Source organism: Panthera tigris, chromosome A2 (genome assembly GCF_018350195.1).
Source record: "Panthera tigris isolate Pti1 chromosome A2, P.tigris_Pti1_mat1.1, whole genome shotgun sequence".
NCBI classification, from domain to species: Eukaryota; Metazoa; Chordata; class Mammalia; order Carnivora; family Felidae; genus Panthera; species Panthera tigris.
In genome coordinates, this window is record NC_056661.1 from 160899083 (window position 1) to 161036436 (window position 137354).

Genomic DNA, 137354 nt, shown 5'->3' on the forward strand with positions numbered 1-137354 from the left:
CTAGTGCGGGATCGTAGGTAGCTGTTGAGTGGGTAGCAGCCAGGATTTCAGCCCACGTATCCTGGCTCCAGACCTCACGCTCTTCAGTCCGTTATGGAAGGCAGCCTCGCAGAACACAGCAACGGGTTCTCCTGGTGTGTAATTTAAAACAGATCTCATCTTTTGTCACTTTGGCATAATGTGAAATCTAACGACACGCGATTATTCTTTAAAACGTCTCGCTTAGGGTTTGCTGGGAGCCAAATTTTCGCGCGTGGTCAGACCCCAAAATGTATAGTAACTTGCTCTACTCTTTTCCTTCCTCCCATTCTTTTTCTCACCACCTTTCTGTCTCCCCGCAAGTGAGTGGGTGGGGGGTGGGGGATGAGGAACCCAGGACTTGAGGGCCCAGCAAGTGCCTTGAAATGTCCTGGGATCTGGGATGGATAGACAGCTCAGGAGCTAAGACAGGAGGGGGCTGGTCGGTGGGATTGGGCAGTAAAAACAGAGAGAAAGGTGTGGCATAGTTATGGGATACCCTGGGCAGGCTGAGCTCTGCACAAGGCTCTGGGGTAAGGCAGGCACAGAGAAATAGGGAAGTGGTTCCTTTCCTTCTGGGCATGCACATGGGGAAAGGGCTGCTGAGTGCAGTTAGAAGAGAGCCCCCTGATCCATGCAGGCTGCACAGATGTAGGAGACATGCAAGAGACACCTGCCATCTCAGTCTCAGCCAGCAGGTTGCTGCCTCTGGAGACCTATGGCTTCCCTTTGGGAATCTGTGGGCTCCTTGTCATAAACTGCCTCAGTTCCTTCCCCCACCTGCACTCAGGGGTTGCCTGGCACCGCAGCCGTCCGTCTTTCTTTGCTCTCAGAGAAAATAGATTCTTTCTCGTCTCCAAAGATAAACCCGCTCACCGCCTGTGCCCTGCATCCCTTTCCCAAAGAAAGTTCCTGCCATCACTTCTTTCCTGTATATGTATATTCTTTTCTTTCTTCCCACTGTGCCCTTTCTCTGTTTGGAGATGAAGTCAAGCCTTTTATCTCCAAAGCGTGGCCCTCCTTTCCCCACCCCACCTCTGACATGGCAGGCACCTGTGTCCCCCAGTTCTCACTGCACAGCCATGTCTCCGTCTTCGTCCTCTGCAGTGACCTTGACTCTGCCTGGCCTACCTGGAGAGTCTTCTCTTGGCTTTCCTAACTTGGCTTTAGTTTCTTCTGTGTCTGTCTTTGCCTGTCAGTCATTTTGGAAGTCCCCTCCCCTTCTGGCCTCTCTACAGTGTCCGCGTTGCCTGGACAGCCGCCCGCCACTCTCTTCTCCTTCCGGCCCTTTCCTTAGTTTCTGTGGAGGCTTTCACACGGATCTGTACCTTTAGCTCAGACCCTACCCCGTATCTGTCACATGTATTTCTAAAGATTTGTTGCAGAACAACCGCGAATCAGTATATCCAAAAGTGACCTGCATTAGTCAATGGGATCACTAGGGAGTCCCCGTCTGTCCCCCAGTTCTCCTCTACATGTGCCTCCGGAAGAGCTGTCCAAACTGTCCCCGCGGCCCCAGTCCCTCTGCCACTACCTGCCCCGGCCCTCCTCGCCCCCCGTGTACCGTGCCTGCCTCACATGGCCTCGCTGCGGTGCTTGTGATGCTGCTCAGTGGGTAGCCCGAGGGCCTCTGCGTCATAGCTGTCCTCAAATGTGCATTTGTCATCTCTCAGGAGAAATGTCACAAGTCACTTCTTACCGATAACCAAAGTACTGGAGTTTTTGAATGGTTTTCCTTTCAAATTTTGCATCTTAGATTCACTTCGATTCGAGTTGGTCCTCCCGGTGTCAGCCTCATTGTCATCCTTGTGTGCTTTGGTGGCTTAAGAGAAGGCGGTGTGTTACCATCGGCGACTGCACCCGCGCAAGGTCCCAGCTATACTCAGGGAGTCCGTCAGGACTTAAGGATCCTGAAGCAGTAGCTGAAGGTAAGTGACCCCTCGCAGGACGGAGTCCAAAGTCCAGTGTCACAGAATCCGTTTATCTGTAGGTCAGGCCGAGGCCCGGCCTTCACAGCGCGGACACCGCTTGCCGTGGTCTGGTGCCATGAGCCCATTTCCAGGTTGTCTTCTTGTCCTAAGCCTCGGGTGCCAGCCGGGTGCTTCCTCTCCTGTATTTGTGTCTTCAGGGCACGGGGCTGGCTTACGGCAGGTATCCGATGAATTCTTGTTAAGTGGTCCAATGGATCGACCAAAAAAGATGTACTGACGGGACAAGGCACATTGGAGAACAGAACGGGACTGGTGTGAGCCAGGCACAGTCCTAACACACTGGTTTTTTCCTTTTCTCGGCCATCACTGGTGAGCACAGGTCTGACTTGGGCCAGGTTTCAGTTGCTCGCTCTGAGCTGTCAGTGGTGGTAAAGCCTACAGGCCGCTTCCGGAGGCCTGCTGCCGGCCCTGGTCGTCCGCTCTGCCATCACGCCCCCGCTCTGGATTTCCAGTTCTACAGCCATGAAATAAGAGCTGAGGTAAGCCCAGTCCGGTTCTGATGTCCCAGAGCACTTCTCCCGGGCCCCGGGATGGTGTCTTACAGTTCGCGGCACCTTCGTCCAGCCTGTCCACGGTGCCTCTCCCGTTGGGGGGGGGTTCACACATTCGGTGTGGCAGCAGCTGGGTTCTTGGGCAGTGGGCCTGGGGTGATGCCTCTCATCCTTCTGAGGTTTTCCCAGCTGGGAGGGGCTCAGCATCACGTCGCTCACCCTCTTCTATGGTCAGAATCTTCCCGGAGCCGCCTTAGTGGGCTTGTCACCTACAAAGGCAGTCCTGCTCTCCCTGGTGATTCTGTTTTTCTTTTTCTCTGTTTCCCCCTCCCCCCCTTCGCCCCCCCACGTACATGTGCACGAGAGGGGTGGGGGAGAGGATGGGCACTGGTGGGGGGAAGGGGGCAAAGGGAGAGAGAGAGAATCTTAAGCAAGCTCCACTCCCAGCGTGGAGCCTGCCTGGTGATTCTTTTTAATGTTTAACATCACTCAGTGTCAGAACGTACTGGTTTTAAATCTTCCTGTTTAATCCGTATCTCATTTTGGCGTGATGAGACTTGAATTCCACTTGCTTTCTGATGTGTGTGGTGAGCTGTTAGGTCACCTTCTGCGAGTCTGTCCTTGTCTAGAGAGATACATTCTCGCGCTGGGCTTTTTCTTTCTTTCCTTCCCTTTCCACGTACTTCTCTTCTGACTTCTCCGTGTCTCTTTTCTGGTGTGCCTGGATCTGACTGTGACCTGATCTCTAGGAGAGCGAACGAGGAGAAGGGAGGTAAAGGTCGTGCCTGGGCTTGAGCATCTGGGTAAACACTGTCCCGTTTACGAGTGAGGTGACTATAGGAAGACAGGTGAGCGGGAGCTGGAGAGAGCCATCTGAGCCGGAGAGAGGCTCGCCATGTCAGTGTGTAAACGCAACCCCCGTTGGGGAGGGTATGTGAACTGAGAATCGAGACCTGGGTGCGAACCCTGGGAAACAGCAGGAAGAAACAGGCGGAGGAAGCGGGACCAGAACTGAGATTGCAGGGGAGGTGCAGGTGGAAGTGTGGTATCCCAGGGCCACGGAAAGGTGGTGTTCCAGACAGAGGACTTGGGCCGGCCCCCACAGGTTGAAAGAGGTCCATTGGAGGCGGTGCCGAGGGGGGCGCTGTGGCTTTGGCAAGAAGGGTGTTGACGAGCGGTGGGGGCCAGAGCCAGAGCATGGAGTCTCTCTAGGACAGAGAGAGGGGAGTGACAGGACACTGGGGGGCACGCGTCACTGGCATCAGGGGCTACCCTGTTCTGTGCTGCTGTCCTGTGTCCCTGACGCAGGCTGATTTCTAGAGAAGGAATTTCAGAAGATCTAAGCAAGGCCTCTGGCGGCCTCACCGCCCAGTACCCAGCATCATGACCTGTTTCTGATGCCCTGCCAGGTGACGGGCACAGCCTGGGTGCCCGGGATGCAGAGACATGGGCTCCACACCTCCTGGCCTGAGCTGACGGCACCTGGCGCCTGCACCTCCGCCAGGGAGACCTGCCTGACTTCTTGGCCAGGTCGGTCCCCTCCTTGGGGACTCACAGCTGCAAGTGGCGCCCCTCTGTTCCTGCACCTCCCCGTTGTGCGGGTCAGTCTCTTACTTCCGTCTCTCCAGCCAAGCTGGAGGCCACGTGCACGCAGGGACCTTGTCGATCTTCTCCGTTATCCACAACCAGGCAGAATCGCCAAGTGCCTGCTGGGTTCTCAATAAACATCGAAAGGAAAAAGAGAAACCTCAGTTAGTTTGGCAAAGATGGATGTAGAAACTGCTAACGTACAGAGGGCCCTGGGGATTCTGGTTGAGGGCTGTTCCATTCACTCTGGAGGAGTGAATGTCAGCCTTCAGCAAGGAGGTTGCGGTTTTGAGAGTTTTGTCCCGGGGCTGATTTCCTAGGCTCTCCCTACGCCTCTGTCCTCTGTTCGTTTTTCTCCCCTCTGGCCTTCCCCGCAGAGTCCCCACGGTTGAGTAGGGGAGCTGAGAGCCGTTCTTTTCATCTTGCTTTGCAGCCTGGGCCCATCTCATTTCCCCAAGTTCCCAAGCATGTTGGAAGTGGAAAAAATCGGGAAGCCCCCCAAGAGACATACACCTTCAGGATCAGTGGGGCAGGGGCCGTCTGTGTGTACTGCCTCCTCCGTGACCAGACCCAGGAGCCCAGCTGCTTCCCTGGCTTCTCCTAGCTCCAAGTTTAAAACCAGAGCTACCAATACCTCTCACGGACTCGGCTGGGGTGTGGGGGGGCGCCTGCCGGAGACCGAGGTCAAACTTGAGTTTGTAGAAATAGGAGAGAAGGCTGTCAGTGGCCACAGCAAGATCGGACTGTCTGCCTCCCCGAAGGGGAGTGAGACGGATCTGCCCCTACAGAGGAAGAGACCTCATCCCCTCCCCAGTTCCTCGTCGGTCCCTTCACCTGACGGAGTTTTCCTGGAGGAGCAGGAGGAAGGCACCCTGGGCCTACTTGTCCACAGTGAGACGAGCGAAGCCTGCTCCCTGGGGAGGCCCGGTCTGCACCCAGCTGCCTCCCGTGAAAAGTGCCAGGCCAGCCCTGGGCGGAGGAAGCCAAAGGGTGACTCTGGCCTCTATAGCCTCAAGTCTGTGCTTGGGCAGGAGCCCCCTGGGCAGCCCGAGAAGAAGGTGTCCAAACAGAAGGCACGAGGGCAGAGGGAGGAGGGGGAGCCGATGGGAAAGAAGTCGAGGGCCCCAGCGCTCAGCTCTGGCCGGTCCCCCTCTCCCCCAGCGCTACACCAGGCAGCCGGGGCGGACAGGCCAGAGGTGGGCCAGCCTGGTGAGAGTGAGAAGGCAAGGCGAGCTGACCTCCTCATCGCCCATCTGGCCAGAGAGCTGCGACGCCTCAAGAAGTGGAAGAAGAGGCACTTGCTTGCGGCTGTCGGGGACAAGCCACCCTGCCTGAAGAAGCTGGTCAGAACTCTAAAAGCGGAGACCAAGGGCTGGGCTTTTCCCGGGCATTCCCCCGGCCCCGCGGACACCGCAGGTCACAAGGCCGTGTCAGACATCGGACGGTTCTTTACCATTGACTGCAAGGACGTCTGCCACGTCACCTGCACTCTGTGTCATGCCAGCATCAGACTGGGCAAATTTAAGGGTCATTTCCAAACCTCAGGCCTGGTCCGTCACTTGGTGAGTAAGCACGGACTAGAGAGAGACAGAAGGCCAGCCGCAGCCAGCCCGGGGGAGAAGAAGGGCAGGGCCGAGGAGAGAAAGCACAAGGGCCTGCCCGCAAGTCCTGCTGGCCTTGCCCCCGAGGGGCTGCCGTCACCAGGACGCTGCACGGATGCTCCCCCTCTGGTGGACGGTGGCAGGCAGCTGGCGGCGGGCAGGCCTGAGCAGCTGTCACTGGCTCCGCCACTCTTGCCTCCTTCCTGCAGAGATGACCCCGCCGCCTCCCCGCCGGCAGTCGGGGTGGGCCGGGGCGGCACCCATGCCCCCGGCCAGCCCCGAACACAGGCCTGGACCCGCAGCATCGCGGAGTTGCTCTGTAGCCTGGCTTTGCCGCTGTCCTTCGTGTCATCGCTGCCTTTCAGAAGGTTTATGGCCCAGGTCGACCCTTGCTACCACGTGCCGCCTCCCGCCTTCTTCTGCGGGAGAGCCTTGCCTCTGCTCCGTGAGGCGGTCGAGGAGCAGGTGTGTCGGGAGATGCAGTGGGCCAAGGGCAGCTGTGTCCACCTCACCGTGTCCGCCGCTGCCCGGGACACGGTTGTGGACTACGTGGCCATCACCGCCCACTGGGGAGCCGTACAGCCGGGCAGTCGGCGGGTGGCGTCGGGGAGCCTGAGAAAGCAGGCCGTGCTGTGGGTTCGGGGCCTGCCCCAGGAGAGCTCTCCGGAGGAGAGGCAGGGGGAGCTACGGGAGCAGGTGGGCCTGTGGCTCAGCCGCAGCTCCCTGCAGCCAGGCTTCCTGGTGTCGGGCGGCTGCCTCAGCCTGGAGCAGGCAGTGAGGACAGAGGGCTACACCCAGCTCCCCTGCTTTGCCCACTGCCTCGACTCCCTGGTGAGGAACTTCCTGCGTCACCATCAGAGCGTCCAGCTCATCCTGGGTACGGTGCGGGCCATCTGCAGCCATTTCCAGGGCTCCGCGGAGGCCCGGCGGCTCCTCGGCCAGCTGCAGCGGCAGCGTGGCCTCCCGGCCCAGCAGCCCTTCTGGGAGCTCTCGGACCACTGGGTGTCCGCCTACTGCTTGCTGGAGTGGCTGGTGAGGCAGCAGCGGCCCCTGCAAGAGTACGAGAGGCGACACCAGCTGGGCAGGGCTGGGACGGCCCTGTCGACTACGTTTTGGAGCCTGACGGACAGTCTGGTCACGCTCCTGCAGCCCTTCTGGGTGGCGGTCCGGGAGGCGAGCGCCGCGCGGGCTTCTTTAAGCCAGGTGCTGCCCCAGCTACGCTACCTGCATATCTTCCTGGAGCAGGTTAACCGGCACTTCGAGGAGCAGGGCGGCGGGGAGGTGGGGGCAGCCGTCCGGCTGGCCAAGGGCTTGGCCCTGCAGCTCTCCACAGACGGCCAGCTCAACGAGCTCTTCCACCGCAAGGAGTTTGTGCTGGCGACCCTCCTGGACCCCCGCTTCAAGGGGAAGATCGAGTCCATCCTGCCCACGGGGGCCGACATTGACCACTGGAAGCAGGTTCTCGTGTACAAGGTGAAGGAGATCATGGTGTCCGACTACTCCTTGCCTCCCTCACCCTCCCTGCACAGCCCCAAGGCAAGGCGTGCGGGCCCTACCCCGGGCGGCCGAGTCGCCAGGAGCCTCGGGGCCGAGGGGAAGGGCCAGAAGGTGCCTGTGCAGGGGGGCGGCGGCTCGGGGTCTCTGCTGCTGGACCAGAGGGAGAAGAGCTTGCTGGAGCAGCTGGAAAGCGTGGGGCTGCTGGCGTCCGAGAGAAGCGGAGCGTCGCTCTCCACCGAGAGCCACTTGGCCAGTGTCATCGTCAAGAAGTACCTGCGTGAGAATGAGACAGTTGGTGCCCAGGAGGACCCGCTGGTTTACTGGGAGAAGAGGCAGGAGGTCTGGCCAGCTCTGGCGAGACTGGCCACTGTCTACCTGTCCTGTCCCCCAACGGGGGCCTTCTCTGGAAGCGTCTGTGCCTCCCTGGACAGCCCTGCCCTTGCGGAGCATGGCGCCCCTCTCCCAGTGGGGACCATTGAACATCTCCTCTTCTTGAAGAGCAACCTGGAGAATTTCCCCGACTACCCCGCCCCTGCCCTCATCTTCCCCAGTGGAGACCTGGCCGACGGGGAGCAGAACAGCGAGGCCGACCTCGTCTGACGCCCTGAAAGTCTGCCTGTGGGAAGTGTGTCCGGCATCAGAGGGGAGGGCAGGATGCTGCACCCTAGGGCATTAGACAGAGGTGGCCAGAGTCCTCCCTCCACCTGTTTGGAGGGAATAGGGATAGGTTCTCGATTCTTGACACATTGCCCTTTTTTTCTTCCCCAGGGTGATGTCATTTCCCATTCATCCATTGCTTAATTTGTCTCTAGTGGTTTATGCATAGAAAAGGTGAACTCTGTCCAAAAGTGACTCTAAGTTGTGCCGCACACCTATGTGGGTGGCACAGGGACCCCGCTGAACACCTGCCATGCGCAGGATCACCGCCACGACAGAGACTCACCCGGTCTCGGATGGCAGTCGTGCTGTGGTAAAGAACCCTGAACTCCACTGGGGATGGGAGGCGATGGGCCAGAGGAAGGGTCTCCAGGTTCACTGAAGCAGCCGTGGGACTGTCCACTTGTGCGCTGTGTTAACCGGTTCCCCCTTGGCTGTAGCTGTGTCCTGCCTTGGCTGGCTCCTGGGCACCATTTGCCAGCCCACTTGCTAGGTAGGTAAACTGAGACTCAGCAGTGGTGATTCGGAACGAGGGAAGGTGGCCTCCTGCAGGAGAGACGAGTGTCCTCTGTGCCTTAGTCATGGTCCCATCCGTGTGACCAAATCCTGTCTGCAGACACATGTTGGACCAGGATAGGAGGACTCGGATTCTGGATGTTCAGGGGTGAGCGTTGCAGGGGGTTGGCGTGGATGAGCCAATTCCCTCAGCAGGGCCCACCCGCTCCAAGCTGCCGCCTGTGTGTCAGCTGGGTTTGCACAGCAGGTGGGAGGGCGCTCGGTCGGTCGGGCCCAGACCTGCCTGCTTGAGGCGTGCGGATTTCAGGGAGCATGGGACTGGGGGCAGAGCAGAGGTCTGTGCACTGGAGAGTCAGGGATCCACCTTGGTGACTATGCAGTACTGTCATCGGCGGGGGCGGGGGGCGTGGGGCGGTGAGCTGGAGGGCCACATGTCTCCCCCCAGGCAGGACTCGGGGGCACAGAAGTCCCGATTTCCAGTTAATGTGCTCTTTGCTCCTCTGTTTCCTCTCCTGCAAAAAGCGTTCTTCCCAGCTGTAACGTGGGGAGCACGTACAACTCCTCCCTTCCTCCCACCACCGCCCCTACCCGGTCCTCCCGTCCTTTCCCTCCACAGCAGCCATCTCCGTCTAGACGGTCATTGAGCCGGTTCTCCAGGGCATGGCTCCCTAACCGTCGTGGTCAGTCTGTGGGCTTGCCCCTGCCCGGGGGCCTCATCTCTGAGTCTGGTGGGTGTTGGAACAGTGTCCGTCACTGGGTCCTTGCACGCCTCCCTCTCGCTGCTCGTCAGTGCCCTCCACTCAGCCTCATAAATGTTGGTGTTCTTTCGACGTCGGCCCATGACTGCTCCCTTTCTCTGTGCGCCAGGGGCTCCTGACCACATTCACCCCCAAAATAGCGTGTGGTTGGGAGGCTGTGCGTAATCCCGGACAGAGGCCTGCAGATACTTAAAGAGGTCTGTGTCCTCCAGAAGCCTGGCCCGTGAGCCACACATTCTCCCTGGGCACCTCTGCGGATGACGCTTGAGTCCCTTCAGGCTAGAGCTTCGACTGCCTCCTAGGCCCGATGCACACAGTCACCTCCAGCTGGATGTCTTCTTGCCCCCTCCCTCAGGCTGTCCCATGTGCCCCACATGTCGGGGAAGGGAGCCCCTGCATCCAGTGACGTGGCTAGACCCTTGGAAGCTGTTCTACACGCTTCAGTGCTCGCTGCCTTCCGTGAAGCCCTGTCTCTCCAGTGCTTTTATGGCAGGTTCTAGTGTCTGGTGCCCCTCTCGCACCCCTCACCCCCATGGGTGACAGTTTTAAGTGGATGCAAAGTTGACCGCGTCTCACTGCTTACAAGCCCCAGCAGACCCCTTTTGAATACAGTGAACCAGACCTCTTAGTGGATGCCTGGAATCGCTTTTGGAAAGAAATGAAGTGGAAATGAAGGGGTGTTGCGGACTAGAAGGAGTTAGGTAAAGCCGTGGGGGAGGCGGATCAGATCTGTTAGCAGCCTCCCCAGCTCCCTGGTGGGGGTGTGGGAGGAATTCTGGGCCCGGTTTCCTTGGAGAGGGAACTAAAAAACTGCATTGATTGTGTAAACACAGACTTGGGACTGGTCAACACCCTGGAACCCAGGTTTTATAAACAGGAGTGAATGGTCCCATGGTTCCTTGCAGGCGTCACCCTGCCTGGCCCAGGCCCAGCTAGAGTCTGCAGGGTTGGGAAGCTGCCACTTGGAGCAGAGGTCCCTTCTTGTTTTCTCTCTGCTCAAACCTTGACCCCTCTGTGGCCGGCATTGCCGATGTCCCCCCGCCCAGGCCTCCTCCCTCCTGCGCGTGGTCTTGCACTGGCGCCTAGGCTCATGCTGGCCCACGGCCATTGGTAACTGGAAAGGCCCTCCTTCCCCTGCCTTCCCGGAACCCAGGTGCTACCCCGGTCCTTCCGTCCAGGATGGCTTCTTTGCCTGGCCTTCCCCACTTGTGTTCTTAGGAAATGACGTCATGTTTGCAGGTAGGACTATTCTGTCTGGCACATAGGGATTGATGCCCTTCCGTCGATGCCGGATAAAGAGCTAGTTTGGCGGGCTAGGGTGGAGAGCAATGGCATCAGGACTGGCAGTGCTGCACCTGCTCCCGGGGCCGTCACCGTCCCTTCCTTCCCTTGACCTCAGGCTCCTCATTGGACTGAGAGCTGAGCCTTCAGGCCCCACAGCTGCAACCAGAGGTTACACGTTGGCCTATGCAATCTGGAGACCATTCTGAATGCATTGCTAATGTTTTAAAAAAAACATTGGGTCAGTTAAAAATATTTTTAAAAGGGTGGGGGAGTGCCTGGGTGGCTCGGCCGGTTGCATCCGACTTGGGCTCAGGTCATGACCTCGCGGTTCGTGAGAGTTCGAGCCCCACATCGGGCTCACTGCTGTCAGCCTGTCAGGCCACAGCCCGCTTTGGATCTTCTGTCCCCGACTCTCTGCCACCCCTCCACTTGGATTCTTTCTCAAAAAATGAATAAACATTAAAAAAAAATTTAAAATAAAAATAAAACATTGAGCCAAGAACATTTTTGACGGGCGCCTGGGTGGGTCAGTCAGTTAAGCGTCCGACTTCAGCTCAGGTCACGATCTCGCGTCCGTGTGTTCGAGCCCCGCGTCGGGCTCTGGGCTGATGGCTCAGAGCCTGGAGCCTGCTTCCGATTCTGTGTCTCCCTGTCTCTCTGACCCTCCCCCGTTCATGCTCTGTCTCTCTCTGTCTCAAAAATAAATAAACATTAAAAAATAAAAAATTTTAAAAAAGAACATTTTTGAGAGAACGAAGCAAGGCCTATCGTGCTGTCTTTTGTGTCTGCATATGGAAGGAAACAAAACAGATTGTTGGTGGTGGTGACCTATAATCTATTAAAAAACTAAAATAGTTAAAAAGAAACACCTCAGAATTCATAAAGATAGATCATAAAGAGCGGTTGCCGAAAAAGGAAAATTTAGAGATTTTGCCTCCCGGTGCAGATACGGAAAAGGGGAAGAATCTGAATTGTGTCCGCTATGGCCGTAACTGCTCGAGCCTCGTCAGGGCCCCCCGCTTAGGTGGGGGCCTGCGCCTGGCCCGCCTCCCTCAGGGGGGCTCTGTGGCCTCAGGTCTTGCTGGGCCAGCTCGCTTTCTGCCTCAGTGGCAGAGGCTGGGCGGTACTTGGTGCCGTCGACGGCTGCGGACTCAGGATGCTCAGGAGAGGCCTGCTCACTGTTTGCTTGTCTCTCCTCAGGAGCCTCCGGCCCTTGAGCAGCGGTGCTGGAAACAGGCCTCCGGCCCTGGCCAGGGCAGACTCGAGGGTGCCTTTTTCTGGGCGCGCGGTCAGCTGACCCCTCCCGGCACCCACGTCCCTGTGACAGGACCAGGGCCCGGGGCCGCCTGGACGGACCGCGTCTGATGGAGCCCCAGGCTGAGAAGCCAGGAGAGGCGGACGGGGCACGAGTCACACCGCAGCTGCTCAAGTCGCGCTCGGGTGAGTTCGCCCTGGAGTCCATCCTGCTGCTGAAGCTTCGGGGCCTGGGGCTGGTGGACCTGGGCTGCCTGGGGGAGTGCCTGGCTCTCGAGTGGCTGGACCTGTCCGGCAACGCGCTCACCCAGCTGGGCCCGCTGGCCTCCTTGCGCCGGCTGGTGGTGCTCAATGTCTCTGACAACCGGCTGACGGGGCTGGAGCCGCTGGCCGCCTGCGAGAACCTGCAGAGTCTCAATGCCGCGGGCAACCTGCTGGCCACCCCTGGGCAGCTGCAGTGTCTGGCCGGCCTGCGGGGCCTTGAGTGCCTGCGGCTCCGGGACCCCTTGGCCCGACTCGGCAACCCGCTGTGCGCCAGCCCCTCCTACTCCACGCTGGTCCGAGAGCTGCTGCCCGGCCTGAAGGTCATCGATGGTGAGCGCGTGACCGGGCGTGGCAGTGAGTTCTACCAGCTGTGCCGGGACCTGGACAGTTCCTTGCGCCCCGGCTCCAGCCCGGGCCCGAGAGCCGCCGAGGCGCAGCCCTGGGTAGAGCCAGGGTACTGGGAGTCGTGGCCCCCCCGGAGCAGCTCCATCCTGGAGGAGGCGTGCCGGCAGTTCCAGGACACGCTGCGGGAGTGCCACGAGCTGGACCGCCAGGCCAGCGACAGCCTGGCCCGGGCCGAGCAGGCGCTCGGCCCTGCGGGCGCCGCCTCATCCTTTGTGTTTTGAATATGCCCGTGGCTCGTGACAGCTGAGCATGGGACCCTCGGCACGCTGCGGCCCAGCTGCCCACGTCTCCTCTCCTGCCTCGGTACGCGTCTGTGCGCTTTAATCACGCTGGCCACCGGGCCGCAAGTTGGGCTCTTTGTTTACCTGTGTTCCTAAGAGCAGCCCCTCCCTCCTACCCCCACCTCAAGGAAGATCCCATACCGACCCTCCACACACTTCAAGGACACACCACCTCGGCGGCCTCTAGCATGGGTGAGGACCGTCCTCGAGCGGCTGGCGGTGTGAGGCTGTCTGCCACCTGCGCTGGGCGGCTGGGGAGGAGGCTGCATGCTGAGCCGCGTCCACAGCCGCTGCCACCCGTGGCTGTGCAGGTCTGAGACTTAAGGGAAGAAAGGCGCTTTTTCCTAAGGCTAAAGGTAAGAAAGGCAGGGCGCGCGTGTCTGCTGTCCCGGCCAGTCCTGGGGAGAGGATGCGGCAGAGCACCGAAGCTGGCGTCCTCCACCCTGCAAAGCTGCCTGTTCAGAGGACCCTCTGCTGTGGTCCCCCCTGTCCCGTGGGACCCTGGAGCCTTCGCTGCCCATCCTCACCCTCGCTGATCCCTATTAAATCTTTCTTTTGGCGGAAGCATCGCTGCCTGTCATTCGTGCGTGAGCTTCATTTTCCCCAGCACGGACGGGAAGTCTCCTGTCCCTCCTGTAAGACCTCACTCCCACAGTTGAGCCAAGAAGGAGGCCATACAAGAGGAGGAGAGCACGAATCTGGGAGAGCGGTTTTATTAGCTCAGGGATAATGGGATCGTCCTCCCTGGGCGCAGGGATGGGAGGTGGGTCTTTCACTGGTTCCCTCCTGCTGTCCGGGGAGCGGGACAAAATTCTAGAGGAAAGGAAAGAGAAGCTAAGATTTGGGTGTGAGGGAGGCTGTTTGGGTCGGTCCAAGCCTTTTTCCCAGGCTCTGAATCCTTCCCCCTTCCCCCCCCCCCCACCCCCGCCTCCTCCCTGGGCCCCACCCTGGCCCAGCTTCCACCCACTGGAGGGCTGTCCCACCTCCGCCCAGTCCCCCTTGTCCTGGCCACCTACCGGCAGGCCTCAGCTGGGGGGCAGGGCCTTGAAGAAGGCAAATTGTCCCGGGAAGTAGTAGCTGTGGGGGTCCTCTCCTGCACGCTCCACCCTGCCGCACTGCCCCTCGTGCTGTTCCTCAGGCTCCTGCCAGCGCCAGCAGCGGCTCAGGCCCATGGCTGTCCCGCTGTCCCCACTGTCCCCGCGGCGGCGCCCCGGGGAGGGCGGCGCCTGCCTCCACATCCCTTAGGGAATAGCGGGGCCAGGCCCAGAACCCCTCCCCACCCTCCTTCACAACCTCCTCACCCCTTCCTCACCTCCCTGTTGCCATCCTCCTCCCCGCTCCTCTCCACCTCCTCCTCTGCCCACTCTTACCCGTTGGGCCTGTGTGAGTGTGGGGCAGTGGACCATCCGGCCTAGGACTTTGTCTGCAGAGTTCAGCTTGATGCAGGCCAGGCATTTCCGCTTCCTCTGGGGAGGGGAGCATGGGGCCGGGGGAGGAGAGAGGTCAGGGCAGTCCTGTGGCCCCGGCGGGGTGGAAACTGGGGGCCGCGTGCCATGGGGATGGTTGTTCCCGGCAGGCTGTAGGGCGGAGAGGCAAGGGGTCCTGCGGGCCAGGCCCGCCCCAGGGGTGGAAACTGGGGGCCGCGTGCCATGGGGATGGTTGCTCCCAGCAGGCTGTAGGGTGGAGAGGCAAGGGGTCCTGCGGGCCAGGCCCAGCCCAGGACGGGGAGATCTCACAAGTCGGGGCCCATCCTGCAGCTCTCAAGCTAATGGTGTGTGTGCAGGCAGGACTCCTTCCCCAGACGGACTCTCCCCACTGGACTTTGACCAGAGCCACTCTACTGATATATTAATTTGCATTTTCTTCTAGGATTTGATTTGAATACAAGGGTCATGACATAAAAGTTTGGAAAAAGTCACTGGTATAATCCAGTCCCTCCCTTAACAGATGGAGGGAACTGAGGCCTTTCAAGGAGCTGACAGTCACAGGCTGGTGATTGGGAGGGCCGGGACTAGCACTGGATCTCCGAGATGGTGGCACTCCCAGCCTGGGGACTCCCCCGTGGCAAGGGCTGTGCCCCCGAGGTGACAGAATACAGTCAAGCCCTGTTACGAATCAGTCCAGGCTGGGCTGTGTCTACTTGAAGACTCACGCAAGTGGGGAGTTCACCGGGCCTGGGATGGGGACCCGGCAAACCCCATACCGTGGGCCTCTTCCACCAGTGACTGGAAGCCGGAGAGAGGAGCTCGGACAGGAGGAGGACTCTCCCTGAAGAACATCTATCCTCTCTGCTCCTGCCTGTCCCGGCCCTGGCCGCCCACAGTGCCGTGACCCGGGGCCCACACAGCCAGGTCAGCCTCTAGGGAGGCTGCCCCAACCTCAGGGCTTCTTGCTGGACCCCGATGACATACGCTCGCACCGAGTGAATGCCCCCATCTCTCTCTCTCTCTCTTTCTCTCTCTCTTCTCTCTCACACACACACACAGACCTTCACTCACCCCATTGGGCTTGACTTTGCACTCAGCTTTTTTCCAGTCTTTCTTCCGGCAGCTCGTCTGCTGGAGCTTAAATTCCAGCCTCACAAAGGTCCCTGCAGGGAAGAGCTGCCGACAGACAAAGACCAGCAGCCGGCTGAGCGGGCCCAGCAGTCCCTAGATGTGACCTGCCCCTCCTCCCCTGCGTGAAACAGCACATCTGAGAAGGCGGCTGGGATGCCGGCCGCCTCTGGAGAGCTGGGTGCTCGGAGCCCAAGTGCTTCTGCACCTGCTTCCTGCCCCCACCCCTCCCCTCCCCAGGCAGTGCCACTAACCGTGTCCGTGGCACTGTCCACGCCAATCTCCTTGAAGGCCCACTGAACAGGCGGGTGCTTGTGGAATTCTTCCAGGGCCACTTGCAGGCCCCGCTGCTGGGCTGCCGTGAGCTCCGCTCTGCCCAGGCCCACCATGCCCAGCCACAGGGCCACGGGGATCAGCAGCTGCCACATGGCTTCACCTCTGTCACCCTGGCCTTGCAGAGAGTGTGTTCAGCCAGAGGAGCCACCAGCCCGGGCCCTGCAGCTGGTGGGGGAGGCAGAGGTGGAGGGGCAGGAAGTGGCCCTCTCGTCCAGACTCCCCTGGTATTCCCCTCGTCTTTGCGCCCCTCTCCACCCCACCCCCCACTTTGCCCTGGATCCAGCTCAGCCCACGGTTGGCCTTGTCCCGGCTAGATGCTGAGCTGGCTTTTGTCCTCAGGCCAAGAGCCTGGGAAGCCCCCCTGTCTCCCACTACCACGGTTCCGCCTCACTGTTTCCTAAAGCATTTTTTCTCTCCCCGTGTGAATCCAGTCCCCTTTCCTGCCTGCTGCCCCCAGAGCTCCTCTCTGCTTCCCCCACCTCAGCCTCTCCAGGTCCGCTTCTGCCCCAGCACGCCCGAGCCTGCTGGCTCCCTCCTAGTCCTGGGAGCCCTGGCCCTGGCACCCCCTCGGGCCCCCAAGGCTAACTCAAGGGGGAGGGGCAGGACACAGAAGGAGGCCAGCTGGAGGCAGAATATTTTTGGGAGGACGTAAACACAAGGGAGGGGCCCAGAGCAGGGTGGGAACCCGGAGGATGCTTAACCCTCCCTGTGCTGGGGCTGCCTGTGGCCATTGGCCCTACGTAGCCCTGATCCCCGAAACCAAACCGGGGTCTCAGCTCCGCCCTACCATGGCTTTCTTCTTTAGGCAGAAGTCTCCTTTAACTTCTTTTCTGGGGCCTTCCCCCACCACCCCTCTCCCAGCCCTTCTGATCCCATTCCCCAGCCCACCCCAGCCCACCCCAGCCCACGACTGGGGTTGCCTGAGGCATGGACCCACCCCCAGAACTCCGGTGTACTGGCGGTCTTAGAACCAGAAGGTTACAGATGTGGAAACAGAAGCCCCCTCGGTGAAAGATACCAGGGTGTTGCCTTATAGCAAAGGCTCATGGACGGACAGACGGACAGTTGGGTTGACAGATCTCACCCTTGGAGCTGCTCCCTGTGGCCCCTCCTTTCACCTAGCTGCCTCTGGGGCCCTCTCCCCTCCTCACCTCCTCTCTGCTTCAGGGCCTCTGCTGCCCTTCTGGCCGACTGTGGCAAGCCTGTCAGCCTCTTCCTGCCCCCCACCCTCCAATCCGGTTCGGCCCCCATCTCCTCCCACACCCCCCTCCAGCTCCCAGCCCTCCCAAGGCTCCTCCCCACCCCGTTAGGATAGGCAGCCAGCCCTGGAGACCTCCCACCTCCCATCCACCCTCCCGCTTCCCCGCCCTGACTTGCCGTCTGACCTTCACCCCAACCCTGGCCAATCCACCCTCCCCTCCACTTCCCCTTGGCTGAGGAGCCCAAGCATTCAGCGGTCTTGGCCCGGCTTCTCCATGGAATATGGGGCTGCCCGGCCCCCTGTCCTGCCTCTGTAGGGCTGCCGTCTTCTTCAGCCCCTCCTGGGTGACCAGTCCCCAGCATCCTCAGACCCACATTTCGGGAAAGCCTTCCCACAAATACAGACATCCTTCAACCCGATGAGGCCTCAGGAGTCATTCGACCCCTCCCCTTGCCTCCAAGGCCACACGGAGAGAGAGGAGTATGGTGTCCAGTGACTTATCACCAGCAAACATGTTCAGTCTTGATCCTGCGTGTCTCATCCTTGGTGCTGATAGATTCAGAGGTCTCGTGCGAGTCCGCAGGCATGTCGGAACGGTGTGATGGAATTCACCAGGCTAGTGTGGGACGAGGGGGAAACTGTCCAAATACCACTCAGCCACCATGCATCCTGAGCAAATAAGAACCAGCTCTGGGACCTGGTGGGCCGGGGACCAGCACTGCCATTTCTCTGGCTCCAGGCCCTAGGCTAATTACCCCAAACAGAGGGTCTCATTTACCGCCACCCCCCGCGCCCCCAAATCCCCGGAACTTCTGCTTCCTTCTCTGCAAGGTGGCCATCAGAAACTCCACGCTACGGGCTTGTTTTGAGGATTAAATGAGGACATACATGGAAAGTGACTGATGGCCCAGGGTTTGGCACAAGTTTCCTCCCCTTCCCTATTCACTCCTGCTGTGCTTCTCCACAGAGAGCTGACAGCTTCCTTTGCCATGTGCTCTGGGGGTACCAGAAAGACCCTTGGCTTCTGGTAGCTCAGTTACCACGGCTCCTTCCCAGCCGGCTTGTAGAACAGGTTCTGTGTCTCAACCATGGTTGTCTCCTTCCTGGCTTCTTTCTCCTTGTGAATTTGTATCTTTTTATTCATTTACCATCGTTTTGATGGAGTTTTGGAAGGGAGTAGGGATAAACACATGTGTGATCCAACATGTTTAATCAGAGTCCATGAACTATTTTTATTTATACACACTATATACAATGTACTTTATATATGTGTGTGTGTGTGTGTGTGTGTGTGTGTGTGTATACACACATAGAGAGAGAGAGAGAGAGAGAGAGTTATGGGCTAAATTGTGTTCCCCTAAAATTCATATGTTGAAGTCTTAACCCCAAGTACTTCATAATGTGACTGTATTTGGAGTTTGGACTTTAAAGAGGTAATTAAAGTAAAACAAGGTCATGGGGGGGGGACACCAATCCAGTATGACTGGTGTCCTTATAAGAAAAGATTAGGACACAGAAGGAGGGCCACGTGAAGACACAGGGAGAAGACAGCCATCTACAAGCCAAGTAGAGGAACTTCAGGAGAACCAACCGTGTGGACACCTTGACCTTGGACTTTTGGCCACAAGAATTGTGATCATAACTTTCTACTCTTTGAACCACCCGGTGTGTGTGTTACAGCAGCCCTAGCAAACCTACACACACACGTACAGAAGAAATCCTTTCCTAAGACTTGGTACTATGCACTCAACCCGATTATTAGAAAAGCCACGTCTTTGTCTATACGACACAATAATCAGTGATCCAAAGAATGAGGCTAGGATGGCTAATACTAGGCTGAAAAAGAATCAAAATTAACTTTTTAAGAATAAACATATGGGAGCGCCTGGGTAGCTCAGTCGGTTAAGCATCCAACTCCTGATTTCAGCTCAGGTCACGATCTCACAATTCATGAGTTCGAGCCCCGCATCAGGCTCCATGCCTGACAGTGCAGAACGGAGCCTTCTTGGCTACTCTGTCTCTTCCTCTCTCTGCCCCTCCCCTGCTTTCTCTCTTTCTCTCTCTCTCTCAAAATAAATAAGTAAACTTAAAAAAAGAAAAACATTAAAACAAAAGAATCAACATATGAATCTTGTATTTTATCTGGAAAAAATATTTAAGAGATCGGGATGCCATTTTTAATGTTTTGACGTGGCAGGAAATGAAACTTGGATTTTAATCAGTGGAAGTACCTTAATATTAACATGCCGTTAACATTTTAAAATTTATAATTACTCTTTCAAGAAAATTCAGCAAACTAATACAAGGAATTTGCACCTTTATGGAGTACATTTAAAGAGTCAGCTTCATGATGCAAAAATATTTTCCTAAATCAAAGTGGTCAGAAGGCAAATACCAAGCTGAATATCCAACAGACCTCATGGAGTCCATTAAACCTCACGCAGGGATCCACCACTAGATGGAGATGGTGAGCACAAGCTAGGTCCTTTACCCCTCGTCAGTTCTCTGCCAATTTTTTCTTTAAAAAAAAAAAAAAAAAAAATTTAATGTTTATTTATTTCTGAGACAGACAGGGACAGAGCATGAGTGGGGAAGGGGCAGGGAGAGAGGGAGACACAGAATCCGAAGCAGGCTCCAGGCTCCTAGCTGTCAGTGCAGAGCCTGATGCGGGGCTCGAACTCACCAACCACCTGAACCCAAGTCGGTGGCTCAGTCGACTGAGCCACCCAGGTGCCCCTCTACCAATTTTTTTCAAATAATAGGCTGTAGAATTATTTTTCTTACATACTTGCGGTAGCCTATGGTCACTTTTTGATTTATGGTTTAACTGTAAGAAGTGTTTTTAGCTCGATCTGACCCATAAATCATGCCAATCTGTTACAATGATTTTTGTCTACCCTGCACACATTTGTTAGAACTGTGAACCAGGGCAGGCACAGATAATAAACAGCGTCTCCACCAGTGGAAGTTTCTTAGAGCAGTTTAGAAGCTATGAAATTAAATACTTTCCAAATGTTCTTTTTAAAATTAATTTTATTTTTTATAATGTGGTTGAATGTAGTAATTTAATGGAATGTTACTGTGTACTAGTTAATTATGTTATATTGTAATTAAAAAAATTTTAATGTTTACTTATTTTTGAGAGAGAGAGACAGAGCGTGAGCATGGGAGGGGCAGAGAAAGAGGGAAACACAGAATCCGAAGCAGGCTCCAGGCCCTGAGCTGTTAGCACAGAGCCCAACGCGGGGCTCGAACCCATGAACTGTGAGATCGCGACCTGAGCGGAAGTGGGATGCTCAACCGGCTGAGCCACCCGGGCGCCCGTACTAGTGTAATTCCTAATAACGTCCTCAAAACAAACCTTCTTAAGTCCCGTTTAGAGGAGACTCTTCTCATGTTTTAAGACAGCTGAGGCCAACCACCTCTGAGAACATCTGAGGTCTCATTGGCCAGTTCTGAAGGCATCGAATTTAACTGTGACCCAGATTTGGTCTTGGAACGGAGGAGAAAGGCTCTGAGTTGAAACCAGGCTTTACGTTCTGACTCGCCACGTGGATTTGTTTGAGAGGAGTCTGGGTGGGAATGAGCTCAGGTCGGAGGTAGCACTTTCGGTATTTGGTGAACACGCACAGCGGTGCGTGTCCCTTGCAGGAAGGAAACACTTGCACATACACCTGCTTCTGCTGAACTGCGAAGGCTTCACAGAGGTTCTATTTAGAATTTCCTTGTGTTTCTAAATCAAGCCTGGCTTTTAGTAGATTTTTAAACCACGAATGGATACCCACAGGCTTCCAAATCCATCTTTTGAATTAAGTTGAAGAAGACACAGCCCGATGCCGGTCGGGAGTAGAAATAGACACTGCATCATCCTAATAGAGGCGATCTGACCTGGAAAGGGTAAAAATGGAGATCTCCAGGGAAAGTCAAGTACCTCCTCTCTTGGCTGAGACGCCAAAATGCTTTGTTGCCACTCTTCCTGGCAGCGTGTGGTCCTGAGAGCAAATCACCAAGCGGCTGGTAAACGTGGTCCCCAGGACGTCAGGCGTCCTCCTCCCGCTGAGCATCGGTTCCCCTCAGAGCCAGAGGCTCCTCAAAGGTTCTCGCGTTCCTGTCATTCTAGAATAATGTTCTGGATAAAAGAATATGTCTGAGGCACTGCTACCTACAGTCAGAGTCCTTCAAGGGGGAGAATTACAGACCCAAGTTTTCTCCTAAGTGTCTTCTTTTTTGCCTCCCTCACATACTGATTGGAGTTTTCCTATGACGAAGTGGTATTTTTCTCTCAGAGTTCCGTGAGACTCCTATCATCTGCTTAACAAGCAGTGGCCAGGGTGGGGAGAGTTTGAAGTTTGCTGGTAAACGATTGATCCAGAATGCTGCCTCCACACCTGTGTGTTCCAATCCAATTCACTCAGCGTGGGCTGGAGCTCTTCTGTTTCCTCAGTCATTTGGCCCACAGCGCTTACCGAGTTCCTACCATGAACCTGAAGCCTTTCTAGAGGCTGGCTACAGTAGACAAGACAGGCCAGATCCTTGCTTTCTAAGTGAGTACATATCTAAACGGTTTCCCGTGGGTGACGAGAACAATGCAGAACAGTAAAGCCGAATAGGGCAGCTAGCAGGTGATGGGGTAGGAGCCGGTGGGGGGCTGATAAAGACCCTCTGATCCCTGCTCAGGTCCCAGTGGCTGGAGTCTATGAATGTTACCTTATATGGCAAAGGGGGCTGCAGATGTGAGTAGGCTAAGAATTTCGAGATGGGGAGATTATGTTGGGGAGCGATAATTAACAACAAAATCTCCTACCAACCCGGCAAAAACTCTCCTCAAAGGCAGAAGAGAAAGAAAACAGTTTGTCGAATAAACAAGAAACCAGGAAGAGATGTACATTACAGGCAGTCCGCTAAGAGATCGGGAAAATAGAAAGAGATCTCACCCTGTTACACAGCCCAGCAGATGCACACACACACACGCACACACACACACACACTCTGACTCACTCACTCACTCACTCAAGATAAAGTGTAACTAGTCCTTCCCGGATTTGTCACCCGTAGTTCATCCTGAATTCACCTGGTGATTGGGGTAGCCACCTGTGTTTGCTAATTGCCTTTATGCAAAGGAAAAATGCACGGCTCCTATCTTTATGGCAGGAGGTGGGTTTGCAGCTTGGAGCCAGGGGCCCACAGAAGTCAGGCTCCCACCCTTCCTCCCTGGGTGTGTGGGGGGGCGGGGAGGCAGCGGGACCCAGGATCACCATCTTCCTTGATGTTTACATATCAGAGAGGTGGCTCCCAGGGCTTTGGGAAAGAGGCCTGGGCTGCAAAGCTGGCAAGAGGCTTGTGGTAGCTTTTAAAAGGATTTGCATGCATCTCCAAGGGGCAGAGAAAAACTCACAATGACAACTTTTCTTTTCTAATTTTTTTTTATGTTTATTTTTGAGACAGAGCGCGATTGGGGGAGGGGCAGAGAGAGAGGGAGACACAGAATTCCAAGCAGGCTCCAGGCTCTGAGCTGTCAGCACAGAGCCCGACGCGGGGCTTGAACCCACAAACCAGGAGATCATGACCTGAGCTGAAATCGGACTCTTAACCGACTGAGCCACCCAGCCGCCCCATCATGATGAGTTTTCTCAAGTAAATGCTCTAGGGGAAGGGGTGGGGAGGGAAAGTCTGTCCCTTTTTGCACCAGGGAGAATTAAAACTTATTTTTCATACTTTTAACTTGTATTTGCCCTCGCAATTAGCCTGGATTGTTCGAGTGGCCCCCACACATGATCACAAGAGTCCTCACAAGAGAGAGGCAGGGGGAGCTCTGACTCCAACAGGGACAGATGTGGCAACCAAAGTGACGCGCTACACTGTTGGCCTGGAAGCCGGAGGAAGGGAAGCCCCGGGAAACACAGGACGCAGCTCTAGAAGCTGCAGGATGTGAGGAGACCAGATTTTCCCTTAGAGCCTCCGGAGGGAACACAGACTTGCCGACCCCTCGATTCCTGCCCTAGCCGACTTTGGACTTCTGGCCTCTTCCAGAACCGCGAGAGAACACATGTGTGTTGTCCTAAGCCACCAGATTGGTGGTAACTTGTCACAGCAGGCCACAGGAAGCTCCTACAGGTGCAGAGAGGAGGGCCTTTCACTGGGAAGAGCTTTTGGAGGAGAGGAAACTCGAGCTGGGATCTGAGGGAAGTGATGAGTGATCCCAGCGGATGGAACCGCCACGGCAAAGGCCCCATGGGGGGACTGGGCTCTTGTGGCTGGGCAGCGTCCGGCCAGACAGGTGGGGGGGTGGCCGGGGACAGAGGCGGGCGTGGTCAGACCCGGTGGAACCCGAGAGAGACACTGGCCATCTGAGAGGTTTCCAAATAAAGGGCCATGCTGGCCCAGGATTGGGCCTGGGGCAGGGGGGGAGAGTAGGGGAGGCTGGCGGAAGGGCCTGGGGCAGTGAGGGGGCACAGCTGGGAGGCGCCTGGGCACTGGCTTCACTGCAGGAAATCAGATCTCTACCTGGTTTGCTACTGACCAATTCTGTGCTTTTCCTTTCAGAAAAAAACAGACACCACAGGAGAAGGTCTGGTGCAGCAGTTTGGGTGGGGGGGACCTTTGCCCTCCGTCCGGGGCTGCTCTTATAGCACCGCCTTGCCTTGCACAAGGAGGGGCGCTTTGATCTTTTCTTGAGGAGTTTCCACGACACTGAGCAGGCTCCTTTGCCCGGGTGCTGGCCTGGGACACTCAGGGCCTTCCTCAGTGGGGGCCGCGGCTGCTTTCTGCCCACATCCCCATGGGGGAGGCTCACGATGGAGGGCTGCCTGAGCAGGTGCACGGGGCCAGCAGGCATGCCCTCCACCAAGGTCTGCTGGGACCTTTTCAGCCTCCTCCCCCGGCTGCCCGCAAACTCCTGGACTGAGCCCTGTGAGGGTTTCCAGTCTGCCTTCGGGAAGCTGTCTCAAGCCAGAGTTAACAAGTGTTAGTTGCGTTAGTGACGTTCTCTCCAGCTTTTCAACAGCCACCCATTCAAAATTTGTCAGCAACTGCTTGGTTTCATTTCATATTAAGTACTACCCCCCAAGAGAGATTTCCATCGCTAAACCAGGGCTACGAGTCCCCTCAACATCCTTTCATGGAAAATAGCGCGCGCCATTTCTGTGTGGCTCGTGAAGGGGTGAGCCTGTGGCCCAGTGGCAGACGGCCGGCGCTGACTCCCTATTTGTTGGATGTCCAGTGAGTCCAGTGGGGACGGCTGGGACAGTGTATCTGCGAGAGGTGGACGCGGTTTTCCCTCTTGCAGATACAGGACGGCTTCCAGACAATACTTGATCATGGCGGGCCTGGTGGCTTAGTGGGTTGAGCGTCTGAGTCTTGATTTTGGCTCAGGTCATGATCCCAGGGTTGTGGGATCGAGCCCTGCCTCCGGCTCTGCCCTGGACGTGGAGTCTGCTTGAAATTCTCTCCCTCTCCCGCTTGCGCACATGCTTTCTCTCTAAAATAAAAAATAATAAAAAGAGATGCTATGGCCTAAGAAAACATTTTAAACAATACTCGATTCTCTTCAAGGAGGATTTCTGGAGACATGGTTCCCCTCATCCCCTGGCATGCCCACCTACTTTGTCATCTAATCCAGTAGTGGGAGCCAGCCATCGTGGGAGGGGAAGGGGGATCCTCCCTGAGCCCCCGGCAATTTTTGCTGTCCGGTGGGTCCTATACCCTGTCCAACCCCATCATTCTCTGGCGAGCACGTCAGAGCTACTCCACCGGGGCAGGCCACTTGGCTGGCTGCTGTACCTCCTCCCTACATCCTCCTCCCCCCCTACACCCTCCTCTAAGGCATACTGAGGGGTGAAGTCTCAAATACCAAGGCCTAGAATTCCTGGCTGGTAGAAAGTCAGGGAATCCCTCGCAACTCCTGTGTTCATTTCGTCTCTGCAGAGCAAGGGACCCATCATTTCCTTTGGCTATGCCAGAAGAGGAAGTTACAGCAGGTGCTTAACTCCTGACTGGGCGGGAAGACACTCCTTCCATCGGGGCCCAGGGAGTGAGGGAGTAGTTAATGGACTTCAGTGAAGAGCCTTTCGACTAAGAGACTCTGATTACCAACAGAGGAAGATACTTTGGAGGGTCTGTGAAGGAATTTCCCATTGAGGGTGCTTGTGGGATTGCAGTGTTTGGATGTATCACATTTAGCCATGAACTGATGGATATCTCACAATTACTCTGGGCTGGCCCAGCATTTGGTCTACACGTTTGTTTATTTTTGAGAGAGACAGAGTGTGAGCAGGGGAGGGATAGAGAGAGAGGGAGACGCAAAATCCGAAGCAGGCTCCAGGCTCTGAGCTGTCAGCACAGAGCCCGACACAGGGCTGGAACTCACAAACTGTGAGATCATACCCTGAGCTGAAGTTGGACACTTAACTGACTGAGCCACCCAGGCGCCCCTACATTTAATCTACAAATAGAAACCTTGACTGTGAGAAGTAAAATAAGACCTAAACAAATGCAGGGACCTGAATCTCAAATCTCTTCAAATGGATTTTAAAATATTGACAAGAAAAAATTTTAAATATGGGCAAATTCTAAAGTTTATTTGGAAGAATAAACGACTGTCTGTAGCCAAGAAAGTTTTTTGGGGGGGAAAAAAAGAAATCTGTGCATAGGGGGAGTACTTACATTATTAGATATTAAAACTTATTTTCTGTGATAAAAATATACACATAAAATTTAATTTGGGGTGCAGTGGCTGCTCTATATATGACACCCAAGGCAGAAACCATGAAAGTCTTTTACTTTATAAGAAATGAGCCCCCAGTGTGATATAAAACCAATTTCCCAGCTTTTAAAAATGGACGAATAGAGGGGCGCCTGGGGGGCTCAGTCGGTTAAGGGCCCAACTGTTGTTGGCTGGGGTCTTGATCTCAAGATCGTGAGTTTGGGCCCCACACTGGACTCTGTGCTGGGCGTGGAGCCTACTTAAAAAAAAAAAAAAAAAACCATACATACAAATAGAAAAGTGAGCAAAGGGACATAAGCAAATTCGCCAAAAAAAAAAAAAAAAAAATACAAAAAGGCAACACATAACTATGTGAAAAAACAAGTCAGCTCACTAGTAATCCAGGAAGTGACATATGAAATTCAAAACAATGAGAAATAATGACTTTATTTACTTATTTTTTAATGTTTTATTATTTATTTTTGGGAGAGAGCCACACACATAGCATGATCAGGGGAGGGGCAGAGAGAGAGAGGGAGACACAGAATCCGAAGGAGGCTCCAGGCTCTGAGCTGTCAGCACAGAGCCCAACATGGGGCTTGAACTCACCAACAGTGAGATCATGACCCGAGCCAAAGTCAGACACTTAACTGACTGAGCCACCCAGGCACCCCAACAATGACTTTAAATTTGAAAAAAAAAAAAAAAATAGCCCGTGTTGTCAATAAGATGGAAAAATGGGCATTTCTCAAGGGAAAGCTAATAAAATTTCCTGGAAGGTAATTTAGAAAACATTTAAAAAATATACTGTGCCTTTGACCCATCAGTTGCCCACTCCTAGAATTTTAAAATCAGGCATGTACGATGAAGGATGAATCTATAATGATCAATGATATAGAAAAACAAGAAAATGTATCTGTACATTTATTCTGCCATTAAGGATCATGTCATAAAAGAATATCCAATAAAATGGGAGAAATGGGCAGAATACATTTTTGCGTCGCATTATCCCAATCACATCAAACATGCATAGGTAAGCATAGAAAAAAACATCGGAGGAGACATACCAAAACACGAAATGTAACGGATCTAAGAGTAGGAGAGATTTTTATATTCTATTTCCTACTGTTGCAACAGATTTAAGTGTTTTAAAAATGATTGTATACTTAACATTGACTTTGTTGAAAAGCACAAAAGTGCATGACACTGTAATAGCCTGGAAACCCCGGGAAGTGTATGGTTTGGAAAGCCACGGCCACCTGCTCGGCGGTGAGTCACGGGCGCAGGCTCGCACCTGCCTCCGCACTCGCCAACCGGCTGCCGCGCGCTTCCAAGCGAAATGCCCGGTGCGAGAGCTGTCCCTGAGCCAGGCCCCATGCCCCCGGCCCCGGGAAGCAGCGAACGCCTGCTCGTGGTAATTTCTGGAATTGAGGGCATTCCCTTTGTAAAGTTCACGCGATCGGGCCTTTCCTTTCTCCACTCGTGAACAAACCAGAAGCCAGACTTTCGGGTCAGCCGCGCCGCCCCCAGCCAGGGGTATTTCGATCCTGCAGCGAGGCCAGAGGTCGAGGTGGCCGACGGCGGCCGCAGCGGGGCAGGGGTGGCCGGGAGGCCGCGAGCGCCCTCTCGGAAGAAGCCAACGAGGCCGGGTCTAGCCCAGGGACCGCGGCCCGGCCACGCGGTCGCGCAGGGACGCGTGTCCTCCGCAGGGACAAAGGGTCGGGAAACTTGATCCGGGCCCGTCCCGGAAAATCCGGGCTGCGGTCGCCATGGCTACCGAGTCGGGCTCCCGGCAGCCGCCCCCGACCCGGCCCAGCCCGCGAGGGGGCGCTGGGAGGAGGGGTGCGGAGGGGACTGGCCCCGCCGCCCGCCCCGCCCTCCGGCCGCGGCCGCCGGCCCCAGCCCGCGACTGACCCTCGGCAGCTCCTGTAGTCACGTGGCGCTGGGAACCGGCGGGGGGGCTGGGCCCGGGCCTGGCAGTTGTGAACTCGAACCTGCCGCTGTCGCCGCGCGGGGTGGGGAGCGCGGCCGCCGGCGCCGGCGTTCCGGCCTCATGGACGCGCGACGCGCCTCCGCGCACCCCGCCGGAGAGGTTCGTCCCGGGCAGGGCGCGGGGTTCCACGCGGGCCCGAGGCGGGCGGCCCTACCTGCCGGGCGCGTGACTGTGTGTGCGCTGTGTGTGTTTGGGGGGGGGGGCGGACAGTGCTGGACCGAAGGGGGGGGCGAGCCCGCGCACCTGCGCACAGGCTCCGCGAGGTGCGCTCTGCGTGGGGACCCGAAAGGGCCCATTCGGGGTGCGCGGAGCCGTATGTCCGCGACGTGGACGGGGGACACGCGCGAAAACAAAAGGGGGGTGTGGGGGCTCCACGACCCTTTGCCGTCCAGAAGGCGCAAGGGGATTGTGACCGAGACCTGGCCACCCTAGCTCGCCCTACGCAGCCCCTTGGGAAACGGGCCTGGAATTCCTGTTGGGAGGAGGGTGGGGGAAGGGGAGCCAGCAGGGATTCCCGAGTTTCTGCCATCGGCCGGCCTTTGGCCGTCAGCATGGAGAATTCGTGCTGTGACCTTACCAGTGGAGGAAATGACCCCCGAACGCTGGCGTGTACTTCCTTGGTGAAGGGGACACATTCATTTATTAATCCAGGAGCCATTAAGGTTCCCCTGCCGGGCGGGGTGTCGAGCCTGGGTGGGGGAGGGGGTTGTGGCTGGCGAGGACACAAAGATGACTGCCCTAGAGGAGCTCAGAGCCTCACGCGTGTTTTCTCTCCCCTCCCCGCAGGTAAGGCTGGCCTCTCTGCGCTCAGAGGTCTGAGCTCTGCCATGGGGGTAGGGGTGTCTTTACTGCTGCAGTTTTCTCTGACATCTGGGGGCTACCAGAGTGTGGGCCGAAGCAGGCGCTACAGCCGCAGAAGTATCCCCAGGAACATCCCCCGGAGGAGCTGGAAAAAGCCTCATCTCCAGCTCTACGGTCTGCAGGGTAGAGTCTGGCCTTCTTTGTTGGGTTCCCACACCATTCCACAGCCCCAGTGCTCAGATCTCCTCCTGGAGGAAGGAAGTCACCTGTAGGGGGGAAGGATCACATTCTCGTACCAGCGTCTTCCCTGTGCTCAGTCTGGCCGTGGGGAATGAGTCATGTCTGAGCTCCGCCAGAGGAGTTCTGCTCTAGGGGATTTAGGGAGGATGTGTCCGGAGGTTGCAAGCCCGCAGCGAAGGTCCATTAAGAGGCTAACTACCACCCACCCCTCAGTGGCTATAGGAAGCTCTTCTTGAGGAATCTGGGCTCCCTGGCACCGCGGAATAGCTGAATGTGGGGCAGCCCCCGGTGGGGTTGGGGCATGACCTGGCAGGGGACCCAGATTACAGTCTTGTCTTTCCTCCCCTTCTCTTGCCCCAGTAATCGCTACCACCCCGGGGGAGGCAGGGATCCGGGCCCGAGGCTAACAGGCTGTGGGTGTTCCTTGGATTCATGGGTGCTTTCCTTCTCGCGATGTCCTAATCGCGTGTGGGTGGAGGGGGGCAGGCAGGCAGAGCGTGGGCACCGCCTGGACAGACAGTGGCCTGGCGTTCTGCAGTCCTGGGAGTACCATCCAAGCGCTGCCCTCCTGTTCCCCAGAAGCGCTGTTCTCTCTTGCTCTCCAGGCTTCCGCCCTGAGACACTGAGGTTAGGGAGGCCAGAAATGCCTCCCCTGTGGTGCGCTTAGAGCCCGGAAGAGGGTAAATAGGATAAGGGCCGTAGGAGTTTCTGTGGGAGCTGTACACACCCCGGTGTTTTGGAGGAAAGAACGCTAACTGGGAGTTTAGAAGGCCTGTCCCCTAGTCTTGGTTCTGCTTTTGGTTTACCGTGTCCTCTCGGGCAAGTTCCCTCCTTCCTCTTATGCCTCAGAGTTGCTTCATCTGTCAAGCAGGGAGCTTAATAATGTCTGTTCGTCCGGCCTCACAAGGTTGCTACTCAAAGGTAGCAAGAGGAAATAGTAGAAACAAGCCGAGGGCAGCAGGGAAGCACTTGAAAAGTGGAAAGCACTAGAGGGAGAGGGGACGGCGTTTTCTGGTGAGTCCTAAGGCAGGAATGTTTGTGCAGCCAACGCTGGAGTGTTTACTCCATGCCAGACCCGGGGTGACTGCCACGAGGGGGATTCCAAGAAGTGTCAGAGTTCCTCCCTTCTGGTAGTTTCCAGGCTCAATGAACACTTAGGACAAATACACTTGGAATGGTATCTAGAAGCCCCTGACTGAAGTGACGCAGAACACAGAAGGCAATAGAAGGGTAGTCCTGATTCAAGGGCTCTAGCAGTTCAGAGATTTGAGCTCCTCTCGGGCCTGGGGTCGGCCAGGGAGGAACGGGGGCAGGATGAGTTGATCCCCAGAGTGACGCTGCTTTTCCACCCTCAGCAGAGGAAGAACCCATGCTGGAACGTCGCTGCAGGGGCCCCCTGGCCATGGGCCCAGCCCAGCCCAGGCTCTCTGGGCCCTCCCAGAAGTTGCCCCCGACCCTGGAGAAGGAGCCCCGCGGGCTGAGGTTACAAGGCACTTCCGTGGCCCAGTCGGGCAGCCAAGCCCCGGGCAGGGCCCATCGCTGTGCCCACTGTCGAAGGCACTTCCCCGGTTGGGTGGCCCTGTGGCTTCATGCCCGACACTGCCAGGCCCGCCTGCCCCTGCCCTGTCCTGAATGCGGCCGGCGCTTCCGGCACGCCCCCTTCTTGGCGCTGCACTGCCAGGTCCATGCCGCCGCCACCCCAGATCTGGGCTTCGCCTGCCACCTCTGCAGGCAGAGCTTCCGAGGTTGGGTGGCCCTGGTTCTGCATCTGCGAGCCCACTCGGCCGCAAAGCGGCCCATCGCCTGCCCTGAATGTGAGAGACGCTTCTGGCGACAAAAGCAGCTTCGAGCTCACGCGCGGAGGTGCCACCCCCCAGCCCCGGAGGCCCGGCCCTTCATATGTGGCAACTGTGGCCGCAGCTTTGCCCAGTGGGACCAGCTAGTTGCTCACAAGCGGGTTCACGTAGCCGAGGCCCTGGAGGAGGCAGCAGCCAAGGCTCTGGGGCCCCGGCCTCGGGGCCGCCCGGCCGTGACCGCCCCCCGGCCCGGTGGAGACGCGGTCGACCGCCCCTTCCAGTGTGCCTGCTGCGGCAAGCGCTTTCGGCACAAGCCCAACTTGATCGCCCACCGCCGCGTGCACACGGGCGAGCGGCCCCACCAGTGCCCCGAATGCGGCAAGCGCTTCACCAATAAGCCCTACCTGACCTCACACCGGCGCATCCACACTGGCGAGAAGCCCTACCCGTGCACGGAGTGCGGGCGCCGCTTCCGCCACAAACCCAACCTGCTGTCTCACAGCAAGATCCACAAGCGGTCCGAAGGGTCCGCGCCGGGCGTCCCCGGCGCGGGGAGCCCCCAGCTTCCGGCCGGCCCGCAGGAGGCCTCGTCGGAGCCCCCCGCCGAGGCCCCGCTGAAACCCGCCCTTGAGCCTGCGCCCGAGGCCCCGGGAGCGCCCCCGCGGGCCCCGGCGGCCGCGACCCCCTCGCTCTTCGGCTGCGAAGACTGTGGCCGCAGCTTCCGGCTGGAGCGCTTCCTGCGGGCCCACCAGCGGCAGCACACCGGGGAGCGGCCCTTCACCTGCGCCGAGTGCGGGAAGAACTTCGGCAAGAAGACGCACCTGGTGGCGCACTCCCGGGTGCACTCGGGCGAGCGGCCCTTCGCCTGCGAGGAGTGCGGGCGCCGCTTCTCCCAGGGCAGCCACCTGGCCGCCCACCGGCGCGACCATGCCCCCGAGCGGCCCTTCGTCTGCCCGGACTGCGGCAAGGCTTTCCGCCACAAGCCCTACCTGGCGGCCCACCGGCGCATCCACACCGGCGAGAAGCCCTACGTCTGCCCGGACTGCGGCAAAGCCTTCAGCCAGAAGTCCAACCTGGTGTCCCATCGGCGCATCCACACGGGCGAGCGCCCCTACGCCTGCCCCGACTGCGACCGGAGCTTCAGCCAGAAGTCCAATCTCATCACCCACCGCAAGAGCCACATCCGGGACGGCGCCTTCTGCTGCGCCATCTGCGGCCAGACCTTTGACGACGAGGAGAAGCTCCTGGCCCATCAGAAGAAGCATGATGTGTGAGAGGGCAGGGGCTGCGGAGGCTGAGGGCGAGGGGGCCCCCGGGAGCCCTTCACGGGGGAGCGTTGCCGTGGGCCTGGGCCGTCGGGGGGCCCCTAGGTTGCTGCTGGTGTAGGCGAGGGGTGGGAGAGGCAGCCAGTGAGCTGGGGGCCCTGTTAGAGAGGGAGGTCTGGCCCCCCTGCGGCCGGGGAGGCCACTGTCGGGGGCACAGGGACCCTGGCCTCCAGCTGGTGTTTGCTAAGGTTCTGTCCTGACTGTCCTGTGCCCTGGAAAAGTAGCAATAGCAGCTCCACTTACCCCTTAGAGCCCTCTGGCTGGAGGGGCCACCAGGGGGCAGGAAGAAGACCCTTCCCCTCTGGTGTTAACGCCTTAATGTCCTTGTCCTTTATTATGAATTCCTTCCGCTGGTTTTTTTTTTTTTTTTTTTTTTTTTTGGAAGTAGGTGTGGTACAGTCCTTAGTAAATGAGCACTTGGGAGGAAAAGTGGACCAGCTGGATACACCTGGGAGAACCTGCTGGCCTTGTTAGGCAGCACCTGGGCCTTTTCCAGCACTGAGAGGTGAGGCCGTGCTGCTGTAACCTGTCCCACCCTGTCCCCTTCCTCCTGCCCCTGCATAGGCACCTGGACCGAGAGAGACCCATCTGCTGTTAGCACTCAGCTCCACCCTGTCCCTCCCCACCGTCAACACCCCTTCCTCCCGGCGCTCTGAGCGTCCCCTGACTGTCAGCAGCCCTGTGTCCAGGCTTTTGTCTGAACACCCCAACCCTCCACTCCTTCCGGAACTCAACATGGTGGAAAGGACTGCCCCACTGATAATGGAGGGTCAGCCGGCAGGAAGATAGGGGCGAGGTTCCTTTTCAGCCTTTCTAGGGCATGGATGCCCAGTCTCGGCTTGAACGCTTAGGTGACGGGTAGTCCCCACCTCCTGAGGCCCTGGTCCTATTGTAGGATAATTCTAATTGTTAGAAATTCTTCCTTAGAATGAATGGAATCTGCTTTCCTGTAATTTCTACCTACCGGGGCTCCTTCTGTTCTCTGGAATGAAACGGAACAACCGCTTACCCTCCTTTTCAAACTAGAGAATAAAGATTTGGTTTTAGAGCTGGTGGCCGAGTGTTCCTTTCTCCCGGGGAGCTGTGTAGTTCGAAGGAGCAGCAGCACACTCTGCTCTGAGGAGGGGAATTTGGGGGCGGGGGTTGGCCACAGGACAAGTGCCCCACTCGGGCTCCTTTGCACCCTGCCTCCAGTTCTTCCTGGGGGGGGAGGCCAGGTGCACCCCGCAGGTGGGACTGGTTCTCCGGGGGACTTTCTGTGGGGTCGAGTCAGACTTGTCCGGTGCCAGTCATCAGGAGGAAAAGGTCTGATGTGAATGTCCTGCAGTGCCTTCGAGGCTGGCCCGCTGCAGCCCCCCCACATCTGGAACTACAGATGTTTCCCTGCACCGGTTGTCTCCTACAAATTTGGGTGCCTATTTTTTTTTTTTTTTTTTTTTTTTTTGGGACAGAGAGAGACAGAGCATGAACGGGGGAGGGGCAGAGAGAGAAGGAGACACAGAATCGGAAACAGGCTCCAGGCTCCGAGCCATCAGCCCAGAGCCCGACGCGGGGCTCGAACTCACGGACCGCGAGATCGTGACCTGGCTGAAGTCGGACGCTTAACCCGACTGCGCCACCCAGGCGCCCCTGGGTGCCTATTTTTGACACATATCGGGAGGCCCTTTTCCCGCCAGGTTTAGTAATTTCTGCACAGATCCAGCACCTAGCATGCAGCGCATAATAATAACCGCAGTATGGTTATGTGAGTGGCACCTCGCAAAGAAGTTTACCTAAACCGTCTCACGTAATCCTGGTGTGGTAGGTGCTCTTCTTTCACAGGTGAAAACATTTGCTCAGGGGCACATGACTGAGAATCCAGATTTCAGATTTCAACCCAGGCCTGTGTGGCTCCTGGAACCTGTGCTCTTGACCCCTGCCACATATTTATCGGGTGAATGCAGTATGCTGCTGCTTTGGGGGCAGATCATCATTAAACGCCCACCATGGTCTTGATGTCGCAATGGAAACTAGGGGTTTCCCAAGACAAGATCTTGTCCTTACCTCCAAGAGGCCCAAGTCCGGGGAGGACGTGTATGTGTATGCAGATGACAGCAGAGACGATGGGGACTCCCCCATCCCAAGCGTGTAGGATGGAAGTAGATAGCTTCCAAGTTTCATACGGGTTTATGAGGGTAGGGAGCCACTGAAAAACCTGTGTGGTAAATGGCAAATTATCTTTCAGAGACTGGAAGCATTGTCTCAAGAATGCCTCACTTCCACTATCTCTCTTTATGGGACCCCAGGGCTTCAAGGGAAGGGGAACCATGCTTTTTTGGTGGGGGGGGGGGGGAGGGCAGGAAAGTAGGTCAATGTCTGGAGATGATGGGCAGGGAGCAGGAGACAGGTCCTCAGGCATCTAGGGTTTTTACTTGCGGGTTGGGGAAAAGCATGTGGGAGAGGGGATCTGACCAGGGCTCCTGACTTTGAAAAACCATCACCTTTATTTATTAAACATTTTTTAAATGTTTATTTGTGTTTGAGAGAGAGAGAGGGCGCACAAGTGGAGAAGGGGCAGAGAGAGGGAGATCCAGAATCTGAAGTAGGCTCCAGGCTCCGAGCCATCAGCACACAGCCTGACTTGGGGCTCGAACTCACCAACCGCAAGATCATGACCTGAGCCAAAGTCAGACACTTAACCGACTGAGCCACCCAAGTGCCCCGAAAAAGGGAGAGCCACAGAAGTTGCCTTGAGAGGGCTGGTAAAGCTGTGACAGAGCTGGGTCCGTGGGTCCTTTCTGGGTCCCTTGGGGGACCAGGTGGTTCCCAAATCCTTGCTCAGCATGGCGCACTGCTGACAGCAGTCTTGAAGGAGGAAATGCTCAGGCTGGAGGGGCCATAGTTCTGCAGACAGGAGCTATGCTTCTGTTCCGAGGTGTCCGGTTTTATTTTCCTCCTTTTTCTTCTACAGTTGCAAAAGTACTCAATTATCTTGTCAAAATTTAATAATACAGACATATTTTTTAAATGTGGAAGTCTTCCATTCCCCCCTGCTCCCCATTCTGTCTTTTCTCTTTTTTTCCTTTATTTTTTTTTTAATTAAAAAAAAATTTTTTTTTCAACGTTTTTTATTTATTTTTGGGACAGAGAGAGACAGAGCATGAACGGGGGAGGGGCAGAGAGAGAGGGAGACACAGAATCGGAAACAGGCTCCAGGCTCCGAGCCATCAGCCCAGAGCCCGACGCGGGGCTCGAACTCACGGACCGCGAGATCGTGACCTGGCTGAAGTCAGACGCTTAACCGACTGCGCCACCCAGGCGCCCCTTTTTTTCCTTTTTAAAAAAATGTTTATTTTTGAGAGAGAGAGAGCGAGCTTATGGGTGCATGCAAATGGGGGAGGGGCAGACTGGGGGACAGAGGATCAGAAGCAGGCTTTGTGCTGATAGCAGAGAGCCTGGTGTAGGGCTCGAACTCACAAACCTCAAGATCCAGACCTGAGCCGAAGTCGGAGGCTTAACCAACTGAGCCACCCAGGTGCTCCGTCTGTCTCTTTTTTCTTAATGCAAATAGGATCCCAGATGGGCTTCATTCTTTTGGTCCTTGAAATACTCTTGGTCGTGAAATGTCAAGCTGGAGGAAGTCTTGCACTCTTTAGAGGAGGAACCATGTCCAGCGAGAAGTGGTCTTCTCATTCATAACCAGTGGCAGATCTGGGAACTAGCATACTGGAATTACACAAGCCTTTGTTAAACCTTCAGTAGGCAATCAAGAAAATGAAGAGACGAATGGGATTCTGTAAAAGGTTGATGGCCGAGTGGCTTCTGTATAGGGTTTTATGCTTTATAAATGCTTCCATAGACAATTGAACAATTTGGGTCCTGCAAAAATCCAGGAAGGTAAGTATCTAACTAGGAAATTATTAACTCCTTTACAGTCAAGTCAAAGTCCAGCGACAGAAAAGTATCTTTTGTAAAAACTGCACAGAAGTTAGTGGCAAAATTGACAGAATCTCAGTCCAACAGTATCTATTGTTAGGCGGCCAAACAATAGCTGGGGCCGTGGCAAATGCTTAGTAGGCAGCTTTAGAGTAATTAGAATGAGGTCCACCCGCTTAACGGTAGATTTGTAGGAAGTCTCGGAGAGAGAGCGGCCAGCTTATCTTGTTAACAACCTCGTGTCTTAAAGGCAGTTTCTAGGCAGCTCCAGAGAGCATCCTGCCGGTGGGAGTTGACCTAGCTGGCTTGAGGCAGTACTGTCAGGAATCTCACTGGTATAAAGGAACCTTGGCTTCCAATTAGTGTGGGTAGAAATGAAAATTCTCTTTCCTGAAGATCCCCAGGAACAGAAGATCCTCCTTGGTCGTCTGGACCCTGCCTCTAAAAATCAGCAGTGGCACTCGACCTAAGAACGTGACCTCTTCAGACCGCTGTTTCTTGACGGGAAAGCGAGGGGGTTGGATTTAATGATGTCTCCGGCTCTCGCAGAGACCCCAGGATCGTCCATCACGCGCCCACGACGTGCCTGGGACCGCGCGGGGTGCGGAGGGCGATTTCTCTCGGGTCGCGCGAGACAAGTACTGCTTCTCACCCTAAGACTTGGTGTACCATAGTGCCAAGTGCCACCACCATGTCACACGCACACTCGAGTGGGAGCGTCAGAGTGGGGTTTGTACGTCTCGTTCCCCCGGATCCCGGCACCAAGAGCGGTGCGGGCGCGTCCCTGAGTCGGACGGATAGTTGCGGAACGACCGGATCGATCTGAGAACGCGTCCGCGGGGCTGGAGCCGGAGGGAGAACACGGCGAGGGGAGCACCAGGGTGCCGCGGCGCCGCCGGGTCATCAGCACCCGGGCTCGTCCCCGTTGCCTTCCCTTCCGAGCCCTGGACTCGAGTCCGGAGCCGGCGGCCAAAGCGTTAACGCTGCGCGGGGCCCCGGGAGGCCCCGCGGGCACCGAGGTCAGCCCGCCCACGCGGGCTATTGGCTCAGGAGAACAAAGGGGCCGCCCCGCGGGCTTCTCCGATAGGGCGGAGCTGGTCATCTGAGCCGCTCAGCCAATCAGGCGGGGGGACGGCCCTGGGGATGGCCAGGCCCATTAACCAATCAAGAGCAGGTGCCCGCCCCGCCTGTCCCGGGACTGGCGGGGCCGGGGAGCCCAGTGCCCAAGTCGCCCCGGGGTGGCAGTTCCCGTTAACCTTAACCACAAAGTCAAGGTATTTATTCCCGTCTCCTCCCTCCGAGTCCCTCCGAATCCGGGCGGGAGGGGCGTGTGGAGGGACGGACCGTGTTGTGGGGCCAGCGCCCGGCCCGCTCCTCCCGCGCTGCCACCACCCAGCCTCGGGCTGGAGGCGGCCTCGGGGGTCTCGGGTCCCCTGAGCCCCTGACGCCGCGGCCCCGAACTTTCCCCACCCCCACACAGCCCCTGGGGAAAGGGGCCCGGGTCGTGCGTGGGAGGGGCTGCAGGCCGGGGCAGAGAGCAGGAGGGGGGTGCCGTGAGAGCGGGAGGGACAGGGTGGTGAGCGGGGGACTGATCCCTAGTCCCTCCGGGCGCGTTCTGCCCAGGCGCTGCCCGGATGCTTGGGAGCTGTGTCAGCTGTGCGAAAGACCGAGCTTCTGGAGGGCAGGAACCCCAGTGCTCGCCGCAGAGTGACACAGAGTAGGTGCTTAATAAATGAGTAAATGAGTGGGCATAAACACTGGGAGTGCGAACAATAAGAGGGAAGCACCACAGAGTGCGTGCGTGTGTGTGTGTGTGTGTGTGTGTGTGTGTGCGTGTGTGTGTTGGGGAGCCTCCATTCCAGGAAAATGGGCACCGGAGTCAAGACCTCAGTGGGGATGGGGGTAGGAGCTGGGGGCTTCTTCCCCTGTAAAGGTGGAGGATGGATACAGAGATGCTGCCTCCTCCAGTCCTCTGGGTGGGAGGGAGACTGGAGTGTGTCCTGGTCAGCCAGACCTGGGGTTGGGTGTGGTCAGAGCCCAAGAGCTTGAGGCTGCCTGATGTCCAGCCTCCACTAATTAGCTGTTCTTTTTGGGTCCTTGTTCATCTGTAAAATGAACAGATTAGAGGGTAGAGTCTCCTTTCAACTCTAAAGTTCCATGATTCAGTGCTTCTAATCTGTTTTGGACTTAAATTTCTGTATTGTAAATGTTTCTTTATTAGAATTTTCATTCATGGTTTACAACACTTGGGACCTTGGGCTGGATGTTGGGGAGAGAGAAATACTCCATGATGAGATCTTTATAGTCTTGTTGTGGAGACAGACGAATTATTATTATGCTTTTTAATGTTTATTTATTTTGAGAGAGAGAGCAGGGGAGGGGGAGAGAGAGAGGGAGAATTAATCCCAAGCGGGAGCCTGACTCAGGGCTAGAACCCATGAAGTGTGAGATCATGACCTGAGCTGAAACCAAGAGTCGGTTGCTTAACTGACTGAGCCACCCCGTTGCCCCCAGACGAATTATTATTCCATGTACATGATATTGGGTTGGGCAGGTGCACAGGTCAAACAGAAGGGCCCCTAACTGAGGGTGGCATACCCTGAAAGGCTTCTAAGTCCATGTGATCCCTGATCTAGGCTGGGCAGAGAAGTGCTGGGCAAGAGTGTTCCAAGACTGGTCATGGGCGAGCCAAGATGCTACAAGGTCAGGGAGTCACATGTTGGGACAATAGGGAGCTGGGAGGCAGTGAGGAGAGGTGAGCAGAGGCCAGGCTCTAAATGGTGTTGCCACGACATTTTTAGCTGAACCTGCAAGTGGTGGGGACCCACTGGAATATTTTAAGCAAAGTAGTAACCTGTCCTCACTGTAATTTTAGGTAAAGTTTTTGAGTTCTGGGTGCTGAATGGATTGGAGGGGCAAGAGAAGCTATAAAACTATAAAGCTACAGTCTTTGGGCAAGAAAAGGGAGGCCTGACTGAGGTGGGGCAGTAGGATCTTGCAGGCACCAAAAATAGCATTAGTACAACTTAGTGACCGATGCATTGGGACAGTTGCACCTTGTGGTAGTGACAAGTGGCTGTGGTGTTGGGAGGCCTGATGAAGACCCGTTGTCCCCGCTGGAGAGACAAGGGCTACCCGGGACAAGGTGCAGAACTTCATGGAGGTGGTCTGACCCATGCACTTGCCTCCTAGTGAGGGTTAAGCTGAGGAATCCAAGATTTCCTAGCGCAGGGGTGGCTGGGAGGGAAGAGTGTGGTTGGGGTGTGCAGAAGGAGACCTTAGGTCTAACTCTTTGAGGCAAGGGATGTCACCTCAGGGCTTTGCTTTCTTCATCTGACAAGTGGGGTGGCACTCCTTGCCCTTTCCAAGCTCTTTTGAATGAAGCAGGGCGTGCGGAAAGGTGTTTATAAATGGAATCGTGGCATCTGTTCAAAGTGTTGTTAGCAGTCAGTTTCATCCCTTGCCTTCAGATCGGGTGACGGGGGTCCCCAGGCTCTAGCAGTCTCCTGAGTCTTGGACTTGGGGCTGAAGGATCTCCTCTAAAGGGAGATGGGTGAACAGAGACGGGCTGTGAATGCCACAGGTGAGGGACAGGCACGGGGGCAGGGAGGTGGGGGTGGGGCAGTCCCTGCAAAGGTGCCAATGTTGGGCAGGTGAGGGCAGAGGTCCTGGAAGGAGGGCCCTCTGACACTGGCCTGGGGTGAAATCCTGGACCTTGGGGAGGTGGACAGGCATGAGAGGATAAGGCAGCTGCCTGGGCTGTCTATGGACCTGGTTCCCTGGGAATGCTGCCGGAAGGAACCTGAAGCCACTAAACGGGGCTGTTCTTACCAGGCAACCCTCAGGTGCAGTTCTTACAATGTGGAAGGCAGGGAGGGGGTGAAGGCAATGCAGTGACCTAAAAATAATTTGTCTTGCACTTTGTGAATGTTCTTCAGAGTCCTTTCACACTGTTTTTCCTCCTTGCTTGATTCAACAGTTCTATACACAGGAACAGGTGTTCTTGTTTTCCAGATAACCATTTAATAATTTCTGTGGCATCGTGGCCCGCCCTTTCCCCTTGCTCCCCACCTCTGACCCCTCTTCTAGGACTGAGGACCCTGTGTTTGGGAGACTGAGGTCTGAAGATGCTGGAGTAGAAGCAGGAGAAGGGGCGGGGGTTGGAAGAAGGTGCGTGGGACACCCACACCGCACCCGGGGCTGAGTGAGATCTGAGGAAGACGGAGTGGAGGCCCAGGAGGGGCTGGGGAGTCCTGTGGGAGTCACAGAAGGATGTTGAGCATGCTAACGTGGGGGTGTGGATGGAGGTGGGCCTCCAGGTGGTGGAGGAGACACCTCCCTGGTCTGAGGGACCTCTGGGCCTGCTTGTCTGTCTATGGGCCCTAAGGCCATGTAAGGTAGGAAGCAGGTGTCCTGGGGCCCTGAGAGCCGTTGGGCTGTGTTTCTGATAAGATTTTACATCCACTGTTTTGTGTGTCCTCCTTGGTCATAAACTCTGGATGAGAGGAAGGTGGGAGGTCTGGTGTCCAGGGGCCTGAAACCTGGAGAGAGCTGACTATCCAGAGGCCAGCTGGGACACAACCCCAGGGTGCGGGCCTTGTACAGGAGTGGCATTTGTAGGACTGGCCTTGGGGGAGGGCCCAGTGGCTTTGGAACAGGTCCCGGGAGACAGGCTCCACCGACACCCTGCCCACAACAGAGCTGAAGCTTTGAGCCTCAAACCAGCAGAAGCATCCAGGGCTTCTAGTCCAGTCCTCCTACCTGGCTCTCAGCAACCCCAGCTCCCAGCCCTGCCTTCCTTACCACTGCCCACAGGGCCATCTCCGCCCCTACCCTGTTAGGCACCCGCACCCGCCCACAGGAGCCTCTCCTCCCCCAGGGCCGCTGAGGGTCCAGTGACCTGCCATACATGGAGCTGTGCGCGGCCTTGAGGTAGTCCCGACAGTAAAATCCGGGCACACCCTCTTCCTCCCGCCAGGCCGGCTCACGCTGGTGAGCAGGGTTGGGGGTGACTGAGTGGGCGTCGGAGGCCTCTGAAGATTCTGAAGCAGCTGGAGGAGTAAAGGTTTAGGAAGAGTGAGCGGCAGTGGCCCTTTTGGAGAGGGCTGAGGGAGTGGGGAGTGGGTTGTTCTCAGTCCCTGGGAATGGAAGAGAGAGAGAGAGAGAGAGACCGCTGGTGTGTAGGCTTCGGGAAGCTTATGTAGTGTTCCTGCAGCTTTGTCTCATTCGGTGCTCGAGACAAACCTGGGGAGCAGGCCTGTCAGTCACCTTCACCTTAGGAACCTGAGGCCGAGAGGCAAAGTGGCTTACCAAGGACAGGTGGTTTAGGACTCAGGGCCCTGATCCCCAGTCTGGGCGTGACATGGGCCCCATGTGAGAGACCGGGTCCTGAGAAGAGGGGCAGGCTTTGGGAGCAGACCCGGCCGAGGGGCCAGCCCTGGGGGGCTCAGGGCCGCAGGGGAAGGGTTTGCTGCTTCCTCTTGGGCTAGACCCCCCTGTAGGACTGGCCCTGGGAGGGGGCTTTTGCTGCTCTGGGCTTGCTGAGCAGACCCCAGTGCTCCCATCTGTGGCTTCCTGGGTGGATCCGACTTCTCCCCAGCCAGCGACAGCCTGGCTGACCTCATCCCGTCCCTTCCCCCAGCGCAGGTGACCTAACAGGTGGTGGTCCCCCATCATGCTACCGTCTCCCTGAGATCCCTTTCTCAAGCAGTGGGCGGTTGGGAGGATCGTGAACGTGCGAGGATACTCGTGTCCTGCAAAGATCCACATTTCCGCTTTCACGAGCACGCCGTGCCCTGCTTATGTGGTTCGCCCTGGCGCACGCTGGTCTCTGTGGGTCTGCAGGTGTATCTCTGGGTTTCTAAACACCTCAGTTTCATCGTACTCTGCATATAGTTTTGCAACTGTTATCTCAGGGATGAGAGTCTCCGTATTGTATTTGTGCCTCTTTGGACTTTTGTTTACACAGCTGTGTTAGATGTTAGATACGGTGGTTTCTGGATGTGTTTGTGTGTACATTTAGTGTTTATATCAGCTTCTTCTCGGATGCCTGTGATTGCCGTATGGTAGATGAAAACATCCACTGATATTGACTGAAATTGGATTCCCAGGCAAAAAACATCATCAACTTGTCCTGAGATCGTGGTCATTAGTGACCAAGGACTGGGGCCAGAGGAGCCCTCTCTGCACTCCTTCATTTGTTTTCTCCATTCACTCAATCATTCATTCATTCATTCATTCATTCAGTATACAGGCATACCTCGGAGACATTACGTTCATTCCCAGACCACTGCAGTAATGCAAATACTGGGATAAAGTGGATCAAGTGAATTTTTTGGTTTCTCAGTGCATACCAAAGTTATGTTCACACTATATAGTAGTCTGTTACCTGTGCAGTAGCATTATATATATGTTATGTCTAAAACAACAATGTACACGCCTTAATTAAAAAATAACTTCATTGCTAAAAAATGCTAACCATCACCTGAGCTTTCAGCAGGTTGTACCACTGATCACAGATTGCCATAAAAAAATACAACAATAATGGAAACGCTTGAGATATTGTAAGAATTACCGAAATGTGACGCAGAGACACAAAGTGAGCAAATATTGTTGCAAAACGTTGTGCCAATAGACTTGTTCAGTGCAGATTGGCCGCAAACCTTCGGTTTGGAAAAAAAAAAACAAAAAAAATGCAGTATCAGTGAAGTGTTAGAAAACGGCGTAATGAAATGAGGTGTGCCTATAAGTCGAGCATATCAGGGACTGGGCAGGGCAAGCCCAGAGCTTACAGTCCAGTGCAGTGCCATCCAGCAGAGCTTTGTGAACACGGGGATGTCCTCCGCTGTCCATACGGTAGCCCGAGCGCCATGAGGCCTTGGAGCACTTGAAATGTGGCCAGTGTGATTGAAAAACTGAATTTAAACTTGAATTTATGTAAATCTGAATAACCACATGTGGGTACAGAAGCCAGACTCCTGAAAACGAGGGATTGGAAGTTTAAGGTTTGGTTAAGTCCTGCACTTTCTCCCAGGAGGCAGCGTGGTCCAGGGGAAAGAACTCTGGCTGGGGCAGGCTGACCCCAGTTGGGTTCTGGCTCTGGTACTTAACTAACTGTGTGACCTTGAGCAAATGACTTAACTTCTCGGAGCCGTGGCTCCTGAGCCGAAATTGGTTGTGAGGGCTGAAATGGGCGACGCCGGCTAAGTGCTCAGTAGGTAGTGGCTGTCTTCCTGGCCGTAGTGGAGTCTTGGCTGACCACCCGTTCTTTCCACAGCCAGATCAATGTCAAGATCTCAGGGAAGTCCCGCACTCCCCTCAATAAACGAGGTTAGGAGAGGCAGAACCTCCGTTCCCAGGGGACATTCTGAGAGCATCTGCCCAGAGTGGGGGCTGGCTGGAGCCTGTGCCCGCTGGGCCACCCCCTTGCAAATGCTGTCCTGAGCCACAGTCTGGAGTCCCGTTCCCTGGGCATGTGACCTGTGTGAGCCAGCACGGTGGGTCAGGGCAAGGAGATGAGAAGTGGTGCCTGCCCACAGGGAAACAGGACCCGAGGAAATAAAGCTGGGAGCGGGCCAGGCGGATGAGAGCATGTGGAGGCCAGGGTGGGAGGCTGGGCGGGTGGGCCATCCACTGCGGAGCGGGTGGGATCAGGCCAGCTGAGGGGTGGGAAAGATGGGGTTAATGGAAGCGGAGGATTCGGGAAGCATGGCAGTCTTGCTGGTGTGGCAGAGGGGGTCGGCTTGATGAGGAGGGGGCACTTTGGGAAGAGCGGTTTCCGGGGGGGCGGGGATTATTGGGGGAGCAGTGGTGGGTGGTGAGGAGCTGGGTGTGGCCCTGGGGGGAGCTCATGGCTGAGAAGGGCCTGGGAGCTGGGCCTTCGGCCAGGGTTTGGGGAGATGCCACCCCCTCCAAGCCTCCGCTCCTGGCACGTGGCCAATCCCCACGCCACCAGTGACAAAGGACACGGGAGGTGCCATCCAGTTCTTCCTGCCTGAGGCCTGATCTGTGAAGAAGGCTGTGTTTGGCTGCTGGAAAAAGCTCCAGGGGCTGAGGTTGGGAGCATGCGGGGAGACGTGGCCATGTCCCTGCGCTGCCCCTCGCATCTGTGGCCTTTCTCTTCACCCCAGCTGCTGTCCGCTCCCCTCCCTGCCCCCACGTTTCTGCTGAGAGCAAAGCCCCTTTGTTACCGTCCCCTGCCCCCAAACCTCACCACCTGCTGCAGGGCACAATCCCCGCTTTGTGTGGTCTGGCCTTGTCATGCAGCTGCCCCCCCCTCCAACCCTGGAGGCCTCTCTTTGGGGGGCTGTCATCCCAACTGCAGTCTGACCCAGTGTGGGGAGGGCCGGGCCCAGAGCCAGGTGCTGGGAAGGGGGAGGTGACCAGGGGTTTGTCCCGAGATCCACAGAACTTGCTGAGCAGGGAGGGGGGAGGCCCTTGGAGACTGGGGTGAGGGCCCTGCACGACAGGCTGAGCAGCCTTCAGGGACTCAGTGTGGGCACCCCTCAGTGTGGGGGTGGCGGGTCAGCCTCGTTTCCTTCTGTTTTCTGGGCAGGCTGCACTCCAGGCCAGGTCAGGTGAGCCGTATGTCAGGGAGGGTGGGGGAGTGGCGGGTAGGAAGGGGCGTGCAGAGCAGTATAGCAGGGCGGAGGCAGAAAGGGCACAGCTCAGGGTGGCCTGGCAGACAGACCTGCAGAGACGTGGCCACACGCGGAGACTTTCCACCTTTTGGCCTCCTCAGGGTTTTACCTGCAGGACACCTGTTGGCCCGTTTTCCAGACACATCCCACCTGAGCACCCAGTTGGAGATGGGCCCTCAATACCTGGGGGCCTGCCCCCCGTTGCTGTCCTCTGTGTCTCCCCTGTCCCCTGTCTCCTCGGGTCCCCTTCCCTCTGATCCCACTCTGCTGACTCGGACCACACCCTGAGCCCTAGTGTGGCTGGGGCAGAAAGAAGTACCCTGGGACACGGGAGGGGCTGCTCTGTGGCTCGCTGTGAATTATCTACCAAGAATTGAAGCCTTTCTGCCACCTGAGGTGATTTTTAGGTCCTAATATTCCTTGGAAGACAGAATGGATCAAGGAGCACTGATCTAATCGGGCTCAAGGGTGTTGTGTATGGCTTTTGTGAATGAAGCCGGGCCCTAAGCTCTGTCCTCACCTTGAATTGTGGCCCCGGGGGCTCTGGCCCCTCTGAGTTTTCCCCGAACTGAGGTGTCAGCCCTCTGAATTTCTTTAGGGGGCCATTGTATCTCCAGCGGGTGAGAGGCTTCCCCAAGGCTGGCACACACAGGAACCCCGGAGGGAAGAGGGGGCGTGAGGGCAGGTGCCTCAGCATCCATCAGGGTCCTCCCGGCGGGCCTTCTCCTCCCGTCTTTGACGCCCGCTTTTTCTCTGCACCACCAGCATGTTTTAGTGTCTGTAGGAAACCACAGTAGGAGCGCACGGCAGACCCCTGTTGGGGAAATAGAATTAAAAACAAAATCTCCTGCCAAGTCAGAAAAGCTCCCACAAAAGGAGGAAAGAAAGAGAACAGTTTTTTTTTTTCCGATTGAATAAGCATTAAACCAGAAAAAGCTGCACATCACAGGCAATCTGCTAAGAGATCAGGAAAACAGAAAGAGATCTCACCCTGTTACACAGCCCAGCAGGTGCGTGCGTGCACGTGTGTGCACACACACGTTCAAGATAAAGTGTAACTAGTCTTCGGGCAAGAGCACTTCCTCGATGGTACCATTTGTCACCCGTAGTTCATCCTGAATTTACTTGGTGATTGGGGTAGCCACCTGTGTTTGCTAATTGCCTTCATGCAAGGGAAAAATACACGGCTCCTATCTTTATGGCAGGAGGTGGGTTTGCAACTTGGAGCCAGGCGACCGCAGAAGTCAGGCTCCCATCCTCCCTCCTGTGGGCAGCGGGACCCAGGGTCACCATCTCCCGTGATGTTTAGGTATCAGAGAGGTGGCTCTCAGGGCCTTGGGAAAGAGGCCTGGGCTGCAGAGCTGGCAAGAGGCTCGTGGTAGCTTTTAAAAAGATTTGCGTGCATCTCTAAGGGGCAGAGAAAAACTCAGAATGACAACTGTTCTCAAGTAAATGCTGTAAAAGAAAAGGGAGGGGCCTCTTTCCCTTTTTGCCCCAGGGAAAATTATTTACCTATTTAAAAAAGTTTTTAAAAAAAAATTTTTTTTTTAACGTTTATTTATTTTTGAGACAGAGAGAGACAGAGCATGAACAGGGGAGGGGCAGAGAGAGAGGGAGACACAGAATCGGAAGCAGGCTCCAGGCTCTGAGCCATCAGCCCAGAGCCCGACGCGGGGCTCAAACTCATGGACCGCGAGATTGTGACCTGAGCTGAAGTCGCACGCTCAACCGACTGAGCCACCCAGGCGCCCCAAAAAAGTTTTTTTTTTTTTTTAACGTGTATTCATTTTTGAGAGACAGAGAGACAGAGCATGAGTGGGGGAGGGGCAGAGAGAGACACACACACACACAGAATCTGAAAAAGGCTCCAGGCTCCGAGCTGTCAGCACAGAGCCCGATGCGGGGCTCAAACCCACGAACCGTGAGATCGTGATCTGAGAGGGTCAGACGCTTAACTGACTGAGCCACCCAGGTGCCCCGATTTACCTATTTTTTAAATTCATTTTTGCCCTTTGCCCCTGCCCCCACCTCTCTGGGCAGGGCCCAGGTTCCCAGCCTGGGTCCCTGTCCGGGAGTGGCTGTTGGAAGGGGACCTGGGAGAGGGGAGGGGGACGCTTTTGGGATGGGGCTTCTCGAGGGCCCAGGTGAAGAGCAGGACACGGCTTTTCGTGAGGTGGCCGAGCCGCAGGAAGGAAGTTCTGACTGTGACCTGGAGAAGCGCAGGCACATACATACCACGTCAGGTGGCGGAAAGTCACGGAGGAACGTGAAGTGGCGTTAGGGCTGTGACTTTGTACACGGTAGCCTGGGGAGACCACTCTGAAGACATTTAGGCAGAGACCTGAAAGGCGGCACGGGGCTCCAGGGTAGAGCCTCCCGGGCAGACGGGCAGCATGTGAGGTGTAAAGCCTGGGGCCCCCCAGCAGAGTGACCTGTCCCTGACAGTGAGCCGGTCAGGATGTGTCCAAAGCCTTGAGCATTAAAGAAAGAAAAGGCGGGGGAGGGGCGCCTGGTTGGCTCAGCCCGTTGAGCCTCCGACTCTTGATTTAGGCTCAGGTCACGATCTCACGGTTTGTGAGTTTGAGCCCCAAGTCGGGCTCCGTGCTGACAGCGTGGAGCCTGCTTGGGATTCTCTCTTGCCCTGTCTCTCTCTCTCTCTCTCTCTCTCTCTGATTCTCCCCTACTGGCGCGCGTGCGCGCTCTCTCTCTCTCTCTCTCTCTCTCTCAAAATAAATAAACTTAAAGGAAAAGAGATGAGCCCCAGATTGGTGAACTCTAACCAGCACCCCGTATGGCCTGTGTGTGATTTCAGGTGGAATAGGGGTGGAAGGGGGCAGCAGAGGGGCCGGTGATTTGGGAGGACCAATTCTGCCTTCCAGGGTGTCTTCACGGCCACTCAGGAAGGTCTCTGGACTCAGCTGAGTTTCCTGGGGTGGTGTCTGTCACACCCTCCCCTGCCGGTATTGAGCCCGTGGGCGTGACGCTCCGGTCTGGGAGTCAGAAGACATGGGGCCTCGCCGGCGCCACTGTTCAGCCACGCCTGTGACTCGTGTCATGTCAGTGGCCCTCCCTGGCCTCAGTTTCCTCCTCATAAAATGAGAATAATTCCTGCCTAGCAGGTAAGTGTGCAGCTTATAAAAGCCCTGCGCTTTCAACTGAGGTCATGGACAGAGGAGCTCTTAATGAAGAGGGAACATGTTCTGTGAGGTGGCAGGAGGGCAGGGGGCCCCATTCGGTCCTTGTCCTGATGGCCAGCTGTCCTTCCTTTGCCCCCTTCTCCCCCACAGACGGCAGAGCGGGTGCCCCGGAGGCCTCCGCGGATGGAGGGTGGCCTGGCTGGTGCGAGCACAGGTAAGGGAGCACAGGGAGGGGTGGGAGCCAACAGCGGCCTCCTTTTCCAGGTCGTCCCCCCTGCCCTGCCGCTGAGCGCGTGGTGCTGCCCTCCCTGTAGAACTGCATGGCGGGACCAGGATGTGGAAGGTCATGTCAAAGAATGGAAAGAAGGGGCGTCTGGGTGGCTCGGTCGGTTAAGTGTCCGACTTCAGCTCGGGTCACCATCTCCTGGTTTGTGAGTTCAAGCCCCGCATCCAGCTGTCTGCTTGTAGCCTGCTTCAGATCCTCTGTTCCTCCCCTCTCTGCCTCTCTCTCTGAAAAATAAATAAACATTAAAAAAAAAAAATGGAAAGAAGACAGACTATGGAGCTAATACAATGACAAAGTCCGCTGTGACTCACCAGGCAAGGGGACGTGTGCACACCCGCGTAGGAAGCCATGCCCGAGGGTGAGCGAGGTGCTTGCTAAGTGTGGCACAGGGAGTGCGCGGCGGGCGTGCGGATCTAACTCTGAAAACCAGCACTCCGGGTGGGACGATCCCTGTTGGTTTTCCATCACCAAGTGCAGTTTGGTCCATTAAGGCTTCCTGGGGTCACTCAGAGTTCACGGTCCGATGGGAGGAAATAGGCCATCAGTTTTGGTGTCTCTCAAGCAGGTGCTCCTGTGAGTGGAAAGTCCTGTGCTTTCAGCGGAAGACTCCCCGCCCCCCGCCCCCCCCCCCCCCCGCCCCAGAATCCCCAGCCTCCTCGCAGGCCCTGGGGAGAGTATAGCCACCCTTTTGCAGAATGGCTCTGGTCCTGGGAGGAGGGTAGGGCCCATTCCTAGGAATGCTGCCCCTAGGCTCAGTGACTCAGTTTCCTTTACCTCCCCTCCCCTCCAGAGCCCCAACCCTCCCAGGATAAACGTCGCGATGAACCTAAGATGGGGACAGAAATCAGCCGGTAGGGTACTACAGGAAGGAAGCCTCCAGCTCCAAGGGGCTGGTATGATGCATGGACACCACACATTCTGGGGCTGGGTCCTGACACAGACTTCGGTGAGCATTGCCACCCACCGCTGCCCTGTCACTTTGAAGGCTGAGTCCTCAGGGTGTGTGTGTGTGTGTGTGTGTGTGTGTGTGTGTGTGTGTGTGTGTGTGAGCGATGCTGACATTACCATAATTATAGGAAAACCAAGGACATGATTCCAAACATTTTAGCAGAAGGAACCTTTCCCCGGGTAAACTCGTAAGGAGAATCCTAATTCAGGCATGAGAGGTAGGGTCTGCCAGGGCCCTCTCCCCAACCTGTGGCAGCTTCTGGGGTACCCTGGGGTCTTAGGAAAGAGGCGGAAGAACACTGGCTTTGACCCCTGAGGACAGAGGCACCAGGGGACTGGGGGGCGTCTTGGGCTGCAGCCACATCCTTGCGGCTCTGGGCCTTCCACAGGCTTCCGCTGCCTGCTGGCCAGGCTTAGGGAGGACTCTTCCTGGCTGGCCAAAGTTTCCAGATAATTAAGAGCTTACTTTTTTTTGTTTTTGTTTTGAACTAGAGACAGCAGGCAGAGGAGGAGGAGGAGGAGGAGAGAGAGAGAGAGAAAGGGAGAGAGAATCTCCACTAACCATGGAGCCCGATGCAGGTCTCGACCTCACGACAGTGAGATTGTGACATGAGCCCAAATCGAGAGTTGGATGCTCAACCGACTGGGCCACCCCTGTGCCCCAAGAGCTTACCTCTTTTAAGCACCTTTTAAGTTCTATTTATTTTATCGTGGTGAAATATACGTAACGTGAAAGTCACCATTTTCACTATTTTTAAGCGTACAGTGGGTGCAGTGGTATTAAGTCCATTCACAATGTTGTGCGAGCATCTCCCACCGTCCGTCTCCAGAACATTTTCATCACCCCAGAAACTCTGGGGAGTAAGAGCTCCCCATAGAGCACCTTTTTATTTTATCTGAACTGCTTAGAATTAAAAAAAAATTAACCTCTTTATGATAACTGAGGAGCAGAACCTTTGTTTTAGGGATCCTTCCACAGGTAGAGGCCAAGGCCTGTCTTCCTTACATTAATACCTGAGCCCCGAGGGAGAAGTCCCAGTGCATGCACTTCACGGGGTCGACACATGCACAACCCGGGCACTTGTGTCTTCCTTGGGCCCCGCAGCCGTGGCCAGGAACGTTCTCTGGGCTCTCAGACCGGGGTCTTCTTTTTGGCTGGAGAGGGTGAACCTTCCCAGCCATCAGGCACCATGATGAACGTCAAGGTCAGGTTTAATGAGAGTAAGGCAGTGGCTTTTGTGGGGCTCTGGGGCATTAATTGGGACCCTGTCACGTGAGTATATTTTGGATTCACTACCCACCCAATTTGGACCCCTAGCCGCCCCGTAAAATACTTCAGCCGCCCAACACTTCAGTGCATCTAAGGAAACCCTCTTATAATCAAGTGAACTCCTTACAATTGGGTATTCACTTCCTGCCAATGTGCGATTGAAGCCACCACTTTCATTTTCAAATTATGATTTTTCACAACTGAGCACCTGCGGAGGCCTCACAAGGTCATTTTGCCAGGAGGAAAACTGGCCCCTCACAGGTACTTTCTGTGACTCCCACGTTCATCCCCACGGTCACCATATCCTCTTTCGAGTCCTTGTGACGGGCAGCAAGGCTGTGGAGCAGGGCGGAACTCTCTGGCCCGAGAACCAAAGGCTGCCAGATTCGAGGGGAGGTTTTCTTTTTATTTCTTAAAATGTTTTAAAGGTTTGAAAATTATATTGAGTATCCTCATAAAAATTCAAACAGTGCAGAGGAGTGCCTGGGTGGCCCAGTCGGTTGAGCATCTGACTCTTGGTTTCAGCTCAGGTCATGATCTCACCATTGGTGGCATGGAGCCCTGTGTCTGGCTCTGTGCTGACCTTGCAGAGCCTGCTTGGAATTGTCTCTCTGTCTGTCTGTCTCCGACCCTCGCCTGCTGGTGCACATGTGCTCTCTCTCTCTGTCTCTCTCCCTCAAAATAAATGAATAAACAAAAAAAAAAATCGAGCAATGCAGGAAAAGCAAGGGTCCCCTTTGACCTCTTCTGTCTAGCCTTTATATTGTCCACATTGTCTACAGGGTGACCACTGTCGTGAATCATCCTGGACTGTGCATATGTACGTCCATAGTTTTATTTTTCATAAATTGGGTCAGACGATACCATTTTGCGATCTGTGTTTTTTGTTTTTTCCTTAAAGTGTTTCAGAAATCTTTATGCCACCCTATACTGCTCTTTTGTATTCTTTTATTTTTTTTTTTTTATTCTTTCAAAGTTTATGTATTTATTTTAAGAGAGAGAGAGAGAGCACGCACCAGCAGGGGAGGGGCAGAGAGACAGGGAGAGAGAATCCCACGCAGGCTCCGGGCTGGCAGCACAGAGCCTAACGGGGGACTTGAACTCAAGAACCCTGAGATCATGACCTAAGGTGAAGTCAAGACCCTGACCTTTAACTGACTGAGCCCCCCTGGGCGCCCCTGCCTTTGTATTCTTTTAAATTGCTGCATACTATTCCATACTGTGAAGGGAGTGATAATTTTGTTTCAGTATTATTGATGGGGAATCGTACTGGTTACGAATAGCGCTGCAGTGAATATTTTCAGACATTCCTCTGTCCGCTCACACGGAAGCATTCATTAGGACGAACACCCAGAGTAGAAACTGTTGGGTGGAGGAAGTGGAAGGTCAGATACATTTATAATTGTAATAAGCGTTGCCCAATTGTTCTCCAAAAGGTCTGAATCAGTTCATGCCCCCGGCACACCCACGCGTGCACTTGTCCTGTGCGGTTTGCCTGTGCGATCCACATCTCGGTGCAAGTTTCTGTGTGGACAGAGGTTTTCACCTCCTTTGGGTGTAGACCTGGGGGAGCGGTTGCTGTACCGTGTGGTGAGCGTAGGTCTCCTTCTGCCAAACTGTCTTCCAAAGTGGCTGCACCATTCTGCATTGCCTCCCGCAGCGGGTGACAGTTCCCGCGGCTCCACATCCTGGCCCGCATTCGGTGTTGGCGGTGTTCTGGATTTGGGCCGTTCGAATAGGTATGCAGGGGTAGTATTTTAGCTTTCAGTGGTGCAGAAGCCAGATTCTTCCTGGCTCATTTTATTGTCTCCTGGATGATTTATGCACATCAGAAATTTTGTAATTTGCTTCACCAGGATGACACCGAATTTAAACATGTTTTGGAGTGAAGAGCTTCCTTCCTCTTCGTCTAGGAGTATGATGTTTCTGTCCTTTTCGTTACCTTTTCTTTATCCCTCCAATAACGTTTAATAGTTTCCTTTATATAAGGGTTGTTTTAAGTTTATTTTTTTGAGAGAATGTGTGTGCGTGCGCAAGCGGGGTAGGGGCAGAGAGAGATGGGAGAGAGAGAACCCCAAGCAGGCGGCTTCCCAAGAGAGTCGTCAGTGCAGAACCCAACGTGGGGCTCGAACTCACGAACCATGAGATCATGACCTGAGCCGAAATCAAGACTTGGACGCTTAACCGACTGAGCCGCCCAGGCGCCCCTCCTTTATATAAGCTTTGCATGTGTATCAGGTATATTCCCAGTTATTTCATAGCTTTTATTGCCGTTTTTAAAAAGGAATTTTTGTATGTTTTTGTATCTGGCAATCTTGCTGACCCTGTTATTTCTAATATTTTGTCAGATTCTTTTGCACCTCCTAGGTGAATAATTATCAGCCAATGACGCTTTTCCTTTCCAATATTTATATATGTTTTTCTTTTTCCCCTTATGCTTTGGCTAGTTCCGCAAGGACAATGTTGAAGAGTGGCAGTGACGGTGAGCATCACCTTGTTCGTCACTTGAATGGGTTTCTGATGTCTTGCCTTTAGTTATAACATTTGCTGCAGCCTCCAGTGCAGCTTCTTTGTCAACCTAAGGAAGTTTCCTCATATTCCTAGTTTGCTAAGAGCCTCCTCCCTCCAGCCCTTCTTCCTTCTCTCCCTCCAGAAATGATGTTGAATTTTGTCATAGGACATTTTTTACGTATTGAGATTGTAGAAAGTTCTTCACATTTAAAATGTCAATGTCATGAACTATGTTGAACCGTCTTTGCTTTCCTGGGGAAGATCCCAGCTCAACTTGCTTTGCTAGTATTTTTGCTTGTTTGTTTTTGGTGTCTACTTTCAAATGCTAAACCTATAGTTTCCTGCCTGCTCTGCCCTCGTCTTATAGACACTGGACCATGCTAGCCTGGGGGCTCCCTCCCCTTCCTAGTCACTGTCACAGTTTATGCATGCTGCGGATAAACCTTCCCTGGAAGTTTTAGTAGAACCTGTTTTTATAATTAAGAGGACTGTTACCCATTTTCGAGTTAGAACGTTAGCTGTCCTTTTTGTATCTTTTAGCATTTTCTTTTTTTTTTTAGTTCCTCTTGAGTTAGTTTTGTTAATTGATATCGTCTCACAAAATCATCCTTTTTATATAGATTTTTCAAACTGATACAACATTTATGCATTAGGATTTTTAGACTCCTTTTTATATCTCTATGTTCCCTTTATCCTATAATCTCTGCTTTTATCTTTATTAATCCCTTCTTCCTACTTCCTTGGGTTTACTTTATTGTTTTTTTTTTTTATATTGGAACTTATTTAGAGTTTCTCTTTTTTTTGTTCACAATTGTTTTATTTCATCTACTTTTTTTTTTTTCAGTTTATTTATTTTAGAGAGAGAGAAAGAGAGAGACAGGGGCAGAGAGAGAGGGGGACAAGGATCTGAAGCCAGCTCTGTGCTGACAGCAGAGAGCCCGATGTGGGGCTCGAACTCACGAACTGAGAGATCATGACCTGAGCGAAAGTTGGACGCTTCACCAACTGAGCCACCCAGGCGCCCCAATTCCACCTGCTTTTTATTGAATGTAAACTTTTTGTTGAGGTATAACACAGAACAAGGCACAGATCACAAGTTCTATAAATTCTTAGAAAGTGAACATGTTCATGAAGCCAGCTCCCAGATTGACAAAGAGAACGTTGCCAGGACACCGGAAGGCCCCTCAGGCCCCCTTCCAGTCACAACACTGTCCATAGGCGGGCCGTTACCCTGACTTCTAACTCACTGATTAGTTTTGCCAGCTCTTGAATTCCATCTAAGTGGAATCACACAGTCTGTATTTAGTGTCTGTAGCAGACCTTTTCCATCACGGCTTATGTCCACGAGCAGGGAAACACACACCCTGTAGACCTGAGCTCATGGCGCTGCGTGGGGAGTAAAGCAGCCTGGGTTTAGTCAGGATGGTGCAGCACCTATTCTGGGTGCTTAGACCTTTCTGGCCTACTTTCTTGTTCTTGTTCTGTTGGAGACAGGGTGAAGTTCCCGAACAGCCAAGGTCCAAGAAGGTGAGGAGCTCAGGCACCGGGGCGGCTGCCTTGGAGAGCCTGGCAGTGGAGTGGAGCTTAGGCCCCCCAAACACTGAGGGGCCGGGCGTGCGCTCACTTTGCAAGCTCCCGGCACATGGATCCTCTTAGAAAAAGAATGAGATGCCGGTGGCTGGGTCGGTTGAGGGTCCGACTCTTGATTTCAGCTCGGGTCATGATCTCATGGTTCGTGAGACTGAGCCCCACACTGGGCTCTGGGCTGACAGCCACAGTGCGGAGCCTGCCTGGGATTCTCTCTCTCCCCCTCTCACTGCCCCTCCCCTGTTTGCACTCTCTCTGTCTCTGTCTTTCTCAAAATAAAAATAAACATTAAAAAAAAAAAAAAAGAATGAGATGCTTTGGAAGCTTGTCCGTTTTCTGCTTGGTGGGAGGGGTCATTGGCTTGGTTTCTTTAACCTTCCCTGCATCTCAGGGCCTCAGGGCAGAGAAGGCGGGGCATCAGCCTCTCTTCCTTTCTTGTCCTTTTCTTCTTTGCCCTTCCCGGCACCCCGACCTGCCTTTATCTTACTGCCTTTCTACCGTCCCTGCTCTCTTCTTTATACCCCCTTACTTCCTCCTAAAAGCTGCCTTCTGCACTCCTCCTTCCTGCCCCGTTGCCTTTGCTCTGCCTTCCTGGCACTTCTTTCCTTCCACCCCACGAGCAGTGAGTGACCCTCCGCATCCACTCTCTCTCTGTCCCCGGCAGGAGATGGGCCGGTGATGAAGATCAAGCAAGAGAAGCCCGAGTGGCTGCTGCAGACGCTGATGCCGCAGGCCGTGCTCTCCGAGAAGGATAAGGAAAACATTTTCCAGCAGCATCGGGGCCTCCCGCCATGCCAGACCGTGGGGAAGCCTCGGGCCCTGGGGGGACAGGAGGAGCCTGGGGGTCCAAGATGGGCCCCTCCCCCTGAGCAGGCCGGGGGGCTGGCGGGCCGGGCTCTCTCTGCCGGCGAGGGTCACTTCGTGTGCCTGGACTGCGGGAAGAGGTTCAGCTGGTGGTCGTCCCTGAAGATCCACCAGCGCACCCACACCGGGGAGAAGCCGTACCTGTGCGGCAAGTGCGGCAAGAGCTTCAGCCAGAAGCCCAACCTGGCGCGCCACCAGCGCCACCACACGGGCGAGCGGCCCTTCTGCTGCCCCGAGTGCGCGAGGCGCTTTAGCCAGAAGCAGCACCTGCTCAAGCACCAGAAGACCCACGCGCGGCCCGCCACCCACTCGTGCCCCGAGTGCGCGCGCTGCTTCCGCCACCAGGTGGGCCTCCGCATCCACCAGCGCGCGCACGCCCGGGACCGCCTGGGCGCCCGCGCGGGGCTGCAGGAGTTGCTGCGGGACGCCGCCGCCGCCCGCAGGGGCTGTCGCCTGCGGCCCGGGCCGCCGCGGGGCCGCCCCGAGTGGGCCTGGCTGGGGCTCTGCCAGGGCTGGTGGCGCCAGGCGGGGGCCCGGGCCGCAGTCGCCGCCGCGGGGCCGGGCGAGCAGCGCCAGTTCATCTGCAACGAGTGCGGCAAGAGCTTCACGTGGTGGTCGTCCCTGAACATCCACCAGCGCATCCACACGGGCGAGCGGCCCTACCCGTGCCCCGAGTGCGGCCGCCGCTTCAGCCAGAAGCCCAACCTGACGCGGCACCTGCGCAACCACACCGGCGAGCGGCCGCACCCCTGCCTGCACTGCGGCCGCAGCTTCCGCCAGAAGCAGCACCTGCTCAAGCACCAGCGCACGCACCTGCCCGGCGCCCAGGCGGCGCGCTGCCCCAGCCGCGGCCAGAGCCGCCCCAGCCGCGCGGCCCTGCGCGCCCACCAGCGCGCGCACGCCGCCCCCGCCGCCGCGCCGCCGCGCCCCGGGCCCGCCGTGCGCAGCGAGCCGCAGGCCGAGGCGCCCCCGGGGCTGACGGCGCCGCCGCGCGGCCCCCAGGCGGCCCGGGGCCCGGGCGGCGCGCCGTGGGGCCGGGCGCGGGCGGGCCTGGCCGGGCCGGGCGAGCCCCGCCAGTTCATCTGCAACGAGTGCGGCAAGAGCTTCTCGTGGTGGTCGGCGCTCACCATCCACCAGCGCATCCACACGGGCGAGCGGCCCTACCCGTGCCCGGAGTGCGGCCGCCGCTTCAGCCAGAAGCCCAACCTGACGCGGCACCGGCGCAACCACACGGGCGAGCGGCCCTACCTGTGCGCCGCGTGCGGCCGCGGCTTCAGCCAGAAGCAGCACCTGCTCAAGCACCAGCGCGTGCACCGGGGGGCCCTGGCGCCCACCCCCAGCGCCAAGGACCAGGCGCTTTAGTGCGCCTCGGACCCAAGCGGACTCGTGGGGGCGGGAGGGGATGTCTGTGGGGGTGCGCGTGGCCAGGAATGGTGGCTTCTACGACCCCGGGGGGTAAACCCCCGTCAAAAGGCGATTTCCTCCAGGCTCCGAAAGCTAGAGAACAGAATTCCAGTAGCATCCCAAAGGGGACAGGTAGAGGTCCCAGTGTGGGCTCAGGGAGGACGTAAGAGGAAGCATTGCTCACTCAGGAGCCCGGATGTGTCCGTCTGTCCCTCGGAGGTGGGAGGGAGGTGGGGAATGGCCCAGGGCTGGACTGATTGTCCCCTGCAGGCTGCCGGATGGCCAGAGGCCAGTCTAGTGCGGGGAGTTTTAACAGACGCGCAGGTATAGCAAGGACAGAAGCCAAGCAGTAGCGGCTGAGGAGGGTCAAGCACAGTCCCAATGTCAAGGGCAGTGCCTGGCACTTAATGGCCATTCAGTGCATATGTTTGGAAGGACTGAATGGTTCTGCGGTCCTTCTCAACCCTGAGCGCCCCAAAGCCCAGGGTGCTGCCACAGCGGGCTGGACGTTGGGACTGGTATGGGTGTGGTGGCCAGACTGGCACCAGAGGGGTGGGTGGCAGCTGAGGTTCAGTAGCTTGGGGAGGGGCCCACAGCAGGAAAAGAAGCCCTCGTGTGGCGCTCCCAGTGGCCGTCACTGACTTGGATCCTTCTCAATGTCAGTGTTGCAGAAGAGAAAAAAATGAAGGATGGACGGTCTCACGTGGTCTCACTGTCCTTTGTAAGCTGCCCTTTTGGAACTCTAGGTCTGTGTGTGCTCTGAGGCATCCATTTGCCCCCAGGACCGGGACAGGGAGCTCGACCTTGAGCGTAGCAGCTCCCCATGCCTGGTTCTGGCTGGGGGTGGGGGGCAGTACCCTCCTACCCTCTCCAAGCCATTTGGTATCTTCCCACATGCCCTCCTCTACTTCTGGTCCCCAGAGGTCCCTTCCAAAACCAGGATGCGGGGCTCCAGGCTGGGCCTCTGGAGGGGAGGGTGGGTGTTGGGGCACTAGGGGTGGAGAGCTGGGAGGTGGGAGGAAAAAGAGGGGACCCTAGCATTCTGTAGGAGGACGGACTGTGCCTGCCTGTGTCCCAGGGGCCCGCCGGTTTCTCTGAACTCGAGGAAGTGCCACCTGTTTTCCAGGAGCTGCCGGATTTAGCTCGGCTTCTGGCCACCACGTTCTCAGGTTCTATTGAATCCCCTCACCTGGCAGGAGCTCTGATTATTGTAGCATCATGGGAAGACCTGTGGAGGCGACGGGGTTTACTTGGGTTAATGGGGGCACCAGTAACGGTCAGCGCTCAGCCGAGCTGCCCAACTGGTCCAGGTCTTCCATTGCGAACGCTGCTGTGTGGAATCTCCCACTGGGCGAGCTGGGCCCAGTTGTTGGCACGGATGTGAGAGTTGGGCTCTCAGCCCAGCAGGGTTCTTCTAGGCGCTAGGTGCTGCCCTACCTCCCTTGTAATGCCTGCCCCCTCCTGCAATTCCTGTCCCAGGCTGCCCTGCTCAGGGAGGCCAAGGGCCCGGGATCTCAGCAACACCTACTTGAAACACGGGGAAAGTTCGGGAGTCATCTGCTTCTTCCACTTTGCCACTCAGCAAATCCTGAGGCCAACTCCAGCAAAGCCCACCTCCTCCAGGAAGGCGTCCCGGAGTACCATTCCTGCATTAGAAGGCTGCTGTCGGGAAGGACAGCAGCCTGTGAGACCCTGGAGCCCTGTCAAATCAGGTGCCTGAGGGGCAGTGCAGGCAGACGGTGAAGGCCTCAGTCAGATGGGAGTTTCTGTACAATAGAACGGGCCGTTGTCCACAAAGGCCTGTGTTTGATGGCCAAGTCAATCAAACAGCTGTGTTGCTAGGGGTTAACGAGGTCTAATTGCAGCTTTCTTCCCTGTGCACATTCATGAGGCTGTCCGTTCACTAACCCGAGGTGACCGGTCCTCACAAGTGAGTGCTTTGGGTCACAAGGGGGACAGGGTCCCATTAGAGCAGAGAGGTACTGCGATGCTTGCCCCATGGACCAGGTCAGGGGAGGGCAAACATCGGTTCACTAAACAAGCCTACTGTGTGCCAGGCGCTGTGCCAAACTGGAGTGACGCTGTGGGCCACCACAACAGAGTGCCACGGGCCAGGGGCTGAAACAACGGACGTGTATTTGCTCACGGTCTGGAGGCTGGGAGTCCAAGATCAAGGGGCTGGCAGATTTAGTTCCTGGTGAGGGCCCGCTTCCTGGCTTGTAGACAACCACCTTCTCTCTGTGTCCTCACACGGTGGGGACAGGGGTGCGTCTCTTCTGGCGTCTCTTCCTTTTCTCACAAGGACGCTAATCTCGTCAGGAAGACCCCAGTCTCACAACCTCACTGAAACCCAACTGCCCCCCAAAGGACCCGTCTCTGAATGCCATCACCTGGGGGGCGGGTCAGGGCTTCGATATGTGAATTTGGAGGGGGACGCAATTCAGCCAATAGCAGTCAGGGCCCCTCTCCTTGAGGAGTTCATGAACCTTCGTGGAAAATCACTGATACACACATAGCTCAGAACAATCTGTACGGCCAGCTCTTGAAGAGCAGCCCCCAGCCCCCTTACTAAAGCTTCCTTGTTCATCGTGTCACTTAGCCTCGCTGCGGGTCGTTGACCGTGGCAGGGCAGTGATCCGGGAAAGCGGGATGTTGCAGAGGGACTTGTCCGCCAGGTCGCGTTTCAAGTGACAAACTAAGGGCAGGTGCCAGGCCTCCTGTTAGCCAAGCCCCTTCCACTGTCCCGACCCCAGGCTTCTCCCAGGGTGGCCTGGATCGTCAATTTCCATATTCATCCCCGCTCATTTGGGAAGAATAAAACTAGGCCAGGGAATACTCAGGAAACGTCATGTCATAAAATCAGACAAGGAAGGAGGTCAGGTCTATCCTAGTGGCTTACACTCCCGAATACTCTAGAGCATGCGGAGAGAAAAGAGTTCCACGGGGGAACAGAAAACAACCACCAGCCAGTCAGGATCTTAAAAGACTTCTGTCCACATCCAGGTAAGTGCAGGTCTGCGGCAGGGACCCCGCAGTCAAGCTTCCAACGGGCCAGATGAGCTTGGTGGAGCTGGGGTTTCCGGAAGTGCCCGCATCATCCTCGTGTTAGAAGCAGGCTGGGAGCTAAGAAAAATGACCCTGGAGCTTGGAAAATGGTGGTTCTTTGGCAAGCAACATAAGCTCCCAGTCAGGAGTCAGCCGGCAGGGGGGCAGCCTCCTCAGGAGGGTTTGGCTTCCTGCTGCCCAGCCCCAGGGAGGTGCCCGAGGGAGAATAGGCTGGAAACCCTGTTAGCAGGTGCACCCACAGGGAGGCCGCGGGACCAGCAGGGACTTGGTAGCTCCTGGTGGGTGTGGGGGATGCTTCTGAGACCTTTTCCTTTTATCAAGTCGTCTGGCAAAACAAACAAAAAAATGACCTTTTGGCAAGAGGAGGAGTGTTGCGGCTGGAAACAGTGTGTTCTCACATGGCAGTGTTCTTACTGGATCGTGGCAGAGAAGAGAGAGAAACGGATGGTATCCTAGAGCTTGTCTTTTGGGTTCAAAAGAGAGTGGTGTCTCCTAGGTTACTCAGATCTGGAAGGAGGGGTGCGCTATCCGGTAGAACTTCCTGTGATGATGAAAACATGCCATAGCTGTGCTGTCCGATACCCTAGCCACCAGCCACATGTGGCTACTGGCTACTTAAAATGTGGCTTGTGAGGCTGAGAAGCAGAATTTAAAATGTTGTTTTATTTTAATTGATTTAAATGGCCACACGTGGCTATTGGACAGTACAGTTCTAGGAGTAATGCTCCTGCCGAGAAGGGGTAGAAATGTTGTGTCTCTCTCCCTGCCACCGTGTAAATCTAGAAAGAGCTTTCCTTTGTTGTTGGGAATAGTGGACAGAGTCAGAAGAGTTCGGGGGCGGACTTCTGCCTTTCCCACCTATGCTATGGGACCCCGTGCAAATAGCCTGTGGGAGAGCATGTAGTATAGTGCCCGGCCCACAGCAAGCGCTCAATAAATAGCAGCTCCAGTCGTCGCGTTGATGAACTCCATGTGTGGCTACCTGCACAGCATTTGTACAAGTGGACGTTTATTGTGGAAAGAGAAGAATGGGCTTTTCCCCAGAGCGCCATCCCGTAAGGAGGGAGTCGCCACCTGTGTTAAGTAGGCCAGCTGCAAGTTTAAGGGCTTGGCTGAGTTGATCATAGGTCACATTTTGGGTTTTAGTGTCAAGGAAAGAGAAACTTTGGGTGCAGGCGACACCGCGCACCCACAGCCCCACATCTCCGAACGGGGGTCGGTGGGGTCTCCCAGCCCCCAATGCTGGGGCCGTAGCCTTCCCTGCAACCCCGCCCCCCCCCCCCCCCTCCTTACAAGACATCAGCACGCTGGCTGGCTAGCTGGGGGCGGGGGGGTGGTGGCATCTCTTCTCTCCACGCTCCCAGATGGAGCTTGCAGACCTACATTCATTCATTCAACAGAGATTGACTGAGGAACTATTATATGCTGGGCGCTTGGGATGCAGAGAGGCCAAAAACATGGTCCCCGCCCTTTGAGGCTCACAGCCCGGTGGGAACACAAAGGTGTGCTAAATCCCAACTGGAAGTCAGCACAAGGTGCTTTGGAAGGGGATGTTAGTGACCGCTGTCCAATTCGGGGGAGATGGGAGGAGCTAGTGAGGGGGGAAGTGGTTGCCCAGCTGAGCAGGAAAGCCCTGGGGACCGAGCCCAGAGCAGGAGAGCTGGAGGAAGGCCCCGCGGGTACTGCAGGAGCAAGCGGGGGTGATTGTCCACCTAGTGAGCCCCGGGCGAGTGGGAGGGCCCTGGGCAGGGCTCTGCTCACAGCGGGGGGCCACAAGCCTGCGGTTCTCAGGGACACTTTGGCTGTGAGCAGCCTAGGCTTTTGTTAGGGTCCAGTGTCCGGCTGTCACAAGAGCCTGGTGGAGCCGCGGTGATTGCCGGGCCGGCCACTGGCCCTGCCTGTGTAAAGAGGCATGGCTTCCTCTGCAAAATGTCTGCACATCTCCTTCCTATTGTGTTCGCTGCAGCACATAAGAAGGGTGAGGGAGGGGTGTCTGTTGTAGGGGGGGGTTGCATGTGTATGAAACCAGAGAAATGGGGTGACTCAGCAGAAATCACACATTGGCAGAGCAGAGAGTGGAGGCCTCCGGGATCCCCTGGCCCTTGGCACTGACAAGGTGGGTGTTAGGTGGCATTGTCTCCCTCCTACGCCCATCCCCCCACCGTGTGCCTTTCCTGTCCTTTCCATTTTGGCACAGCTTACTTAGAAAGTGCTGCTAAAAATATGGGTGACATCCTCAGGTATAGTGTTGTTGCTGCTTTTGAGAAACCTGGTCATTTACCAAGTGTCCCATTTGTCCTGTAGCCTGCAGAAGAGATGAAAGCTGGTTGCTCTGGCAGGTGACAACTTTTGCAAAGGGAGCCAGAGAGCTGGGAGGTGTGGCTGTTCCCCCCCCCCCCCCCCGAGCAAAGTGCCAGCCCCTGGGTAGAGCGTGGGTATCAGTTATCAGTGGTTAAGGGATCCTTTTGTCAATGCCATGGGCACATCTATCCTGGTGGATTCATTTCTTTTGGCTTCCCAGAATTCCCTCCCTGTTGCTTCTATTTTAAATACCAACGTCCTTGGGACTAACTCATGAAGTCCTGCATACTTCAGTGAGTTGCTACAAAAGCAGCATGGAGAGGGTGGGGTAGGGGTGGGTCCTTGAGAGGCTGAGGGTGGCAGGATGGACCTGCTGGGATGCACTCACTGGTCCACAGAGCGGGATGTGAAAGCAGGCAGGCCTGATCTTCAGGTCTGGTGTTGAGAATAAGGGATTGAGTTTATTTCCACCTACCCCCCCCCACCCCCCCAGCCCCGGAATTCTACGATTCCCAGGCTTTGAGGGTGGAGTGGCAGGGGTGACCTCACGGGGCTGGGAGGCCTGTGTCTCCCACAGCCCCTCCTCAGGGATGGCGCCACCCCAGCTGTCACATCCACCATCTGTTGTAAGGAGCTCTGCCCGGGCCCCAGCTGGCAGCAACCGGGGGTTACAGAGAAAAAGGCTACTTGATGTTCCTCTTAGCACTTTTAACTTAAAATCGCTTTCCCTTCCCGCCTCAGTTTCTTGATCTATGAGATGTGAATTCTGAGGCACTTTCTCACTCTGGACAAGATTATTTCCAATCACGATCATCACACCCTGTTTCTGTTTGGGGTTTGGTACCAGGGGGGTGCAGGGGACAGTGAGCTGGGTGGTGGCCCTGTCTTCCCATCTGGGCTCGGCCGCTTAGAGTGTTGGGTCTCCAGGGAAGCTCTCTGTATTTCAATTTTATTTTATTTTCCCATCTATAAAATAGGATAATGATACTTGTGTAACATACACGGCACATGGTTATTGGAAGGCTCCCACGAGATAATAAATGGGAAAAGGCTTTGTAAAAAGAAAAGTAATGTATAGGTAAGGGGTATTATTATTGAAGGACAGTTGAAAGCTGGAATTCAGCCCAGGCCTGTCTAAAGGGGTGTGATAGGTGGCTCTTTTATGGGATATCTTTTTTTTAAATTTCTTTTTAATGTTTATTTATTTTTGAAAGAGAGAGAGAGAGAGAGAGAGAGAGAGAGAAACAAGCAGGGGAGGAGCAGAGAGAGAGGGAGACACAGAATCTGAAACAGGCTCCAGGCTCTGAGCTGTCAGCACAGAGCCTGATGCAGGGCTCCAACTCAAAAACCGGGAGATCGTGACCTGAGTTGAAGCCGGAGGCTCAACCGACTGAGCCACCCAGGCTCCCCTATCTTTTTTTTTTTTTTTTATGTTTATTCATTTTTGAGAGCATGCAAGCAGGGGAGGGGCAGAGAGAGGGGAGCAGAGGAGCCTAGGCGGGGCTCTGCGCCGACAGCAGAGAGCCCAGTGTGGGGCTCCAACTCAGAACCGTGAGAGCATGACCTGAGCCGAAGTCCAGGCCCCTCCGGTATACCTTTTATGGGATATCTTTGGTCAGATCGGAATGAGACCAATCCTGAGGAGGTGGGAACAGTAGGGGTATCACTTCTTCCTTGCTGCCAGCCGTCCTGGTGGCATAAACCGGGCCACAGAGTAGGGGGAGGCTTTCGCAACCCCGTCAGCTGGGGCAGCTCTGATTCCGCCCCTTCGATGGCTGTCTCCCAGACACCCCGCCCAGAGAGGCTGCGCAGCAGGGGCTCCTGCCTTCACCCCCTGCTCTCTCTTGCAAGGAAAGGCTTAAATCGCCAGCGCCCCAGACCCTTCCGGCTTCCTGGGGGCAGATCGTGGGCCCGGCCTGGGTAGCGCTGTTTTAGGATGACGGAGATGGGGATGAGGCTCTTGCTGCTGGACTGGGGCCTCGGGGGGATCCGGCGATGGGAATGGCCGAGGCCGGGGGCGGGGGGGGGGGGTGCCGGGGAAGTTGGGGTGACCCGCCCGGCGGGGCTTCCGGCTCCCGAAGCGGCTCCCGTCGGCTTCCCTCTCCTGCCCGCGCGGGCGCAGCGCTCGCAGCCCTCCTTTTTCCGCCAGCCAGGTCGTTGGCGAGTTAGACCTCCCAGCCTCACGGGGCTGCTGTGCGGCTGCGGCGACGCTGGCGACTGCGGCGCTGCGGCGGAGACGGAGGGCTCGGGAGGCGGCGCCACGTGAGTCCCGGGCCGCCGGGGCTGGGGCCGCGGCGGGAGATTACCGTATTTATCGAGGCCAGTGCCGGACCCTTGGGGGCGGGTCACTGCGGGCGCGCTACCGTATTTGCCGGGAGCCGCGCAGAGCCTTTCCGGGAGCGGGGAGCGCCGCGACTTAATTGCGTATTTATCCAGGGTCGCGTGGTTCTCCCGGGGGGCGCCGCGGGAGCTGGGGGTGGGGGTGGGTCGCATCCGTGGCCCGAGGAGGCCGGGCCTTGCAGCGACGTGGGGTGGGTTGCGGCAGCAGGGTGGGAGGCCTACGTCTTTTCGTGGGGGCGAGGTTGCGACGCAGAGTTTCCCATATTTCTCCTGGGTCGCTCTGGCCCCGGGAGTCGGCCCGGTTGTGGGTGCGGAGGTCGGGTGGGTGGGGTCAGCTCTTTTGATTAATGCAGCAGTTTGATAAGGAGGGCGGTGCGGGAGGCTGGCCGTCTTTATGGGGGCGAGGGAGAAGGGGCGCGGGAGTCGCTGCGGGAGAGTTACCGTATTTGCGCTGGGCAGCGCAGACTCTAGAGGAGAGAGCCACTGCTGGAGACCGGAGGAGCAGGGGCGCAGCCTGGGCTGTGAGTGCGGGAGGGGATGGAGGAACTTGGGGGAGAAGAGGGGGCCGTGGCTTTCGACCCTCTCCGTAGTGGGGGCCTTGGTCAGAGATACATGCCGGAGAGAGCGAGGAGGCTGTCCAGGGACAAGGCCAGGCTGAGATTGGCCGAGGGGACCGTGATGGTCTGTCTTTGCAAATGTCAGTGCAGCTGGCGGGCTGAGAGCCTCGTGGGTGGGGTCCAATGCAAGTAGTACTGGTCCCCTTCTCCAGGGTGGGTGTGTGTTCCAGCCTGGCCTGAGGGTAGGGGGAGAAAGAAGGGGGATCTCTGAGACCCCACTCTGCAGATAGATCGACTGAGGTTGTAGTGAACAGTGAGATCTGGAAGTGTAGAGAAGGCCTGCATGGAGGTCTAGGTCCCTGACGGGGGTGGAGGACCGCAGGGGAGTGCCGGCTCAGCCTGCTCTGGGGCAGGCCTCAGTGCTCTGCAGGAACAGGAGCCCTAGGCTTTTATTTGGGGGGGAGGGCGTGGGAGGAGTGGTTGCAGACAGGGTTGTACAGGAGCAGTGGCCCTTTGGGTGATCTAGAACTCTGCAGTGGTCAGGATAGTGGTGGTGGTGGTCTTGTGCATGCGTGTGTATTTTGAGGGGAGTTTAGCTGGTGAGCAGCTGGCACATTGAGAAGAGCTTTTGACAGTGAGTCAGGAAACTTAGGGCCTAGTCCGAGCTCACCTTGTGCGACCTTGGGCAAGTAAGGTGACCTCACTGTGCCTCCGTTACCCCGTCTATAAAGTAGGGCTCAATAAGCCCTGTTCCTTCCTTGGGGTTGCTGTGAGGACAGTGGGAAACAATTTAAGAGACCACGGTGCTATGGGGAAGAGAATCCTTAGAACCAGCATGAATGGAATGGAGCCGAACTTGGGGGTGTTTGCTGAGCCTCGGGGTCAGGCTTCCATGTCTTGGGGATGCCAAGAGGAATCAAGCTGAGACCAGCACCGCCCCCCCCCCCCCGCCCCCCAGGGAAGGTCACCCTCCCTTTCAGTGATTTGCAAACCTTTTGCAGGCATGCCACATTTTGATAAACAAAGAGCTGCTGCCTTTAATGTTTAATTGAGATTACTTTCAAGTGTACAGGGTTTTTGTTTTGTTTCTTCTTTTACGCTTTTAAAAAATATCTGTGAACCACCGGTGACCCCATCCCTCCCTCCAGATTGGGGATGCACCTACCTATCCCCTCCCTCCTTGAGATGCTGGTTGGAGAGATAAGACATATGCAGGTGCTAAGTTGTAAGACTAGAAGCCCCTGGATATCACCCGTTGGCATTTATTCAGTACTTTGTGTGGCAGGTTGGGTGCTTGCTGTTGGGGATAAAAGAAGGAGGCGGCTCTGTCCTTAAGGCATCACAAGGCCAGGGCTTTGTGATGACTGAGGGTCATAAGGTTGGGCCGTAGGGCTCAGGAGGGGCTGGAGGGGTCGGGGAAAGGTTCTAGCAGAAGGTGAACTTGAGAAAGGCCTTAAGGAGGGGCAGGGTGTGATTAAAGGGTAGAGGAGAAAGAAGGGCTTGCCAGCAGGGGAACGCTGGCTTGAACAAGACTGTAGAGGGGTGGATGCTGAAGTTGTGGGAAGCCAGTTCAAGGTCCAGTGTCCCTGAGGTTGGGGGCCGCTGATCCTTGGATCCCCCCACCCCTGACTCCTCTCTCTGCTTCTGCTTCCCCAGGGACTGGTGACTGCAGCTGGAAGTGCCCATGACAGAGCTGGCGTCCTCGGGGGGCGGGTCCCCTGCGGGGGACGGGGAGGAGGGTCTGGGGGACGAGCGAGGCCTGGTCATCCACCACCCCGCGGAGGAGCAGCCTCACCGCTGCCCACTGTGCGGCCGGACCTTCTCGCAGCAGCCCAGCCTGGTGCGCCACCAGAAGGCACACGCTGGGGTGGGCCGTGCGGCCGCCTTCGTGTGCCCCGAGTGCGGCAAGGCCTTCAGCGTCAAGCACAACCTGGAGGTGCACCAGCGCACGCACACCGGCGAGCGGCCCTTCCCCTGCCCGGAGTGTGGCCGCTGCTTCAGCCTCAAGCAGAACCTGCTCACGCACCAGCGCATCCACAGCGGCGAGAAGCCGCACCAGTGCGCGCAGTGCGGCCGCTGCTTCCGCGAGCCGCGCTTCCTGCTCAACCACCAGCGCACCCACGCGCGCATGCCCGCACCGCACCCACGCCGCCCCGGCGTGTTCGGGGAGCGGCGGCCCTACTTCTGTGCCCGCTGCGGCAAGAGCTTCGCGCGCGAGGGCTCGCTCAAGACCCACCAGCGCAGCCACGGCCACGGGCCCGAGGGCCAGGCGGCCCATTTAGGCCGCGTGCTATGATGCGCGCCAGGCCTGCCGCCGCCGGTTTCCTGCCCCAGAGCCGCATCCGTGACTCCAGGAGATGGCGCTGGGCTGCGGCCCCCGTCCTGGATTTGATCCTGAGAGACGGGGAGGGCTGGCTTGGGGTCTTGAAGGAGTGGGCCGCTGCCCCACTTGGGCCGCCTCTTTCCGAGTCTTCTCCACCCTACGGCTGGTCGTCCACAGCTGCTTTGGGCCCCTGCATTGGTTTTCCTCCTCTGGCTCACCCGGCCTAGAGTAGGTGAGACCTAAGGTTTGGCCCGATCCCCTTTCAGGCCTGGGCAGGGGTTGGGGGCAGGGGCGGGCAGGGAAGGTGGGGTGAACTGGGCTCTGGGTGTATGACAAGCTTCTTACTAGATCTTCTTTCCCAGAATGTCAGAGTTGAAAGTCACCTGGAGAGGGCCGCTCTCCACAGTCCCCAGACCCACCCACCCCCTACCCCCTCCACACCCAAGGTCTCCTGACTCCAACACTTACTATCTGGTGTACTTGAGAAATCATTGCACTTTATGACTCAGTTTGTTCATCTGTTTAAGTTGTGTTTAAGAGGGACTTCTCCCTGGGATATTGTGAGGATTGTAGTCAATATTACTAGATAAAAGAGGGTGACAGCGCTGGTCTGGAAACATTTATTGAGCACCCCAGTGTGCCACGCACAGTGCTGTGCTCTTGGGAGGAGGCACTGACACAAAGCCTTGTCATCTGAGGGGTGACACTTGGTACACACACAGGTGATGCAGGCTATCCTAGTGGACAAACTATAACGTAGTCTGGGAGGTGGGGGAGGTGATTGGTGTCACCCAAAGCGTTTGATGGCTTGAACTGGGTCCGGGGGATGAATAGAGGTTCTCTAGGGAGAGCAAGGGTGTGTGGGGTTTCTGAGGTGGGGGTCAGATAGAGGAAGCCCATATGTGCCCTATAAAGGACTTTGTGGCCATAAAGAGAGGACACCAAGATGTTTAATGAGAAGAGCGTGGTGATCTCAGACATACGGTTCAAGGGGTAATGCAAGCACTGTGAGGACAGGTCAAAGTGGGGTGAGCAGGAGCCTCCAGCATTATGGGGTCATCTGGGCAAGAGAAAATGAGGCCCTAGCTAAGAGGCTTGACCAAGGGGGAGAGCCAGGACTGTCTCCCAGGCTCCTGATTCCAAGTTGGTGCTCTGAAGCACAGGCTTCTTCAGCCATTTGGCAGGTGAAGAAACAGGCTCACCCAAGCTTGCCCCAAATCTCACTTAGTACTCACTTAGTACTTAGTACTGTGGTGTCACAGTGCAAGCCTGGCCCCCAAGACCCTTCATCTCTATTTCACTGCCCACAAGAGAAGCTCTTACTGGCGGGAAAATGGAGTGTGGAGGTCGTGGGGATGTGACAAGATCCCACGTGGTAGGATCCTGGGCAGGGGCGCCCCTGGGTGCCCGAGGGGGTCTTGGCGTCCACAGTAGCAGGTTGGGAGGAAGGGAGCTGGGGGTGTCGGAGGAGACCTGCACTCACAGAGCCCTTGCTCTGTGCCCAGCCTGTGCCACCACCTTGCTAGGTGCTGGAGACCTGTCCCTGCCCTCTGCCCTTCCTTAGAGTTTGTGGCTCCTTGGGCATCAGTGGCCCTCGGCCTGCCACCAGGTGGCTGCTGCAGTGTGGACTAGTATTTAGTGGCAGAGATGAAGAGATTAATCTGGGACCTGGGACATCTGGAGCTCACATGCCCCAGCCCCAAGTTGTCTCAGGGGTTCATGGGATTGATAATCCTGGAGTGCTCTGTAGGGGGCTAAACGGACTGGCTGAAAGCCTTGGACAAGTGCAGGGTGGCCCCACGGACTCTTCCCGCCTAGCCCCAGAGAGGTGACTGAGGGATGGCTGGGCAGGACCGTGTCAGAGCCCCAGACCTGACCCTCGTCTCTTTGTCTCCATGAACAGATGTGGAGTGGGCAGGACCTCTGGGCAGTGTGTGAGGCACATCTGGGCACAGAGTCTAGGAATGGGGCCCTCTGGAGCCCTGCCCACCGGCATGAGGACATATCCCCTAAGAAGACCTACCTCCGGAGGTGCCCTGCAGAGGGGACTGATGCAGCCTGGAATTGGAGGCCGGTTCTGTGCCCCGGTGGAAAAACTCCCCGAACCAGTTGGGAGTCATGGCCAGAGAAGAGCTCGTCCTGGCTGCCTGGCCACAGACTTCCACTCTCATGTGGCAGCAGGGACAGTGCCTGTGTGGAGAGCCAGCTTCTCTGCGCCTGCCTGGCCCATCAGAGACAGCAAGTAACTGGCCCAAGAGAACACAGCAAAGTCAGCAGGAGGCCTGGCTCTAGAGGCGAAGCCTTTCCCCCAGGTGTGAACCATACTTTCAAGGCTCCACTTTCCTTTCAGAGCAATGGTTCTTAAGACTTTGGGGGTGTGAAACCCTTGGGAAATCTAGCAAAGGATATGAACCTTCTCCCCAGGAAAACGCGCATACTCACGTAGACACGAGAATCTACAAACGATTCTAGAGCTCCTGGACTCCTGGCTGAGAATCTCAGCCCCAGGACAGAACCTGCCACTCTTTCCTTACCTACGATAGATCCCTGGGTCAGGGCCACCCCACAAGTAGCATTTCTCCCTCCCCCTGCTGAACTTCCTTCCCTCACTCAGGAATAAAGAATTCTGAGGAGGAGATCCTTTTAGTCGCTCTCTTCTCCCAGGCCTCACAGGGCCTCAGGCTTCTGGAACCTCTCTTCCCTTCCACAGACGTTGCTGGAGGCTCTCTGGGCTGGGTTTGCTCTTCTCTGGTTTGGGGTTGCTTGCTCTGGCTGCTGGGTTTCACCATGCCTAGGATCCCTGGCCCGGGCTCTGATCTCACTGTGAAAGCGGCGGGGAAAGCAGGGAGTTCCATGGTGTAGGGTGTGCATGACCTTGGGTCCACCCGGGGGGAGGGATCCTGCTTCCCAGCAGCCAAGCCTCTACCACACCAGGTGTTTAGCCAGGCCTGATGTGGGGAAGGCTGAGGGGGCAGACGGAGCTTGGCTCCTGGTGCCCGCCAGCTCTGGGGCCGAGGAGCTTTCCCGAGGTCGGCGCATGGATGTGGAGGGGCAGAGGCTGGACCACCAGCAGGGAGAGGACTTCTGTTTCCACCCTGAGTGGGTTGGCCTGGAGCTCACTGGCCTCCCCAGAAGGAGCCACTCATCTGAAGAGGTGTGGCCGATTAGGGCTGGGCTGGGGTTTCGATGACCTCCAGATGCAGGTTCTACTTAGTGAAACCCTTGGGGGTGGGGAGAGGCCTGGAGCCATGGATTGAGATCAAATCCCAGCAATGGGAGTTGTGGGGGGCGCCATGGAGCATTCTGGTGGGAGGTCCTAGGGCCCAGCTGGGCTTTGGTCAGGGTTGTCTGGAGGCCCCTCTCCCCAGCTCCTGCCCTGGGATCTTGCCTGTCCCGTCTCCCTTGCAGCCTGCTGCAAATCTGCCGCACGCCTCGTCCTGGAATAACAAACCATGCTGGGGGAGATCAGAGAAACAGGAGGCGTTCTGCACTCCAGAAGCTTCCATTTGCTCTGATCCTTGGCCTGCCTGGAGGGAGCCTCACAGATGGACCCCTTCCCTGCCAATCGTCAGCTCACCTCCCTCCAGTCTAACCACGCAGCCCTCATGCGCTGTTGCGGCCTCTGCCTTCCCTGGTATTGCTGTGAAATGCGCCCCTCCCCCGTCCTCCCCAAACCCACTTCTCCACCAGGACCTCCATCGTGTTTCTCTGAACGGTCCCTGTGTTAACACCATCTCACCCTCGGGGGCACATGCCGCCTTGCACTCTGGCTTTCCGTGCGTGCGCGTGTGCGTACGTGTGTGTGTGTGTGTGTGTGTGTGTGTTGAGTCTTCAGCTAGACTGTGTGCTCCCTGAGGGCAAGGGATGTGCCATTTCCTCTTGAACCCCAACAGGGTCCAGCACAGGGCTGGGCTCATAACACTCAGGAAATACTTGTCTACTGGCTGATGGGTCAAGTGCTGGAGGCTGGAGGGTGGCTGGTGGTGGGAGGAGGTGGCGGGTGAGTTCACACGTGGGTTGTGGGTTCGTTTCACTGGGCTGTGAGCTGGCTCCCCTGGGGCACTAATGACTGTAGGAGACCTCAGGTCCTCCCCTACTTGGGCCAGTGGGACAGGAGGGACGCCCCCATGGCTACGCGGGAGTGCGTGTCAATCGTCGTCCAGCCTGGATATTTCCCTCGGTCACCGATACCTGCCAGAGCTGACCAAGTGGAATAAATGTTCTCTCGACATCAGCTGGCGTGAGCAGTGGTCATTTGGGGCTCCGCCGGGAGCAGGGAGAAGGGCTCTATCTCTGTGTCCATCGTGTCTCGAGGAGCCGTGTGCTATGGTTTGTCAAAGGCTATAGCAAGCAGAGCTCAAAACCACAGCAGTGAATAGTTTAGCTCCCCCCTCCCCTGCAATCTGGATGATGACTGCTATTTGGATTTGGGTAACGGATATTGGGGCCCCTTCAAGCAGCCTCGACTGTTTGCTCAGCCGAGACTGAGTCCAGACCTGCTGAGAGCCTGCGCGGTGATCCCCATCACCTGGGGGCCTTGGCCAGCCGCGTGTCTTTCCTGAGCTTAGTCTGCTTAGCTGTGACAGTCCTGTTGTTGCCAAGGCGCCGGCCCTGATCACAGCCCAGGCTCTCCCCAGCACCTTCTTTCTGTGTCCTCCTCTTCGTGACAGATTTGGGGCTGCATCGATGGCGTCTATCAGCCAAGGGAGGTCCTGAGTGCCAGTAACTCAAGGACAGGACCCGTGGAACCTGGGTTTGTTGGGGGTGGATCCGGCAGGACTCTTGTTGGACTCAAATTGACTAATGCCTACATGGGGAACTGCGGACTCAGGGGACAGAAATGCAGTGACTTGAGGGTGATAGTCGGGACCCAGCCTGTCCTGGGCTCTGCCCTCCCTCCTGGGGGCTGCCTCCCCAGCTCGCACCCAGGCCAGGAAGAAGCCCTCCGTCGGCTGAGGCTAGGTTTCTCCCCCAAAGGTCCGAACCAGTTGCAGGGCTGATGGGGCGGCGGAGGGCAGCGATCTGAATGGCCAGGCCCCGGGGCACACAGTGCCGCGGAGGGGTCAGCCCCCCTGGAGCCCGGGTCTGTGGGCAGGTGAAGGAGTGGTTGGTTCACCAGGGGACAACCGGAGGGAGAGGCGGTGAGTGGGTTCCAGGTGGGCAGACCGACACCCTGTTACCGGTGACATCGAGTCACCTGGGGGCTTGTTATGAATGCAAAATCGCAGCCCCGCTCCAGAATCTGAGTCAGAAACTGCATTTCAGCAGGATCCCCAGGCAGTTGCGTGTGTAGACACAGGTGCTCTGCACTGTCACTTGCCCGCCTCTCTGAGGTGGGCCTCTGACTCAGACATGCCATCAACCCTCTGTCAAAAGGAGGAGACTGAGGGGCGCCTGGGAGGCTTAGTCGGTTAAGTGTATGACTCTTGGTTTCGGCTCAGGTCGTGATCTCAAGGTTTGTGAGTTCGAGCCCTGTGTTGGGCTCTGTGCTGACAGCTGCAAAGCCTGCTTGGGATTTTTGCTCTCCCTCTCTCTCTCTGCCCCTCACCCACTTGCTATCTCTCTCTCAAAATAAATAAACTTTTTTTTTTTTTTTTAAGAGGAGATTGAGATGTGGCATACCTCTGAGGCAGGCTTGTGGGTGTGGAGGCAAGATGCTGTCTCCACCAGGGTCCAGGGCCCCTGCCTGGCCGCCCCCACCACATGTGGGGCCTGGCGTGCACACCAGCAGCAAGCACCTATGTTGACCTGGCCTGCCCAGCCTGGCTTTATGCGAATGTTTTGGCAGGAGAGAAAGGCCCAGAAAGTGGCCAGTCCTGGGTGAGGAAGCAGGTGGTTCACCCAGAGCGATTCCTCTACCCGGTCTGTATACCGCCCCCCATCTTCCCCCTCCCTCCATACGAGCCCCTTCCAAACGTGGCAAGGCCTCAATTTCCTTTTTGTAATGATGCCCAAGTGAGAGGACGTCTGCCCTGGGTGCGGCTGGTGCCATTTCAGATCCCCTTTCCAAGCTCTTATGAGTGTGGGCGGCTAGTGGTTCATAGCTGGGTCGCCTGTGGGGCTGCCCCTCGCCAACCCCCACAGGGGGGCCAACTCTGAAGTGTAGTCCTGAGGGATCCGATGATGCTAGTTTCCAGCTGAGACCACATCACTGGCTCTTCTCCCCACCCAATCCTGCTTCCCACTCCCCTTTCTTCAGAGAGCACTTCGCAATACCACCTGTTCCCCTTGGATGGAATCCTTGCCTCAGGCTCTGCTTCTAGGGACCCGAGCCTAAGGAAATGTCTCTGGGGAATACAGGTTCAAAGCACCTTGCACACGCAAGAGACCACGACCAGTATCTTTATTCACTTCTGGGCGGTGCTGGTTACCTGTAGGTTTTCAGCAAAGAATTGTCAGTAGATTAACAGATTGGGGTGGCCATCTCCTTTGTGAGGGGCCAGGCCCGAGCCTTAAGCGCTGGTGTAACATCTCCTCACCAGCTGCTCTGAGGCCCCTCCCAACTGGAGACAAGGCAGAAGAATCTAGATCAAGGGTCAAGGGTTGGGGTCTAGGATAGCCCCATGGCTTTGGGCAGGATCCTTACCATTTTGAACCGCAGTTTTCTGATCCACGAAAAGAGGAGTGAGGAGTAGCCACCCCCTGATGTTTCTTTTAGGGGTGAGATTCTATAGTTGGTTCCTGACTGCTCGTGTGGGCTCTATTGGGTTGCAAGGGGCAGAGGCACTCTGTGTGGCAAGGCCTCATGAGATGCAAGGGGGCCCATGCACCGCCGTGCCCCCCAGGAGGGCATTCCTCTCCTTGGTCCCCACACTGTTCCTGGGACTCAGCCCTGCTCCTTCCTGTGGCTGCTCTCACCCTTTACCCTCTAGCAGATGCTTGTGGAACGAGATACTAATTTTGTTTTGTCTTTAGGCGACACCACTTGCTACAGTTTCTAGCAGCAGAGACAGAAAGACACCTTGGAGCAGACCTTTGTTTCTGGAAGGCCATCGGTTAAGCTCATGTCAAACAATTTCCCACTGCTAGTCTCAAACTAGCCTTGGACTTGGGCACAGACGCTTCAGGACAGCATGTTAGCTGCTGTGTTTAACAGTAATCATCTTAATGGTTTTTTTTTTTTTAATTTATTTTGAGAGAGAAGGAAAGAGAGAGAGAGAAAGGGGACACGGGTGGGGAGGGGCAGAGAGAGAGAGGGAGAGAGAGAATCCCAAGCAGGCTCCACGCTGTCAGCACAAGCCTGATATAGGGCTCGAACTCACGAACTGTGAGATCATGACCTGAGCTGAAATCTAGAGTCAGAGGCTTAACCAACGGAGCCACCCAGGCGCCCCGATAGTAATCATTTAAAAAAATCTGCTGCTGGGGTGCCTGGGGGGCTCCATTGGTTAAGAATCCACTTCGGCTTAGGTCATGATCTAACGGTTTGTGAGTTCAAGCCCCGCGTCGGGCTCTGTGCTGACAGCTCAGAGCCTGGAGCCCGCTTCGGATTCTGTGTCTCCTCCCTCCCTCTCTGCCCCTCCCCTGCTCACACTCTGTCTCTCAAAAATGAATAAACGTTAAAAAAAATTAAAAAGGCTGTTGTTAGGCAGAGCCCCTGGGGATAGGCGCCTCTCAAGTGTGGAAAGGACCCGAAATTCTTTCATTCGGGAGGGGCTGAGCTGGTCCCCCTTCCGGGATGTGGAAACCTGCTAGGGACAAGCAGTTGTCCCCAGACATTAGGTTTAAAGAGCGTGGATCTAAGAGAGACTTTGTTTGTGGGAGCAGCGTGCCCTGTGTCCAGGTGTGGGGCCAGAGGGGCTCTGGAGAAGGGTGGCACAGGGGGGTGCACTGCGGGGGTGCTGAGAGGTGACAGGAACACTGGCGGAGGGCGGGGCAGGCAGGCGCCTCCACGTGTGAACACTCCCAGAAAATTACCGGGTGTATGTGTGGCGTGGGGTTCCTGGGGGAAGAACGGATCGTCCGGAGTTCTGGGGATCGGGGAGGGCTCAGTCTCGACTAGAACATACGAAGCATATGGCGGGCTGGTGAAGGGGGACACACTGGCCATCTTTGCCACCTCCTGTCCTGTGTTCGCTGTGGCGCCTGTGGTCTTGTCGCTAATGCCGCTTTCTGCCACTGCCCTCGGCTTCCTCACCACCACCACTCTGTCTTTCTTTGTCTCACATGCAGAGTCCTCAGGGTGGATTTTGGTGTGATTGGTCACCATCCCTTTAGGGAGGCCCTGGGACACAGTCCATTCTTCCAGCATTGATGTTGCCAGTGAACCTTGGTACAGGTGCACGCTGGGTCCAATAGCTACCGCCAAGGTGTAGGTCCTGGGGGCTTCTGAGGGAATGCCTGAACTCGTGTCCCCAGATGGGGGTGAAGTGACAGGCAATAGGGCTGTCTCTCTGGTCCGGCCAGTACTCTGCTTCCCCCCCACCCCGTAACTTTTACTGGGCAAATCCCTCACCTGGCAGATTGATCCAAATGCCTCGTGTCCTTTTTTATACCGTTTTCTTAAGATTTAACGTCTCATGCCTCTGGCTGATCTCCAACGACAGGTAGCATTTGTACACCGTCTGGTAGTCCACTTTCTTGTCTGTAAAGCCCTCAAGGACTCGGGGGAAACTTTGCAGGTCTGGGACCGTGGTGTCCAACACTGGGAGCCCAGGGAACAGGTCTGTGGCCTGGACGCGCGGATGTTGGCTTCGACTGGATTCATGCTCTGCGTGTCGTGCTGGAGCTGGAACAAAAATGTCACTCGGGGAGTTTCTCTCAGTTCCTATTGCCTCTCCCTGGTTGGCAAGGATTGATGGTCACTTCTCTCTACTGCCTGGAGATGATTAGAAAGTGGGACCGTTTTCTTGGCCATCGTTGGAGCGGATTCACGAAATCTTACGAGAAAATTGAGAAACAGGCCCATAAATACAACAGTCCCATTTATTAGGCAACTCACAAAAAAGCCCCAAATAGCACTGAAAGATCATATCATGCGACCACAATATAATAACATTAGAAATAACTGGGGGGTTTCTGGGTGGCTCAGTGGGTTAAGCGTCCAACTCTGGCTCAGGTCATGATCTCTCGGTTCATGAATTCCAGCCCCGCGTCGGGCTCTGTGCTGACAGCCTGGAGCCTGGAGCCCGCTTCGGATTCTGTGTCTCCCTCTCTCTGCCCCTCCCCGCTCACACTCTGTCTCTCTCTCAAAAATAAACATTAAAAAAAAAAAAGAAATAATTGGGGCACCTGAGTGGCTCCATCGGTTGATACGTTGCTGGTTATAGACATTTCGTTGAAGATTTATTGATTTTGATTTTGCAGATTTGGGGGGTATTTTTTAAAATGTTTATTCATTTATTTTTGAGAGAGAGATGGAAACCAAGCAGGGGAGGGGCGGAGAGGGAGGGAGTCAGAGGATCCGAAACAGGCTCTGTGCTGTCAGCTTAGAGCCCTATGCGGGGCTGGATCCCCAAACCGTGAGATCATGACCTGAGCTGAAACCAAGAGTTGGACGCTTAACCAAATGAGCCACGCATACAGGTGCCCCGAGGTTGTTTTTGGTATTTTGAAATAAAAATAGCCTCAGGGGCACCTGGGGGGCTCAGTCGGTTAAGCGTCCGACTTCGGCTCAGGTCATGATCTCGCGGTCCGTGAGTTCAAGCCCCGCGTCGGGCTCTGTGCTGACAGCTTGGAGCCTGGAGCCTGTTTCAGATTCTGTGTCTCCCTCTCTCTGACTCTCCCCCATTCATGCTCTGTCTCTCTCTGTGTCTCAAGAATAAATAAACGTTAAAAAATTTTTTAAAAAATAGTCTCAAGGTCCTCATAATTTTACAAAATCTGTAAGCCCTAAGCATAAGGCATTGTGCTTATGTGTTAATGGTTAAATGGACCTGTTTGGGGAATTATATACTTTCTATCTTTCCCTCTTTGTTTATGCATCTAATAAAATGGAGTTTATTTCGTTATTAAGGAGCAAAATGTGTGAGAGTCTTCATTTGGGTTGACTACGTGGTTAGGTGTCCAGAATCCAAATAAGATAAAGGGGACAGGATTCATGTTGCTTAAGGGTACAAACTTGCATGTAGTAGAAAATCAGCCACAGAGATGTAACACACAGTACACTGAGTATAGAAAATATTGTACTATAGTCGCTTAGAGCGATAGACATCCGAACTGCCGTCATATTAAAATACAGAAATATATCAAAGCAACACATTGAACATCTTAAACTTCCACATGTTATGTGTAAAAAGTATTCAAGTGAAAAAACAAACAAACCCTAACTAGGCTGCCTGAGCGCCAGACTTTTGTAGCAGAGGCCAATGGGAGAGTGGTGCCCTCTAGTGCACGTTTGGAGAACTGACGTTGAGTGCCTGAGACTTTGCAACCAGGCCTGTTTCTCTGATGCCCTAAAGGCATCCCTGCCTGCGAGTCAGGGAGCATGGAGGCTGTCAATAAATATTTCCTGAGTGAATAAATATAACCGTGAGGCTTTTTGGAGGGCTCCGTGGAAGAGAGTCAAAAAAAGCCGACTTGTTAAAGCCAAGTTGTCAAAGTAAATTGTCCCCTTAGAGATGAGATGAAGGTTGGCGGCTGATGGAACAAAGGAAAATTGGAGGCATAGAAGAAACTTGATGTGTGTTTCTTAACTGGGTTTCAAGAGGAAATAGGAAGGAAACATAGAGTAACTTTCCAAAGAGAATTAGCCAAAAGAGCCTGCAATCGGGGCGCCTGGTCATGATCTCGAGGTTTGTGAGTTTGAGCCCCGCGTCGGGCTCTGTGCGGACGGCTCAGAGCCTGGAACCTGCTTTGGATTCTGTGTCTCCCTCTCTCTCTCTCTCTCTCTCTCTGCCCCTCCTCCGGTCACACTCTTTCTCTCTCTCGAAAAATAAATCAACATTAAAAACATTTCAAAAAAGCCAGCACTCAACGTTTGCTCCATTTAGCCTAATGCATCCTAAAAGGGAATAGTTGTGAAATCGGGAGGGGCACTGAGTCCCTGGATGCGCGGCCGGGGACCAGAGGGAGGGAAGCTTGAAAGAAGAGTGTGGAAAGCAGTGACAGGCTGGAGAGCCGTGGGCTGTTTTCATCTGTAAATAAATCTTCAAAATGTAGATGCTCTGGGGGGAGTTTGAGACTTACGTGTATTCGATGATACCGTTTATTAGCTGCTTCTTGGTAATAATTAGGTTATTGTGCTTATGCCAATGAAGATCTTTAATTTCAGAGATACATAGGGAATGAAATGCTGGGATTGGCTTCCACCCAGGCTGGGGGATGGGTGTGAGGGTGGGAACAGGAATGGGCCACAGGGAGCACATGTCGACAGCCTGAAGGACAACAGGTGCCTGGGGCTCATCTCATTCTACCATTGCCGTGTGTTTGAAAATTTTCCTAAGGACAGCTTAAAGTGTGCTTCTACTCAATCCTTTTACCCTTTTGAAATTTCCCACCTCAATGCTGCTAGAGGAGCCAGTGTTGGTGGGGGAGAGGACACGCTTGAGTTCCGCCCTGCCCACCTGTCGGAAGGAAGGCTCAAGGCCATCCTTAGAAAGAGCAACTGTAAACCGGCACTCACAGCGCACAGTCTGTTTAAAATGGTAATTTCCTGGTGAAGGTCCAAGTGGTGCCCATTCCAGCACTACGCCTTTACCAGGCTCTGCCGAGCCACCCCTAAAGGCTGGCGGGTGTGGGCGGAGGGTCCGATTCCCCGATCCTGTGCCCAGCTCCGTCGTGGAGGGTGTCCCGTGGCGATCTGGGTGCCCCGCCCCCTGGGGCCTGGAGCCGCTGTTCCACTGCCGGGAGGCGCTGAGCCATCTCCAAGCGAGAGAAATGCTCAGAGCGACAGATGATGCGAGGGCTGTTCCCGTCCTCTGCTGCTCCCTTTGCCTTCGTTTGCTTTTGCAGGGCACCAGGGACCCGCTCCTAAAATGCAGTGTTCACATACTTCACCGGCCCCTCCGTGCCTGCTGGGCCCTCCCAGGGCTTGGGGGTTACGCTGTGAGCTACCACCCGCTAAGAATCCCCCGGGATGGGCACTTCCTCATTTACCAGCCTGGTCTCCCTCAGTCCCCCGGTCTGCGAGTCTCTGAAGCGTGTTCCACTTTCCCCGTTTTGTGTAAGAGAACAAAGTGTGGCGAGTGCAAGCAGTCAGCCCAGGGATGTGCCGTTCAAAAGTAGCAAAGATGGGGCCCCTGGGTGGCTCAGTTGGTTTGGCTCCAACTTTGGCTCAGGTCATGATGTCACAACTCACGAGTTTGAGCCCCGCATCGGGCTCTTTGCTGTCAGCACAGAGCCCGCTTCAGGTCCTCTGTCTCCATCTCTCTCTGCCCCTCCTCTGCTCATGTTCTCTCTCTCTCAAAAATAAATAAACATTAAAAAAAAAATGGCAAAGGCAGGACTCAAACCTGGCCTGACTGACTCACCTACAAGCCGTCACCACGTACATCAGGGAACACAGAAGCAGGTCTTGCTTTTTTATTTTTATTTATTTATTCTAATTTTTACATTTATTTTTTGAATGTTTTTATTTATTTTTGAGACAGAGAGACAGAGCATGAGCAGGGGAGGGTCAAAGGGAGGGAGACACAGAATCTGAAGCAGGCTCCAGGCTCTGAGCTGTCAGCACAGAGCCCGACGTGGGGTTCGAACTCAGACTGTGAGATCATGACCTGAGCTGAAGTCGGAGGCTCAACCGACTGAGCCACCCAGGCGCCCCTATTTATTCTAATTTTTAAATGTTTATTTATTTTTTGAACGAAACAGAGAGAGAGACAGACAGAGCACGAGCAGGGGAGGGACAGAGAGAGACGGAGACACAGAATCCGAAGCAGGCTCCAGAATCCGAGCCGTCAGCACATGGCCCGATGCGGGGCTCGAACTCACAGACCGTGAGATCATGACCTGAGCCAAAGTCGGATGCTCAACCGACTGAGCCACCCAGGCACCCCTGTTTATTTTTTTTTCTAAAGAAAGGAGACTTTTTAAAATTTTAAATGTTTTCGAGCTTTATTGAGATGTTATTGATGTACAACATCCGTAAATGTAAGGTGTACAATGTGATGATTTGACACCCGTGTGCCTTTTTTTTAATTAAAAAAATTGTTTTTCATTTCTTAATATAATTTTTTAATATAATTTATTGTCAAGTTAGCTAACACACAGTGTATACTGTTCTTGGTTTCGGGGGTAGGTTCCCCCCGAAAACAACACCCAGTGCTCATCCCAAAAAGTGCCTTCATCAATGGCCATCCCCCATTTTCCCCTCCCCCTGCCCCCCATCAACCTTCAGTTTGTTCTCTGGATTTAAGAGTCTCTTACGGATACCCGTATGTATTGCAAAACTTATTGCAAAAACCACACTAAGGTTGATTAACCCCTCCATCTTTTTGTGTGTGTGTGTGTGTGTGTGTGTGTGGTGAAAACATTTATGATCTAGGCTTGGGGAGGGGGGTGGGGGGTGGGCGGTGTCCCAAGGCCACTATCTGCAAACCGGGCTTTTGGGGAAGTTTTTGTTTAGCTCAGAAGTTCTCCTGAGTGCTGAACGATTCTTCACTGTCTAGCCATATCTGGTCCTTAGACCTTAGCCCACGGAGCAGGGGCGCCCAAGACTGAAAGCAAGAGGCAAGCGACTCTAAGTTTCTTCCTGGCTTGTGACTGGTCTGTTGCTCACTTTTGTTTTAGCCCCACTATTGTTCCTGGTTTGCCATGTTGCTTTTGTTGGCTCGGCTGTACAGTAAATGCCGACCCCTGACTGCCTGCCGCTCATGTCTGATGTCACGTTAGCCGTGCTGAAGGTCTTGACACTGTGCGGTATGTCTCTGGGAGAGGTGGCTCAGGGCGAGATCCCCGCTGATGTGCCCCGCCCTGATTATTCCCTGGGACGGCGGGAGATGTACCTTTCCTTCAAGCAACGCCTAGTTGGGGCAGGAGGTGGTTGTGAAGAAAAAATCGCTCGGTTCTTAAAATGCTCACGCTCATTTGGGTCCCCCAAGCCCAGCGTAGTACCGTGTGGCCAGATGAGCGGGATTCTACCATCTGCCACGATACTGGGAATACCAGGAAGATGCTATGTAAGGGTTGATACCACAAAATACTATTCTGGCCACATATAACATTTCAAACTATGGGTGTAAAATCATCGAATTATGATGAACCCAGGCAAGAAAGGACGAGAGTGACCAGGAGTATTGACTGACTTCCTTCCTTGATTTTTTCTAGCATTTTCCGGCTTCTTGTCTGTAGGTCCTGAAGAGCCACAGACAGAAGCGATTTTGACGAACAGGCCACATCTTCACAATTGGCAACGTGAGAAGGGAAAGACCTATTGGTCAAAAGTGGAAGGAAGAAGGCAGACAGGGGTTAGGAAGCAGGAAGGGGAGCATGTCCTTGGGGAAGGAAAGCAGTTGGCACTTGGGGGGCTGTGAGTTGAGCGGTCCCTTGGTCTTTCTGCTCCTCTGCCTTGGTTTGGAGTATGAGGTCATGGACAGCCTGAGGACCACGTGAGAAGGTCTGGGTTGAGATACGAGTCACAGCTGAGGGGTGGGAGGCGTCCGTTTCTAACATGGCGCATGCTGGCGCTTGACATCACAAGGCTTGGTTTGGGGACCTGCTGTGTGCATGTTCTGAGTCTCTTGGCTTTCTGGCCTTTTCTGGTTCCTCTAGAAATAGAGAATACCAGGACGGTCCACAGTTAAAGCAACAATACTGAAATCACCCATCTACACCCCCCAAATTGGCATGAGGGCTGCGATGGGGAGTACAGCTCCTGACAAGTCATGGCAGGGACAAAAATTTCCTGTCTGGGCTTGGCAAGTGAGTATGGGGTTTATGGTCAGACAGGATCTGTTTCCTGGGTGCCGGGGCCAGGGGCCCGACACTGGAAGTGACCTCGGTTAGGTTCTCAGAGAAGATGTGTGGCCTCGGAGTCTCCAGACTGAGGCCCAGGGTTCTCCAGCAGAGTGTTGGGCCGGAGGGAGGGAGGCCCCTGTGTGCCACAGTCTCGGGTTAAAGGCAGACTCTCCCCGCTTAGCCGAGTTCCTCCATCTGCTCATTTCCTGCCCCACGGGGCTCAGCCCTGAGATGAAGTCTGACCTACCTCTACCCTTCCCCTCTCCAGAAATCTTCGTTTTTAACAGGTGAAACAATCTGGAGAATTTGGAGAAACTTCACATTGTCACATTGTCTCCCCTGACAGGCAGCTCGAGAGGTTAAGCTGCTGCAGAATTTCACAGGAATGACCTTTCCCTTTATGCTAACATGTTCCTTCCTTTTTTGGGTGGTATTCCTCACGTCAAAATCTGGCCCCTTGCTAGCTTTTAACTGCCCTTGACCTTCCAAAACTCTGATAGAAAAACACTTTTAAGCTCCACAAAGCTGTTTTGCTGCCAGTATCAGTCACTTAGGGTTTAAGAACTTACTTTTTTCGCTGCCGATTCAGGTCTCGAGGCCTCTTGTGCGTGGCCTGTGTCTCTCTAGAATCTTCCAGAAGCAGTTCAACTCTTTAATCCCTTAGCTGCCAGCTGAGGCGGCGAGAGAATGGCCATCGCCAGAACAACAGGGAGCATGACGTCTTGCTTGCAAGGAGCACAGCAAGTCACAGCCAGCGTTCAGGACAGCTCCTCCTGGCCCTTCACTGCAGGGGACCACCCGCCCCCCTCCAAGTCTGCCCCCCGCGTCCTGGGCACGGGATGGCTTTCTCCCTCCTGGCTGCTCTGGAATGTGACTGGAGAGGCCATCGTGGGCCTTATGGAGTAGGAGTGTGGTGTGGGGGGTGGGGGGTTCTCACAGCAGCAGAGGCCAGAAACAAGTTTCTCGTGACTGTTTTCTCTTGGGAAATAGAGAAGAAGGAACAAATCACATCTGCCCCTGGGTTTGTGTTTTTAGTAGCAGCCCACTGGGTTTCTGGTGGGGATTCTCCTCACAGGCCCGCCCGGGCCCCTCTCCACTGCTCAGCACCTGCAGGCAGCACGGGTGGCTTCCTGCTTGTCTGGGTGAGAGCGAGGTTGGCCTGGTCCTGCCGAGAGGCCAATCCAGCCTGGGGCTCACCCGCTGTGCTGAGTCTCCTTTGGAGAAGAGGGGACAGAAAAACAAAAATCTCAGGAACCAAAACCGAAAGTAGCAGCAGCATTGGGTGGGTGGGGGGACAAAAACCACTTAGGAAACCCCCAAACCAAAAATGAGCAGGAAAGAAAAAAAAATTGAGAACGCCCTGCAGAAACTGAGGGTTGTCTTGAATTGGTAAATGCAGAGCAGGGTTGCTGGCTTCCGCCCAGAGGCTCTAAGGAGACAGTGAGTTGGAAGAAAGCTCATTGCAAATCCTGTTTTGCTTCTTTTCCAGCCAGCAGCCCAGCAGCGGCAGGGGCAGGTGTCTTGGAATACAGTTGAGGTGCTAGAAAAAGTCCCTCCAGGTGCTGATGGAATCATCTGGAGAAGCTGCCTGTGTGTCTGCTGTCTGGGCCTCCCTCCCCAACACTGTCTGCCTGGGGGATTAAAGCCTGTGGGCACCTGGCTGGCTCAGTCCGGTAGAGGGACTCTTGATCTCATGGTTGTGAGTTCAAGCCCCATGCTGGGTGTAGAGATTACTTAAAAACAAAATCCGTAAAAAAATAATAAAGCTTGGACAGACTGCCTCTTCCCAAGGCGATCCTGAGTCTAGATACAGGTAAAATTCAGATTTTACAGATACATCGGTAAAATTCGCAGTAAAGGAGAGGGAAGTTGAGTGGTAGCCGGAGAGAGTAGGGTAAGGGAATCTTCTTTTTTTATTTCTTTTTTATTTTGTTTTTGTTTATTTATTTATTTTGAGAGAGAGGGAGAGAGAGAGAGAATCCCAGGCAGGCTCTGGGCTGTCAGTGTGGAGCCCGATGTGGGGGCTCGAACTCACAAACTTTGAGATCCTGACCTGAGCTGAAATCAAGAGTCGGATGCACAACCGACTGAGCCACCCGGGTGCCCCGGGAATTTTCTTTTTAAACAATTTTTTTTTAAATGTTTATTTATTTTTGAGAGAGAGAGAGTGAGAGAGACAGAGTGAGAATAGGGGAGGGGCAGAGAGAGAGAGGGAGACACAGAACTTGAAGCAGGCTCCAGGCTCTGAGCTGTCCACACAGAGCCCAACGTGGGAGTTGAACTCACAAACCGCGAGATCATGACCTGAGCTGAAGTCGGATGCTTAACCCACTGAGCCACCCAGGTGCCCCTGGGAATTTTCTTTTCTAAAGGTGGGAGAACATGGCGTGGTCATATGCTGATGGCAGTTGTAGAGGCTGCTTTGAGGCAAACAGGCTTGAGCAGGGGAATGTTGAACGGGCCCACAGTGACCACTGGGCTGAATACAGACAGGCCAGTATCAATAAGGGAGAAGATTCCATCTGTGGCCATGCTGCTTCATCTTCCCCCTTTAACAACAGCCCCCACCCACTGCCTCGCAGCAGACAGCTTCTCCTTTGCTGCCAGCCACGGGCCACGGGCCACGGGCCACGGGCCACGGGCCACCGGCCACTGCACTGTGTAATCAGTAAACTTCTGTCTCCTTTGTTCGGCCTCAGGTGAATTCTTTCACCTTCCACCTGATCACCGCCCCACATTTGGGGGCCCCCATCCGATGGAGAAACTCCCCACTTAGACGCCACAGCAGTGGTCCAGGAGAGAGGGGGTTGCTGATGGCCCAGGGCAGGGGGCACTCGCCAGAGTGAGGTCTGTGAGCAGTAGAGAATGGGGATTGACATACAGTCCGAGGAGCTGGGCTGAGGCCAGCGTCTGGGCAGGTCGGTCACAGTAACGGGAAGGCAGGTGGAATCCCTTGCCTGGCCTGAGGTGGTGGGCAGATGTGGGGGGGGGGCGGGGGGCGGGTGGGACCCACTGTTTCCGTTTTCCCAAAGAAAGAAGAAGCCAGGTCATCCACTGAATGGGGGTGGGGAGGGGTGGGAGTGCTAGAAGCCAGAAGCCAGGAGGTACCTGACCAGGGCAGTGGGGAGTGACTGTCTGCGACAGAGAGGGTGATGGCCAGGATTCAGAGCTGGTCTGGGACAGGAATCAAGAATGTGAAGAGTCCGTGTGTTCCCCGCCAGCCATTCCTGCCGTGCAGGTGCTGGTGTGGCCAGGTATGTTCGTGTCCCCCAGCTTGACTAAGCTTTAGACGGCTGTGTTCTGACTCTGGGCCCCGACCTCTCCTTTCTTAGAGAACTTCCTTTAGAAAACTTGTCATTGCAAATTCTTTGTCTGCCCCTTTGAGATGGAAATCTTTAAAAAACCTGCTGCCAGTTTCCCAACCCAGAGCCGGCTTTCTCAGGGACGTGGGCACCCACCCCCAGGAGGCAGTCCGATCTCCCCAGTCTGTCTGTGGGAGGGCAGAAGCCTAACTTTGATGTGGGCACCACTCAGCAGACACACTGGCCTAAGCACATTGACCAATGTGCAAGGGGGTCTCCTCCTTCCGGGTGGTCATGTGCCCCCAGGGCGAGCGTTCGTGTATCTCCAGGTCTTGGTCCTTGCTGGGGCCTGTAGTTCTTTGTAGCTTTATTGCTTCCTGGATGCTTTTGAGAAGGTGTAAACATTTTTACCCTGTTTAATTAAAAAAGTTTTTTTTAAAGTTTATTATTTTTTTGAGAGAGAGAGAGAGAGTGAGAGGGGGAGGAGCAGAGAGAGAGGGAGACAGAATCCGAAGCAGGCTCCAGGCTCTGAGCTGTCAGCACAGAGCCCCACATGGGGCTCAAACTCAGGAATGGTGAGATCATGACCTGAGCCAAAGTCGGACGCTTAACTGACTGAGCCATCCAGGCGCCCCACATCTGTTTACTTCTAACTGTTTCCAGTGGGAGGCTTGGTACGAATAACACGGGAAAGAGGAATCAGTCATGATGTTTCGGACTTCTCTGCCTGCCCTGTCTCTGGTGCCTGAGACCCAGTATCCTGGAGCTGACGTGATCATCTCTCCCCCCACCCCACCCTGAACATGGGCCTTTCACAGCTCTGCCTTCACTGAGGCCACCAGAAGTGCTGTGACCCCAGGCGTTCCACAGCCAATCGGCCTGAGGTGACCACTAGCCTCTATGTGAATGAGACAATGGTGTCTCTTCTAAGTTAAATACTTATAAATAAGCATATTATTTCTTAAACATTACTGTAACACACAAGGACTCTGTTTGAGTAAGACATTTAATTCCATCAGAAAACTGCCAAAATATACAAATCTAGTTGCAAGAGACTTTACAGCCATCTGCCAACATTGTAGGAAACATACATTTCCCATCTATGAAGTTAAACAACATATAACAACATTTTTTGAAATAAGGAAATGTCTATACTGTGAAGAGCCCTCTCTTTAATGTGGTGCCTGAATCCTTGTAATAGCAACCCTGAATTAGTCTGCTTAAAAATGATTTTGTTGTTTCTCTCTCTCTCTCTTTTAAAGTTTATTTATTTTGAGAGAGAGAGAGAGAGAGAGAGAGAGAGAGAGAGAGAGAGAACGTGTGTGAGCAGGGGAGGGGCAGAGAGAAAGGGAGAGAGAGAATCCCAAGCAGGCTCCATGTTGTCAGCTCGGAGCCCGAGGTGGGGCTCAAACTCACAACCTGTGAGATTGTGACCTGAGCCTAAGTCAAGAGTCAGATGCTTAACCAACTGAGCCACCCAGGCACCCTTCTATCTCTTAAATAGATCATCAGTCTGTTCCTTTTTCCACTGTCCATCTAGCTTGGACTATTGCAGTAGCCTTTAGCTGGTAGCCTGTAGGTTTTTCTGATGGGGTTTGAAGTGATGGTGGGGTTCAGAGCCGATGGCCAAGAAATAATTCTTGAAGATACCTTTGGTGCAAAAGGGGATTTTATTAAAGCATGGGGACAGGACCCGTGGGCAGAAAGAGCTGCACTGGGATTGTGAAGTGTGACTGATCATATATATACCATTAGGTTGGGAGGGGGTTAGGGAAGGAGTAAGTCTAAGGAATTTTGGAATCAAGGTTTCCAGGGCCTTGAGGGGCTAGCCGTTGTTAGGAAACCATCATTTATTACAGCTTAGTAAAACCTCAGTCATGAGACCCTTCAGATGTATATCAGGGGCCATATGCTTAGAGTATAATTGCCAACATACACTTGGGGGTTAAAGATAAAGGAGGTTTGCAAATTTTTATGTGTTTAAGGAGACTCGCAGGATCCTGGGGGGTCAGGATAATGTTAAGCCAAGATTCCCTTTCGCCCCCTAACAAAGTGTCACCATCAAGGCAGCTGAGCTTTTAGAGGGAGGTCACTCTGCCTGTTTCAAGGACTTGTCAATGGGCTGTAGGCAGTAAGGGAATTTAATTTTTCATCTGCCTTAGTTTCCCACATCGCCATGGCAAGCACTTAAACTCCCTTACATCTTGATGAGGGTGCTATTAGGACTCTAGGAAATGGAGTCTATAGGTTTCTGGAAATTAGGCTATGGATAATATTGCTTTTTTCTTGCAGTTTACTAAGTTATCTGTGCACTGAAGGAGACCCCTGCCCTGCAGGACTGTGATCTCTATCAGTCAAACATTTGCTTTCCTTCCTTTCCCCTGTTCTTTGGCAGCCAGGAGTGTCCGAGGAATATCACACATGTACCCCCCAGGCGAGGAAGAAGAGCTGTTAGCCTGTACTTTGCCCTCAACCTGCCTTATGCTCCCTCATCACTTCTACCTCCAGCCTGATGCCATTTCCCCACCTGCCCAAACTGCTCTCAGCACTCCGAATGCCTGTGGGGTTTGCCATAATCCCTCTGCCTGAATGTCCTTTGCAGGGAGATTTCTACATGCCCTTCATGACTCAGGGTAGGCGTAAGCTCCCCTGTGTGGCAGTTTCCTCCTCCAGTGTGTCTAGTAATGTCCTCCATGAGAGTACCTGCCACAGAGAATGAATGGTTTATGGATTTATTTGTAAGTTTGTTTCCCCACTTGGCTGTGTCTCCATATTTTCAATAATTTTTAAAAAATTTATTTATTTTGAGAGAGACAGAGCATGAGTGGGGGAGGGACAGAGAGAGAGAGAGAGAGAGAGAGAGAAAATCCCAAGCAGGCTCTGCACTGTCTGTGCAGAGCCCAACTCGGGGCTGGATCCCATGAACTGTGAGACAATGACCTGAGCTGACCTCAGGAGTTGGGAGCTTAACCGACTGAACCACCCAGGCGCCCCTGTTTCTGCATCTTGTAGGACTTACAGCCCTTCCTCTTCGCTCCCCTGAACACATCTCTGTGACAACACGTGTTCTATTGGTCCATGACCATAGGGTTCAGTCTCCTCATTTGACTGAGCTCCTTGAATGGAGATTTGTCTGGCAGGTCTTTAGGCCCCTGTGTCTCATATGGTGCCTAGCCTGGTAGATTCCTCCTTGTTTGCATAGTTTGTGCCTTCCAGGCTTATATGATTTCTGGAAGTCCAGCCCTCTCTTCAGCCTCTTTGAGAGGAAGGGAGAAGGGAGAGTAAGTGCTAGCCACAAAGCCACTAGGGGGCAGGGAACCCCCATCCTTCCCCAGACCTGAGCGCACCCAGCCTTCCCCACAGAAATCAATTCCCCACAAGCCAATGTACTGAAAGATCGGGGTTTTTTTTTTTTCCTGAAAAATGGTCAACTCAGCAAACAATCAACTTGCTAAATCAATGAGGAGTTATTTGAAGCTGCAGTTTTACTCAGAATGCTCTCCAAATGCTTAATATTTCAGAACAAGGGAGCTTTTTCTCCATTTACTGTTTTCTCTATTTTGGGGAACTGATACTCCACCGGGCTGTGACTCTCTGCCCCTGAACTGACCTCCACTTCTGGGAACAACACAGTTGGGATCATCACAGGGTGGGATTGAAAGCTTCTGTCTAATTACTTCAATGAATTGATTTTCATGGAATTGACCTAGTGCCCCCAAAGAGGGTGGGGATTGTTTCTAGATGGGGTCTTCCTTGCCAGGGGAGTAAATGGGGTGGGGAATGGGAGAGACTCTTCTCACCAAGAGGTAGTCTGTGTAGACCTGAGCCCTTGGTGGGCAGTGCCAGGATCCCTAGGTTTTCTCTGGCTTCCTAACAAGATGGGCATGACCAGCCCAGAGGGGAGCTGGACCCTTTGGGACAGAGCAGCCCCCAAAACCTGGTCAGGGCCCCCACTGCTCCTCCTTTTTGCAGGATCTCTGGAAGTCTAGCACCACCTGACACATTTCAAAGACCAAGCTTGGTGGGACAGCGTGAGCTCAAGGCCATTCATCAGCTTCTGCATTCCCATGAAAAGAGCAGTCACGCAGAGGGACCTCCAGGGCACTCCCCTAAATGAAAAAAGGCTAGTCACAAAGGGCAAACACTGGTTCCAGGTACATGAAGTATCTAAAGCCCTTAAAATCACAGAAACGGAAAGTAGAGAAGTCGTTATCAGGGGCTGGGGGAGTGGAGGGGCATTAAGGGCTAATGAGTACAGAGTTTTATTGTTGCAGGGTGGCAAAGTTCTCCAGCTCTTGCACAACAAGGAAGGTACTTAATGCTCTGCACTGTGCACTTAAAAATGGCTAAGATGGGGAGGCGCCTGCGTGGCTCAGTAGAGCCTAGGACTCTTGATTTCTGCTCAGGTCCTAATATCATAGTTCGTGAGTTTGATCCCGGGATCCTGGAGTTCAAACCCCACTGGTAGTGCAGAGCCTGCTTGGGATTCTCTCTCCCTCTCAAAAGTAAATAAACTTTAAAAAAATCGGTAAGATGGTAAAATTCTGTGATGTTGGTGTGTTGTTGTTTTTTTAACAATCCATAATCAGGGCACCTGGGTGGCTCAGCTGGTTAAGCTCAGACTTCCGCTCAGGTCATGATCTCTCACTTCATGGGTTCTAGCCTCTGTGCTGACAGCTGGGAGCCTGGAGCCTGCTTCTGTGTCTCCCTCTCTCTCTCTGCCCTTCCCCTGCTCACGCTCTGTCTCTCTTTCAAAACTGAAAAGGCATTACAAAAATAAAATAAAGAAAAACCATAATAAAATAATAGTCTTTCTCAGAGTCCGGCTCCTGTAGTAGGAAGCTTCCGGATACTATCATCACGCACAAAAAGGGTTTCGTTTATAAGCTGTTGGAAAGCATAGAAGTTGCAGCATTTCAATGTTAGCCGGGCTCTAAGAAGGAACCCTTTAGCCTGGCAAGCAGCGTGTTCCCCAGGTCTGGTTGGAGGGTCCCCCAGGAGGGGTGTGAGGAGTTGCTAGAGGGTGGGGGTGGGAGAAGGAAACCGGCGTCCTCAGTCTCGGGAAGGGGTCTCAGGTGCCCAGGGTGGCGGACACCAGCTGGAGAAGCACCACCTGCTGGGCGCCGTCCCCGCACCGGCCAGGCTCAGCGTCTTCAGGCTCCATGACGTCGGTCCCAGGGACGGGAGCACCCCGCACTATGACCCTCTCCAGGGGAACCCTCGGGGGCGCCGCAGCCCCAGGCCCAGCTTCCGCTCTCGAGTCCTGCCCTTCGTGTCCCCAGGAGGGCGCGGCCGGGGGGGGGGGGGGGGGGAGGCGTGCCTGTCCCTCGTCTGCACCCCGCGACCTGGCACCAGCCCAAACTCTCCCCTCCACCCTCACCGCCTCTGAGGGCCCGCCCCTGCTTTTTCTCCGCGCGGCCCTCCTCCCGCCCTGGGCCGGCTGCTGCGGGGCTCTCGGCCACTTTCCGGAGCCATGGTGCCCACGACGCGCCCGGAGCCGGAGCCGAGGTGCCTGCGCATCCGCGCGGGAGGGGGGGTGGGGGGCCCGAGGCCGGGCGGGTCGCGGGGAGGAGGGGGGAGCGGGGGAGGGGGGAGGGGGGATGGGGGAGGGAGGCGGGCTCCTCGCCTTCCCCGAGGAGGGCTCGGCGGCGAGGGGCCGATGGCAGGGTTGGGGGAGGAGGCTGGTAGCCACGGATCCGCCCCGTCCACGCTCGCTTTTGTTCCCCACCCCGTGCGCTGTCGGGTCCCCTTAACTGAGCCCTCGGGATGGCCGGTGGTTGCCCCAAACAAGACTTATGATTTTGCCTACATTTGAGCCCCCTGGGCTGTCACCGTTGAATGCTTTTCTGTCCTCCTGATGACTGCCTGACCTGCGGGGCTGGGAGTGCGTCCTCCCCAGGCTAGGCTTTGGAAGCTTCTCTGGCCATCTCTTTCTGTGGGCTTGAACTTCCCGGGTGCAGGGCAGATTCCCCAGACCATTGGGAGCTTTGCTTGTACGGCTGAACCCACATCCCCCTCGAGCTATACCCCGAGAACAAGTACAGGTTGCTGGAGAGTGTCACTATAGTTCTGGAGTGAAAGCTCTCGTTTTCTCTCTCTCCTTGCCCTGCTGGGGTCTCCAGAGGGGCTGGGAGATGGTCAGAGGGGAGTGTGGGTAAAGGAGAGAGTGAGGGAGGGGGAGTTTTGGTTACCTTTTGTCCGACTTTTTTTTTTTTTAAATATTTTTTGAGAGAGAGAGAGAGAGAGAACGAACAAGCAGGGGAGGGGTAGAGAGAGAGAGAGAGAGAGAGAGAGAGATTGAGATGGAGACAGAATCCGAAGCAGGCTTAGCGCTGTCAGTGAAAGCCCCACATAGGGGTCCAACCCATGAACCTTGAGATCATGACCTGAGCCAAAGTCAGCGGCTCAACCACTGAGCCACCTAGGCACCCCTTCTGCTCCAGAGAAAAGTTCGCAAGGCAAGGGCGTAGGTTGGGTGGGTCCCTGATTCAATATAACACACAGTTTAGCAAAGGCTCATTAATTTACACACACTATGATGGGTAATCATGTGAGCAGTGGAGCTTACTTGGGAAATCAATTTCTTTCTTCTTCAGACCTGCTGGAGGTCTCTGCTTCCTTCAGCTATTTGCCCACTAGTGTCTTTTTTAAAAAAAATTAATGTTCCAAAAAATGTCACTTCATTGGCTTGGGATACAGTGTGAAGTTACTTCTCTTTTTTTTAATTCAAAGTGGCATCACTTCAGTCACTCTCTTCATTTGTAAAAACTGTTTTTCTTCCTTTCCTCACCCCTCTACCCCATGATCATTCATTTAACACCACTTATTAAGCCTATACTATTAAGCCAGGCACAATATCAGGGACTAGGGACACAGGACAAGACAGGCATGGTCTCTGCTCTTACAGAGTTTCATACCAAGGGTGGTAGAGAGAATTTCAAAGTTAGATGAAGTAAATACTATCAGCTGGTGCTTATCGAATGCCTTCTCTGGGTCATAGATGCGATGGTGAACAAGATAAAGCAGGTCCTCCTTCTCATGGGACTTACCTCTTAGCCATGGGGAGACAAAAGAAAGCAATAAGCAAGTAAATGCACAATGTGAAAGGTGGTTGCAGTGGTTGCTGGGGGCGTACAGAACAGGCATGTGGGGGACGCAGAATGCTGTTGGGATGCAGTAGGGGGATTGCTGTTAAATGTAGGATGACTGAAGAAGGCCATCTGTCCCACAGGGCCAATGCGGTAAAGATCTAAAGGAGGTGAATGCGCCTTGCATGAGTCCGGGGGAAGAGTGTTCTAGCTCAGGTGAACGACCAGCACCAAGGCCCAAGGTTGCACATTTGGGGAACAGCAAGGAGGTCCATGTGACTACAGGAGACAAAACAATGTGGAGAGGGGTGGGAGAGGAGATCAGAGAGACAGCTAGAATCCAGATGGGTAGGGTCTTGTCGACCACTGTAAAGGCTTTGCTTGTTATTTCAAGTCAGGGGGAAGCCACGGGGGGACTTTGGACTGATGAATGACATTATCTGTCTCCTGTTTGTGCAGGAGCACACTGACTGTCTACAGACCATAGCCTCTAGAAGGGTAGAAGCAGGGGGAATCAGTGATTCTGTTATTGCAGAAGTCCAGAGAAGAGTTGATGATCTGTTCAGTCTGGAAAAACCATGAAAGGCTTGACCCCAGCTGACACTTCAGCTAAGTAGGGCTCAAACTGTGAGATCATGACCTGAGCCAAAGTCGGACACTCAACCAAATGAGCCATCCAGGTGCCGCTCATTTTTAAATTTTGTAATTACTTCTCTTAATTTATGGATCAAAAAGAAATGATTGAAATTAGAACATATTTAAAACTGACTAAAAAAAGGAGTGGGGAGAACAACTCTATGTGGATGTCCATTCTTCTAAAACTAAGCTGCAGGGACGCCTGGGTAGCTCTGTCGGTTGGGCGTCCGACTCTTGACCTCAGCTCAGGTCATGATCTCGCAGTCTGTGAGATCGAGTCCCATGTTGGGATTCTCTCTCTCCTCTGTCTCTGTCCCCTTGTGATTTGTGCATGTGCTCTCTCTCTGTCTCTCTCTCAAAATAAATAAATACTTAATAAAAAAATAAAAGTAAGCTACAAATTCAATGCAACGACACTCTAGATTTCAACAGGGTTTCCTGAAGACAATGACAACTGATTTTCAAAGTTCTACAGGGGATTAAAAAGCCAAGAATACTGTGACAGTTTTGAACAATAGCAAGGTGTTGGAACCTGCTCCATTACATAATGAAGCCTCATTTTAGAGTTATATTTTTAGTAGAATAACATTAAGTCATCTTGGTTTTAGTAATTAAGGCTTTCTGGTTCAGGAATACAGTGTCCAGTGGACAAAACAGACAACCTAGGGAAAGACTCATGGAAACATGGGCCCCTGGTATCTGACAGAATCATTTGGAAAAGGGACTGTTCAAGAAATAGTTCTGGGAGGGGAGCCTGGGTGACTCAGTCGGCTGAGCGTCTGACTTCGGTTCAGGGCATGATCTCGCAGTTTGTGGGTTTGAGCCCTGCATCGGGCTCTGTGCTGACAGCTCAGAGCCTGGAGCCTGCTTCAAGTTCTGTGTCTCCCTCTCTCTCTCTCTCTGCCCCTCACCCACTTGTGTTCTCTGTCTCTCTAGCTCAAAAATGAATAAACATGAAAAAAAAAAAGAAATAGTGCTGGGAAACTTGGCTCTTCCAGTGGTTTCTGATTCAGTTAGGAATGCTAATCTTTTTTTTTTTTTAAACGTTTATTTATTCTTGAGACAGAGAGAGACAGAGCATGAACGGGGAGGGTCAGAGAGAGGGAGACACAGAACCCGAAACAGGCTCCAGGCTCTGAGCTGTCCGCACAGAGCCTGACACGGGGCTCGAACTCACGGACCGCGAGATCATGACCTGAGCCGAAGTCGGCCGCCCAACCGACTGAGCCACCCAGGCGCCCCGGAATGCTAATCTTTAACCAATGGTGGCTTAACACCAGTGCTTCTCAAACTTGAATGCTCATGAGAATCACCTGGAACTTGTCAAATGAAGAATTCTCATTCAGCAAGTCTGGCGTGGGGCTGAGATGTTGTATTTCTAACATGATCTCAGTTATTGGCAATATCGCTTGTTCGTGAACCATGCTCTGAGTAGCAGCAGCTTAAATCATTAGAATATCAGCTGTTTACTTAGCAAAAGGGCAATCTCAAGGATGTTTTGGTAGCCCAGTGATGTCATCGGGGATCCTTTTATCTTTCTGCTCTGGGGTCCTTCAACAACATTTGTTCTCTTATTTGTTACCTCATTGCCTCATGATATCTGCTGCCATTCCAGATGTCACATTTAAATGTCAAATAAGAAGAAGGGGGAGCCTAGGTGGCTCAGTTGGTTAAGCATCAGTCCGACTTCAGCTCAGGTCATGATCTCACTGTTCCCGAGTTTAAGCTCTGCTGACAGCTCAGAGCCTGGACCGTATTTGAGATTCAGTGTCTCTCTCTGTCTCTGCCCCTCCCCCATTCATGCTCTGTCTTTCTCACAAATAAATAAGCTTTAAAAAAACTTAAAAAAAAATAAAAAGAAAAAATAAAAAGAAGAAGGGGGAGGAGGTGAGAACAGGAGCTCTCTACTTGAGTCTGCCTCTATCATCAAGAAAACAATAACATTCCCAAAAGACCCAGGCAAATATTCCCTCAACTGTCATCAGGTTGAACTGGGTCACATGGCCACCCCTGGTCGAAAGGAAGCTGGGAGAGAGAACGTATTAATTTCCTGTTGCTGCTGTAACAAATTGCCACAAAGTTAGTTGCTAAAAACCCACCAAGCTATTATTTTACAGTCTGGAGGTCAGAAGTCCTAAAATCAGTGTTGGGCAGGATTCTTCTGGAGGAGGCTGTGTAGCAGAAGCCATTTCCTTGCCTTTCCCAGCTTCTAGAAGCTGCCTGCATTGCCTTTGGCTGGTGGCTCCTTATTCCATTTTTAAAACCAATTGTGTAGCATTTTCAAATCTTTCTCACTCTCTGACTTCTGCTTTTGTCCTCACATCTCCTTTTTCTTACTCTGACTTTCCTATCTTCCTCTTGGAAGGACCTCTTTTAGTGTGATTATAATGGATCCACCTGGATGATCCTCTAGGATCCTCTTATCTCTCCGTCTCAAGAGCCTTAATCACATTGGCAACGTCCCTTTTGCCATGTAAAATAACACAATCACAGATTCCAGGGATTAGCACATGGACATCTGGTGGGGGGGGGCATTATTCTGTCTATCACAGTTTCCCCCAGCATGTATAATGGGTGATGAATACAGAGAAGGGGGTTGTTGGTTTAGTCAGTCAACGGTGTTGAATATCTTTTTTTAAAGTGTTTATTTATTTTGAGAGAGAGAGAGAGAGAACAAGAGCAAGCGAGCAAGGGAGGGGCAGAGAGAGAGAGAGAGAGAGGGAGAGAAGAGAATCCCAAGCAGGCTCTGTGCTGTCCTCGCAGAACCCCATGTGGGGCTCGATCCCACAAACCGTGAGATCATGACCTGAGCTGAGATCAAGAGTTGGACACAACCGATTGAGCTACCCAGGTGCCCCTACAGTGCTGGGCATCTTACCAGTGTGGATTTATTTCAGAGACAAGAGCACGGAGAAGATTGTGGGAAACAGGATTTCTTATCCCAATCTAGCCTGAGTTGACTTCAGTAGGCCACATCCTTTGGGAAAAGCCAAAAAGGAAGGCATTTTTCTTGCTGCTCCTCTATCCACTCTTGCATGGGTTGAACACTGATGTGTTGCTTTTTATCCCAGCAGAACCAACCAGAGCCTGTGTCAGGAGAGGAAACTGGAGCCAGAGTGCTCCATGCCGGAACTGAGGCTTCTCCTCTTAGGCAAAAGTGGTGCAGGAAAAAGTGCCACAGGAAACACTATTCTGGGCAAAGCTGCATTCGTGTCCAAATTCAGTGACCAGATGGTGACTAAAACATGCCAGAGAGAGAGTGGGTTCACAAAAGAGAGAAGGATTGTGGTCATTGACACCCCTGACCTTTTCTCCTCAAAGTCTTGTGCCAAAGACAAGCAACGTAACATTGAACACTGCTTCGAGCTCTCTGCTCCCAGCCTCCACGTCCTGCTTCTGGTAATCCCCATCAGCTTTTATAAGGTCGAGGACATAGAGACAGTCAAGGGGATCCAGGAGGTGTTTGGAGCTAACTCCAGGAGGCACATCATTATTGTCTTCACTCGGAAGGATGATTTGGAGAATGACTCACTGAAAGATTGCATTGAAGATGAGAACTCCCTTAGGGAGTTGGTTGAAAACTGTGGAGGCCGATACTGCGCTTTTAACAACAAGGCAAGTGAGGATGAGCGGGATGTCCAGGTGAGGGAGCTCCTCTGCATGGTCCAGCGTTTGGTGGATGAAAACGGAGGACCATATATCGTGAATCTCAGAAATGAAGGCAGTGGATTCCTGGTAAGAAATGCTGAAGGTCCTCAAGGATCTTTGTGGTGAGAGCTAGTGGGTTGAAGACAAGCATGGATAAGTGACCTGTCACATTGTGTGATGGAACCTAGGCTTTGTTTAGGAGGTGTTTATCTATGATCTGGAAAGTTGAGGCACCAGATGGTAGGTTGCTTTGAGGATTACCCTTTGGACTTTGAAATTTATTGGCAAATTAATGGATACAGTTAAGTCTTTACTTAAGTTTTTCCCTCACAGTATTGGACACACAAATAGACCCTTTCTTCCCTTGGCTTCAATACAGCTATACTCTTTTTGTTTTTTTTCCTCCTACTCTTTCTGGCTCCTCTGGAGATTGTTGAGTTCTCTTCACATGGCCTCTAAAAGTTGAGATCTTCAGGGTGTGGTTCTAGGCTTTCCTCAATTCTCTGCCCTCCAGCTTTGAGCTCCCTTGATCGCTAATGGTTTCCAGATTTGTCACTCCTGTCCAGGCCTCTCCTCTGAATCCTGCTCCCTTATCCAGTTGCCGTCTGATGTCTCCACTTGACTCTCCTACAGGATCTCAGGCTTCACAAGGTTACACTTTTGGTTTTCCCTCTGAGATGTATGAGACTTCAGTTTTCTCTCAACTGGGTAAATGGTGGTGATGCTCCTGATGCTCCTTGAACCTAAACCCAGAGGTCGGCTTTGCTACTACTAGCTGGCAGCTGATATTTGAGAAGTCCTTAGGTCTTGTGTGATCGGTGTGCCTGGAATCCATGCATTTCTCTCCATCTCCACTGCCCCCGCTCTGCTCCAAGCCAGCCTCTGTTCTTGCCTGTACTGTTTTACAAACAACCTTCCCCTCATTCGTTCTTGTGCCTTACCCCTCAATCCATTTTCTACACGACAGCCAGAGTGGTATTTTATTTAATTTCTAGACTTGAGTGGAAAATATATTTGTAATGAAGGAAGATACAAAAATCCAGGCTTTTGTTTTCGAGGACCTCACGCTTCTGTTTGAGTGACTCATGCAGAAGACACGAAGCAGTTCCTGATTGAGCATAAGTAAGTGAATGTTGGTACAGAGGAGTCTTTAAATGCAAGTGTCCATGGATGTAAAGCAAAGCAAAAATCCAACGTGGGGGCAGCTTTGGTCAGAGTGAATCTTCTGAGAACTGGTGAGTGTTAAACCCAAACAGGATGGAAATGAGAAGGAAGGCAATATTTACTGAGCACCTGCTAAGTCCCAGACCCCCAGACTGATCAAATCTTCACACCTATTCAATGTACGATGAGGACCCTGAGGCTCAGGAGAACTTGTCACTCTCTTATCTCCTAGCTCTGACCTCCCTCTCTCTCTCCTTTATAGCCTCTGTCTCTCCCCTGAAGGCTGTATGGAACAGGGATGCCAGCAGAGAGGATAAGGGGCACAGAATGAACTGTCCGCAGTGTACCCAGAACACAACCCCCTGTTGTGTAAAATCCTGCAGTGACTGTACGTTGATCTTCAGATCAAGTTTGGAATCCCTGACCTGAGCTGGCCCCTCACCCTCTAACTTGCTCTTTATGTGTTGGTCCCACCGGCCTTCCCTGTGGGGTCCTTGACTTATACTCATGTGTGCTCTAGAGCTTTGAACTTGGAATTTTCTCCACCTGGACACTTCCCCTCTCCCATCCCACCCCGTTCCAGGTCTGCCTCTGCTAGAGCTCCTTTGCTCAGAGAGTCTTCCCTGTGGGCCCCTGGGATGAGCTCCTACAGCCCCCCTTCCCTCAGGGCGCTTCTCCTCCTCATGGCCATCAGCCAGTCAAGTGGTTGCTCTGTATGTGCTTTCAACGGCTGCCTCCCCACAGACTCCCTGAGGGACAGAACTCCTATCCTTTTTGTTGACCACAGTATCTTATTTTTCTGTCTTGTGTAAAAAGGGATAATACTATGTATCTCAGGGTTTAATGAAATGCTGACAAAGTTATTTGCAAATACTTGAAATGCAAGCATTCAGTAATTATTAGCTGCCATTATTATACTATTATTTAATTTTTTAATGTTTATTCTTGAGAGAGAGAGAGCACAAACAGGGAAGGGGCAGAGAGAGATGGAGACAGAATCTGAAGCTGTCAGCACAGAGCCCGACATGGGCCTCAAACCCATGAACCATGAGATTATGACCTGAGCCTAAGTCAGACGCCCAACTGACTGAGTCACCCAGGCGCTCCATAGTTGCCATTATTATTACTGTTATTATTATCATGGACGTGTATAAGTTTCACATAAGTTATGGAGACATTAAGGACTCTAACAACCCAGAGACTGAGCAAGATTCCCACTTTTAGGACCCTGTTACCAAGAAAGGAAAACATTTGCACATATAAAGATGTATATATAAGGATATTTATCATTGCATCTTTTCAAATAGTAAATCCAGAAATAAGCTTATGATCTATCAATAAAGGAATCATTTGGCTCGGTCAGTAGAGCATATGACTCCTCATCTCGAGATTGTTAAGTTCAAGCCCCATGTTGGGTGTAGAGATTACTTAAAATAAAATCTTTTTTTTTTTAAATTTTTTTTTCAACATTTATTTATTTTTGGGACAGAGAGAGACAGAGCATGAACGGGGGAGGGGCAGAGAGAGAGGGAGACACAGAATCAGAAACAGGCTCCAGGCTCTGAGCCATCAGCCCAGAGCCTGACGCGGGGCTCGAACTCACGGAGTGCGAGATCGTGACCTGGCTGAAGTCGGACACCCAACCGACTGCGCCACCCAGGCGCCCCAAAATAAAATCTTTAAAAAAATACAGGAATCGTTACATTAGTATGGAATTTTCCATATCCATGCTGTGGAGTAAATAGCATCTTCTAGAAAAATTGGGTTGATCGATATGTACTGATTTGTACAGATGTACAGGACATAGTATTAAGCAGATTGAAACCTAGCCAAGTTCTCCCGATGTGTTCATATATGCTTGTGTGTGTGTTTGTATAAACTTAGAAAAACATAGAAGGATGTATGTGAATTAGCTATTGTTCCTTTGGTAGTGGATTGGGAATTTAAAAATTAGTAATTTTTAGGGGCATCTGGGTGGGTTAGTTGGCTCACGTCATGATCTCATGGATTGTGGAATCCGAGCCCCCCATCATGCTCTGTGCTCACAGCTCGGAGCCTGGAGCCTGCATAGGATTCTTTGTCTCCCTTTCTCTCTGCCCCTCCCCTGCTTGTGCTCTGTCTCTCTCAAGAATAAATAAACATTAAAAACATTATTAATTTTTAGATCATACACATTTGCATTGTAAAAATGTTTTCCATTTAAAGAACATGAAAGACCTTGAGTTGTGCCAGGTAAGAAGAAAGAAGTGTGATAATCAGAGCTGAATGGAGAAGACCCAGGGAGGGAGATGGTGGAAGGTATCAATGGTTTGGGGTAAGGCCAGGTAAGAAAGCAGAGGGAAAATTTCCTTGGCTAGCATGGAAATTTAACAAAGATAAGGTTAAAATAAAGTATTGGGAGTTTCTAAGAATAGCAGATTCATCCACATTGTGTATCGTTGTTTTCACCTTCTCTTTTGATTTCATGACAATTTAAGTTTGGGGTGCGACTGTATGGCTTGGCCAGGCAGGGGAAGGGAATACCAACTGTGTGTTTGGCCTTCCATCCTCTGTTGTCTCCATTTGCCCACCTGGATGGAGAAGGTTCCAAATTTTCCTGGCTCTCACGTCAGAAGAAGGATCATCTCTGTACCGGGGGTGTGGTGCAGGGAGAAGGCACCGGAGATGTGTGGGGAGCGTGATTCCCAATCTCCTCCCTTCCCCTGGTCCCTCAGATGCACATCACAAACATCACTGGGCTAGTTTCTTCTTCTGGGGAATCCAGAATCTGTCTTTAAGCCTCTGGATTTTCTCCAGGAACAGAAAAAACTCTGGAAGACTTTGGAAGGGATTGCTATTACCACTGGGGACCGGGGAGAAGGAAAGTTAGAGCTTCAGGACAAATACCTTGGTTAGATGGCATTTATGGGACTCACCTGAGTGAGAACAAGACCCATCTTCATATTTCTGGGAAGCCTGTTGTGGTGGCAACAATGGGGTTTCAGGATCGACTGTCATTATGGATGGGTCTACAGAAGCCAACAAGGAATAGGACCATGGCCTGAATTTGACCACATCCCAATCATCAAATTACTCTGAATTATATACTTATGTCTCCATTTCTTTGCTTTGTGAAAAGATGAGATTTTGGGTCTCTGAGCATCATTTCCCACTTTATTTTCTAGGATCATGTGAATGAAGCCACATCTCAGAAGGGGGACAATCCACATGGTAAGATGATCCTTAAAAATGTTAAGCTCAGGGGTGCCTGGGTGGTTGATTGGGCATCCAGCTCTTTATTTTGACTCAGATCATGATCTCACAGCTTGTGAGTTCAAGCCCTGCATCTGGCTCTGTGGTGATAGTGTGGATCCTGCTTGGGATTCTTCCTCTCTCTGTGTCCCCCAACCCTGCTCGTGCTCTCTCAAAATGAATAAATAAATAAAAACTTAAAAATTAAAAAAAAGTTAAGCTCATATCTATATTCTTTTGAATGCATTAGGCATCAAAATGAAGTGGAAAAAATAGATAATTAGAAACAAAGATGCGCTCTAGGGACCTTGCTCAGGTTGGTGTCCACAACCTGTCCCCCAGGAAACTCCTAACACTTGGGAGTAGGTATGGCAGCAGCAAAGGTGGTGGACATGGAGTGGGTGTCCCTGGCTTTCTCTGAAATATTGTGGAGGTGGGCTTGTCTTTCGTGGCTTTTTTTTTGTGATTCAGCCTTGTCTTCCTGGCCCTGGATCCAAGACTATACAATGTTGGCTCCTACTGGGAAAGCAGAAATTACCTTCTTGGGGAGCACTAATTTATAGGATTCCATAATGGAGTTCAGTATCCATGTAATGATTGCCGTTAATGATTCATCCCGCACACTGCACAAATCAATACATATAGATCTACCTCGCTCTGTTTAGTAGATGCAGTTTTGTTCACGGTAAGGGCGTACACGCCTAATTCAACCATCCCTTCCTTCCTGCCTTCCTTCTTTCCTTCCTTTTTTTTATTATTTTTTTTAAATCAGGCTTAAAATTTTTTTTTAAGTTTACTTATTTATTTTGAGAGAGAGAGAGAGAGAGAGAGAGAGAGAGAGAGAGAGAGTAAGAGAGCACAGAAGGGGCAGAGAGAGGGAAAGAGAATCCCAAGCAGTCTCTGCACCATCAGCACAGAGCCCGATGTGGGGCTTGAACTCATGAACTGTGAGATCATGACCTGAGCCGAAGTTGTAAGCTTAACTGACTGAGCCACCCAGGTGCCCCCAACTATCCCTTTATTGATGGACTCTCACGTTATTTCTGGGCCAGCTCTGTGCAAGCACAGAATATTCAGCAATGAATAAGGTAGGTGAGATCTCTGTCCCCATAGAACTCCCCCAAATAATAACAATAAAATAATAATAATAATAATAATAATAATAATAATTTTAATTAACTAGAATGTTTATAACATTTTTATTTATTAAATAAAATAATTATTCTTTTATTATTATTTCAATTTTAATAATGATAATAATTGCAGTTGACATTATGTGCTGGAAAAATATATAGAAATAATTCAATCCTCCTAGCGTATAAATATAATTCTCATAACAACCATATATTCTTAACAACCCTAAAGTATATTCCTCATGACAGCCCTAGGAAGAGGGTGGTATTATCATTAGTCTCATTGACAGATGAGTAAACTTAGCCAGAAAGATGTGAGCTTAGGCAGAAGTAGGGATTTAAAATTCTCCGGATGCCCTTCTGTCAAGACCTGAAGGAACTTACCTGTTATGGCCCCAAATTTTGCCTCGTGGTGGTGAGGAAATAGCACACCACGGGTAGCCACAGGGTGGCTCAAAAAGTTGGAAGTGACCTTTTATACGATGTAGCCTTGTATGAGGTGATTTGGAAGAAAGTAGGAGCTTTCCCAAGGCAACATAACAAGGACGTGGTGTCACTAGCATTTCAGTGGCTTTCTTTAAATGCCGCGTTCATTCCACCTCCCAGACTTGGCGGCTCTGACACCAAGTGACAATCCATACCCTTAGCGCCTAGGATGCCTCAAACTCTGAATATTCTCTGTATTGCTGATTCTGCCCTTTGCTCAGCATGGAGGTCTGGTGTTGACGTTGGATCAAGGAGAAGTGATGGGGACAGGGCACGTGTGCAGAGACAGTTTTGTGGCACAAGTTTCTACAGTCATGTATTGAGGCATAATGAATGTAGAGTGAAATGCACAGATCTTAAGTGTAGAGCTCAGTGACTTTATGTATCTACCCATAGTGACCATCCTCTAGATAAAGATCTTGAGCATTTCCATCACCTTACCTAAGTTCCTGCTGCCTCTCCCCAAAGGGAACTGCAACCCAGATTTCTATCCACATAGATTAAATTTTGTCTGTTCTTGAACTTCATATAGTGGAATCAGATAGCATGTGGTTTCGTGTCTGGCTTCTTTCATTTAGCATGTTTAGAAGATCCATGCGTGTTGCATATCAATAGTTCATTTATTCATTCATTCTTTTTTGTTTTGTTTTGTTTTTGTTTTTGGTTGCTGAGTAGTCTAACATTTTATGAATATACCACCAAGGGGCATTTTAAACTCAGATTCTCCCTTGTCCTGCCTCAGCCCATGGACTTCATGGACTTTGGTAGCAAATGAAAGGAAATCTAAGGACGAAGACTTGTAAAGGCCAAGTTTAACTGATTTTCATGTTTCTGGGAGGTCTTGAGCTTTTTACACATCTCCTAATTTATTCGTGGCCGCCTTTGTGGTTTTTACTTGAATGGGTGAGTGACTTCTGACCCGGGACTATAGTCCTGCTGTTCAGAGCATTACTGCCATTCTCTGTAAAAACTGGCAAGGAGGAGAAATCATAAAACCTGTCCACATCTCCATATTCGGCCTCAAGAAGAGACTCTGAATCTGCCCTTTTGCCCCACAGGGCCAGGGGAAAAGCAGCTGCAGGCCACAGGATGTGAACCGAGCCCTGAGTTGTTGGAACTGAGGATCCTGCTTGTGGGGAAGCGTGGAGCCGGAAAAAGTGCCGCCGGGAACAGCCTTCTGGGGAAGGGAGTCTTTGAGACCAAATTCAGTGAAAAGTCGGTAACCCAGATGTTTGCGTCTGTGAGCAGAATCTGGAGAGGGAGGAAAATTTGGGTCATTGATACTCCGGACATTGCATCTTCAAAGGACATTAAAGCTGAGCTTCAGAGACATGCCCCTCAAGGCCTCCATGCCTTCCTGCTGGTGACCCCGCTGGGCTCTTTCACCAAGACGGATGAGGCTGTGCTGGGCACCATCCGAAGCATTTTTGGAGAGAAATTCATTGAGTACATGATCGTCCTCCTCACCAGGAAGGAAGATCTAGGGGACCAGGATCTAGAGATGTTCTTGAAAAGCAATAATGAAGCTCTCTACCAGCTCATTAAGAAATGCAAAGACCGGTATAGCGCCTTCAACTACAGACTGACGGGGGCAGAGGAGCAGTGCCAGGTGGACGAGCTCCTACAAAAGATCGTGGACCTGGTGCTGCAGAACAGGGCCAAGCCATGCGTCATCAGCCAGGAAGGTACATATTGTGTAAAACACATTTTATATATGCTTTTGACAGCTAGATGTGACATGTGCAAGAGCTTTCTATTTTCTGAAGGGCAGAGAGAAGCTAAAAAGGACAGGTCCAGGCTCTTGACGAGCTTTTCTCTTTCTCCTTCCTTTCTCAAATGTTCCTAAGGTAATGAGCCTTCCCCCCGCACACTGTCCACACCTCGAACTCTTTAATTTTTCCTGCCTGATCCTTATCCCATCTCTCCAAGGGGATGGTGAAGGACTTAAGGGAAGGAGTTGAGCTTTTTCTAATCTCCCGTTTCCCCCACAGTGTATCTGTGGTTTGGGGCTCAGGACTCAGCGGTGGTGATGAGATAGTTCTGAACCATTGGTTTGCTCTTCTCTTTCTCTTAAGCCCACTCCATCTCTCTCTCTTTCCCTCTCTTAACTTCTTGGTTCTTTTTTTAAAAAAGTTTATTTATTTATTTTGAGAGAGAGAGAGACAGACCAAGCAGGGGAGGGGCAGAGAGAGAGAGAGAGAGAGAGAGAGAGAGAGTTGAGAATCCTGAGCAGGCTCCACACTGTCAGTGTAGAGTCTGATGTAGGACTTGAACCCACAAATCCTCAGATCATAACTTAAGCTGAAATCAAGAGTTGGATGCTTAACCAAGTGAGCCACCTAGGCACCCCTCTTTTTTTTTAAGCTTAATAATTTATTTTTGAGGGAGGGAGAGAGAAGGAGAGAGAAGATCTAAAGTGGGCTCCATGCTGACAGCAGAGTCTGATGTGGGTCTTGAACCCACGAACCACAAGAGCATTACCTGAGCTGAAGTCAGATGCTCAACCGATTGAGCCACCCAGGTGCCCCAGCTAGATGGGTTTCTCAGTCCAGCCCCACTACCTGCTTTTTTAGCAGAAGTCCCCATGCACTCTGTGCTACATACTCTATTGCCCTGAACTGAGATTCTTCCAGGCCAGTATGAGTCATCCCATTCTGTCCCATGGCAAATGTCCTCACCTGGGAAGAATACAGACTCAAAAGAGCCCTTTCATATTTGCCATGGAGCCCCAGGTGCTGGGGAGCCTCCTGAAGAAGCATAGATATGCGGGAATGTCAGGAGAGGCTGTGTGGAGAAAGCCCAGTTTGAAATGGGCTTTAGAAAATGGGCAGAGTTTGGATGGCTGGGAGAAAGCTGGAGGACATCGCAGAGAGCACACTAGCTATCTGGAACAATGATGGAAATGGAGGGCTCGTGCCTCTACATGAAGTGGGAGATCATGGAGGTTCTTGGGAGCCACCTTCCGAGGGTATGGGAGCAAGGACCGAAGCCTGTGACAAATGTGGGAATGTGGGAGGATTAATCTCTTTTTCATCCTTTACGCATAACTATGAGATTGTGGGTTCAGGACAAGCAGTTCAATAATTTCCCCTGGGGGAACAGAACAGGGTAGGCTTCCCTCACTCTTTGTTTCTGGGTGGATATTGGTAACTTGGCCAGCGATGCATAATTGAGGAGAACTGTGGAAAAAGGCAGTGTGGAAGAGAAAGACCACAGGACAAGTGCAGAGTCACAAGGAGTCCCCACTAGCACACTCTGCAAGGGCTCTGTACATCTGTCATTCCATCTAGAAGGACATCTGTTCTCCGTCATTGCCCCACAGAACAGGGGAGGGCGTGTTCACGGTTATAACCTCTAAGTACTCTTTGACTCCTTGATGAAAGAAAGACACAGTTCAGTTTAATGTGGTTTTAATGAGACATGAATTGTAGCATGGTCCGAATGAAGGAACTAGTAATCTGTTGATAATATATGTAGTTGCTTTTTCATGAAAAGTCAGTTCTATGGCATAAATTTTCAAATACATCGAGGAGATTTTGCTGCAGTTACAGCACTAGGTTGGCAACAGGAAGCCATAGTTGCAGCAGGAACAGAAGCCCAAGAGATGAGATGTATAGCCCGGATGTATCTGAGTAGGTGATGGGTCATACAGCCAGTAGCACCCACAGGAGTCAGAGGAGGTACCAGAAAGAGGGAGCAAGTTCAGAGATAAGGACAGTGGCCATGTCATGGGTGAGCACTGGGCAGAGACGGTGGTCCAAGTCGTGCTTGTGGGTTCACAGAGTGCTTGGCTGGAAGAAGCCGCCCCCCACCCCCATACTTGGGGATGGAGCTGCCGGGTGAGGGGGTGGCCACAGTGCTCTCTGAGCATCCTCTGCTGTGATGTCTGGCATCACTTTGAAAGTCGCACACAGATCTGCCCATGGTCATGAATCTTTCCTGCTTTCCTTTTGACAGACATGCTGAGCATTGTCCTCGTGGGGGGCAGTGGCACCGGGAAGAGCGCCACGGGGAACACCATCCTTGGGAGGCGTGACTTCCTCGACCAGCTCCGAACACAGCTGATCACCAGGAAGAGCCAGAGCAGCAGGAGGATGTGGGAAGGGTGGAGGGTTGTGGTTGTGGACAGTCCCTTGCTCTGCCTGACGGCCAGCACTCCTCCATCTGGGCTGGAGGAGGAGGTCAAACACTGTTTGTCCTGCTGTGAGGGAGGGAACATAGTTCTGGTCCTGGTGTTCCAGCTGGGACGCTTCACTGAGGAGGACAAAAAGACAGTGAAGAATCTAGAGACCATCTTTGGGGAGGAAGTTCTGAAGTACACGATTGTGCTGTTCACTCGGAAGGAAGACCTAGAAGGGGGGGACCTCAAAGTTTACCTCCAGGAGACAGATAACAAAGCTCTTAAGAGCATAACTAAGAAGTGTGAGGAGCGAGTGTGTGCTTTTAATAACAAAGAAACTGGCCAAGCCAGGGAAAACCAGGCAAGTCTTCTTTTGACAATGGCCGTTGATCTGATAAATAGCCACAGAGGGCATGGTTACCCCCATGAATGGGAGAATGTAAAAAAAATCATTAGAAATAACCAGGAAAAGGACAAGCCCAAAAGCTTACTGAAAAATTTAAAAGATATGGTATCATCGGTAGTTGATGGACGTGGGGTGTCTTTAAGTTAGAGACACCCTCAGTTGGGGATGGGTGTGAGGTAGGGCTGGTGGGAGGGGAGGAGGGTCCATGTCTTAGAGGGCTTGAAAGGCACATGCTGGCCACCTTGCAATGTTTCAGCTCTTAGTAGGTGAATAAATTGTCAGCCTGGGGCAGGGGATTAGAAAGGAGGAAGGAGAAATTAGGTGGGGAAATCTTGAAAGAGGCTCCTGAGATTGAGTGGCCATTGAGGGTCAGAATTAAATCACAAGAATCACCTCACCTGTGGACATAGAGTGGAGTCAGGACAGACACGGTGACCAAGGCCAGCCCGGGGTCAGAATACAGACAAATACCCACGAACCAGGGGATCCAGACACACGAGGGTAGAGTAATGAGCAGTGTCCAGCCAACTCCTGGTGTGGCAGAGTGGACAAGCTGGATCCCGTGGGCCTCTGGGTGCCCAGGGATGCTTGTCAGGCATGCTGGTCTCCTGAGCTGCCTTGTCGCCATTGGGCAGAACTCAGGGCCAGCACATTCTTTTCTTCCTGGGGCGGATATTCTTTAGTGCTGTCTTCATTCCAAGCCTGAATGGAAAGTGGGCCCCAGTCTACTCTTCTTTATTGTTCCTTAGGAAATGACCATGAGTCTGTGAGGTTTCCAAAGATTTTATTGCTAACCATCACAGTGAAAGACAGTAGAACAAAAATCCACAATGTGGTAAAACTGCCAACATGAGACAACATTGCAAAGTTCCAGAATTCTATGTAGAATTCTAGATTGCCTCCAGACAAGTTGAAAATTCCTTTGCACTTTTCTCTCTCTCTCTTTTTTGGATCCCCGTGGGTTAGGAATTAGGGTAAAGCTCAGAGGATTCAAATAATAGTCTCGAACACACTAGGGGCTTGTTGTGTCTCACATCAGGAAGTCTGAGGGTAGGCAGTCTGAGGCTGGTGTGGAATGTGGCCTCCACACTTAAGGTTGCTTCTCCGTTCCAGGATGGTGGTGTTCCCTGACATTTGAGCAGGTTATGTTGAGGGGCGCCTGTACGGGCAATATTTGAGACGAGAACCATGGAGTTTTCTTCCAGGTAGGTGTAGTCAGATGCTGTCAGTATTAACTGTTTTATATATGCTTTGAGGACAGGATCTACATCATCCATATACTTTTATTTTTGGAAAGTTATCAGTTGCCTTCAAGATTAACCCACTTATCAGAGCATGGACCATCACCATCAATACTGTTGTACTCTGCATAACCCTGAAAATGACACATTCTGGAAAATGTATGTATAAGTATATTCAATTGAGTGAAATAATAAAGATGAATTATATTATAAATTCACGTCCTCCTGATTTCTATTTTTCTGACTCCGGGGCAGACCATGCCTCCATGAAGAGGCTATGCAGATGTTTAGACACCTTGACTCTGGTGAGGTTTTTGCATCTTGGGTGCATGAGGACCTTAGAGTGGGTGACAGCCATTTCATGAGGCCTCTGCCAGCTCAGGAATCTTCCACTCTGGGCATTTCACTAGAGCAAGGACAAATAAATTAGAACCAAGAGCATGGAAGGAATAAAGCCTAGAAGGCATTTTGTGCCTCTTCCCAGAGCCTCTCTTCTGTTTGAAGGCAGGCACAAACCCCAGTGTGCCACCCTAGGTTGAGCAGGTGACATTGGAGCTGCATGAGGTGGGGGATGGGTGGGCTAAGCAATGTGGCATCTTCTCCCAGGCAAGACCTAACATCCGTCTCCACTTTCCTTTAGGACCACGCTTGAGACATGCGACAGTACTGCCATGTGGGTTCCTCCGAGAGGCACGTGCTGAGAATTAGGAGTGCCAGAGGCTTACAGGGCACAGGGGTGATGCCAAGGCTGTTAAAGACTAAAGAAGCAGCAGAGGGCTGCCTCGGTGATTCAGACGGTTAAGCGTTTGACTCTTGTTTTTTGGCTCAGGTCATGACCTCGTGGTTTCCTGAGTTCAAGCCCTGCTTCTGGGATTCTCTCTCCCTGTCTCCCTCTCTCTGCCCCTCCCCTGCTTGCTCTGTCTCTGTCTCTCTCAAAATAAAGAAATAAACGTAAAACCTTTTCAAAAAAATAAAGAGGAAGCAGAATTGGTCTGAGAGAGCTTCCACACTGTGATGCAGGTCTGACACATGCAGGAGGAAACAGGGGAGGCGCTGCTTGGGTAGGGAGAGCTGCACATCTGAATAGTGGGTTCTAGGGCAAAGACTGACCCATAGTGATGATATCCTGCATTGGGCACTAGCAGCCTTTGGCTAGGGACTGGCTGGGAAGGGCATGGCTTTGGCTCAAAGCTGAAGTGGGTCCTGAAAGTGTCATAGTTGGAGGCTGCCAGCTAACTGCTGTCTTTGGAGCAGAATGGAAGTTTCCTCCCCTCTCCTCCCCTTCCTTCCTCTCCTCTTCTGTTCTTTTTTTTCTTTTAATTTTTTTTAATGTTTGTTATTTTTGTGTGTGAGAGAGAGACAGAGACAGAGAAAGACAGAGAGCAAGCACGGGAGGGGCAGAGAGAGAGAGAGAGAGAGAGAGAGAATCTGAAGCAGGCTCCAGGCTCTGAGCTGTCAGCACAGAGCCCGATGCGGGGCTCAAACTCATGAACCACGAGATCATGACCTGACCTGAAGTCGGATGCTTAACCGACTGAGCCACCCAGGTGCCCCTATCCATTCATCTATTGATGGACACTTAGACTGTGTCCATATGTTGGCTATTATGAATAATGCTGTAATGAACATGGGGGTGCAGGTATCCATCAAGATCCTGATTTCATTTTCTTTGGATATACACCCAGATGTGGGATTGATGAATCATATGGTGATTCTATTTTTTTTAATTTCTCCTTCTTCTTCTTCTTCTTCTTCTTCTTCTTCTTCTTCTTCTTCTTCTTCTTCTTCTTCAAGATTTTATTCTTAAGTAATCTCTACACCCAGCATGGGGCTTGAGCTCACAACAGCGAGATTAAGGGTCACACACCCCACCAACTGAGCCAGCCAGGTACCCCTATTTTTAATTCCTTGAGGAACTTCTACTCTGTTTTCCAGAGTGGCTTCACCAATTTACATTCCAACCAACAGTGTACAGGGTTCCTTTTCTTCACATTCTCACCAACATTTGTTATTTCTTTTTTTTTTAAGTTTATTTCTTTATTTATTTTGAGAGAGAGAGAGAGAGAGTGAGCGAGAGAGAGCAAGGGAGCATGAGTGGGGTAGGGACAGAGAGAGAGGGAGAGAGAATCCCAAGCAGGCTTCTTGCTGTCAGCACCGAGCCCAACGTGGGGCTCAAACTCATGAACCTGAGATCATGACCTGAGCTGAAGTCTGATGCTTCTACTGACCTACTGGACCACCTAGGCGTACCTCTCTCCTGTTGTGGTTTCGATTTGCATTTCCTTGATGCTGAATGCTGCTGAGCACCTTTTCATGGTTTTTGCTGCCCATTTGTATGTCTTCTTTGGAAAAGTATCTGTTTAGGTGGTTTGCCCATGTTTTAATAATCAGTTCTTCTTCTTCTTCTTCTTCTTCTTCTTCTTCTTCTTCTTCTTCTTTTTTTTCGCTATTGCATTGCATGAGTTCCTTATATATTTTGGATATTAACTCCTTATCAGATATATCATTTGCAAATATCGTCTCCCATTCTGTACATTGCTTTTTCAATTTGTTAATTGTTTCTCTTGCTGTGCAGAAGCTTTTTACTTTAAGGTTATCCCTCTTGCCAATATTTGCTTTTGTTGTCTGTGCAAAAAAATTATTGCCAAGACCAATCTCAAGAAGTATTTTCCCTGAATTTTCTTCTGGTAGTTTTACCATTTCAGGTCTTACACTTACATCTCTAATTCACTTTGAGCTACTTTTCTAATAATAGACTCTAATAATGGACTCTTAAGTCCAGTTTCATTCTTTTGCATGTGGATATCCAATGTCCCAATATCGTTTATTGAAGAGACTATCATTTTCCCATTGAGTACTTTTGGATTCCTTGTCAAAGATTAGTTGATTAAATTTTATTTTATTTATTTATTTATTTATTTTTTTAATATACGAAATTTATTGTCAAGTTGGTTTCCATACAACACCCAGTGCTCATCCCAAAAGATGCCCTCTTCAATACCCATCACCTACCCTCCCGTCCCTCCCACCCTCCATCAACCCTCAGTTTGTTCTCAGTTTTTAAGGGTCTCTTATGCTTTGGCTCTCTTCCACTCTAACCTCTTTTTTTTTTTCTTCACCTCCCCCATGGGTTTCTGTTAAGTTTCTCAGGATCCACATAAGAGTGAAAACATATGATGTCTGTCTTTCTCTGTATGGCTTATTTCACTTAGCATCACACTCTCCAGTTCCATCCTGAGAAACCTGTGAAATCTACCTGTGAAATCTACCTGTGAAATCTGTTGTCCAGGGCTCAACAACTTTCCCTCCCGTTGTCCTCCAGCCCTCCTGGTCTCGAGCAGAGCTGTTAACTTATAACCTTCCAGATGTTAAGTCCCACTTGCTTTCCAAACACACTCTGTCCCGCCCCTCTGCTTTTACAAGCCAGACTCGGGGGCTTTGCTTTGCCAGCGGGCTGCCCCTCTGCCCCGGCTCCCTCCCGCCAGTCTGTGTGGCATGCACCGCCTCTCCACCCTTCCTACCCTCTTCTGTGGGCCTCTCGTCTGTGCTTGGCTTCAGAGAATCCATTCTGCTAGTCTTCTGGGGTTTTTCTGGGTTATTTAGGCAGGTGTGGGTGGAATCTAAGTGATCCGCAGGATGCGGTGAGCCCAGCATCCTCCTACGCCGCCATCTTCCCACAATTCCCTCTTTTCTTTTTAAAAAAGTTTATTTATGTGTTTGTTTTTAAATTTTTATTTATTTATTTTTTATTTATTTTTGAAAAGAGAGGGTGCTGGTGAGCAAGGAACAGAGAGAGAGGGAGAGAGAGAATTCCAAGCAGGCTCTGCATGGTCAGCATGGAGTCTGAAGCAGGGGCTTGAACTCACGAACCATGGATCATGACCTGAGCCAAAGTTGGATGCTTAAATGACTGGGCCACCCAGGTGCCCCAATGTTTATTTATTTTTGAGAGAGTGAGCAAGCTGGGGAGGAGCAGAGAGAGGAGAGGCAGGACAGAGGATCTGAAGCAGGCTCTGCACTAACAGCAGAGAGCCTGATGCAGGGCCCAAACTCACAAACCATGAGATGATAACCTGAAGTTGGACGCTTAACTGACTGAGCCACCTATGTGCCCCAGTTGACTAATACATTTGCTTGAAGGGAGACCTTCGAGACTGGTGCACCTTCGAGGCTGTCACATCCTCTGCTGTCCTCCATACAGATCCACTTCTCCATGTATGTTTGGAGATCGGTTCCTATGGGGTTCCACAGGGTCTCTTTTCCTGCAAGGCGACTAAAAGAGGAAAATTTCTAGGCTGAACTGCAGTCCTTGTCATTGTATTCAATCTTGGGCTACAGCCAGCGCTCAGTCTTCCTCCTCCACCGTCCATCTTCCTTTCCCTCACACTCAGCTCTCATTGATGTTCACGTCAGTGTTTGCCTGTTGTGTGACCTAAACCTTTATTCCTGAAGGATCTAAGACCCTGGTAAGACCTCAAGACTCTCTCAAGCGTATGTGTCTTAACAAGGCCACTAAATGCTGGCCATGAACTGCTCATCCTGCCTGTTGAGTGAGATATCATGGATGTCACATGGTGGTTCCCAACTGGGAATGATTTTGCCCCACAAGTAGGCTTGGCAATCCCTGGAGCCATTTTGGGTTGTCACAGTAGGGGGATGCTACTGGAATGTAGTAAGTAGAGGCCAGGGATGCTGCTAAACATCCTGCAATACACAGGACAGTCCCTGTATGGCCCCATATGTTGATAGTATTGAGGGTGAGAAACCCCAATGCAATGGATTGAAGGGTGTCCAGACACACCAGCTGTCTTTGGATTAGAGAGTGGGAGAAGTAGCTTCGAAGGAAGTGTTTTTTCCTTATTCACAGTGTTTCTGTTTTGCTAATGCACTGCGTGTGTACCTATTTGTCACATTGGATCATCAAGTGCCCCCCGACTCCCCCCTACAGCCTCCCCTTCCTTACAGCGACCCCCTTCACTTCCTGTTCTCTCTCTTCCTGCCCTGAGAAAGGTGTTGCTCAGAATATGGCTTTTGTGGTGAGTTTAATTTTTAAGAGTTAAAAAAAAAACAGCTTGCTGATGCAAAAAGGCAGGAAATCTGAAAAAAAAACTGCAAACACACCCCAACCCTCATCTTCCTGTCCCATCATTACAATTGTTTGTACCGTGGACCCACTGGCCCAGCCTTCCCCGCTGCCATATTGTCCTCCTCCCTAACGGACTTAGGCATCAGCATATCTCATCTTCTATTTTACCAGCAGAAGCAATGTGATGCTAACAGGAAAACTTTGTGGTCTTAATCCTTGTGTTTATTTCTGAGAATAGACACAGGATATACTTACCAGATTGGTGTGAAATCTACCTGTGAACAACATGACACATTTTGATCTTCGGCTGCAAACATTTCCTGTTTATTGCTTTTCACCTAATGCTTCTTCATATGTATTAGGTGGTGGTAGTGTGGTGGTTCTGTGTTTCCCCAGATTAGAGGATGGTGTGTGGGCTAGATGAAAAGGGGTCAAGCCTGTGCCAAGAGGTGTTATGCTCAAATGAGCCTCTGGAAATAGATTTGTAATTTGTCTGTAATAAGGCTAGTAAGTTCAAAATGAGGTCATTTAGACATTATGAATGTTTTCCTAGCTTTCACTCTTCCTGCTGGTGCAGCCCTCCAGAGCCCCCACAAGTTCTGGTTTTCCTTGGATATATTTTTGAGGTTCCCCAAAGGATGAATCCCATTAGCTCCTGAAAACCTGTGACCTGCCATGTGGTATTACCATGTTTTTCTTCTTTCCCTGATATGAATCCTCTGCTGGGTACTGCCTAGAAGGCACTATTGATCATCAAGCATAACTCTCAATCTCATTGGTCAGCCAGGTTCTCAACATTGCCAGGTCTACTGGAGACTGGAGCTTTCGCTAAACACCGCTGTTATTTCTTCTAACCATCTGTTTCCATTGGGCAATGAGGTTCTCATGGGCACCACTGTTGGCTCCATTGGTCACTCATCCCCTTCCTCCCTGGGTTACCTACAATGGAAATGGTGACACTCCACAGATGCCCATGCCAAAAACCTTGACTTAGGCAAAAATCCTCAACAAAACACTAGCAAATTATAAGTCAGTCAGAGAAAGACAGGTATCATGTTTTCACTCATATGTGGAATTTGAGACACTTAACAGAAGACCATGGGGGAAGGGAAGGGGAAAAAACAGTTTCAAACAGAGAGGGAGGCAAACTATAAGAGACTCACTGAGGGTTGATGGGCAGGGAGGGGAAAATGGGTGGTGGGGACTGAGGAGGGAACTTGTTGGTATGAGCACTGGGTGTTGTTTGTAAGCAATGAATCGTGGGAATCTATCCCTGAAGCCAAGGTCACACTGTATACACTATATGTTAGCTAACTTGATAATAAATTATATTAAAAAAAAATATATATATACATATAAAGGTGAAAAAATACTAGCAAATTGAATACAACAACTTATAAAAAGAAGAGTAGACCATGAGAAGTATGAAGCCAAGGGCACACTGTATACACTATATGTTAGCTAACTTGATAATAAATTATATTAAAAATATATATATATACATATAAAGGTGAAAAAAATACTAGCAAATTGAATACAACAACTTATAAAAAGAAGAGTAGACCATGAGAAGTATGTATCATCTAAAAATATATCTACCTGGGATTTAACCCTCATTCAATATATCAGTGTATTCTACCCTATTAAGAGAATAAAGGATAGAAATCACATATTATCTCAAAAGATGCAGAAAAAACATTTGGCAAGATCCAACACCCCTTTATGATAAAATACTTGGGAAACTGGGAAGAAATATAATCATGATGTGCTTCACAGCTGTCCCAACTCCTTGGTATTTTAGGCAAAGCTGTTCAATTGTGGCCTCCTTGTAACTCTCCACTCACAATTCTTACTTTTGTAGTCACACCCCAGGGTGCTGCCCTCCTGCCCACAGTGCTTCCTGCAGCAGTCCCCTGTCACCTCCCCAGACACACGCATGCTGTGGATGACTGTGCCAACTCATTGCTTAGACTTAAGGATTCATTTTACAGCTCATATTCTTATTTATTTATTTATTTATTTATTTATAGAGAAAGAGGGCACAAATGAGGGAGGAGCAGAGAGAGAGTCAGAGAGAGAGAGAGGCGGGGCTCACCTGGGATTCAGTTTTACCCAAAGCTGGGCTCGTGCTCACTGAATGCGGGATTTGAACTCATGAACTACGAGATCATGACCTGAGCCAAAGTCAGATGCTTAACGACTGAGCCACCCAGGCACCCTTATAGCTTATATTCTTAAGGAAAGTTTTCTGATCCACCCAAGGTTGGCTTAAGTGTCTGTCCTATATGACACTCAGATCAAGTGCTTACTATCTTGTCTATATACCCAAGTACATTGTAAAATCTTTGGTGACAGAAACTCCTTGTTGTTAAGTTATATCCCAATATTTGATATGTCCAAGGCCCTCAGTTTTTATTTTTATTTATTTATTATTTATTATGTATGAACGTATATATGCATGTATTTATTTATTTATTTAGAGACAGAGAGAGAACATACGACAGGGGCAGAGGGAAAGGGAGAGAGAATCCCAAGCAGACCCTGTGCCCAGCTTGGAGCCTGACTCAAGGCTCCATCCCACCACCATGAGGTCATGACCTGGGCTGAAATTAAGTGTCCAATGCTGAAATCACTGAGCCACCCAGGCACCCCCAAGGCCCTCCTCAGTTTTGAATTTGTCATTCAAATGTCAGTTGAGTATCCCTTACTCTGATGAATTGGTTAAATTTGGTCCAATCCATTGTTACACAGTATGTGAGAGCTTGAAGTCCTCCTCCCATTTCTAAGAGCTCTGTGCTCTTCTTCCTCAGCCTTTTCTCCATTTCCTCTTTCCTATGAAATTATGCACTGTTTCAGTTTCAGCCTATGTCTCTGAAAGTCCAAAAATGCAGTGCTTTTACAGTTTTTATTTAAACTGGTATGCACACACTATTATTAATATTCAGCCTTTTCTTTCTTTTTTTAATTTTAGAAACGTTACCGGAGATTTGCGCAAAGCACACGAGTCAGCCCACGGCTTCCTCTTTCATTTTGATCACTCTCTTCTCTTCGCTCTCCTCTCTTTTAAACAATTTTTCAGATGATTTTACTCATGTATATGAGATCCTGTCCCTTCGTGGACAATGATGACATTTCTCTTTCAGTCTGTCAAGCTTTGGTGTAAAAAGCCCCTCACTCCCCAAGCACCCTCCCCTGCATTGTATTGAAAGGGAAGAAAAGTCAATTTAATACACTTCATTTAAAATTTAAAAATTTCCCACATATTAAGAACATTGCATAGAGGATTGATAAACATCAAGTGTGGACCAAAAAATATTGGGGCATCTGGGTGACTCAGTCAGTTAAGCATCTGACTTAGGCTCAGGTCATGATCTTGCAGTTCATGAGTTCGAGCCCCGTGTTGGGCTCTGTGTTGATGGCTCAGAGCCTGGAGCCTGCTTTGGATTCTGTGTCTCCCTCTCTCTGCCCCTCCCCTGTTCACGCTCTGTCTCTCTCTCTCAGAAATAAAATAAAAACATTAAAGAAAATGTTCAGGGTATTCTGTCAGGCTCAGTGAGAAGATCTATTTGTACTTATTTTTGGTATTCTGCTTGTGTTCTGTGAATAGTTGAAAGACTCCACTGTAAATCTTCTAGCACCTAGAGAAAGGCTGTCTCTTTTTGAATGTTCTCCAATGGTTTTTTTTCAACTGTTTACTGCCTGCTGCTTGTTATTTCCGTTACCAGATCACTGCCAGTTCCTTCTCTAGGCTCTTGATTTTTCCCCTCTTTCTCAGGGTCTCACGATGTTGCTTGAGGGAAGATATTTTGTGGTGTGCTTGTTTTTCAGTTTTTGGCCTTGTTCTTCCTTTACATATTGTAGGAGCTGTTTTTGATTATGGCTTATTACTTTGCTCCTGTGGTTCCATGTTCTTGGGTGTTTCCTCATGCAGGTTGAGAACAGTGACTTGTTGGTTTCTTATACCTGGAGTTCTAAAAGTCATTTCAATATTGGCTTCTCATTGGGTACTTTGCTTAGAACTGCTTCATATGTTACAGATTTCATTGGAAATACTATGTCAAAAGATTTCTGCTAAGAGAGCAGCTGTTTTTCTGCATTTGATAGCACATTATTCTTAGGCAGGAAAGCGCTAGTAAAATGCAAAATCTTGCACCCATTCTTAGCACATGTAGCAGTTAAGCTGTGCTCCTCCCTCATCAGAGCACCAAACAAAGTACAGTAAAACCTTGCATTGCGAATGATTTGTTCTGTGAGTGTTCTGTAAGATGAGCAAACATGTCTAATAAATTTTAACTTGAAAAACAAGTGATGTCTTGCAATATGAGTAGTACATGATGCCCAATGTCACATGATCACAAGTGAGCCAATGGTTCTTCCCTCTCTTTCTCTCTCTCACTGTGGGATTGTGGGTGATCTTCTCCCATGCTTGGATGCTGGTCCCAGGCCATTGTGTTTGGCAGAAATTAGTGATTTTTTCAGAAGGTTGGAAGGTGACCACAACTGGCACTAGTGTATTTTTTGTCACTTCAATGCACCTATGGACAGGCCTTTGCTTTTCCACCTAAGAGTAAGCTAAAGAAGGCTTTCCTTCATTTTAGGTCAGACCGCCTGCAGATAGAGACCCTTTCCTTTGCTGCCTCATTGCCAGTTACATTAAATACAGTCTATGACAAGAGTTTATTAATTCTGTAGTGTAGTCAACATCCGTGCGAGCATATACAATGGCCCTGGTGCAGAAAAAGATTCCACTGAGCCAATAGATAGCAGTGATTCCATTAGTGATAGTGGAAATCATCCTACACAATAATCCTCCTCTCTCTTGTCTCCCTCACACCAGCCACAAAGGTTTTCAAAAGGAAGTGCAGGTGAATTTCTTTATTTTTCTTTATATTTTGTATTTTCTTTATTATTTTGTATTATATTACATTATTGTAATCCTTTTTATATGAATATTTTGGGGTGTGAAACGAATCATCTGAGTTTCCATTATTTCTTACAGGGCAATTTGCTTTGATATACAAGTGCTTTGGATTACAAGTATGGTTCCAGAATGAATTATGCTTGCAAATCAAGGATTTACTCTATGTTAAATTAGAGGCCACTGGTTTGGAGATAAGTTTGCATTTTTAAACACACCAAGCTCCATTTATCTCCTTGTCTTCAAAACCCAGACAGTACTGAGATGGCTGTGTGAAAACTGAGGGAGGCTGAGCCATGAGAACGGCCTCCAAAGTGAAATTTACAACCGTACAGCAAATAGCAACAAGCAAATTGTTACTTTGACAGGAGTTTGACTAGAAAGCCAATCTCATCATAAATAGGGTCATTTTCAGGTAGTTGCACTGTAGCTCTTCCTGCATTTGTGCAGTGTAGACCAATGTTTCTTACCCAGAGGAGGAAATTGCTTTGTTGACATCTGTACTAAACTATTGTCAACTCACCTGAAGCTTTTAGATTCCATAGCTCTGAATTTTTCTTGGCCTTAGATACTTTTGTGGCTAAAATTTCATGATATCTACCAAAAATGAGGTACACATTTATTTCCATTAAAGAAGGTACACCCTGATTTTCAGGAATATATACACCCAGTTGTATGACTGAGGTCCTGGGGATAATATAAAAGCATTGATCTTTTTTGCTAATTAATTTATATGCACTATATGATCTAATATAGTCATTATGTATTTATAACATTTCCTACATTTCATTATCTCCCAGAAACCTGTGGGTTGACTGAGCTTGTCAGATGGTTCTTCCTTGTGTGACATTGGCAGGAGTTGCAATCACCTGGGGTCCCAGTTAGATGCTTCACTAGATACTTGTACTAGATGCTTCACTCATAGGCTGGTAGTGGATGCTGGCTTTGGCTGGGAGCCCAGCTGGGCCTGTCAACTGCAGTGCCCACATGTGGTCTTCTGCTCTAGTCTGAGCTTTGCAGAACATGGTGGCTGGGTTCTGAGAGGGACTGTTCAAAGAGCAGTGTTCCATGAGCTCCCTACTCTTTTCATAGAGAATCTCTTGCTCCTCAGTTTCCAAAGGAGAGAATACTTGAATTCCACTCCCTGGGAAGAGAATAATATTCACTCCTTCTCATAGAACCAGAAGTAATTTGGGGGAAAGAACTTGGGGGAAAGCCTGACATCCATTGTGTCCAGAAAAATGGAGTAGGGTTTCTTTGCCTCAAACCAGGAAATAGGTTCCATGTCCCCTCTCTTCAGTTCCTGGATCTCCCTGGACCCATGTCCTAGGGTCCTGCCTAGGGTTTCTGGTCTCCATGGTCTGTCTAATCTAACTACAGAAGGTCTGTCTCTGGCTGACTCAGGTGGGTCTTCCTCTTCAGGTTTACCTTTCTCAGTGTGGTGTGGGGTGGGGTGAGTAGAGGCTCACTCTGGGCCCCGCAAGTCTTCCATTGAGTCCAGAAGGTTTGGAGAGCTCCATTTTAACCTAGATTCCTGCTACATTCTTTACCCTAACTTACTAGGGGGCTCTGTACTTTGGATGAAAAGGTGATAGTTTGCCCAAATGACTCCATTCTTTGTGTGTATATGCTATTATTCAGAACTCTGGAGGAAAGAAGAGGCTCCTTGGCACTCTGAATGGAAACAATAGCATCCGGAATGAGAATAGCAGTTCAAAAATTATTAACAGGCTTACTCTTTTGTCTTTCTAAGCACATGAACATGGCTAAAATCTATCAGAGGCATACTTTTCATTTTGAAAACCTGGTAGGGGAGGAGTCATACCTGAGTGCCATTTTGTGAGGAATAAGCTTAGGAATTCCCTGAGCTGCACTGATGGGTTAACAAGGCATAAGGAATTGTGAAGCCATAGGATGCTCACACCCAAGTTTGGGTAAACAAGATTAGGTAAATGGGTATAGAGAGGGCAGGGCAAAGGCCCCAGTATAGACAGGGCAGGGCAAAGGTCCCAACACAAAGGTGTATGAGGTAAACAAGATTAAGTATTCAGGGCGAAAACGCCCTCTAATTTAGTACTATAGCAAAAAGCTGCTTTCATGGAAGGAAGGACCAAATTAGGTAAACAGGTAAATAGGGCTATGGACTCTTCGGGGTGAAGCTGCCCGGATCAGAGCTAATTAGCAAAAGAAAGGTGCTTTGTTGATCCTCAGGTAGCATGCTTTATCTGTCTTATCCCCTAGGCTAGCTAAGATGAATAGATGTGGCATCTCATGTTTGCCATTAACATCCATCTGCCAGGCGCCAGGATTTTGTTTTATATTGACCTAAACCCCTAGCACCATATATCTTCAAAAACGCCTTTCCCTCATGCCCATGAGTTAATGTTCACAGATTTATTGTCTCTTTGTGCATGTCCATCATCATGTTTGTAAGCCTTCTGATTCTAATAAAAATGGAGCAAGTACCCTTAATCGGGGTTCTTGTATTCTCCTGGACATTAGCCATCTCTTGCATTTTAATCCTGCATCCCGCTTTCTTGCTGGGCAAGAAAGAACTCTAGACCTAGAGTCTACGACACCGTTTGATATGCATTTCTTTCCACATGAGTGAGATGAAGGATCTTTTTTGTATGTTTAGAATCAGTTTGTTTTTCTGGCAACTCTCGAGTTTCTTTTTTTTTTTCTCGAGTTTTCTTTTGTCCATTTTTACAATGGGTTGTTGGTCTCTTCCCTTTCAATTTCCTAGAATCTTTACGTATTAGACAGCTTAGTGATTTGTCTATTATATAGGTTAAAAATATTATTTTCTAGTTTGTTATTCATATTTTACTTTTTAAAAAATGTAGTTGTGTATCACTGTTATTGTAGGCAAATGAATCAATAAATTTATGTGCTCTGGCTTTTGAGTCATAGTTAGAAAGACTTTCCACATGCATACTTTTATGTTTCCTTCTAGAACTTTTTTGATTTCCTTTTTGCTAACATTTAAATCTTTTATTCGTGTGTAATTTATTCTGGTGTTTATCAAGCATTTATTTTGCCTTTCTATCATCAACTGTACTTCAGGTTACTAAGTAAGTGAAGAGGGAAAGAATATCCTAGTACAAATATTCTAGCTGCATAATGGAAAAGAAATATTAGAATAGAAAATCACCATTTTGCAATACTTATTTAAATATTTTTTAGTTTATTTATTTTGAGAGAGAGAGAGTGAGCAGGGAAGGGGCAGGGAGAGAGGGTGAGAGGGAATCCCAAGCAGGCTCTGCACTGTCAGTGCAGAGCCTGATGTGGGGCTCGAATTCACAAACCATGAGATCATAACCTGAGTTGAAACCAAGAGTTTGATGCTCAACCGACTGAAACACCCAGGCACACCTGCAATACTTATTTAAATAATAGATCTCCACAGTGATCATCAATGACTGTTAACATAAAAAGAGATGAAAAAATACACTACATCCCCCCTGATGGAAACATAGGGCACCATTTATAAGTAACATTGTCAAAAAAAAATTGAACTTGATTCTGATCTGTCCAATCAAACCAATCACAGCTAAGTGCCAGCTTACAAAAATGTTTGAGACAGAGAAACGTACTAAAAGACATTGTGAGGGTGAAAACAGAAAAATTCAGAATGTGGGAAAATTAACTGTACAAATGTCTAATGTCTTGGATAAGCACTTTGCAAAAGAAGACAGGGGGTGGGGGTCTTCTGTTTCAGGCCGTGATGGAATAACCAAGGTTATTATTTATCATCCATCCTGTGATACTGTGATTTATAAGAAATATATATTTGGGGTGCCTGGATGGCTCAGTCAGTTAAGTGTCTGACTCTTGATTTCGGATCAGGTCATGATCTCACAGTCATGAGATTGAGTCCTTGGGATTCTCCCTCTCTTTGCCCCTCCCCTGCTCACTTTCTCTCTCTTTCTCAAAATAAATAAATAAACTAAAAAAAAGAAAGCAATATTTATTTTGTCAAATGATCAAAATATATTTCTCATATGTATTTGGTCTTTGTCTATGGCTCATGGCTCAGCTTCTAAGACCCTTGAAATTTCCTGTGATATGGATGATAAAGGTGTCTTTGTTATGTTAATGAAGGATCCACCCAAGGCAGGGCCAGTACTGATTGCCTGGAGGACCAGCAAGGTGATTATAGAGCATTGGAGCTTTCAGTTCCACCCCCAGACCTCCCAGGATGGGAGAGGAGAGGACTGGAGGTTGGATCAGTCAATGGCCAATGACTTGGTCAATCATGACTATGCAGCAAAGCCTCCATAGAGACCCCAAAGGTCTGGGTTTACATATTAAGTCACAGATTTATTAAAAAATAAATTAATTAATTTAAAAGGGGGGTGTGCCTGGGTGCCTCACTCGGCTGAACCTCCAACTCTTGATTTCAGTTCAGGTCATAATCCCAGGGTTGTAGGATCAAGCCCTGTGTTGGGCTCCAGCTGAGCATGGAACCTGCTTAAGCTTCTCTCTCTCTCTCAAAATAAAAGATAAAAATATAGTCACAGATAGGTTCAAGTTGAAGAACAGAAAATGATATAACGTACATAAAGTCTATAAAACCTGTAGTGGCTATATTGGTATCAGACAAAGTAAGCTTCAGAACAATGCCATCTGCACACCAGGGATAAAGAAGGACCCTCATAGTAATAAATAGGTTAATTCATCGAGAAGACACAATCATATTGAATGTGCATGTACCTCATTAGTAACAGAGCTGCAAAAAAACCCCCAAAACAAAACTAAACCAAAAAACCAAGAGAACTTCAAAACTGAAGAAGTGAAACTGAAAACAATGAGTGGAGAAATAGACAAATCCATAGAACTGGAGATTTCAACACTCCTTTCTCAACAGCATACATTTTCTTCTCAAGACTGAGCATAGACAAGGGAAGAAATATTGTTTCATAATTCAGATTTCTTCCCATCAAACTCTGACTTGTGGTTTCATTTCCACATTTCTTACCACTATCAGTCTAATCATTGAGTGGATGGGGTGGGGTCTTGTGAGGTGTGTGGAGGGACAGAGAGGAGATGAACTGTCAGATTTCAATTAGTTCCAGATCTTGCACAAAGAGGGGCTTGGTATATGCTATCTAAGCTTTCCAGGTTTCAGTTTTCTCTTTTGTCAAAAAAAAAAAAAAAAGAAAAAGGGTCATCTTTCTCTTGGGTGAGTAAAGTTGGAATCCCTGAGATCCCTGTGAGTGCATGGAGGAGGCTGTTCACAGTGCACCAGGGATGGGAGCCGTGGTGTTCCCAGCATCCTGTTAGACCTATTCTCAGCATAGGCTGGAAGGTGTCTGTCCCTGACCAGGAAGTGCTCTCAGCATTTTCACCTAAGGGCTAAATTACATAGTTGAGTTGATTGTGCCCAGAGGGTTGGCTAGGCCATAACTGGTGGGCGGAAGCTGGCCAAGGGTGAGTAGACATCGGGTTTGTCTATTCTTGAATAAAGTCATCTGTACTCAAAGTGAAAAATGAGTAAACGTTGGGACAGGGGACAGACATGCAGTAGGGAACATATAATTCCCTCTTCTCTTCAATGGCAAAGAAGTTGGCTTTAGTAATGGGTAGAAAAAAAAGGAAGAAATGGCTATTTACCACTTACTTTTCCATCCTTCGGTGACAGTCTTGAGTGTTTTCCAAGCCCAGAAAAGTCCCTTTTCAGCCTTAGAATTTGACATTGGAAGACCATCAACAAAGCCTTTGTTCAGATTCTGGTGATTGTTAAGGGAGTCATGATGCTGCCTATAGGGCAGTCCAGAAGATATTTCTGTTATCTTTCTGTTATTTGATTTCTAACTGGATTCTATTGTGGTTGGAGAATATACTCCATTTGGTTTCAACTCTTAAATTTGTTGAGATTTGTCTTATAGCCCAGGATGTGGTCTGTCTTGGTATATGTCCCATGTGTACTTGAAATGGATGTGTCTGCTGTGGTTGTTTCTGTCAATATCAATTACATCCTGCTGGTTGATGGTGTTATTGGGTCATTTCTCCTATGTGCTTGCTCATTTTCTAAAAGTTGCTCTATCGATGGTTGAGAGAGAGGTATGGAGTCTTCGAATAGAATTGTGGCTTCATCAGTTCTCCTTTCAATTCTTTAAGGTTTTGCTTCACACATTTTGCAGTTCTGTTTTTGGGAATATACATTTAGAATTGCTTTGTCTTCTTGATGAACTGACCTTTTCATCACTGTATAACATCATTCTCTGGTTTTGATGATTTTCTTTGCTCTGAAATCTACTTTATTTGATATTAATATAGCCATTCCTTCTTTCCTTTGCATGGTTAATATTTGCACTGTTTATCGTTTCTCATCCTTTTATTTTCAACCTGTTTCTACCATAATATCTGAAATGATTTTCTTATAAGCAGCATATAGTTGGGTCATGTGGTTTAATCTACCTTCCCATTTCTATCTTTTGATTGGTGTATTCAGATCCCTACATTTAATGTAATTAATTATTGAGGTGTTAGGGCATAAGTCTGCCATTTTTATTTTATTTTATTTTTTTTTTCCTTTGTTCTCTCCGGTTTTCACTTCTCTATTTTCCCCTCTACATTCCTGTGGGATACTTGAACAATTTTATAATTCTATTTTGATTTTAATATAGTTTATTTATTTATTTATTTATTTATTTATTTATTGGTTGTGTGTGTGTGCATGTGTGTGTGTGTTAGTTTTTAGTGATTCCACACTTCCATACCACACTCAGTGCTCATCATCCTCAATCCCCACTTATGCCCCTACCCACCTCCTCTCTTGTAACCATCAGTGTGTTCTCTATAGTAAAGAGTCTGTTTTTTGGTTTTCCTCTCTCTTTTTCACCCCTATGGTTGTTTGTTTTGTTTCTTAAATTATACATATGAGTGAAATCATATGGTATTTGTCCTTCTCTGACTGACTTATTTCACTTAGCATTATACTCTGGCTCCATCCAAATTGTTGCAAATGGCAAGATTTCATTCTTTTTTCATGGCTGAGTAATATTCCATCACACACACACACACACACACACACACACACACACACAGTCAAACCTTGGTTTGCGAGTATAATTCGTTCTGGAAACATGTTTGCAATCCAAAGCTCTTGTATATCAAAGTGAATTTCCCCATAAGAAATAATGGAAACTCAGATGATTCATTCCCAGCCCCCAAATTTTCATATAAAATGAATTAAAATACTGTAATGTAATACAAAATAATAAATCAAATACAAAATATAAAGAAAAATAAGCAAATCAACCTACACTTCCCTTTGAAAACCTTCATGGCTGGTGTGAGGGAGACGTGAGAGAGGAGGGTTATTGTATAGGACAACATTCACTATCGCTAACGGAATTACTGCTATCTATTGGCTCAATGGAATCTTTTTCTTTTCATGCAACTTTAACATGGAACCTGTCCCATGACACTTTATTTTGCCTCCTTTTGAGGATTTTGTGGAAATGTGACATTGCATTGATGTTAAACAGATTTATCACTACACTGCTACAGCCTTATTCGGGTGGTGATTTTCTACAGAATTTTGCACTGCTTCTCACGTTTTACACATCTCTCTAATCTCATTTGAAGTGAGGTTCCTTCCTCTCTTCCATTCTCTTCCTCCTCCACTCTCTTCCTCTGCCTTTTTCTCCTCCTCTGCAGATGAGATGCAGATGTAGACTTGTCATAAAATCTTGCAATTTCTGCCACTTGCATACCTTGTTCGTACTTCTTGATGATTTCCTTCTTAGCTTCCACTGTAATCATCTCCTTCTTCTTACTGCCTTTCTTTTCAACCTTTTTCTGCATGGGGGCCATTGCATACAGTGGCATGGATGTTGACTACAGTACAGAATTAATAAACTCTTGTCATATACTGTATTTAATGTAACTGGCAATAAGACAGCAGAGGAAAGGGTCTCTATCTGCAGGCAGCCTGACCTAGAATAGAAGCAAAGCTTTCCTAGGCTTATTCTTGCATGGAAAAGCAAAGGACTGTCCATAGGTGCTTTGAAGTGACAAAAAATACACTAGTGCCAGTTGTAGGTACCTCCCAACGTTCTGAAAAAAAATCACTGATTTCTGCCAAATGTCATGGCCTGAGACCAGCATTGGAGCATGGGAGATGATCATCCACAATCCCTCAGTGAGAGAGAGAGAGAGAGAGAGAGAGAGAGAGAGAGAGATGAACCATTGGTTCTGTTGTGATCATGTGAGTTTGGCATCATGTACTATTTGTATTGCAAGACATCACTCATTTATTATGTTAAAATTTATTAGAAATGTTTGCTCATCCTGTGGAACACTCGCAGAACAAGTTACTCACAATCCAAGGTTTTACTGTGTGTGTGTGTGTGTGTGTGTGTGTGTGTGTGTGTGTATCACATCTTCTTTATCCCCTCATCAGTCAGTGGATATTTGGGCTCTTTTCATAATTTGGCTATTGTTAATAATGCTGCTATAAACATTGGGTTCATGCATCCCTTTGCATTTGTATTTTTGTTTTCTTTGGATAAATACCTAGTAGTGCAATTGCTGAATCATAGGCTAGTTCTCCAGAGCCTGTTCCTTCTATATCCCCTGTCTACAGAACAGTAGGATCCAGGATCCCTGCCCTTATCCCACCATGTATTTAGGGTCAGGCACTTCCAGTTTGTCTTTATGTATCAGCTACTCCATGATCACCTTGTGCTTGAATTTCACTCAGTGTCACAGTGGGTCTCAGCTTGCTTTGGTTTGGATCAATAGCTGCCCCTTCAGGACTGATGTCTTCCCTAGTCATTACTGCTACTACGGGGCCATCCTCAGAGCAGAGTGATGTGGGGGCAGCCTACACTTCCTTACTGCCTTGTCTCCTCACATCGATTGTGATCTCCTTTAATGGCACAAACATATAATTAATGAACGTTGACCAGGGTTAACTAGAAGGAATCACAACATGAAGGATGTTCAGTTGGCCCTTGGACAACGTGAGTGTGAACTCGGTGGGTCCACTTACACATGGGTTTTTTTTTCAATAGATACTGTTCAGTATTGTATGGGGCACCTGGCTGGCTTAGTCGGTGGAGCACGTGACTCCTGATCTCAGGGGTGTGGGCTGGAGAACCATGTTGGGTGTAGAGATTACTTTAAAATAAAATCTTTAAAAAATACTGTACAGTACTGTAAATGTATTTTTTCTCCTTATGATTTTCATAGTAACATATTCTTTTCTCTAGTTTACTGTAAGAATACAGCGTATAATATATATACCATACAAAGTATGTGTCGGGGTGCCTGGGTGATTCTGTAGGTTGAGTGTCTGACTCTTTATTTTGGCTCAGATCATTATCCCAGGGTTGTGGGATCGAACCCCACATCGGTCTCTGTGCTGAGCATGGAGCCTGCTTGAGATTCTCTCTCTCTCTCTCTCTCTCTCTGTCTCTCCCAAATAAAAAAATCTAAACATGTCCTAATCAACCACTTACATTATTAGTAAAGTTTGGGGAGGAGTCCAAAGTTATACTCAGATTTTCAGTTGTCAGGAGGTGGGGAGGTCATCACTCCTAACCCCCCAATGTTGTTCAAAGGTCAACCATATTAGTTTTCTAGGGCTTCTGTAATAAAGTGCCACATCCTGGATGGCTTATAATGACAGACATTTAATTTCTCACAGTTCTGGAAGCCGGAAATCCACAATAAAAGTGTAGGCCGGGCTAGGCTCCCTCTGAAGACTGAAGGGGAGGATCCTTCCTTGTCTCTCCGAGCTTCTGATGGCCCCAGATGTTCCTTGGCAACATGATTCCCACCTCTGCCTCCATCTTTACATGCCTGTCTTCCCTTTGTATGTGTCTGTGTCCACTTTCCCTTTTCTGATAAGGATACAAGTCATGTGGATTAAGGTGTACCCTAATGGCCTTATCTTTTTCTAAATTTAAATTCAAGTTAGTTACTATATGGTGTAGTATTGGTTTCAGGAGTAGAATTCAGTGATTCATCACTTGTATACAATACCCAGTGCTCATCCCAACAAGTGTCTTCCTTAATGCCCATCACCCATCTAGCCCATCCCCCACCCACCTCCCTCTGCCAACCCTCAGTTTGTTCTCTATACTTAGGAGTCTCTTATGGTTTACCTCCCTCTCTCTTTTTTATCTTATTTTATTTTTCCTTCCCTTCCCCTATGTTCATCTGTTTTGTTTCTTAAATTCCACATAGGAGTGGCATATATATATATATATATATATATATATATATATGTCATATCTTATTTATCCCTTCATCAGTTGATGGACATTTGGATTCTTTCCATAGTCTGGCTATTGTTGATGGTGCTGCTATAAACATTTGGGTGCATGTGCCCCTTCGAATCAACACTCCTATTACCTTTTGGATAAATACCTAGTAGCGCAATTGCTGGGTTGTAGGGTAGTTCTATTTTTAATTTTTTGAGGAAACTTGACACTGTTTTCCAGAGTGGCTGCACCAGTTTGCATTCCCACCAACAGTGCAAAAGGGTTCCCTTTTTTGCACATCCGCACCCACATCTGTTGTTGCCTGAGTTGTTAATTTTAGCCATTCTGACAGATGTGCGGTTTTGATTTGCAATTCCCTGATGATGAGTGATGTTGAGAATTTTTTCATGTGTCTGTTAGCCATCTGGATGCCTTCTTTGGAAAAGTGTCTACTCATGTCTTCTGCCCATTCACTGGATTATTTGTTTTTTGGTTGTTGAGTTTATAAGTTCCTTACAGATTTTGGATACTAACCCTTTATCAGATATGTCATTTGCAAATATTTTTTCCCATTCTATAGGCTGGGTGCCTTTTAGTTTTGTTGATTGTTTCCTTTGCTGTGCAGATGCTTTTTATTTTGATGAAGTCCCAATAGTTTATTTTTGCTTTTGTGTTTCCCTTGCCTCTGGAGACATGTATAGCAAGAAGTTGCTGTGGCCGAGGTTAAAGAGGTTACTGTCTGTGTTCTGTAGGATTTTGATGGTTTCCTGTCTTACATTTAGGTCTTTCATCCATTTTGAATTTATTTTTGTGTATGGTATCAGAAAGTGGTACAGTTTAATTCTTCTGCATGTTGTTTGTCCGGTTTTCCCAACAACATTTGCTGAAGAGACGGTATTTTTTTCCATTGGATATTCTTTCCTGCTTTGTCAAAGATTAGTTGGCCATATATTTGTGTGTCCATTTCTGGCTTTTCTATTCTGGTCTGTTGATCTATGTATCTGTTTTTGTGCCAGTACCATACTGTCTTGATGATTACAGCTTTGTAATACAGTTTGAAGTCTAATAGCTTTTTCTTAACAATTAAATTTTCAAAGACCTTATTTCTAAATAAGGTCACATTCATAGGTACTGGGGTTTAGGACTTGAACATATCTTTTTTGGGACAATACAATTCAACCCATTAGTGGGGAGAAAAGCTTAAAAAGTGAAACTGAATATAAATGTTAACAGAGTACAAAAAACTAAAGTTAAAACCCTCTTAAGGACGCTCTCATGAGCCCACTCAAGTTTCTGGACATTCCATATAAATGGAACCATACCTTTATGTGATTTTTTGGTGTCTGGCTTCTTTCACTTAGCATAATGCTTTTAAGGTTCATTCAGGTTGTAACATGGATCTGTACTCCATTTCTTTTTATGGCTAAATGATATTCTATTATCTAGATATATCATATTTTGTTTAGCCATTTATCAGTTGATGTACATTTGGGTTGCTTCCACTTTTTTGGCTATAATGAATAATGCTATGAACATCCACGTACAAGTTTTTGTGTGAACATGTTTTCAGTTCTCTTGGGTATATACCTAGGAATGGAATTACTGAGTCACCTGACAGCTCTATGATTAGCTTTTTGAGGAATTGCCAGACTATCTTCCACAGTGGTGGCACCATTTTACACCCTGAGCAGCAAAGATTCAATCTCTCTACATCCTCACTAGTGTTTGTTAGTTTTTCTTTTTCTTTTTTTAAAATTATAACCACTCCATGAATGTGAAGTGGTTTCTCATTCTGTGATTTGCATTTCCCTAGTGATTAATGATGTTGAGCATCTTTTCATGTGTTTGTTGATTATTTGTGTATCTTCTTTGGAGAAATGTCTAATCCATTTTTTTAATCTATTTAAAAACTGAGTGATTTGTCTTTTTATTGTGGAGTTGTAAGAGTTCTTTATATAGTTTGGTACTAGATCTTTGTCAGATATGTAATTTGCAAATATTTTCTCCCATTCTGTGGGTCGTCTTTTCATTTTTGATGGTGTTCCATGATATGCAAAAATTTTAGATTTTGACGAAATCCAGTACATCTATTTTCTTTGGTTGCTTCTGATTTTGGTGTCATATATTAGAAACTATTGCCTAACTTACGGTTGTAAAGATTTACACTGTGTTTTCAGAGTTTTATAGGTTTTCTTTTAAGTTTATTTATTTTGAGAGGGGGAAGGGGCAGAAGAGAGGGAGAGAGAATTCCAAGCAGGCTCTGCACTGTCAGCACAGAGCCCAACGTGGGGCTCCATCTCATGAACCGTGAGTGAGATCATGACCTGAGCTGAAATCAAGAGTTGGACACTTAACCAACTGAGTGCCCCAGGCACCCTGTTTCAGACATTTTTTTCCTGGCATGCTCTATACTTTCACATATATCCTACATGTATAGATAGCTTCTAACACACTGCCCACAAACACACTTTCTTCTCAATATGTCCTGGATCGCAGCCTTAGTGGGACATGCTGGCCCTCTAGGACCCCCGGAATGTTCCTTCCCATATTCCCATCAGCTCAAACACTGCTCCTTGGGAGTTCCCTGGGCTCTCAACCTCCCCAACTAAAGAGCAAGAAGCCAATATTTCTCACTATTTGGGTCGTGAGTTAAAAGTTTCCATTGTTCACGCTGGACACCTTGTTATTCTTTTCTCACATTTATTTTTGCCAGGGACCATCCCCTTTCTCAGCAAAGTGACAGTGCCAGAGTTTTGTTTTATTTTTTTTCTTTCTTTCTGTTTGAGAAGTGAACAAGACCCAAATCAAGATTCCTTATCAGGGCTTCTGCTAGAACCATACACAACCCCTTAAGCCAGAATAACTTTTGCAGTTGAGGGAATTTCAGGTTTTAGCGTGTGGCATCCGTGTCCCTGTTCATGTCTGCATGGCTTGCATGCAGGCTGGTGGGCTTTTCTTTGCGATGTGTGCTCAGCTGTTGCAGACAATTTCCCCTTTTTATGCATTTCATTAGAAATCTGAGGTCATCAGCAACCTAAGAATCCCTGGCTGTGAGGACAACCTGGCAGAGGATACTGGAGGGAAGAGATATGGAATTGCACTGTAGTATCAGAGAGGGGCTTGACTTTGTGTGTGAGGGTAGAGATGTTGGAGACAAAGCAAGTGTGGGTGGAGAGCTAAGGAGGCACAGTTAGGATGGACAATAGAGGCTAACCTGGCTCATTTGACCTGGACCAGAGAGATGATCCTTCCAGAGATGCATGGGACAGAAGGAGAGGATTCTGCACCTCACATCATCTCACTAGTTGGCCCACAAATCTGTTTGTCCCCCTACCCACCCAGCCTTTTTTTGAGATTGAAATAAAAGAAAAATTTCCAAACCTCTTAAATGTTGTTTATTTATCCCTGAGTTCAAAAGTGTATCCTCGCCCTGTGAGTGTGTGAGCCAGTGAAAAAAACTCCTCTTTGGAAGTGGACTTTCTTCAGGGTCTCAATGGCCCCTAGGGAACGGAGTCTCTAGTCCTATTCTCCTGGGACTTGTAGAACGTCTGCTTGCAAACTGCAGAGGGGTGGGAATGGCCATGCCCAGGGACACATTCCCTTGCTGATACAGATGGACAGTTCTATTCCAGTGTATTCTGTTCTTATGATTAGGTGCTTGAGTGTGTGTGTGTGTGTGTGTGTGTGTGTGTGCGCACGCACGCGCAAGCATGAGGTATCTGGATTTTGCAGACTGGGCTAGGAATGACATTCAATGGGCAGATAAAGCAGAAAAATCATCTACCAGCTGAAGGATGGGCATTGAGGAGGGCACTTGTTGGGATGAGCACTGGGTGTTGAATAGAAGCCAATTTGACAATAAATTATATTTAAAGAAAACACAATGTGATTTAGTGCGTTTATTTATTCAATTCAGATAACTCAAATAAACGAGTATGGCCTGAGGCTCTGATCATTGTTGGCTTTCACCCTAATCTGAGGGGAGTCCAGGACAGGAAGGCAAAGACAGGAGCGGAGACAGTTCAACGACAGGAGAGGCAGTCTGATCGGTGGAAAACAGACCAAAGAAACGCTGGTTGTTCGGCTTCACTCAAGGGAGAGAGAGCTCAGGGAAGCGCTCAACCTCTGGGAAGGTATTGTAGGAGTTGGCCCAAGGCAGGGCTCTGAATAGGAGGGAGGAAGGAAGAGCCTGTGGGCCGGAGAGACGCACAACACTAGCAGGGGAACGTGTTCTTCAGTTGATGGGTCAAAGTCCTTCTAACAGGGTCACTCAGGACGGCCCTCAGGCAAGGACAGGGGCCCACGCGGGAACACCAGGCCCAGCAGCAGCACGCCCCCCAGCAGCAGAAGCACCAGCCGCCACCTCCGTTTCGCGGCCTCCAGCCAGCGCCGCCCCCGCCCCCACCCCCGCCCGCAACCCCGCCCCAGGCCGCGGGCCGCCAGCCCCGCGGCCACCAGGCGGAGCGTGTCCTCGGGACGCGCGTGGCGCCGGGCCCACGCCAGGCCGTACACGTCGTCGGTGAAGGGCGCGCCGTCGTGCTCCAGCGCCAGCCGCTCCACCAGCGCCAGCAGCTCGCCCACCTGCGCATCGCGCTCGGCGCCCGCCGCCCGGTTGTCCAGGGCGCACACGCGGCCGCCGCACTCGGCCACCAGGGCCCGCAGCGCGCGGTTGTCGGTGGCGCGCACGTAGTCGTGCAGCGAGCACCCCTCCAGGTCCTCCCGGCGCGTGAAGACGAGCACGGCGCGCGCCAGGACGCCGGCGCCGAACAGCTCGCGGACGCCGCGCGCCGCCTCCTCGTCCTGGGCGGTGAAGCGGCCCAGCTGCGTGACCAGCAGCAGCGCGTGCGGCCCGGGCGCCGAGAGCAGGTAGCAGTTGGCCCGCTCGGTGCAGTCCCGGTCCGCGTGCCGGCCTTGGGCGGTGAAGAGGTCAGGGGTGTCGGTGACCTCCACGCGCCACCCGGCCCAGCTCCGGCTCCCCAGGGCGCAGCTTCTGGTCACCGGGGTGGCCGCGAGCCTGGACGGGAAGAGCCTGTGGCCCAGGATGCTGTTGCCCGTGGCGCTCTTGCCCACTCCGGTCCTGCCGGCCAGGATGAGCCTGAGCCTGCGCTCCTGCGCGACCGGCTGCTGGTCGTCCGGGTCCTGGGAACCTGTGAGGACAGAGTAGGCGTGGGCCGCCGGCCTGAGAGCGCGCGTCCGGCTCCACCGGGGCTCCGGGGTGCCTCCTGAGGGAGGAGGGCAAGGATGCCTCCCGCTTCTGCTTGTCCAACAGGCCTTTCCCAGGCGCTCTGGTTAGAGCTTGTGCGACTCCGGGGGCATCTTTAGCCACCTTTCTTCCATCTTTGGCTCCAGTGCGTGCACCTGCCCCCCAGTCCATGCTCCGACACCGGGTGCACACTGCTCTGGAGGGTCCCCCTCGACGGTCGCAGGCCATGACTTCAGCTGACATTACCTCTGGTCGTCCGCACCTTGCAGAGCTGCTCCGTGCTCGACGATTTCCCAGGCCTCTGCCAGACTTCTCCCAGGGGCCATCCCAGCGAGGAGATGCGGGAGGGCACAGAAGGCCTGGGAGTGAAGGGCTGTCTGGAGTCCCAGACACCCCGGGTTGGAATCACAGCCCCGCATGTGCCAGCTGTGGAACCTTGGGCGAGTTTAGACTAAGCGTTCAACGTCTTCTGCATACTGGGAGGGGTGACAGAGAGTTGTGTCTCCCAGGGTTGCTCAGAGTATTAGATGACAAGATCTCTTTCCTTCTTCCCTTCCTCCCTTCCCCTCCTCCTCCCTCTTCTCTCTAGTAAACCTGCTTCCAGTAAGACACAGTTAACCCTCCATCCTTGTTCACGGACACAGTCTACCTGGTAAACCGTGTTCCCTCTAGTCCATGATCTCAACCTTCCACATCTTCCGTGAGGATCGAGTAGATGTATTGTCCTCATTGTACCCTTTGGGACCCAAGCCACAGTCTGGTCAAGGCACTTAATATCCTACAGTAGGTCAGGGGCAGAGGTCCAGCAAAAATGCAAAGCTGGGGCTCTAGCTGTTTCACCCCAGCATGGGAACATGTCTGGGATTTGTCTCTGCTCAGTCTTTTGTTTTTTTTTTAATGTTTATTTATTTTTGAGAGAGACAGAGACAGAATGCGAGTGGGTTGGGACAGAGAGAGAGGGTGACGAATCTGAAACAGGCTCCAGGCTCTGAGCTGTCAGCACAGAGCCCAACGTGGGGCTCGAACTCACGAGCTGCGAGATCATGACCTGAGCTGAAGTCAGACGCTCAACCGACTGGGCCACCCAGGTGCCCCAATGTCTCTGTTCAGTCTTGAGTTAGCCCATGGCCTTGGGACCCAGAGCTGACGCCTAGGGGCAAGTACACACTGAGATCAGTTCTTACCATAGGCATTCTCTTCATCTCTGGCCATCTTGCGTCCTCCCATGCCCACCTGAAAGAGTTCCAAACACAACCTGTTCGTTCCTTCATTCCTTCACTCATTCATTCGTTTATCGAATAGGTATAACTACCTAAGGTGGCTCAGGCAAGGTCCAAAGAGCTGGTGACATCCCAATGAAAGGTCATGGTTCCTGCCCTTCCCTGAACATCAGAATTTGGGGAGGAACCCCGGAAGGACCTGGTTGGTGTTGGAACCAAACCATGAGAACCTTTGGTGAGCCTTGTTGGTCCTTTCAGGGACCCTGAATGCAAATGACAGAGTGGAAGTGATAACCCATCCTCTGTGTCAGTGAGTGAGCTTTAGCTGAGAATTTCCCAGGTAATTTATGTCAGTGGCATTAACTGTAGGCACAAAGTTTTCCCAGAAGATTCCACAGCCAGGGGAGACTTTGGAAAACCCTGAGAATCAGAAATTCTGCTCAGTGACTTAGGGAACCACCTTAGGGCTGTTGGCCGGGGATGGGCAGGGGTGGGGGTGGGGGGACAAGAAGAGAGTTTGCAGTTTGCTTTTGAAAATTGGGAAAGATACCTATCTCCCATGCTGATCTGAAGAACCTGTGTTCTGCTCTCCAAAGACCAAAGAATTCGGCTTGTGTCATTTGTGTAAATATGACCTGTGTGCTGGAGAGATGGGACACTCCCTTCCGGCTCCTGGTGTTCCTGCCCCGAATCTGAGGCCTCTCAAACTAAGCGATGACCCCAAGTCCGGCAGGATTTACTACAGATAGCCACTCAGCGATGGAGTCTGCTTGATCTCACGAGGACCTGGTCACAAGGGCGCAGCTCTGCTCTGTCTGCTTCGCCAGCCCTGTGTGCCACTCACTCCCCTTCTGGGTCAGCTGCTCCGCAGAGGACAGGTTTCAGGGCCTTTCCAGCCCACCTGTGCGCTCACCCCCATGACCACTCATTCTCTCCCACGTTTCTGTCTGAGTCCTGTCTGTGCTCCGCCATCCATTTCAAATGCTACCTCTTCATGGCAACACCTGGCTACTGTGGGTGACCGTGCTGTGTCCCATGGGCAACACACAAGGACAAGCAAAGGGAAAGGTTGATTGATAACTTGTCTCTGACCAGTTAGATGACAGGTTTGTCTTCTGCGTAATGCCACTTTCGGCTCCCCAAAGCCCTTGGTAAAGTTGATCCCACAGGCTTCAGGTGAGTAGTGATCTTGTGTGTAAAAATTAGCAAACTCCCATAACTGACTGCACAGCAGAACTGAAGAAACGGCCAGAAGATTCAGTGCAAAGAACAAGAATTTAGCTAAAGCAAGAAGTCCTTATCGATGACGAAACTGACCAAGTGTGCTCTAGGAAATCCACTGGACTCCTGGCCCCTATGGGACTTCCCAAAGGTTTGCGATGGTTTGGGATGGGATTTGAAAAATTCTTCCAGAGTTTCTGAGAGCTGACATCTGGGGTTTAGAGCTTGGAGTCATTGACTGATGTAGAACATGGAGACTCCTAGCATCTTAAATGCGATTGGATATTATGTAGTCCCCTGCTTCCTGAACCTGCTATCTTTTGGAGGCCTCTATGGGAGTCTTTAAAGTATATATTTGACATTTTGTTTCATAGATGTGTAGTTTAATAAGAAAAAAGGGGTGCCTTTGTGGCTCAGTCTGTTAAGTGTCTGACTCTTAATTTTGGTTCAGCTCATGATCTCATGGTTTGTGGGTTTGAGCCCCTCATCAGGCTCTGTGCTGATAGCACAGAGCCTGCTTCAGATTCTCTCTCCTTCTTCTTCCTGTGTGCCTCCCCTGCTCACATGTTGTCTCAAAAATAAACAAACAAACAAACAAATAAATAATAAATAAACGTTAAAAAACCGGTATCTCTCAGCCCTCCTCCTGAGGGATTTTTTTTATTAAAAAAATTTATTTTACTGTTTACTTATTTTTTTGAGAGACGGTGAGACAGAGCTCGAGCAGGGGAGGGTCAGAAAGAGAGAGGGAGACGAAGAATCCAAAGCAGGCTCCAGGCATTGAACTGACAGCACAGAATCCATCCCAGGGCTCAAAGCTTAATGGACCAAGCCACCGAGGTACCCACCCCAACCCCCTGAGTGATTCTAATGCATTGGGTCCCTGGTCTGTGTTTGTGAGCCATTCATCCTGTCCAAGTCCTTCATTTATAGCCAGTGTGTGGGGATGAAGAGGGCTCCCAGTGCACAGAGCCCTGGGCAGCCAGGGCAGGGGAAGGGATGTGCAAGGACACACAAGCACGTGTACTGCAGAGGTCTGAAGACCATGTTCATAACTGTTGCTGGCTCCTGCAAGTCCCTGGGGGTGCACAGGGCTGAGGAGGTGGAGGGTGTGAGTGGGGTTCGGCTCACAGACACGATTTCCAGTCTGCGATGTGTTCTGAGGTTAGACTCACTTGTTTGTCCTCAGAAATATCTCTCTTCTTGGCTGCACATGCCCTCAGAGGGAGTGTCTGCAGCCTTCTCCAGCGTGCTCAGCCCTGGCAGTGCTTCCAGCAAACACCTTTCTGACCAGGTGAGGAGCAGGGCAGGACGAAGTACGTAGTCCCAAGTAAAAGTGTGCGCACTCCACGGCTGGAGAAGATGCTTACCATTTCTTCTTCACTTGCTTGTTCTGAAACTCAGAGCTCCCTGAAAAGCCTGCAAGGGTGAAGTTATTCTTTCTAGATCCCGCTCCCCTTCCTGGGAGGGAGTAGAATGCAGGCGCCCACTCAGTG

The 137354-nt window shown here is 51.6% G+C and overlaps 8 protein-coding genes across 23 annotated transcripts in view; 6 read left to right on the forward strand and 2 right to left on the reverse strand.

Moving 5' to 3' along the window:
• The first annotated feature begins 1858 nt into the window (after positions 1 to 1858).
• Positions 1859 to 13213, forward strand: LRRC61 (leucine rich repeat containing 61). 2 transcript variants are annotated; one of them, XM_042975001.1, is made up of 2 exons: positions 1859 to 1946; positions 11601 to 13213. In XM_042975001.1, the coding sequence occupies exon 2, from the start codon at positions 11765 to 11767 to the stop codon at positions 12542 to 12544; it is 780 nt and encodes a 259-aa protein (XP_042830935.1). In that variant the 5' UTR covers positions 1859 to 1946; positions 11601 to 11764; the 3' UTR covers positions 12545 to 13213. The 2 variants fall into 2 exon arrangements, with proteins under 2 accessions (XP_042830935.1, XP_042830929.1); XM_042974995.1 differs by lacking the exon at positions 1859 to 1946 and adding an exon at positions 2403 to 2488.
• ZBED6CL (ZBED6 C-terminal like) lies at positions 1863 to 10665 on the forward strand. Of its 2 annotated transcripts, none has more exons than XM_042974984.1 (2): positions 1863 to 1946; positions 4521 to 10665. In XM_042974984.1, the coding sequence occupies exon 2, from the start codon at positions 4555 to 4557 to the stop codon at positions 7783 to 7785; it is 3231 nt and encodes a 1076-aa protein (XP_042830918.1). In that variant the 5' UTR covers positions 1863 to 1946; positions 4521 to 4554; the 3' UTR covers positions 7786 to 10665. The 2 variants fall into 2 exon arrangements, with proteins under 2 accessions (XP_042830918.1, XP_042830909.1); XM_042974975.1 differs by lacking the exon at positions 1863 to 1946 and adding an exon at positions 2405 to 2488.
• Positions 13214 to 13301: 88 nt separating the features above from the next.
• On the reverse strand, positions 13302 to 16731 carry RARRES2 (retinoic acid receptor responder 2). 4 transcript variants are annotated; one of them, XM_042975010.1, is made up of 6 exons: positions 16647 to 16731; positions 15414 to 15660; positions 15103 to 15207; positions 13975 to 14070; positions 13621 to 13746; positions 13302 to 13417 (listed from the first exon to the last, which is right to left on the reverse strand). In XM_042975010.1, the coding sequence occupies exons 2-5, from the start codon at positions 15585 to 15587 to the stop codon at positions 13630 to 13632; spliced, it is 492 nt and encodes a 163-aa protein (XP_042830944.1). In that variant the 5' UTR covers positions 15588 to 15660; positions 16647 to 16731; the 3' UTR covers positions 13302 to 13417; positions 13621 to 13629. The 4 variants fall into 4 exon arrangements, with proteins under 4 accessions (XP_042830944.1, XP_042830949.1, XP_042830961.1 ...); XM_042975015.1 differs by having other exon boundaries at positions 16580 to 16673; XM_042975027.1 differs by lacking the exon at positions 16647 to 16731 and adding an exon at positions 16433 to 16548.
• A 10512-nt stretch (positions 16732 to 27243) lies between these two features.
• Positions 27244 to 32600, forward strand: REPIN1 (replication initiator 1). 7 transcript variants are annotated; one of them, XR_006213542.1, is made up of 5 exons: positions 27244 to 27489; positions 28177 to 28374; positions 29787 to 31497; positions 31941 to 32057; positions 32480 to 32600. XR_006213542.1 is itself a non-coding variant. In XM_042975031.1 (4 exons), the coding sequence occupies exons 2-4, from the start codon at positions 28218 to 28220 to the stop codon at positions 31963 to 31965; spliced, it is 1893 nt and encodes a 630-aa protein (XP_042830965.1). In that variant the 5' UTR covers positions 27244 to 27489; positions 28177 to 28217; the 3' UTR covers positions 31966 to 32600. The 7 variants fall into 7 exon arrangements, 6 of the variants coding, with proteins under 6 accessions (XP_042830965.1, XP_042830987.1, XP_042830992.1 ...); XM_042975031.1 differs by having other exon boundaries at positions 31941 to 32600; XM_042975053.1 differs by having other exon boundaries at positions 29790 to 31497; positions 31941 to 32600.
• A 4065-nt stretch (positions 32601 to 36665) lies between these two features.
• On the forward strand, positions 36666 to 57055 carry ZNF775 (zinc finger protein 775). The gene is made up of 3 exons (XM_042975072.1): positions 36666 to 36741; positions 47394 to 47457; positions 54510 to 57055. The coding sequence occupies exons 2-3, from the start codon at positions 47427 to 47429 to the stop codon at positions 56069 to 56071; spliced, it is 1593 nt and encodes a 530-aa protein (XP_042831006.1). The 5' UTR covers positions 36666 to 36741; positions 47394 to 47426; the 3' UTR covers positions 56072 to 57055.
• A 6628-nt stretch (positions 57056 to 63683) lies between these two features.
• On the forward strand, positions 63684 to 69417 carry LOC122236466 (zinc finger and SCAN domain-containing protein 2-like). Its single transcript, XM_042977433.1, has 3 exons — positions 63684 to 63742; positions 66034 to 66932; positions 68604 to 69417. Exon 2 carries the CDS (start codon positions 66062 to 66064, stop codon positions 66671 to 66673), a length of 612 nt encoding a protein of 203 aa, XP_042833367.1. The 5' UTR covers positions 63684 to 63742; positions 66034 to 66061; the 3' UTR covers positions 66674 to 66932; positions 68604 to 69417.
• Positions 69418 to 90194: 20777 nt separating this feature from the next.
• On the forward strand, positions 90195 to 107205 carry GIMAP8 (GTPase, IMAP family member 8). 3 transcript variants are annotated; one of them, XM_042975098.1, is made up of 5 exons: positions 90195 to 90368; positions 95636 to 96296; positions 100538 to 100583; positions 103282 to 103908; positions 106181 to 107205. In XM_042975098.1, the coding sequence occupies exons 2-5, from the start codon at positions 95685 to 95687 to the stop codon at positions 106894 to 106896; spliced, it is 2001 nt and encodes a 666-aa protein (XP_042831032.1). In that variant the 5' UTR covers positions 90195 to 90368; positions 95636 to 95684; the 3' UTR covers positions 106897 to 107205. The 3 variants fall into 3 exon arrangements, with proteins under 3 accessions (XP_042831032.1, XP_042831013.1, XP_042831022.1); XM_042975079.1 differs by having other exon boundaries at positions 90216 to 90345; positions 95633 to 96296; XM_042975088.1 differs by having other exon boundaries at positions 90216 to 90345.
• Positions 107206 to 132098: 24893 nt separating this feature from the next.
• LOC122235484 (GTPase IMAP family member 1-like) overlaps positions 132099 to 137354 on the reverse strand; it is a 5874-nt gene continuing 618 nt past the window's right edge. The window contains exons 2-4 of one of the 3 annotated variants that reach the window (XM_042975122.1): positions 137229 to 137277; positions 134602 to 134650; positions 132099 to 133361 (exon numbers count right to left, since the gene is read on the reverse strand). In XM_042975122.1, the coding sequence (XP_042831056.1) occupies positions 132481 to 133361; positions 134602 to 134650; positions 137229 to 137231 (933 nt within the window). In that variant the 5' untranslated portion in view covers positions 137232 to 137277 and the 3' untranslated portion in view covers positions 132099 to 132480. Of the gene's footprint in view, positions 133362 to 134601; positions 134651 to 137033; positions 137278 to 137354 lie in introns of all 3 variants that reach the window. The other 2 variants (XM_042975131.1, XM_042975117.1) reach the window with 2 other exon arrangements.

Bases quoted from the DNA above. Each gene is read 5' to 3' on its own strand.
- ZBED6CL (XM_042974984.1), top strand. From the start codon at position 4,555: ATGTTGGAAGTGGAAAAAATCGGGAAGCCCCCCAAGAGACATACACCT.
- LRRC61 (XM_042975001.1), top strand. From the start codon at position 11,765: ATGGAGCCCCAGGCTGAGAAGCCAGGAGAGGCGGACGGGGCACGAGTC.
- RARRES2 (XM_042975010.1), bottom strand. From the start codon at position 15,587: ATGTGGCAGCTGCTGATCCCCGTGGCCCTGTGGCTGGGCATGGTGGGC. The intron at 15,208-15,413 runs GTTAGTGGCACT...GTCTGTCGGCAG, and splicing joins TGGACAGTGCCACGGACACG to CTCTTCCCTGCAGGGACCTT. The intron at 13,747-13,974 runs GTAAGAGTGGGC...TGGCGCTGGCAG, and splicing joins CACTCACACAGGCCCAACGG to GAGCCTGAGGAACAGCACGA.
- REPIN1 (XM_042975031.1), top strand. From the start codon at position 28,218: ATGGGGGTAGGGGTGTCTTTACTGCTGCAGTTTTCTCTGACATCTGGG. The intron at 28,375-29,786 runs GTAGAGTCTGGC...TTCCACCCTCAG, and splicing joins CCAGCTCTACGGTCTGCAGG to CAGAGGAAGAACCCATGCTG. The intron at 31,498-31,940 runs GTGAGAGGGCAG...TTTTGGAAGTAG, and splicing joins CATCAGAAGAAGCATGATGT to GTGTGGTACAGTCCTTAGTA.
- ZNF775 (XM_042975072.1), top strand. From the start codon at position 47,427: ATGGAGGGTGGCCTGGCTGGTGCGAGCACAG. The intron at 47,458-54,509 runs GTAAGGGAGCAC...TGTCCCCGGCAG, and splicing joins CCTGGCTGGTGCGAGCACAG to GAGATGGGCCGGTGATGAAG.
- LOC122236466 (XM_042977433.1), top strand. From the start codon at position 66,062: ATGACAGAGCTGGCGTCCTCGGGGGGCGGGTCCCCTGCGGGGGACGGG.
- GIMAP8 (XM_042975079.1), top strand. From the start codon at position 90,311: ATGGTGCCCACGACGCGCCCGGAGCCGGAGCCGAG. The intron at 96,297-100,537 runs GTAAGAAATGCT...TTTATTTTCTAG, and splicing joins ATGAAGGCAGTGGATTCCTG to GATCATGTGAATGAAGCCAC. The intron at 103,909-106,180 runs GTACATATTGTG...TCCTTTTGACAG, and splicing joins ATGCGTCATCAGCCAGGAAG to ACATGCTGAGCATTGTCCTC.